The sequence below is a fragment of the Rhopalosiphum maidis genome, chromosome 4 (assembly GCF_003676215.2).
Source record: "Rhopalosiphum maidis isolate BTI-1 chromosome 4, ASM367621v3, whole genome shotgun sequence".
NCBI classification, from domain to species: Eukaryota; Metazoa; Arthropoda; class Insecta; order Hemiptera; family Aphididae; genus Rhopalosiphum; species Rhopalosiphum maidis.
Genome location: NC_040880.1, coordinates 47172676 through 47316854, shown reverse-complemented (window position 1 = coordinate 47316854; position 144179 = coordinate 47172676). Strand labels below are relative to the sequence as shown.

The following is a 144179-nucleotide window of genomic DNA, read 5'->3' as shown; positions in this document are numbered from 1 at the left end:
TAAATTAAATTAATAAATAGATAACAAATCTTATTAATCCGTTTGTTTAAGTATTTAAAATACTATTTTTAGCGTATTTTATTCAAGTACTGTTAAATATAGGTATTTAAAAATTAATTTACACAAGTCTTGCACGTCACACTAAACGACCTAGCAAATAGAAGCGTGTATCAGTAAACAGGTGACGGGATTTAAGCATAGTTCCTAGTCTTCGGATGGCATCTGAAAAACACAGAAGTATCACACCAGAATGAATATTATCGTATTAATATATTCACATAATATTACATATTATATTATTTATAAACGTTTAAGGTAATTGCTTAATACATCACATCGTATAAACCTTATACTAACATACCAACCTTGAACCGCCTATACAGAGCAGGTGTGTAATATAAATCGATCAAGCATAGGGAAGTAGTGTAGCCTCCAATAATATATACAAAATTATATAAGTTCTATGTATCACGTAGACAGATCATAATACTAATATTATATGTATATGTATATAATATGTAGTATATACATATTATATATTACTCCGTACTAAAAAATATAACTTTATAAAAACAAAATATAATATTATGGTACCGGAACAGTGCGTTCTCGTCACTAATAGAAGGGACGAGGAGGAGGGTAGATAGTGGCACCTGAATAATTATAATGTTATATGTACGAGTATTAATAATATATCGGATGATCATCACACGAACAGCGCAATCCGACCCGAATGGAAAACGTGCATGCGTGGGAGTCAGGAAGCGGGGGTCGTCGTGTATAATATACGTAGTGTCATTTATATATACTATTACGGCGTCGGTATAGCCGTCACCGGAAGTCGCGAGAGAAATAAGAGTATAAAAGGGTATACGACGTCGCTGCCGCAGTCGACGACGCCAATTCGAACAGATGCGCCGCCGATGAAGTTCGGGGCAATTACCTATATTTACGTATAATACTACCTAGTATATATGTATATTATACACGACAGCGCGTATTTAACGTTTTCGCTCTCCTATCCTTCCCCCCGCCCACGCATTCACCGGGACCGTGGCTTCTCTCGTGTGACCTATCTTGTCTTATATTATACACAATATCCGTCCGTCCGATCGATAGAAATCTGCACCGGTGCACGTGATAAGCACACTGCATAGACGAACGTCACATTAAAGGGTTTCTTTCGCCGGTCCTTCCACCCGGTCCACGTCACGCACTTAATCCCGACCTCGAGTACGAAGAACGTTTTTACCCCGCGGACTATTATTATCATTGGGGCGATGATTTAAAACATTTTCAACAATATTTTTTTTTACTATTGCTGTAATGTTTTAGGAGTTTTTAACGATCACCATAATTATTCACAACACATTAAAATATTTTAATACGCAGCAGAGACATGCCACTCGGTTTGTTGCTCGCCTGTTTTTAGACTATGATGATATCGTTGGTTCCGGTGTGACTACACACGGTATCCCGATTTGAAGGAAACAAAATTAGGTATACGCATATACAAAACATATGACATATTATTTTAATGTGGTTTCAGTCATACCCTCCAGTTACACGGCTTTATACGCGTACAATAGGATATTATCATAACGATGACGCGCGTTATGCCGATCGCATACAATACGCTCCAGAAAGAATTATGCAAGCGCCTCTTGTATATGTACAATAATATTATATTCAATTTATTTGTATAATACGATTATGCGGAATCAGTTTATTTCAAACTTTTAGATTTTTACATTAGACCCTGACACCCCGTTTTATTGACAATACATATTATTCAGTTTGATTCGAATGATATTTCATAGAACAGAGAATATGAAATTTCTATATCACACCTTAGATTGATTTTTAAATAATGAGCAAAATATATTACGTTAATCAACTTTTAAAATACTGCATTATTTTTATATTATTTACGTCGACAATAACTCCACAGCGAATGTCACTATACTTTAAAATGACAAATAACAATTATTTACCAAATAATAATATGCTAAAATGATTATATTTATTTTTATATATTTTCTATCCACTTGTATAAATTCAAACCAATCGTTTTTGTTTGCTTGGATCTCATAAATTGGTTTTATGTTATTATTTCCGGGAATTATTTTTATAATAGTTTTTTATCTTCTTGTCGTAGAAAAGAATACAAAAATTTAAAAAAAAATTGTTGCATATTTATTAGATTTTATTTTATTGCATATTTTTTTATTTTCAAAATAATAGTTAAATTTTTATAGTGCATTATTGCATTGTACTTCAACCTAATAGCCTGTTGTTGGAGCATGCTAATTTATTATTTTATAATCGATGTCTCATCTGACACGGGGCTGTATGCACTGTTTTCCGGACACGGGAAATTAAATATCGAATAGCCAGCCCGCAAGTTTTTATCGATGTGATCATGTTATTATTTTCTCATGGTTATTATACATTATAATAATACGTTATGTCACATTATATAATATATACCATGTACGTACGCTTATTACAATACTTGTAATATAGTACCTCGAAATTTTTTTTTTAAAACACTTGTCGGGGTAGTCGATTAGAGAGATTTGATATTTTCCCACAAAACTATTATTTTTTATCTGTTATAGACGACTACCACTTACAAGTTATACATGCGAACGAGTTATTAAAATCAAATATAAATAATAATATTATTACGACGTTATATTTTATTTGTTATTGATTTCAATGACCGTAAATTATTCTCATTGACAAGTACGCACGTACATATACTTGTATATAGATATATTTACTTTTATTATACCGGAAATAAGTATATTTCAGATAATGTCTGGACAGCATAATATTATATCTCATATTTATTGTAATAATTATTTATGTTATTGTACATGTAATTTCCATTACGTAAAGTTGAACATAACCTTAATATATACGAAATTGAGTAATTGACAAACCATCATATTGGTTTTATCATATCAAAAAGCCATTAATTAATGACAAATCAACGACATATTCTTAACGACGATTTTTTTACTAGTATTCAATTTTAAATTACTATACATTTTTTAACATAATATAAACAATCATATATAACATAAATATTGTATTATACCAAAAAGTATAAAAAATTTTTTGATAATAACTTACAAACTCTTACGTAGGCACTTACATGGTTACATTAAAATGGTGATTAACCTTTTTCGATGTTAACGATGTTAATTTTAAAACAAAAAATAATTATATAGTAATATAGTATTACATTAATTATAATATATTAACATTATTAACAAAGGATAACTACCATGATTAAAGTTTTTATTTTTTTTAATTATTGAATATTACAATCTTTATTTTATATACAATAAACAAATGTATAAGGTATCATATGAAAAAATATATTAAACTAAAAATCACAGTTCAAAGAGATTATGTATTCTACATTAACAAAACAACAGAAAAAAATCTAAAAAATGGATAATTTATTTGATAAAAAATTTAATCAAAGAATTGCTACTATTTAAAAAAAACCTGATAATTAAATACTGTTTTATTTAATTAATCATTGATGCAATAGATTGATATAAAATATGAATATGTATAAAATATATTAATAATATAACACAGTATACACATTATGAAAAAAACTTTGAGTAAAAGATATTTTACTATGAAATATAAATTATACAATTGTTTTCTTATATTTTGTTGACAGTGAATATTAACACTGCAAATATGTTATCCTCAAAATAACTTAACTTATACGATAATAATAAATTAAAATAATTATTAAATTTGTATATTGTATGAAATATATAGGTTCACCAAAATTTAGTGTAAATTATAAATATTAGATTAAGTTAAAACAATAGATAAATTCGATAAGTATTAACTTTTCGTCGTATAAGTTAAGACTGAATTTCAAAGTTTAAAAATATTATATTAAAAAAAAATTGTGTACCTAATATTTATGTTTATATACCTAGTCAAAAATGTATAATTCTATTTAAAAATATTGATTTAGTATTTAATATTAATCTAGTCAAAATGATGAAACTTTTAGAGCATTCCTTGTTTGAATTTAATTTTAATGTATTTAAAAATCTATTGATTACCTATAATTATATTCTTTGCACAATTACATACACATATTATTTATAAAACTTACTTAAGTTACAAGCTTAAATATACTGCTCGTTACCTTGAGTTAAATTTTTTATATTAAATTAAATGTAACGAATGTCATATTGTGTGTACATTTTTAAATTGCATTAAATATAATATACTCATTTTTGAATACACCCGTATACTAAATCAATACTTATATAGTTATATAGTTATATCCTATTAGCTATCATAGAATAACACAGGGTTACTGTCTAGTGTAATTGGTTATTAAAAAATGTAAATTTTATAAACTTCCGAAACATATTTTTGGCTTAAGGACTTTAAAAGTGTAATCAAAAGTTTATCAAGTATAGTTTTATAGTTTTTTTTTTTTATTTAATATTGTTAAAATATAATAGTATTTATTAATACATTTTTTAATATTACTAAAATTTGTTATCTTGGCCTTCAAATAAATATTTTTTATATTCTTAAATAAGAAAATTTTAATGGATAGTTTATAGTTATTTTCATATTCTTGTCTAAGTAAGTTAGCCTTAGAAAAAATTCAAATTTTTAAACAATTATTACCTATTGGTGTTGAGCAATTACAAAATAATATAATTATACTTACTTTTTACATAACTATGAACTCTTCTTTTGTTTAAATAATGACTTTAAAATTAAGTCAGTGAGATTTAAACATAAATTAAAATGGCTTAATAACCGAGATCTAGTTATCTTATTGATTCAGATTCATAAAATATACTAAAGATAAATAGTTAATGCATATTTAACACAAATCATGTATTTGTAAAGTGACTAAAATCTACCATTATACAAATAAATGATACATCGTCATAATTAAAATACAAAATCAATCAATTAATAAGAAATATTTTATTGAATTTACGTATTACTGCTTATTCATGGTCTAATCAATTAATAATTTATACAATCGTATTAACGATGAATGGTTGACAATTTTATTTTTTGCCAAGAAATTAAGAATTTAAATTATTCAAAACGGAAATTTATTTATTTTTTTCAAATTTTGGTGGGAAGAGTAAGACCATCTGGACCTCCTGAAGCTATATATACTTGACTATTCTGTTTTATTTATTGTTTTATTGTAAACGCATTATTTGGCTATTTTAATATAATTTTTTTGTACCACCTCAGGCATTATGACGTAACGATACATTTCAATAAAAGAATACATTATTTAAAAATGTTAACGAAACAATTTTATTTTTAAAAATCACAGAGCAAAATAAAACAAAGTCTATTGGTTTTTATAAATCTATTTTTTTTTTTAGTTAAAAATAGCATTATATGCATTAAAATGTTAATTTATGAAGTTTGAGCGAACTCAAGAGGTCATTAGAAGCTTAATAGTTTGCTGAGAGCTTTTGAAAGGTTAACCATTAGAGAGCGCTAGTTCTGGCTTAAACTAACAAACAACTTTATGTCCACATTACATTGTACATACATATTATTATTGTTATACTTGTTTGAAATTTCAATTAACTACATTTACATAAATTAAATTACAATGGACAATTTATAAAATAATTAAAATACTTATAAGTTGTATAATTATTAATTAAAATTTATAGTATTGGTTATTACTTAGCTTAATAATAAAACATAATTTATACATAAACTTACTTAGTTCAAAATACAATAATTTAAAAAGTGATAAATTAAATTATTTTGTAGTTATTAGTCTATTTTTCTTAGTAGCTAAAAAAACAATTGTAAAAATAAAAAATATCCTTTACAAACCTTTAAGTACCTATTTATTATCAAAAATACATTTTTGACACGGAAAAGCTTTATTAACATTTAAATAGATATGCTATCATTTCTTAACAAAATATGATAATATATTCAAAAAAAAGTTATCATTTTATCGTACAACTAATTAACTAATGTACGTTTCTAATTTAACCTAGATTCTAAATTAATATCATAATTGTCCTTTGCAGGAAAATAAAAATTATATATATATTTAATATACATAACTGCGGCGAGTTTTAATAGTTAAAATGCAATATTTTGTTTATATTGTATATCAAACAAATAACAAAAAATCACTACGTATTTTAGTTTATTGCGTATATAGTATATTATGTAATAATAATTTAGATACTAAATATATATTAAAAAAAAATAATTTTTCTTTTAAACGTTTATTTTTTAAAATAACTAACTAAAATATAAAGTAAATGAAATTTCTTAAATATTTCTATGAATTTAAAAGGTATTTTATTTATGTTATAGTTACTTAGATAAGTGAAAGCATACCAAGTAATAAGTTACTATTCGTAAGATCAACTTGATTAATACTTAACGGATTCACGTCTGTTATTTGTTTGAAAATAACTTTCAAAAATGTTGATCAATCTTGTTTAAATTTAAAATTAATCTTATTCGGAGTTTGTAAACAACATAATAGTATCGTAAATATGTCATTTTTTTTTTTATTGGTATAAACCATAGATTTAACCCAGTCCTATTGTACAGTGGTTTTGATTAACTATGTTTGTAAATGTAGCTTATATATTATTTTTATTTTGTTTTATAACGGTACGTTTTTATTATTTTTTTTTTCTTTACGTCATAATAATTCAATCCGTCTTGTATCAACTATACACATATGTATATTAAATGACCAATAAAAAAACATGTTATTGGAAATTATCGAATATTTTTAATTGAAAGTAGGTGTATACTACTTGGTGGCTTTAGTTTATTGAAACGAAAGACAGTGAATAAACGACTTATATATAATGTATTTTTGTTTTTTATGGCCATAATTAACAGATACGCGTTTATTTATATATTATTATGTATCCTTCTAAGGCATATTGATATTTTTTGGTTAATAATCATAAATTAAACGTAGCGTTTTATCCAAATAAGTAAAAATCATAATTTAACGTCTTATATTTAAGACAGCTGGCAAACTCAATCAATTATTATACTGGTTTCCAACATGCTTGCTAAAATAATTATTGGCATAATAATTTCATAGCTTATAAATAAATAGAATAATATAATATGTATATGCACGCTCGTGTGTGTGTGTGTGTGTGTGTGTATGTGTGGGTCCAAACGAGAATATTATTAATACAAATATTCTTTTATTGCAATATTCTTCCACAACAGTTAAAGAACGATTAGGTACATATAATACTATAGTATTCGTACATTACATGCACGAAAGGGTTGTTATACAGAGGCCATAATTCCTATAATATTTTAACAATATAATTAAACGTATTAGTTGTTTGTATGTAACCGTTCATTAAAACATCGTAAAACCACGATTAGGTTTTGTAACGTTTAAAAAATGTATATTCTACATAAAATATAAATGTACACTGGTTAGCTGTAAGAACACATGGACGAATTTATCACTTACGTAATAAGAATTCATCAAGACGAAGCTTAGAAGTACTTACAGTTGTACAGATGAGAGTTAAACGTTTAATGATTATTTCGATATTGTGCTAACATGTGTAAGAAAAAAAAACCATGGCTATAATGCCTAAAGAGAACCGGGATAATAGTTTAACTAGAAATACAAGAAATTATACAGTATTAAATTGGCTTACATAAAACATCATTTTAATATTAGATGTGCGTGATTAAACGTGAGTAGTTTTGAATTTTCATAGAGATATAAAGATACCTACGTCTATAGAAACTTTAAAGTAAATAAATTATTCTATTGATTTATTTTTATTTGTAAAAGTTTAAATTTGATTCCATGAAAAGCGTATTCAGGAGTCTAAACTCGTGTCAAACTCAAAGTCATACAGTAATATTAAAAACATAAGTTGTTTTTATTATTCTTATTCTTATTATTTTTTTTAATTATTGAAATTTAATTTACAACATCAAACCATTTTGAAACTTTTCCACATAGAAAATAATAACATGTTTCTTTAGGCTATAATTCTACACGTACCTATTATTAAAATAAAGTTCTTCCGTTATTGATTAGCTCATTATTTAACAACTATCGATTAACTTACAAAAATTTTAAATTTGGATTGTTTATAAGTAAATTCTCATTCAAATAACAAATTATTATAAATCCACACCAGCACAGTTCCTTTTAAATATATATACACAAGTAATATTTTTAACTAAATTCAATTATTATTTAAGTTGAATGCATTATTGGAAATAAAAATAAATGTACGTTTTAAAGATAATAGAATAAAAAAAAACCAATCTGATCTAAAAAATATTATATAAAATGTGATAAACCAAACATATTAACTTAAATTTTTCCTTTAAGAATGGATTTATTCTAATTTCAATTTTTGAAATTAAACAATTTTTGAGTGTACTTAAAGACCATAATTTCTTACTCTTAGATTTTTTGCATTATAAAAACTTTTTTTTTTCAAATGAGAAACAACCTATTTTGAATATTATAAATCAGGGATGGCCATCGAGAAGAGATTCGCGAGCTACCAAATATATTAATAAATATGGAAGAGCAAAAATGTAAAAAAAAAAAGGGTCATACATAAATATACATAAATTCATATTAATAAAATTTTTTTATAAAAATGTTACGATAAGATGCGAGCCGCAAAATTCTATGACGCGAGCCGCGGTTTAACCACCCCTGTTATAAATTATGAAACAAATATTTTTTTTTGAAAATTTAAATGTATCCAAATTATAATTAATATGAGTAGTTTCTAAGTTATACTAATCTATATAATATACTAAGAATAATAATCATTACAATTTCTGTTACACAACTACAAAATGTATGTGATATTTAATCAAATATTTATTATAAAGATAATTTATACAAAATATAATATGTTGAAAGATTAATATTGATAACTATTATTTTCAAATCACCTTAGCCCTGATCTTATTGTGACTAATTATCATAAACCAATTATCTTTATTCCTTAGAAAACAATATTAAATTACTCAATAACTTCTTGTTCGAATTTTGATTTGTATTCATCAACTTTGCCACAAAAAAAAAAAAAAAACATTATACATAATACATTATCTTAACAATTTAAAGAACAATGAATGTGTCTCGTTTAAAAAACAAGTTGGTATTATTACAGGACACTTTTTGAATGTTTTAAAAATCTAAATATTTAAAAATAAAGTCATTGTTTATAAATTTAAAAAAAAACCAGAATTTAGATTAATTAATTATTATAAACGAACAAATGAACCACTCTGTGTGTTCGCATAATGTATTATTCAATAGCCAAATTTATTTTGATTTAATTTCAGTTTAATAAACTAACCTAACGTAATAATTAATGCTCATTACTTAGGTTTACTTCGACGTGCTTTTAAAATTTACCAAAACACAAACGACTAAACGAGATTGACGGGATGTAGAGTAATCAGTGATAGAGATGCGCCGTTTAATGGCAACGCGTATACAGTTAATGTGTATTTAAATATTATAAAACGACTAACGATTGATGATAAAAAATAAAAAACACGGTTGTTGATATCCCGTAATATCCGTATGGTTGGTGATGAAAGAGACACACGGCGCGCATTATTCAGAACATGTACTACATTACACAGTCTATGTATTTTTTTCCATACGGCGAGAAACGTATTATAGTAGTAAAGCCTAATTGGAAACGGCGTCGAATCGTTTCTCATAAAATATCACGCACTTCATTTTCCAGAAAACCCGTAATTTTAATGGCGTGTGTCTAGCGGGTGTTTACTCTCAATCTCATTTCAGACACAATACGTGTGTTATAATATAATAATAATAATAATAATAACCATATGATTTCTGTTCCCGGGGAGACGAGTATCATATTTTTTCTCAGTTTTTGGCACACCGCGAGCATCCAATTTGTGTACCAAAGACCAACGTATAATAATATATTATACATTATAGTTATTTTATTCCGTACAACTGTATAATATTATATAATACTGTAGTGTATACGTAACGGACTGTATTGTATGGCATAAACACAATAATCGTATTTATAAATTAAGTTTTAATACAATTCACAATGTATATATTATTATATTCTATATATATATAGTACAACGACATGCGCATTGTAAAACAGCTGCATTATGCAGGTTGTACCTACACGGTTCGGGTTACTTACAAGAAAGACGAAATATTCCGAAACTGTGAATAAATTATCACTGTAGGTACATATATTTCGAGCACAACAACAAGAAACCACTCCTTTATTGCACTGCACTGTGTAAGTTGTTGCACATTTTTTTTTTCTGTCCCGACCGAATTCTCGCAGTGACCTCATATGCACGGTCCATTAATGGGTTCGTTCGTGCTATAATGCACGGACATAGAGACTAACTATTTAAACATTCTAAATGCCAACGTTAAATAATAATAAACAAAAGTTAATAGTGCCATCAATTATTAGCGATGCAATGAATAATTGAAAGAAAATCCACTCTACCATTTCTTATTAAAAAATCATTATCGATCGCCCTCAGCCGGTTGCATGCGTACTGGCTATAAAATATAGATACTTACCACCGTATACAACATTCATTAAACGTTTGTATTATTTAAAGGTATTACGATTAATAAAATGTTGCTGCGGCTTTAGTGTACCTATACCTACCATTGTATAAAATTATCTTTGCCGAGACCGTGTACACGCACACCGCGGAGCAATAATGGTATTATAAACTGAAATTGTTTTATTCCCATATTATTTCCAAGTCAATCTGTATTCAAGGAAATTAAAAGTATGATTACCCTGCACTGTTGTTTATAAAGGCGCACGAGTAAGAGTCGAAAACTTTTCGTTCGGCTACGAAATATTACAAGCCGATTCGCATTATACATGTTGCATAATATATATATATATATATATATATATATGCTCGGAAATCTTTTATAAATAATAATAATAATAGTCATTAGCTTTAAAACTTTTAATAGCATACAACAACCATCAGCCACGTGCGTAGGAAAGCCATTAAATTTATCTCGTTCTTCGACTGATCTGTGTACACACTACTCGATTGTCACCAACCGAATCAACTAATAAAACTACACTTTACGATTTGTGTCTAGATTTTTAGCTATATATTAAAAGAACAAATTCTTTCAATCGACTTCTTCGATAAAATAAAACATGCCCATAACGCTCGATATACTATAGCACCTTAACATCATGCTTACCTTTCAACGGCTCAAACGTGGCCCACATTATGTCTTCATAAATATTTTATTATACATAAATAAGTAAAAAAATATCAATGTCAATCACTATGTCTATTATATTTTAACCATTAATTATTATTAGCTTACTATTACCATCCATTATATAATTACATATTACTATAATTTACTTTTAGTGTTAAAGATTTAGGAAATGCATTTATATTGTACATCGTCGGTATGTTTAGATGACTATAAAACATTAAGTGAAGGAAGTTTAAATAGTAATATATTTATATAAAAAAAAAAAAGAACGTATTAAAATGCCACTAAATAGATAAACAATATTTTGTGATGTATTATGGACTGCATGACGTTGTACAGTTGCAATTATTGTCGCATGACCTTTATTCGTCCTTATGGCTTCTCCGAGCCGTCTTAAAGTCGCCAGCTCAGACGTGGATATAATGTTGTACACTTGTGAGTGCAATTTTTTAAATATAGAAGACCCATAAAGCTATGGATATAGGAATTTAATGTTTGCGTGCAGATTATCATAATTGCGTCTTTAGCTTTGTGTATTATGAAAATAATGATTCGATGATGACGAACCTGTATTTTTATATTATTAGGTAAAGTTGCATACTTATAACAGTTATAAGTTAACACATAGTTGTAATATAGATTGTAGAAATAATTTAACTTTATTATTACATTATACTGATGAGATTTTATGTTGATTTGAAAACTATCTGTTCGAAATTGAGACATCATACAGACCAAAACACGGATAGGTCGATAGATAGGTGGAATATATAATGGAACTTACTCCAAATAAATTTCATACAAGAGCCACAGCCGTGCGGTCGTCCACAGAAAAGTTGAAACAGCCACGATTTGTTCCCTTGATCGGTATCTCTATGGTCGAGGCTATATATATAATATAATAGTATACGTAGGGTTTCAGTCCGGTAATAGTATAGATTATCCATATCGGTCCCGACGGCCTTGTAATACGTATTTCACGGTTTATTTCCATTTATAACGAATTTTACTACCTACTGCTGCAGTAGTTTGAAAAATAACTAATCACCTAAAAGTATGAATAATATAAATGGCCATATTTCATTTAAAATGCTATTATGTTTATAATAATGTTGTAATCGGAAAAACGTTGATCAAATTGTTAAATAATAATTTTTAAGTCTTCAATCTAAGAACTTATTTCGTCAACCTATCCGATTTTGAATATTGAACCCGTGGATCAAAAATTAAAATTATTGTTGGTTTGGTCACCAATTTTTCAATCTCTTGACTGTCCCGTCACATATATTGTGACTTCTAACAACTCCATTAATATTTTATTATATATTACCTAGAAAATGTCGTCAAATGTTTCATTTTTAATTATACTTGAAAATTCAGTCTGTAATATATTTCACAATTAATCCACAATTAAAAATATTGTTATTATCTTTAGTCTTTTGATTTTGACATTTAACAAGGAATGCGCACGAAAACGTAAATGGCTTCTGTACGAACCACTGTGCCTGCGTTCCACAACATAATATACTAGGTAATACAATTATTATTGTTTTCATCAGGTTTCGGAATTTCTGCCGTTGGGAAAAGGATGTATACTTGGTATAGATTCATCCGGTAAAATAACTGCACTTCAAATTTCAATCGCGTCAACCGTATACATGCGTATACATGAATACGTAAAAAAATGTATTTTTCTTGTGATTAGTGACTGATTTTCGACATTTTTCTCATAATAATATTATATATTTTAGACATAAAAAAGTTTTGACTGTATTTTTGTATTTTTATTTATATGAAATATATTAATTGAAATTTAAAAGTATATATTTTACAATATAAAATAATTAAAAATTATTATTCGACGTATTATTTTGATTTTGGAATGGGTGGATCCAGTACTCTTAAACGCTGGCCCCACCGTAAATCCGTCACTGCATGCGTTGCCCATAACAAGTGTTTTGACGAATAATACACGCGCCTTCTGCACGGGTAATGTTATAGATTGACGACACGGAGCCGTCTTAACGGTGCTTTAACGTTACGGTCGTCCCACCAATGTTACAAATATGTTACACGACGTTGAAATCCTACACGGTTACACCCCAACGCGTATTCGCAGCACCCCAATATATTAGCGTACACATCACACCCCACAGGTGTGCGGACCGCACGTACCTACCCTTTGAAAACCCGATATTCGTATTTTCCTTGTATATAATAAAAGTGTATATATTATAATATAATAGGTACAACAATATGTATTACCAATATATTGTACTGCAGATCGATATTTCATTTCAGCTTATTATTATATTGCCCGCAGTTCATTCGTATTCCGCAATTTGTAATCCGTAAACGACTCCTAAGGTAAACGAACCTAAACCTATATTATATAATGCGTGTATTTATATACATATATAATACCACACGTGGTACCAGTAGTGATATAACATAACGTGTACATTTTACTAAAAAAAATTACCCGGCACGTTTTTACATCCTGCCCAACTGCCTATCATACAATATACAAACATTTTCAAAACGATTTTGCTGTTTGATTTCCATTTTCAACACGCACATATTTTATACCATATTTAGCACTTCCCTGGTTATTATATTATTGTTAATATTTTTCTTACGATAATAATATTAATTCTCATATTGTGTTATGTTATTTGACAAACACCTCGTCCGTCCGATTACGGATGTTCGTACGTGCGGCCCAACCGACGAAGGATTTACATATATTTTTGGCACCCAGCTCTGTTCCGAAATCTACGTGTGTAGTCCTTTACTGTATTATTATTATAAACATTATAGAGGTTGAATGGCGAAGGTTTGGTAAAAACGGCGAACAAAATACATAATAGCATTGTCTGTTTCCAATAGCGGTGCAATTCAATTTTTATTTCAAAAATCCCAATTTGATTATAATATTTATATTCATCATAGTATTATACTTTTACAATAATAGTATATATTTTTTTTTTAGGCACATCATGAATGTATGTCAATAAGTAATAAATTAAAGGTAAAATAATTAATATTTTGAATATTATTATATTCAATCATCGAAACTATCCACACAATTTTGTTTTAAAAACACTATTACAATAAACTAACAAATAAAACTACTTTCTTTTTAGAAAGCATACGTAGAGTTTAACTTAAATACTATAAACCAAGTTTTGTAATTCATGCAACAAAGACGCATTGTCAGAACAAAAAATTCGTTTGTGCCCGATGCAGGTACACTTTGGTATAATTAAACATGTATATAGGCGTAAGAATAAAATACATAAAATAGAGGTGGATTAAGTGACTATATATTACGTTTCGGTTATAAATAACAATTATTATTAACTATAAAATCGATATCGATGTATTGAATGTTTACCGAATAAAAGATGACAATAATAATATGAAACATAACAAAATATAATATAATATTATTATGTGCAGCTAAAGAGTGAACGACAATCTCATTGCAGGTATATTCGCACCATTTACATTTGACTTGTTATACGCCCACGCAAGTCTTGTCGTTATTTAATTCGCTGTTGTTTTTGCGACTATACGTATTCGTATGTATGGCGTTAGGTACCTATGTATTTTCAAGAATCGACTTACGAACTGCGTCGACGGTTAAATATGCTCGCGAGTACTACTCGTACACGCTCTGAGTCGTTGCACACACTGCATTATATTACAATGCGTGTATATTATGCTATGGTAATCCAAAGTCGCTGAAATTCCGACGTGCGTTGGATGTTTGGTTCAAAAGAAAAAAAAACAAAATCTGGCGCCCGTCGCGTGTGTATATCAAAATAATAATAATAATAATAACAATAATAAAATCTGTTCGTCTGGTCTTCATAATACGCGCGCCCGATAATATGTGTCGAAGAAAATGTATAAAATAACACAAACCGTTCGCGTATAATAACATTGGCGTAATGGACTTTGCACAATGTATTTATATATATACGCGCAATAATAATAATGGTAATGATAATATACATATATATATATATAAAGAATAATATATTATGATACGTACGCGTGTGTGTAACGGGCGTAATATGCACTGCGTTATATATAACAATAATATTATAGTCTATGGTATTATTATTGCCCTCGGGGCGCATCCGATAGCGGTTGGACCCGAGAGAAATATTATTATTATTATTTCGTAAGATGTTAAGAGAAATTTTTGCCTAGTAAATTATTCGGACGAGGATTTTTTCTTAACGATTTTCTTCTTATTATTTATTTGTTTTTTTTTTTTATTATTGACCGTTTTTCGCGCGCGCGACCGTTCCGGCCGGGGCGAGGCGGCCAGAATATTCATGTATAATACACTATTATATTGTTATTAGTTCGTGGACCATAATAAAACAATATTATATACGGTCAACGATATATACATGTATATAAGCGCACGCAAACATGCCGATAATTAATTGTCTTTATATAGAGAGACGCGCTTGTAACTGTGTCCGCCGCTTGTTACTTTTGTGTCGGACGTGATGTGAATGAACCCTGACAAGTCTGGGAAAACAGATGTGTTTACCCGGCGTTTCTAATGACAATTTTTATAATTAAACAGATATTTAACAACAGCCATAATATAATAGCTATAGTACTCACTATACGTGTGTTATGATATATATATATATACGCATTATGTATGTATTATAAATTATTATATATTATGTATAATAATATAATATACCATCGCGAGTATATTAATGTAAAACGACGTTTCGTCTGATGTATTATATATACACTACATAAAATACGCATATCGTACTTAAAGAAACGTTTTTTGTCTCGAATGCACTCCATGTTTAAATCCGTGAAATGTATATTATACTGTTTTAATATTTATTTTATCGTTAAAACAACGTATACAATATTTTTTTTTTGTATTTTCACTTTTGATTTTTTTAAACACTACGTAGAATATTTCAAATGTTTTGTCTATCTGTGTGTTTAAACATAACAGTAAAACAAATTGTTGAATACATTTCATTAAATAAATAGTATTTTACTGTCGATATACATATATTTTTATATGTAATTAGTTCATATAATATATGCTTACAAAATATTATATAAAATACAAACATTTACATTTTAAAACAGTATTTCTGGGTAATACGTTTTATCAAATTTTAAATAACAATAGCTAATAAACGATTTGTTTAATAGAATCAATCTCGTGAACGAGGAGTTTTTCATTTATTTGACACAACAAAACCTAACGGGTCGAACGCGATGCTGTTTGAACAACATATGAATGTTTTACAATAAACTATTTTAACATTGATTAATATTGTCAAACACGATTTAACGTTTAAAACAATTAGACTTCAAGCTTACAACAATTATAGCTGCAGTAAGCGAAAAAAAAAGCGTATAATATACAAGATGGTTACAAGTATAAGAGGATGATAACACTCTTTTATAAATCGTTAAAATAAATTTCTAAGGAATATATTACTTCCTTGGGCATTATATTACTTTTATGTGTACAATTAATGTTCGTGGTATAAAACGTTATTTATATATATAATAGTACGGCCGTAAATTTACGAATATTACAATATTCATCATTATTACCGTCCGTAACAAAGCGTAAGTACTCCGGTAGATAATACGTTTTTTATAATAATATGAGAATTCATAAAAAAAAAAAAAAGTCCTCAGTACGCGACCGCCGTATTCGGAGGACAACAACAACTGTTGGCCTAGTAACGGACGCGACGTCGAATCTTATTTACGGCGTATATTTTACGTTGGGCGAATATCGTTGACGAAAAAATATAGGATTTCCCGTCCATCGCAATGATGAAAAATCACTCTGTAATATTTTTTTATCCCATAAATATTTAATGCACCCTTATACGTAATGTGACGTATATAATATGATATCTGCGTGGTAAAATAATCCTTTTTGATGCGAATATAAATATAAAATAACGCATATATAGGTATACTCGGAATCGTAGTATATATATAGTGTACAAGATAATATTATGTGCGAGTACAAAAACACACGCGTCGCCCATACTCGTATAATGTATAATATTATGTAGGTACCTCCTACCTACACACGGTTTTATGTGTATTTAACCCTTTTGGTATTCGTGGGAAACTGTCCTACCCTTATGTATATTTCGAGCCCGCAGATTTTTTAGTCTTCGCTTAAAAATAGATACATGTTTCTGTCGGTTTTTTCGTCACAGTATTTTTTTTTTCTTTGACAATCCCCGGAGATTAAGTAGGGTTTGGTGAACCCTCACCACACGCAATCCAAACAATAATCATGGTACTTTGATGTTGACGGGTTTTTTTTTTTAATCTTAAAAACAAACTATACGTTGTTCCCCGAGTATGAAATCTAAGTAAACTAAATAATACAAAATATATTGTGCTGGTTGCTTATTTTGCGACACGTGTATGAACATATTATTAATAATACAATATAGTTGTAGTGCACTATTATAGGTATTATAATTTATCGTGCAACCATTAATATATTGATATAAATGACTGCGTGTATATGAGTTTATAGAATGTGAAATGTTTTTTTTTTTTTTTTTTTTTTTTAATTTCGACCATCAATTAATATTTGGACTACAGTTCTAGATCAGTATCTTGTATGGCCCTAAGCTAACAGTATTTCGGGTCTCCCTTTGAACATGATATAATACTATACTAATAACTAATAAGTATGTTACCATTATTAAAAAAATTAACATTGATAACATCGTCTATACTTGTATGATTAATAGCTTTTAATTATTTTCATAAAAATTATAAATATGGAAATAAATAATCTTTACGTATCTTTACGCTTGTAAATTATTTTTCGACACTGTAGATGTTAAATTTTTTTTTTTAAATTTAGCTAAAATAATTTATATTTATTTGATAGCATCTCAATTTTCGAAATCTTTACTAAGTATGAGATTGAAGTTCGTGCAGAATATTGCTTCTTCTCTAGCTCGTATATTTACGAACTAAATATAACTTTATAAAACTTGATTATATTTTAATCATTTTTTATCGTATACATTTTGTATAATCGATAAAAACTTTAAAACTAATTTATATAAAATAGAAAAATATTGATAAAATTGAATCTTGTCAATAATATTTTATAATTTATACCATTACCTATGCATTAAAATATCTGCAATGGTAAAAATATTCTTTATTAAAATAAATTTATAAAGTATTTAAATACCGTTATTTATTATTTTAAAAGTAATATTGCTTAATTTGCATATCGCAAATAATTTACAATATAGTTAATTTTAATATCTGTGAATACGTTATAAAAACATTTGGTTTTATTTAACAATGTTATTAAAATTCAATGCCTATGAAAACCGTAACTGTGGTTTACCTAAACGTATACATCGTTGTTATTCTTCTAACGAAAATCAAAATTTCACCAGAGATCACGTAAAACAATAGCGAACTTATCCATAGCGACTTATAAAAACGTTTATTAAAATGATTATAGATCCATATTGTTAGACCATACATAATAATATGATTATTATTCATATTTTCTATGGAAAAAAACACAAAAATTATTAAAAATACATTTATTTACGAAAAGTACCAACAAAAATAATATTTGTCAAAAAAATGCGACAAGATTTTTTGCAAAAAATTTTTTGCCAAAAACGTCAGAAATTATCACAGAAACATAAACATAAATTATAATTTATACTATATAGTAATATAGTATGATAAAATGAAAAATAACTATAGAGTTAAAATTTTTTATCTACATTTGCTAATTTTTAAGTACACCCAAAGGGGACTCTATATACTTATATTTACTTTACTTTATTCATTTGCTCAACGACCATTAAAGGAACGCTCAGTACTTAAATGACAATTAGTAGATCTTTAGATGCGTTAAGTATAACATCGCTCATTGTCGAATTGAAATGTCAGAACTAAAATATATTTATAGACGTTCATTTAGGCTTTTAAATGAATATTATATTATTTCAATTATAAATAACTAATATAAGTTTTCGTTTTTAATAGTAGTCGGCGATTGAAGATTGTCAACTCGACTAACCGCACTTGAATTTATAGTGTCTCGTTGCGCGAGACACTTATATGATAGACAGCGATTTATATATATATATATATGCATAACATGGCCATGAATGGTTTTGTTTAAATGGTGACAAACCGCCATCACTTATCTCCAGTGAAATTTGTGACTATGAAACAGACAGTATTGTACGGGCACGTATATGAGCTCTGGGCTAAGCAATCGTTATATTAAGTTATGTATTAAATAAACGAACAGCACGAAGTACACTGAAAAATAAAATATACCGTATAACTCTTTATTGTATAAATGTTATTGATAACACATTTGTGTTATTTAATAGAATAGGTACTTGCCTAATTGTAGCGTAGTACCGTTATAAAACGTGCGCAACGTTTCAAGAGTTTTTGAAATTATACAACCCAACTTAATTAAAATTACACTACACAATAACGATTTATTATAATTATTACCATCGTTTTTAGTTTTCTGACATTATTTTGAAATCATTTTGAATAAAAGGATTTCATTAAACAATATTGCCAAAATGAAAAATAGTTTATTAAAAACTTCTTAAAAGATAAATTTAAATAAAACTTTTATGAGTTAAAAGCATTATTACTCCGAATTCAAAATGAAACTGGATGTTTGATGTTTTTGTTTTACATTTCTGAAAATAATTTACAAAGTTTAATAAAAAAAAAAAGTAAGTTCTACAGTAGGTAATTCAACACATTAATAATGAAATTATACCTATTTTTTAACATAATATATTTTTTTACTCGTACGATGTCAATAGATATTGAACAAATTTTATCAGTAAGTATCATCTACCTATTTAATATGAGGGGCATGTCATGTTACATAATGCTTTAAACTCCCGAGGTTCGGAGAACGGTCTTTGTAATATGTCATACCATTTAAGTTATAGTAGGTTTAATGTCGCGATTTACAAAAAATATAGAATTATGATGTTATATTATGTATATTAAGTAAGTATACATAATGATAATATTATGCATAATCAAAACTACTGAATAGTGCTAAATGTCACTAATGTAATGACCTGACCTGACGTGTGAACTGTTGTGATTTAATTAAACAAAGAATGGAATAAATAATCATTGCATTACATTTTCACATATTTCAAGAAGTTTACAAATATACTCGTTTTTGTACAAGAAAAATATAAACAAAATATATTCTCGTAATACGGGAATAATTCACGTTTCACAAATATACTAACATATGTACCGATGTACATTTTTAATTTATAAAGACGTATTAGTACACCGGTATTTACCGTGTAACAAGCAGCATGTAACAGATATGTTTTTAGAATTACAAACTTGCACCAAGAAAATGACGAGACATTAAGAATCGAATTATATAAATTTGTCATCGATAAATCGTCAAACCGTTTGACGTATGATCTTCAATTTGCAAATCGACCCCGAGAAACATAATTTTGTTTACAGAATAATAGTTAAATGCTACACACATATTACATAAATAAATTATTGTAATAACTTAAATGTATATATATATAAATATATTATATTAAAACGTTATTTTTTCCTATCTGATTGTATTACATGCGTTATCGCCTTGTTATCGAAAGGATATAACGATAACGGGATATTAATGGAATAACGCAGAAAATGAATGGTTGTCGACGAATAGAATTACACCCATTACTCTGGTACACACCACGCAACATGCACCGAATATCATCCGTATTAGGTACTATTGTAAATATTTGCAGTAATACGCCGAACTGCAGCAGTGTGTAATAATACTTTACTAATTGTACACCCACTTCGGACGATAACGACGTAGCTCGTTTGTTAGCAGAACTTTTAAGTTAAATATCGTGTAGATAAAAAAAAAAAAAAAAAAAAAAGCCCCGACAGGCAACCCCTAATCGTATTATCATCATCTGGACGGAGCAAACAACAAAAAATAAAAATAAAAATAAAACGGTTTCTCGCAGAGCCGCGCTGCAGGTCGGGTTTGTGCAGATTCTCACGCGTTTTGCCTCATAATTTATTGCACCGACGACGTAATTCGACCTAGATAACACGGTGTCGGCCAATCTGCACGCGTCGCGCCGTATATAATAACCACGACCGCGTTCGATGACGATAATAATAATAATAATAGTAGTAGTAGTAGTAGTAGTAGTAGTAGTAGTAGTAGTAATAATTTGGTCGGCGGCGTGGGACTGCTTTTCACGCGATTTCGGTTTAAAATTACAAATCATTCATTTCGTCTATCATGGTTTAATTCGGTTTTGGCGCCAAACGATTGAGTAGATTTGGCGCCGTAATTGTGTTCCGAGAGACCGCGTGCGTTGACAAAAGCCCGCGCGCGTGCGTGCGCGTGCAAAACGTCCCGCAGCCACCGCATAATGTGCGGCTATATTCATCGGCGTGTGTGTACGCATACATCGTACACACTCCGACGGTCGTCGTACCTATGTATAATGGCGTACAGCCTACCGTACTGACGAAACCGTCGCCGCCGCCGTTTTTGCCGCACACACACACACACACACACACAGGTGCACTGTTGTTTCTTGACCAGAGACTACATATTTTATTATTATTATTATTATATTATGATTATTATTACAGATCGCGCCTACGGCGGAGTGTTGCCGTCCCGTCGCCAATTTTCGTCGGTGACATTCAAAAGTCGCTAATTTCCAGTCGGAAGTCTCGTCATCCGTATTATTATTATTATTATTATTTTTATTATATTGTTAAACGAGTTTCGTGTAATTGTATATCTCTTGTAAAATCTATTTTAACAATACGCGACGGTGGAAAGCGTGTACATTTTAATGTAATATTATAACATAACACTATGTAACCGCAGTCGTCTGCAGAGGGGATGGACTGTCAGTCCTTAACACGAAAATAATTAACCGTTCACTTCGACCACTTTACATTGTGTTATCAGTAGTGTAGTAGACTGATAGCAAATAAGTAAAGTTTAATATTGTTCGTTTCCTTCGTTGAATGTATTATTTAGGTTAAAAATGCAACAATGACAAACATTGAAGTCACATAATAATAACAATGATCGATTGCCCCTCCCTCCCCCCAATCGCCGTCTTCTCAAAGGCTATCCCCCAACGCCCGGATGCTTAGTCAATTAAATTAATATCAAATATCGCTATCGCCGTGGGATTCATTATGTTGATAATGCATACTAAAATCACCAGATGAGTGTTCGGCTGGACCAGTAAATTGGTTTGCAGTAATTTACAATAGGTCACCGTTCAGCCCGGTCAACCGGGACTTCGCCGAATTTTGATTACCTATGTATACCATATGCTAGTGTCTCAACAAAAATGTTCAATACCCCTATTTATAATTTCCAGTTGAGGGCATACATTTATATTGTGAAATTTTGACGATTTCGTAAGATTGTATTAATAATTTAAATCAACGATCACTTTATTGATTAAAAATATGAGATTAAGGATACTCATTTTATTACTTAATTAGTTAATTACCGTGTTTAGTTATTATAAGCTAAAAATTATAATGTGTCAGTTTTTAAATAGATAATAAGATACGATAATATTTTTAATACAATTTAATTAACTATTTTTATTGTACACCGCGAATTCGTTTGATATTTTGATAATTAAAAAAATAATAATAATAATTTACAGAGTATATGTATTATGCTTATATTATAGTGTATGTCATTATATATTACTACTTATAATAATACAAATATTCTAAGAAATATATGTCTTCATTTCATTTATCACTCAAAAACTGTGTAAAATTATAATCAGCATAAATATATATTGTAAAAATGTATTATTTAATCGTTACGTATTGATTTTATACGATTGTATGTGCCCAATCGGTATAATATAAAAATAAAACACGCTTAAATCCGCAAAAAAAAAAAACGATAGGGATTTATCTTCGCAGTGCAAAATGTTATAATTATATAAAAAAAAAACAACAGGTAATTTAAAAATAATTATAGGCTATGTTAAACTTAAATAAAAAATGTATGAGTTGCACGTCTTTTGTTAAAAAATCGACTTCTACCTAACTTTTTAAAAGTTTTAATCACTACGTTACATTTTATCCAACGAACAGTTTTATTTATACAATCGATCGTAATATTATTAATAACCATGTTACGCTTATACTGCCTATATTTATGCAAGATTATATTTTTTTTATACCAAGACTGACCCAAAACATTATACTAGTGAACAACATTGTGTGTATCATTCTCAAAGTCTATGTCCACAACACGTACGAATATTTCAAGTAGGTACCTACCTACCTTATACACGTTATGTTCTAGACCATCAATCTCACGTTAAATCTATACGCATGCCACAGAACGTTCAAGGTTCAGGATTAAAACGAACGCGTACCTACGAAAAATGACTGGTTTAGGCTTTGTGGCTTCATTGAAAACGATTCATATTGTTTTTTTTTTTTCGGATCGTGGTTTTTGTTTCAATACACAGCTGCAGCTGCGGTGATTATCTTTCCAATCCGGTCCCGACGACCGCCGAGTGCAAATTGTAAATTGTTACTACTTATTTTTCGTGCGTTTATTAGTTTTTAAATAAAGCTGCAAGCGTTATTAATTAGTCTAAGCCGAAGTTAATTTGTCCTGCTGCAGGATATTTTCAATATTTTAAAATTTATCCATAGTACGAATTGTCGAATACAAAAGAGTCGGTTTAAAAAAAAAACGTGCAAAACTATAAAGTCACTAACATTTTCTATTGTTACACACATATTTCACCCATTACACAAATAAATATCTATGACACATTAATATTATTATACTACAGTGAATGGTTAATACAAAAATCACTTAATATCATTAAAATTTATTTAACATTGTTTTACTACATGGATTTGGTAATTTTAATAAGCTATAACTATAGTATCCTAATAAATCAATCGATTAATAATGTCCTGGATAGAGTCGTATAATTATATCGTCTATGTATTAAAGCCTCAGACATTCATGTACGAATTTTGTGAGTAGGTAAGTTAAATCGTTTTATGTCAATAAAAAAAGAGCGAGGAAAGACAGTCAACCTACTTGTCATAATATTTTATTCAGACCCGCCGAGATCAAGCTTTTCCTTAGACACTGACAATATTGTACGACGTACGTAAACCGCAAATGAAATGGGTTACTGTGAAAACTGTGGATATTACTATAAGCGAACATAACACATACATTGGAATACATTTTAAGAATATTTTATTTTGAATTCAGACATGCTTTCTTAAAAGGTAAAAATTGAATCATTGAGACTAAATTGATCGATTACATGTATAAAGGACCGGATACGCGTAAGTTGGATATATTATTTAATATCTACATGTCGCATATTTTCTTATACATTTTTATGTCTCAAATCATTTATATATATTTTTTTTTTTGTTAAGAACGGAATAATTCCATGAAGGTTTATAAAACCTTATTTCAAGCCAAAATATTCGGTAATAAACATTTTTAGAAGTTATTACCGACAATAATATTTTAAATAATTAATTTTTTGTGTTGAAAACTTATTTCTTATCATAAAAAAACTTGAATTATATATAAGTTTAAAAAAACACACATGTCCTCTATTATTTGCGTTTCTGACGTAGAATTAGAATAATGTAAGTACTAAACTAGTTTTATTTGTGAGTAAATTTATCCAAATACAAACCTGATTTCAAGTATACAGACTGTTCCAAATCCCACTGTTAGAACCTGACTTATTTTTTTCTATGGATATGACTAAGACACATGAGCTTATAGCCACTTATAGATAATATAATATACTTGCAGGCTGAGATGACTATGTTTACACCTAATATCAGTATAACATTAAAACTTGTTTCAAGGAAATAACAAAGATAATAATATATGACGTATATCCTAAATCAATCGCGATCGTATCTATATATTCAGTACGATTATTGAAATTAAATACAAAGTTGAAATAAATACCAATCGGCTTGTGTATTATTATTATTATTTTTTTATAAATATCAATTTAAAATTATACTGAACGGTTAAAATACGCGTTATGAAGTTATATCTAGACGTCCAATATAATGTGTTAACATGCAGATAACTTTATATACATAATAGCATTAACACAAAATAATGTTATATCGTATACAAGCCGAAACGATAATAATAGTGCAAACTAGATTTGTTCGAGTTATTCACCCTCCTTCTAGTGAAAACGTTAATTTCAGTGTTCTCAGGTCGCTCAACGAGAAATACCAAATACATAATACTACTTCGTTCTTTTCTCACCCGTTATAATATTATAATTTGTATTTTTATTATAAACCCATACACGATAGAAAATATTATAAGATAATCCGAATCATAGTTCATAGCCAAATTATAAAATTGAATTTCACCTTTTTCTTTTACAATCAAACAAACGTATAATTGTTTAAAACTTGCAATTCATTTGAAAATTTCCAGTGAGAACCACCGCGTATGTGTGCCGCACAAAATATCGGGAACCAATTCGGATATAGTCAACGCTATATAATTATTGTTGCAGATATACCTCCTAAATAATGTTTATAATATATATATATATATATATATTATATATATGACGTCTTTTAAAGTGTCCTGCAACACTCCTGCTTCAGGTATATACCTACATATTATATTGTGTGCGTGTTTTATTGATACCTATTTTACAATTTCTATTATAAATTATTCATTTGGCCATGTATTATATAACAGTAATTTATTTAGTACTTATACCTACCTACCTACCTCCCTCGACTACGGATATAAAATAGAATTCCCGGTTATGATTGATAATATCGTTTTGATATTTTTCCATACAATGGAAATCATCGTACGGGCGCGCTCGCTGCATATACAGTGACCCGGCCCGGGCCGAGTATTTTTCTGGTCAAAACAGCCAAGTCATGTTTGTGGGCCGTGCCGTCACATCATCCGTGGCTGCGATAGCGCGCGGCTCTGTTTTCTATGTACGACAGATTATCTGAAATTAAAATCTTAATTTAAATAAACACAAAAAATTTTTCACTGTCGGAAATAATTTTTACGGGTCAATCGTTTCTCTCGTATTCTCTTCGGTTTGGTTCGTTTTTTTTTTTTTTACTTATTTATTATTCTTTATTTTTTATCGTTTTTGCACGATTTTGATTGTCCGAGCGCTATATGATTTACAATTGAAGCGCTTCCAAGTCGTTTGCGTCTAGACAGCGATTTCATGCGAATATCCATTCTTCGTTGCCATCATGTAAAACGTTTTTTACTGCAAATCTAAAATCCAATTATCTCTCACCTTTCGCACGGCGTACATTATTGACATCCATAAAAAAAAGGTTCTTCGATTTTATTTCTTAGTGTAAGAAATAATAATAACAGTAATAATAATAATGAAAATATAATCGTGCACCGTCGAGCTTGTCAATATAATATTATCATTTCTATATAGGTGTAATACTTCGTGTAAATGTAATCTCCCTTTATCGTTGTTTAGCGTTTGTACGCCTGTAATTGCCGCAATGTACGTTTTATGGGATATTTATTATTTAATATGTCGTACGTTAATTTGTATAGTGAAAATATTACTGTTATTTAATTGGTTTAAATTAAAATTTTGCAAACAAAGTAAAGTACACTATAATTATTTATATCGATTGAAAAATAAATTATTAAACATTAAATTATATTTTATATTTTTTACAGATATATCGAAATGTTTTCAAAGTATTATTATATAAATACATACTATAAAATCAAAGTGGTACAGAATGTTTGGTTATGGTTAAACAACGTGGTCCAAAATTTTTTACACCGGTTTAGTTAGAAATTTATGGACAGATCGGTTTACTCCTCCCATAGTGCCATAAATATTATTATTCACGGTAATTAAAGCGTTAGTGATAAATGAAAAAGAAAGAAAAAATTAATTTTAGGGAGGTGAAAAAATGTGGTCGGAATTTCCAGACCACTTAGTTATCTTGGTTGAAAAAAGTAAACATGTGTGTTTTATTTTATAAATTGATTTAAAACAGTGAATTTCTTATAATTAATCCGATTTAATTATTAAGGGAAAATCTACACAGTTGTTTGTGTATTCTAGTCAATTTATTATTTAATAATAATACAAAAACACCATAATATAGATTGTATTACCATATACTAATTTAGTTTATATTTTAATAATATTTAAAAAAATTTCAATTTTCAAATAAATGTTGAATTCCCTTTAATAACTAAACTTTAAATAATAATTGATTAAAAGCATTTACTATAATAGTATAATATATTTATATTATCAACTAAAATATTAAATATATAATTACATGAATTCCAAAATAAAAAAAATATCATAAAATGTAAATCATTGCAATACACAAAATCATTGTATACACGACTTTTATCTAAAATTATTATATCTTACCTTTGTATTCGACTATCAACGCATTTACATATTAAATATTATAATATGCGTAAATTAAAAAAAAACTTGTGAGTGTCATTAATAAAGAATGTTTAATTATTTAAATACGTATACATATTTTTTTATGTATAATATAATTTACTCATTATTCCACACACGCTTATTTCACCTTAACTAAAGAGTGTATATTTCCTGTAATAATAAAAAACTAAGATCATAATTAATAATAATACACTTATAGTTAGTTAACCGTATGAAATAAATATACATACATTTAAATGATAAAACCGTGTGACATTTTGTTGGCTTGGTATTATTTATGTCAAATATATGGTATATATTATATTTAAATATTATATTATTAGTATCTTAAAAGAGTTTACATCTTGATCATTGCGAGTGGAGTAAAAGTTTCAATTAAAAAAAAATCCATAACTAGACGACACGCACTCGTGAACGTGAAGAAGTGCATCTGGCATTAGTAGTTGCAATATGGAAAAACGTCATATTTTTTAGTACACGACACCGTCACGTATCGTGTTTCTGTGTACTTTCTTCCTCCGGTAATAAATTTTAAAAATATAACTCCCTATTTTCGAAATCCTTTCCCCCTGACATCCACTATTCAGGAAAGGGTTGAGCAAGACCAACGACCCACATCCCTTCATCATATTTCGTTTCTATTTCGGTTACTTTTGATGACGATAAAAAAAAAAAAATATGGTACCTAACCAGACTCACGAAACACATTTTAATTGATTGTGTCGACAAATCTAGTGTTTCTTAAAATGTAATTGCTGTTGTGGCGTTACGCAGTAACTATGGGATGAAAACGTATTTGTATACATAAACCACGGATCGTTTGGCGGTTACGTTATTTACGGACTATAGATACACGGCACATTGTATTATTATATTCGTAGTGTTATTCTTACAACATTACTTGTACTATTCGTTTTGAAAAAAATTATTTATTCGCAGCATCACTTCAATAATATATTATACTGATTATTAAAATGAGCGATACAAATGTAAGTTGATTAAAATATTCACCTGTGCGTTGTGTAATTAAGCATTACTTATACTCATATTCGATATCGCTGTAGTTGTACCCACACCATATTGTTATTAATTATGATAATATAATTACAATATGCTGTATAGGCAATACGCATAATGTCGTATAAGTAATAGTCAACATCACGATTTTTCTGTAGATTACTACAGCTAACGAACGATTCGATGACACCCGATTGAAAAGTGACACCGTTCGTAACGAATTAGCCGTCGCGGACGAAAACGCAGATCCCGAGGCATCGATCAATAATTATTATGACTACGAGATCGATGCCGAAGAAGGGTACGCGTATCCCGAGGATTGCGAAGAAGGTTTTGAACGCTGCAAGAACAAGAAGGTACAAATGCGTACAATTACATGGAATAAAATAAAAAATAATATATACAGTGGCGCACGTCGTTAACTGACCGTGATTTAAGATAAATGTTGTGTACTTTTAGTATCCCCAGCGGTCGAGATCTGTTTTGGAAGAGGACGCATTTCCCGAAATTCCGTTAACCGCCGTCGAAGCTAGAAAATGTCTGAATCGCATCGGCCAAGTAGGAGCGGGATTAATTTACGCTTTTTTGCAAATCGACGTCGACCATAGGTGATTTGCTCCGTATAATAGTATTTAGTTTATTAGTTACGGATTAAAAAATACCAAACCATCGAAATTCCGGATCGAAGATTATCTACTTTAGATCGTAATTGGCATCACAACAATGATTATCACTAATGAATAGTACTATTGTCTTGTATATTTATATTGTAGGTATACTTATCTATGTTATGTACCAGGGATGTCCATCATGAATAGGTTCGTGGGGCCACCACATGTATAAATACAATGATACCAATAAGAGCCAAAATATAAATAGATACGTTTTATGAAATTTAACCTAAATATTGACCGAACCCATACGCGTATACCTAAAAAGAATTTAATTCATAATAATAATATAATAAATACATTTACACAAGTACACAGTATATTCTATTATATTATCGATATATTCAATCCGTATATTTATTTTATGTCTTATTAATTTAAATAATAAATATCTTAGCGTATGATGAAACAGAACCAATAATACATTCAGTTACCTACTCCAAATAAGTTTAATAAATCCATAGCATATACTTAACGTGATACATGGATATGTTGAGTTTAAGCCGACAAGGATCTACTTTAATGACACCCTATACTAATGTGTACCCGAGGAATGTATAACAATTGTTTTTATCCTTAAAACGAATAATAATATTATGAATTATACTATAGATTATATAAATGTTATACAAATTTATGACAACAATAATACTAACAGCTTGTTTCAACGATTTTAGAAGCCTCACAAACATCGAGGAAATCACCAACTTTAAGTATTTGTCTTTTATAAACGTGTCGCACAATAACTTGGACTTAAACGCTTTGGACGTGCTCAGAGAGTTGGAGTACGTGGTCGTGGTACGGGCCGATCACAACAACGTCGATTCCCTTTGTCTGTCTCCAATGCCGTATCTACAGGTATAATAAAATGTAATATAATAATATTGTACAGAATAATCGACTCCTCCGTGGGAGGATAAAGTGTTATGACATGTATAATACCATTACCGACGCCCCGACGTATTCTTATCATTAATAATATTTTTTTTTCCATTTTTTATCTTTATAAATAACAATAGTGTTGTATAATATTCCTTTTTATTTAATTTTTTTATTTTTTACAGGTTTTGACCCTAAACTCTAACAGAGTCTCGTCGCTTTCGGGTCTTAAGCAACCGTCGCTAGAGTGTTTGGAACTGAACGGTAAGTGGGGTGTGATTTTTTTTGTTGTTGTCCATTCTACGCGCCCTGTGTGATACTTACACGGCTGTGTAAAATGTATATATAATATGTTTATTTTTTTTTCATTAGTATTATTATAATACATATTTTGTAAAGGGTAATTTATCAAGACATAATCGTCGCGGTCGAACAACGGCCAAGTGTCGTGAATATATTTCCCTATTGTCCCTGACCATTTTTCTCGGTGGACAATTTATTGGAAGCATTCAATTATTGCCCCCGATGTATATAATAGTATACTGTATACAATATAATATATGGCATACACTTATTTATTGGCTGCTGCAGATTACAAATAACATCGGTTTGCGCAATCCCGTATTATAATAATACCATATTTTTATTGCGTGTACGTGGTATACAAATAATTTAATTTATTTTTCAAACGTTTAACATTGTAACGTCATGCTATATTTTTATATAAATTCCATTTAATTCCTAATACGAACCAACATCAATTGTGATACCCAACTGCCAACATAGGTAATACATATTATACAATATATATTTTCAAATATTTTCACTTTTATCGTAACATAATTATATGCTATATATTATAAGCTACTAGGTTTTATGGGTAAGACAGCGAATACTGCTGTTAAATGTCCCAATTTCCGGGCCTTATGATTGCTCTACGTAAATTCTAAAATATGTAAAATTATAGATTAGCTTAAATATTGTATTATTGTATTCTAAAAAATATCTAATAAATGTTGTCTGAATTTAACCTATTTCAAAAATATATAAATTATAAATTATACATGAAAATAATAATAATTATGAATACAATTTAAATATACCTAATATAAAACAATAATATTAAATTTAAAAGCGATACCTACTGAGAGTGCATATTATAGATGAATTTTTTAGGTATCAAAAATAAAATCTCTTTATAATTCTTTCACGTTTTTCAAGACTTCCTAAAAATAATACAGTTTTTGCAGTTTTATTTATTATTATATTTTTTTTTGGCACAAAAATAGAAACCAATATTACAAATCTTTTGCCGTCGGCGGGCGCCGAGGGAGTGATATTTTTTTCTGGAACACACGCTTGATAACAAAACCGTTCATCTTTTAAATGTTTATTTTATACGCAAACCTCTTCTTTTTTGGAACAATATATATTTTACAAACTTTAAAATTTGTATACATTTTATTTTAGTTATTTGTAAAGTATCAAAAATGTACAAAACATATTGAAATGCGATAGTTGTTGAAATAATTTTAAAAAAAACAATTAATTTAAAAAAAAATATTTATAAAAATTAAATGAAAACCAGTACGATTTCTATTTCAATTGATGGAATAATACCATATTATAAAATTGCTATTATTTATAATAGTCATATGTATTTATCATTACTTATATACATTATACATAGGTATATAATTTCCTAGAATATAGGAATATTTGTTCTTAAAGACACTCAATAAAAAATAAAAATATATTATTTATTTTTTATTGGTAAATTTCCTTAACACAGTCTGATTTCAATGTTGAAGGTAAATAAAAAAAGCGCTTCTATTATTAAAGATTTCTTAATCGATAATATTTATAAATATAACTTCAAGGGGGATAAAAATAAATTAGAGTTTTTAGATTTATCAGGGTTTGAGTTATCGTTGACTGTATTTCATTTCTGATAGTTTATATTTATGACACCAACCCATATTATTTGAGTATTATAACAGTTTTGGTTTTGTCAAATTGTAATAGGTTTATATTGAATTTGATCAGGCGATATATCAAGCCGTTAATTAATGATTATATTTCATTTTTTTTTTTTTTTTTATCCCGCATGCAGTACTCGGGAACAGCTGTAACACATTGAGTGTGATTTTGCTTACTGGTTTTTTTAACATGTGTTATAAACACACAAATACGTGAACGCAATTTTTAATATTAAATCATAATTTATTACATTTTTTCTTTCAATTTAAAACTACTTCTATAAATATTTTCGAAAAGATCACTAAACAAAGTAACCTGTACACACTGAACGTATATATTCGTTGGTATTATATTGTTAAACGCACACGCATATAAGGTAAACGTTTATTACTATCGTGTAAGTATATATTATTATATTCGTATTCCACGTATATGTGTATATATAAATATATTTATTATTTAAGTACGAGAGTGATGCATAAGACGTATTCAAATACACATTCATCATAACGCTACATTATAATATGCAGTGAATTATATCAAAAATTTCCCCAGTTCAGATATTATATATACTCTTGTGGTTACGTTTATTATATCCTGCACCTTACGGATTCCATTTAAATGAACGTCATAAAGTATCCTGACATTCGTTTAACACAACGGCAACGGTGGCGGGTCGTTCGTATCCGCGTCAACTATACCTATATGCAGTATATAATAATAATGATAATAACAATATTATGTGTTATTCTATTTTTGGAGGCATTTTCTCTCAGCCTCGATTAACCACAGGATGTATAGTATTAAAACCACAAAAAATAATGTTAAAAAGAAAAGGGAAAAAAATACCACCGGCGCAAGACAGAAACACCACTCGAACGACGTAAAATACCGGAATAAAATAAAAACCAACTTGCGCGTTTAAATGATTAACACGTGACGCCAATTCTTTTGACCCCGCCGGGTCTCCCTTTTGGGAAACGCGCTGCAGCAGTCGTATATCGAAGAGGCACATCGTCGTCATACCGCTGTAGCACGCACTGACAGGCAGCTGTCGGGTTATTTCGTCGTGTTTACGACGTGTAAAAAGTCGAAGGTCTCCGAAGAGTAAAAAAAAAAAAAATTTAAACAAGACATAATATAGAGCTAGCAGATCTACCGCTACAATTGAACTAATGACTAACATGTTTAATGTATTATTTTTATTTTTATTTTTATGTAAACGGTATATTCTACTATTATATTTTATACTTATCCCCAAGATTTTCAACGAAATTCAACCTACACAAAAATAACCTAACCTATATAATATGTACATTGTGCATATATATATATACGTGCACATAAAAATATATAACTAATGCCAATTTATGCACAGCAAATGGAAAATAAATGTGCAACGTATTTCAAATTAAACGTACCTTAATATGAGCTTCAGTTCGTATTTATCTGAAAAAGCCGGAATCTCGACTGTTCGCATTTCGTATTAATTTAATTGTTATATGTTTGCTATACGTATTATCTTAACTTCAGCATCTATCATAACCATGGGATTTTTTTATAGAAATGCATAATTTTGTAACAGGATTAAAATTATAATTTATATTTTCAATATATTGATTGCCCGATTAATCCTTAAATAACTTTTAGTATAAGTTAGATATTCTTTTAAATTAAATTAATGATTGGCAATTTACTGATTGAGGAATTTCGAGGAGATATTGGATAATATTTTAACTCCTCGCTGCTGCTAATAAGTAGGCATTATACTATGTATTTTTTTTTTTACTGTCAAATATGTTGATAATTATTATATGTTTTCTAGATTGATAAAATCAACAAATAATCGCTTATAATATAATACAAAGTATAATATTATAATAAATATATTTTATAATATAATAACGTTGATTACATATTATTGAAACTTATGTACTGTATTATTATTATTATTTATAAAAATCTTATATTGTGATATTTATTTACAGCTTGTTTTTTAATGTAAAAATAACATTATATATTAATAGATTTTTTTGTGTTTTGCGTAATAAATAACTTGTACAATACTATTTTAAATTAAAAGATAAAAGATTTTTTTTTCTAAATAAAATAATTGCCAGAAAAATAACAATATGTTAATTTTGTTTTCTATTTCAAATGTATACCTATACATTTAGCTTTCAGTACTTTTTTTTATTTTTGTAAAATTTAAATGAGCAACGCACGTCATTATATTATATTAACCGACGCGCATGAAATAAATTCACTATTATAAATAACAGACCTAACCACCGTTTCGCCATTGACTTGACCGACCCAAATATCCCGTTTAAAAATATAATTATATATATTATACCCGTCTTAAACATAATATTATAACCAACCGAACTGTCCGGACTATTCCAAATACGTCGTAAACCTTAATAATATTAACTAAATAACTAAATATCGTATTATTATTATATTGATGACGGCAATAATATTATACTATGTATACATACTCGTACACATTTTTATAAAACATTTTTTAATGATTTATACTATTCATCACTTTACATATATGGGTAAGTATATTAGTGTATATTATACTATACACTATACACGAGAGTACGTACCTACAAAACATAATTACTAAAAATGACATTGTACTAAACTGCATATCGAGTATAATTCAAAGGATTTCGACGGTTATGCTGACACTCGTATTATATAACTATAGAATAGGTGATACATTATATATAAAAGTTACTTAATGACGATAACCCATACAATATACATATTACAACATATTATTACACGTAACGCGCACACATGCACACACACATATACGTATAGGTATATAATATACACATTTTCACAACACTCAGTTCTAGGGGTGAAAACAACATTTATCTCCCGCGGGGAATGCTTACTAGAATTAATGTTTTCGAATACTTTCAAAAGCGTCAGGTTCATTTTTCTTTTAAAACGTCAAAATTTTTCTACGGTGTTTTTTATTATTATTATTCATCTATACATATCATTATTTTTTACGATTATTATTTTCCTTGTGCAAGTCTCCGAAGGGGTTAAGCTTCCTGCAATGTCATTTATCAAATAAATATATATATATATATATTGTTTGGGGGAGGGGGTCGATTCTTCGACATTTTATTCATTTATTTATTTTTGTTGTAGTATTTTTTTTTTTATTTTGTATAATATTATAACACACTGCTCGATAACGATTACCTTTTATAATATTGTACGCATGTCGTATTTTTTTTTTCACTTCTATACGATTATTGTCTAATATTTTGAGCTTGTTCACGTAGACTTTTATACCTACCTACCTAAATACGTGAAAATTCAGACCGTTAACTGTTGGTCGAAGTACATATATATTGTATAGGTGGGTTATAACGATGACGAACAATAATGATTCGCCCTTTTTGGTTTATTTGCAGTTTCGAGTACGTGTTTATTGGGATCCGGGATTTACTCCTCCCCATCCTCCAAATCATCCCTTCGATCCTTACACAACCTTTGAACATCGTGTTTCAATATAGATTTCACAACGTTGGCAATACAATACCTATATACAAAAGGTCAAATTTTTGTTTGTTCTTTCGTTTGTATAGGTAATATACGTATATAGCAGTTTTACGATTTATATTCTCCAATCTCCGATGCTCACGTCCGTTCTGATACAGTTAGTTTGTTCGTTTTATTGACTTATACCCGAAATTTCTTAAAGCGCAACTTTTATAATTTTTAATTGAATATAGCACACAAAACTACACAAGTACAAACAAGCGGGCGTAACTGGCAACTGAATAAAATCACTAGGCTGTTTCGTTCCTAACTATGTGCTGAGTGAAGGAAATAATAAATATTATTGATTTATTGAAAGATTATAATTTATTATAATATTATACAAACCCATCATATATTATTTAAAAAGTAGGAAGGTTGCCTTTGCATTATAACAACAGATGGTATTGTTTTTAAAAATAAAAAAAATAAGAATAGACAAACCTATAACTATAATCCACGACATTCGAGGTAACTTAAAAAGAAAACATTACAAAAGTAAGCGTCCCTGCCGTAATTTAATATTTGTCAGTTTCAGGATTTATAACATAACATAACCTAACTACAAAATTTTAAATATAAAAAAAATACAATTAAATGTTTTAATAAGTTCTGAAATATAATAATATACATTTATGTATGAATTAAGTTAGCATGATAAATAAAAGCAACTGTTAGGTATATTATATACATTTCATGGGGAATATAAAAAAAAATATTATATTTTATTTTCTATAGAATATTTTATCACAAAGGTTAGTACTTGGCGTTTCTAATGTATTTTATTTTTATGGTTTTTGAACGGGTTTACTGAATAAATCGGACTGCTCGTATAAGAATTTTTATCAATTGAAAATACTTTTATAAAACATATTTTTCAATCAAAATCATTCAAGGTTACTTGTATGGTGAATACATTATTTATTGTAAGAACAATTAGCACCAATACGAGTGTAAGGAAATCGCAATGATTATTATTTTTTAACAATGAAATTACTACGTAAGAGCGTGACTTTTCGTTCGACTTTAAATTATTCAGACTATTAAATACATTTCTGAGCACGTAAGTCCGTTTTATGTACATATTTTAAACGGCAAAAGTAATTAATATTTAGTCAATAAACCCCTTTTATAATTCGTCGAACCGCGATTAGATGTGCTGGGATTCCGTTGCGATTAAACTTCAGTAGATAGGTCGTACATATAATAGTCCTTCGTTTATAATCAATCACTTGCAGGACCGAAGTTTTGGGAACGTCTTTACCTCCTAAAAAAATAAGAGCACCTGGCGTCATGAGCCCGTTTTTTCTCGATTATAAAGATCTACGCTTTATGTTGTATACACACACACACACACACAATACCATCAATCATCAATAATCGTCACCGCGAACGGCTTCTGCGGAGTACTGTTTTTGTAATAATGCAGCTATATATATATATATATTTTACTTAAAATCTCTTATAAATTCGCGCTACCCGTCTATACACGTAATAATATATTCTCTCGAATTGTCTCTCCCTCTAGCGGTCCTCCGGGTAGGTATAGTTACATATCATTATCTGCTGGACTGGAAATATCGACGACCCGCGGGAGGGACAACCCATTCGCTCGACATATATTATACACATAACACCGGGACAGTCGTACGTCTATCGTTTACACAGGTAACAATAATAATATAATGCCTACTAATGATGCTAATGCTGTATAATGTGCAAATGGCATGAATTCGAACCGTCGACGAGCATTCGATGGGTATATGTAGTGTATTTGTATGTGGGCATGTACAATGGCGTAGTTTTAACAATAAATTGGACGCATACACGAGCGCGTATCGCACATTATATTATAGGCCTGTGTGATCTAAAATAATAATAATGATAACATGTTATTATTATTATTATTATATATAAAGCGTGACGGACGTGTTTTTCATTAATTATCATTATGGCCCGGTGCGTAATATATGATACATTATATTATTCATATAATAATGAATCCGATCCGATCCGGGTCAGTCCCGCGGAAACGATCGGTTATCGATTAATTAAAATAATATTTTATTCGCCGGCTATTCGTGTGTAGACGCAATAGGGCCGAGCGGGATTCTTCGTCCAGGTGTACACACACACACACACACATATATATATATATATATAGTTATGATAGCTGGTATACCTACGAGTATACTCGCGGCAGCATTATTCGCGGCGTGTTTCTGACGGCCGACGTCATTATAATAATATTGCGCTCGGTAGTGGTTAAGAAATTTCCGTTTCACCCCTTTCCCCGGCAGACAACGGCGGCAATAATAAAAACAATATATTATATTACACAATACAATAGGCAGGTACGCGCATATTCGAATCGTCGTGCGACATCAAGAGGACGCCATACCCGCATGTGTTGTCTCTGTCTTATACACGCGTAACATAGTTAAAAAACTGTTTTGCGCGGCACAACTTTACTCCCTCGGTATTCATATCAAAATTACCAACATTTTAAATCGCATTGAGAAGAACTTTACCTGTGTTGTAGCGTTTTAGTTTTTTTTTTTTTTTTTTTGATAGTGGTAACCAATAATTTTTAATAATTAAATGAAAAAAACCTAAAGTTCTCAAACCCATAACTTTGATTGCAATTCGTGTTATCAAAAAAATTAAAACGCTACGTCACTGGTAAAGTTCATCCCAATGGGATTTATAATTTTGGTTGTTTTGATTAAAATATCGAAGGAGTAAAGTTGTCCCGCGCAAAACAGTTTTTAACTATGTTACGCGTGTATAAGACAGAGACAGCATATGCGGGTATAGCGTCCTCTTAAACAATTCGACGAATGTCGGCAGAAATTACGACGGTTTTATTTATTTATTTTTTTTTATTTTATTAGATTTCATTATTATATCACATTATTAAGGTGTCATACTACATACAGAATGATGCTATTTTACCACACACGTCATACTAAGTTCGGTTGGGTACATGTTTGCGGAACGTTAAGAAGACGCCATACCCGCATGTGTTATGTCTCTGTCTTACTAAAGTACATCGTAACAAATTTTCGTTCAGCAGAATACATTTTGTGATTTCAGCTTTAATATTAGGGTAAATTTACCTATTATCAAATTTAAAGGTAAGAATATTATCTAGGCAATGACATATGCTTTTAATGATATTATTATTTTAAAGTGAGTTACAGCTATGCAAAATATTACAACTTTAAGATGTCCATAACTCGCTTTAAAATGATAATATCAATAAAATCATATGTCATTGTCTAGATAATATTCTTAACTTTAAATTTACTCTGATATTAAAGCTAACATCACAAAATGTATTCTAATGAACGAAAATTTGTTATGATGTACGTTAGTAAGACAGAGACAACACACGTGGGCATGGCGTCCTCTTAATACATTTTAATAATACAAATAAACGTACCTATACGTATACACATTACGTTTACACATACATTATATTATGTATTATACGATTACACAACCTATAAAATATTGTAATTTACACTTTTGAAAAATATGTTCCACATAGATAAATTTGTAAAAATATTTTGCTTAGGATTGTAAAATAATAATAATAAAAAAAAAATATGGATATCGTAAAAAAAAAAATTAAAAATTAGATTATTTTGCAAAAAGTACAGTGTCATAATATTTATTATATAAAACCATTTTTTTTTTTTTTTTTAAGCAAATTTTTATCGTGATAATGATTAATGAGTGTTGTGTGTTAAAAATACACGCCATATAAATTTAAGAATAAACTAAATTTGTTGTAATACTCATACTTGACATCACATGGTCTACACACTAAAAATTTGCATACACTTATTTAGTTTTTAGCTGTAAAAAATAATTTAATATAACTTACACGCTTATTTTATAATCGCCAACGTATTATGATAATATTATTATATTAATTATTTCCGATCTCGTTATGTACATTAATTTGCAATAGAAATAATGTTGGTACGTATATTAAATTATATTATGATTATCTCGTATTATTTAAATTATAATAATTTATCGGAATAAATATAGTATGCAAAACTGATATAGAAACGAGTTTCCTTAAGACGTGGTCACGAAACGTTATTATATATTGAATGTATTAAAGGGATACCCGCCTATTTTTTTCTAAAAATTCTACGATCACCCCAATATAAAAATAATTAAATATTTATTTTACAATAATTATATTAATATTACGATCGATATCAACTACATCAGAATAATGGTGTACACTGAAAAACTAAATAAACGCCAAACAAGGTTTATAGGAATATTATTTAAATTTTGTTAATTTATCAAATTAAAACTAGAACGCTATAATATACCAAATCATATTGAAGCATAAAACACAGAACTCGCAATGGTACAAGCCGATATTATCAATTAGATCAAATTTTATACAGCGTACGATAAACCTATAGCATACATTATATATTATGATAATAAACAGTTATTTACATGATTAATTAAAATTTATTTCTCCCATTTTATGAAAATAATTATTATACGCGCACGTTCGTGTGCAAAACACCTAAATTAACTGAGTTTTAATGAAAATAAATTGAACAAGTCAACAACAACGAAATAAAACGAAAAGTTAAAAAATGATTATGTAAAAATTAAATTTGGTGAGATTAAAATTAAGTTTCTTCTACATTATATAACAAATATAATATTCGTAGACGAAATGATATAACCTAGTGTTATGTTTAATTGGACTCGATAAAAATATAATTGTTTTTTTTTTTTTTTTTTTTAACACCATATAGTGTATACGTTCTATGTCGTAAACGACAATGTCATAAAATATAATTATATCGTCAAAACATTCTGCTAAGAAAATATCACGTCAAATACATTAATATGCACAAACCGTTACAATAATGCAAACGTAAAGTAAAAATGATTATGAAAATCAAAAAAATGTGAACGTTAACGTTGTGTAATGATTGAATTTTATATAAAATAAAACGTCATCATCATGCGTACAAATATCCTTCGATAGGACAATATCTGAATGATTTGATTACAATAATAAATCGTTATCTGTCAATCCTTCCGAGAAAACGTAAAACATATTAGATAATGTGATGCACGCGCATAGACGATGCGGATAATAAATCGTTTTAGCCAAATGTTTACAGATATATTCATACAAATTGACTAACTGTATAGTTGTGGCATAACAGTGTAAAAAGCTACTAAATACTATACAGTCTATAGATGTATGTGCGTTATAAAAAAAAAAAAAAAAAAAAAACACTACACATTATAATATAACAATAAATTTAGAATTTCATGTCATCCCGGCCGTTGTTTTTCATTCACATCTATTATAACAGTAGTTATTACATATTAGTTGTTACTATTAAAACATATTTCACATTAATCAAACGAGTCTAAATGCATGTTGTACAACTTTTGTTTCTAAAGAATCATGTTTTTTTCACTACCTATCTCTATAACTAAGGCATGATAACGACGATTGCAATTTATTAATTATTAATTTACCTAAATATATTTTTTTATATAGGTAGTTTTCATAAAGCATTTTATTCTAAATACTGTGGTATAATATTGTTCGTTATACTATGATAAATTATCGACGAAATACTGGAGTATTACATATATTTCATTGAAATATTGGACAAAATATTTCAAATCAATAATCATACACAAAATATTTATTATAAATTAAAAACAAAAAATCGTCTTATAATTAACATATTTTTGAAATTTCAATATGATGCTTCGTTGATAATGTTCTAACATTGTAATATTATTTAAATAGAAAATCCTCAAAATCCTGATACCTCTAAGAAAAACTTAAAATTAGTTATAAATATGAATTTAAGTTACGTTTAACCGCGAATATACTATGGGTATACGCCTATAGGTTTCCCTCTAAGACTTGATACCACAAGTGGTCTTTAAATGCCACCATAACCTTTCTAATAATAAGTGAATGGTCCAACAGAAATTGATTTTTAGCCTGGAATATTTTTAATTTTAACTATTCAGATGCGTGGTTATCGAAAAATAATTTTATGTCATTTTCTAAAAATATGAAAACAAATATATTTTTGCATAAATCAAACTATAATAATTGTTTCTGAAAAATGTATTCGATCTGGTCGTTTTTAAAGTATTAAAATATTTACGTAGATTCCCAAATGAACCCAAATAATTTAAATGGGTACTAAATTTAATTTGTTCACAGAATACCATAAGAAGAATTTACAACATTTTTATAATAGCTTTATATAATTTTTTTTTTTAGTCAGAAAAATGTTTGAATATTTCTTATTACTTTAAAAAAATTCCACCTCTAACGGTTACATGTTATGAAACTGCATTTCGTTCACTCAGACAAAGACATCTTAAGCCTACAATGGGTCGTATCAGAATTTTTTTTTTATTTTTTTTTATTGTTATAATAAGCCAACCTAACAAGCACTTGGTAGGTGACAATTATTTCCTAATCCCATTGTTAACTAGAATAAAAAACATTAACTTCGTATTGATGTAAAGCTTCTCATTTTAATAATAATATTCTTACTTACTACCATACATAAAAACATAACCATAATATTTATATATATATATATATATATATATATATATATTAATATATTATTATGTATAGCAGAAGTTACCACATGGTGTGATAATTCATAGTGTATAATGTTAGGACTATGCAAAACTCCTTTTCAACTCACTATTTCCCCTCATTTCCTCTTGAGAATATTATTATTATAAAAAAATACAAAATATTATTTGTATATATGTACTATTCTAAATTATTTTAAAATATGACGAATTCGATAACCATATGGTGGAGCACTAGACCTGTACCATTTATAGATAAATATGATATATTATCAAAATTATTCATAGGCATTTTTTTTTTTTAATATTTTACATTATAAGGCAATTCTTTACCTAAATATTAATTTAGCTCGTTTCCGCTTATTTTTCCTAAATTCCCTTAAAAAAAATTAATATTGTTTGTACCTGAAATTATTTCTTGACTAAATATAATAACTTTTATTGTTATAAAATTATTCTTATAAGTTATGAGTTATTACTGTTAATAAAAAATATATATAATTGAAACATGCTAAAGTATTATATATAATATTATATCTAATTTTTTTAAACTAAAATCGTTATTATTATATTCAATTTATTAATTACACCTAGTAATTATTACCAACATATCAGCTTCTTTATTTAATAATTCATTCACAAAACATACAGTTTTAATCACTTTATTCTGATGGAAATCGCTAACATCGTGGCATTAATTCACGTAAAAGGCTGTAAAGGTTACAGAGTTTCTATTTATATTTCTTGTAGTTTGTTGATGACTTAACGTAACCTTTAACATTTGATGAGTTGTATTGCGTGAATGGGAATACTAAACAATTATCGAAGCCGAAATGTAATTTCAAACTCAACAATTTATTTACTTATGATAATTATGAAGCCGAGTTTACATTTTTTCTATGAGATATATTATGACCTATCTTAACTTAATGTCTCAGTGTCAGTGATATGATTTTATTTAAATACTATATACCAAGCTGTATTTAGAATAGCAGTCAATTATTTTAGTTGTTAAATTCAAGTCTTGATACTGTTCGGAAAGTATTTAATTAGTAGCACTATCAGCGATAATTTGAAATTGATATTATTATGTTTTTTGTTAAAATAACAAATCTTCACTATAATGAGTCAAAATGTTTATTGCGTTAGTTAATATTATAATATTAAAAATTGTGTACAATCACATCACAATAATATTATTAACATAATTTTTTTGTATAATATTATATATACAACGCCATCTACCAGTGGCGGTATGTGAACATGTAAACTATAAAACGATGGCTACCATAATATAGTGTGTAGTGTGTACATAGTATGTTATAACATTATTTATTTTATATAACATTCCATATTATGCTATTTTGATTTTACTTTTATTTGCGTTGACTAAAATAATATTGCAATATCTTTTAGTCCAACTGTTAAAACGGCTTATAAATGTATATAACTACCTAAAATAATTTGCTATGAATAAAACATTATTTTTTAATATTTATTTTAAAATGTCCATATCAATGATCAATACGATTGGAAAATAAATTATTATTATTGTTTTGTTTGAAATATACATTTAGAATCTGTACAAAATAAATAATATACAATAAGCAAATGGGCTTAAACGAAGAGAAAAGCTTGGAAACCTAAGAGCAAGTAAGCGATCCAATGATAGGAGTGATAGGACCCTTAATAATAATTTATTTAGGGCAATATTATCCCGGAGGTGAAATTCCTTACATTTTACGTGGCGATTTGTTTGTCAAATACTATAACCTATAATATATCCTCACAGGTTATACGTAAATCTTGTTTGAAACGGAAAAAATCCTTTGACAGGTGTCCGAATTTGTGAAAATCGAATGTACTTGTTAAAGGTTTATAAGGAAAACTAACGCAAAAGTCGATGGAAAGATTTATCGATTTTTTAACGGCTTTTATTTTATACTATATTTAAATAATAATAATATATCAAAACGTTTACATGTACATAATATTTATTACAGTTTATAAAATATTTTATAATAATTTAATTTAGTTTAAAAAAAAAATAGAATCATTTATTGGTTACTAAAACATAATAACGTTGTATTATACATTTAAATCATCGTATACTATAATATTGTATACCTTTTAGGTAGTTGATACATTGGTGTATTGTGGATTTACTTAAATAATATACTTTTTTTAATATTCTTCATACTTTCGTGAGCTATTAATTTAATATTTTACTAAATTGTATTTACATATGAAAATGTTTAAATACTTTTATGTATCACGAAAGAAAAAATGTAAGTAGTATATAGTATATGTTAAAAATCATAACATTCATAACAAAATTCATAACTATATTGCTTTTTAAAAGTAAAGTCAATTTTTTTTTAACGCTTTATTGTTCTCTCGCAGACCATAGTAATATTAATTTTAACATTCTTACTATAGAGTATTTTCAAATGAATCCATAACTTTTTCTATGTCATTGTTATGAATTTATATATTAACCTAAACTTATTCCCTAGACACTTAATTATAACATGTGTTTTGATTAAACTCATTTACAATTATAATATACATATTATATATATTATTTAGAACTTATTTGATTCATTATATTGTTTAAAGTATATCTAGTGAGACTTTATATAATTAAATCTAAGAGTCAGGAGTTTGTCTGAATGTACATGACTTCAAATATTCTAATAGCTAACTATTAATTGTTAATAAAATTTTAGGATATAAACATCCACCTTGTTCATAGTTAATCTATTGATATAACTTTCATTGAAAACAGTCCGGTATTTGTTAAGTTTATAAAGGACAAACAAATAAAGAAAAATTAATTTTTATATGAATAGTTATAGATAGGTAATATGCTTTAAGTGGGATGAATGTTATAATAAATAGTTTTACAATATATTTTTTGCCATTAAAAAATGGCAAGAGAGAGTGTTCTACAACATATAGATTTCAAAAAAATACACACAATTATTTTTGAGGTAGCAGCGCTTATTAGGACGATTCAAGTTCTTTAAAAAAATTTATTATTGTTAAAAATTTACTATGAAAAAAATTGAAGAACTTTTTGAATTTGTAAAATAAATAATAATAGTTAACACCGGAGTCTGGCCATTTGGTTTTGACCGATTATATACTTTTTTATTAACTTCAACAAAAACGCTTTTTGTAGGATTTCAGAAATAGTGGACTTATTAGATTGTTTAATAATAAATATCAAAAAATATAAATAAATGCACTAAATTAAAATTAAAAATACTGTGTACATAGTTGAAAATATCAAAATATTAATTTTAACAAGAAAACAATAAATATTATATATATATAACCAGCCAACAGCAAAGTTGCTAAGGTTTATTTTAAATAAAAAATAAATAAATTTTGCAATTAAGGAAAAATATTTCTATACTGCCTATTTAGTGTTATACAATAATATAGAATTAGTCTGGTTAATATAATATACTTTAATTATATTTGTTACTAGTAAGTACTAAGTATATAGATATTAGCTCCATCATATATTTAAATAAATTATTAATATTATCAACTGTTAAAAATTCATTTAGGTACACTTTAAAAACAATAAAAACAATAAATATTGTGCTGTATTTATTTTTAAAACAAATAAATTCAATATACCAACGTTTTGGCTAAGATAATGAAGTAAATATATATTCAAATATATAGTATTACTATATATTTGAATTCAAAAGAATTTCAATGTCATTAAATTCATTTTATTAAAGTTAAAGTTGATGATTATTAAAGTTGAACTTTTATAAAATAGCTGTGAATAATGTACATATTTTTATTAAACTTAAAAAAAAATTATAGTTGATATGGTCAGCTTAATTGGTTTTTGATCGATGTTATAACGAATTAGTCACTCTCCATGATAATCAACTACGAAATAGTTTCAGAATTTTTTTGGGTGGTATTTTGTTCAAACCATTATTGATTTGTGTGTTTTTTCATATAGTGTGATATAAAATGTGGCCCATATCGGATGACATCCATCCATTACACAAATATATTTTTAAAAGAAAAACAATAGTATGTATATACTCAAACAGTGATGACAAAAACAAAATATAAATTACGAGTACTTTGTCCACACGATCGTACCAATGATTGTAAACGAAATTCTTAAAATATATTTCAGACTGATATCTTTTTACTTTTTACTCGATATCAACGTTTTTTATTATAGGTAGATTATATTACTTAAAATCAATGGCATATTCCACAATTTTGAACTGTTTAACCTTTATTTGCAAATCTATAATAAATTAATAAAAAAAATTGTAGGGACAATAATTTTTAATTTCTTTAAGCTATTGGTGCTACAATAGTGGTGATCAAAAAAAAAAAAAAATTAACACAAATAACACAAGTACAACACTAGAGTTAAATAGTATTAAAGACTTTTTTCCTTGTTTAATTTTCATTGATATTTTCTACTCTTGTTTATTGTGATTTCCTCCAAAAATTATCTATGTAAAGTAAAATATATCATTTGTAGATAATCAATCATAGATGTACATTATAAAAACTTTTTCTGTGATTTACTGCTCTAAAATTAAAAGCTGAAAATTAAAAAACCCAAAACAGTATAGTAAAGGCAAAACTCCCCTATCCACTATTAGAACATTTAGTAAAAACATTATAAATTTGACCGTTTATTAAAAGTTGATGACACTTCTTTGAAAATGAAATAAAAAATACAAAACTTGGCTGTTAATCCTGTTAAGTAATTAGATTTATAAAATATTTATATACTATCTGCATGATTTTTATACTTTTACACAATTATTTCTCGAATGATATATTATTCTACTCATATTTTTAAAAATATAAAATAAAATAGTAGGTAAATTACATCACAATGTTTGTGAAGAGCGTAATAGTTTTATTACAAATGTTATAGCTATGTATTGTATTCTGTTCCTGCCATAGTACTTACGTTTTAATATTTCAGACAACAATATTTCGTATCTGATCCAAGTGCCGAGCCATAACTATAATAAAAACAATTGCAACGAAAAAATTGCTTGCCCAAACCTATCCACATTGGCATTGTCCAGAAATGCTTTGGATACAGTCGAAGAATTTGTGGTTTTATCCAATAAATTACGTATATTGTATTTGGTAATTTGATTAAAAGCCCATATCGTATTGGTATACACTAATATGAAACATGTTTTTCTTATAATAATGTCTTCAGAGCTACAATAAGATTGGCAAGCTAAATGGATTAGGTGATTTACAAAATTTATCTCGTTTACACTTGCGAGGTAATCAAATATCAGACTTAGATGGTTTTACTGATAATTTGAAGTATTTGTCATACTTAAACTTGAGGTAAGATTGTACAAAACTCACATAAGGAATGATATAAATTAATATTAAATAAATTCATATCTAAAAAAAAAAAAACCTAAAATATTATCTAAAAAAAAAAACTAGTAACTATAAATAAATTATGATAGGTACAATTATTATTTTTTTATTTTATTACCTTTTTTTTCTTTATTAAAATTTAATTAAATAATATATTTCAATAAATTTAATAGAAAGCCTAAAAAAAAAAAATTGTTAATTCTAAATTTATTGAGTATTAAATATTAATGCTGCAATTACAAATTTGATTAAATACATTAAATTTTACCTATTTTTAAATAAATATGTACAATTTATTATGTTAAAAAATATATTTTATAGTAAACCTTTAGTATATTAACATCAATATATCATTTAATGTTTAAAATAAAATCTCAACCAATTTGAATCCTTTGAAAAATAGTATTTCATACATAATATTTTATCCTAACGTTTACAAAAATAAATTGGGCGTTTTCAATTAAATTATAATGTACAATAAACATTTAGAATACTAGAATGCATCTTGATTAGATAGAATAGTAATAGGATAAAAACTGTTTAATTTTATTGTTTCTAGTTCGATCAATTTAAAAATAAACTCCAGTTTTACTTTAAAATAAAAATTCAATTTAAAAATCATTGAAATGCAATTACTGCGATTGGTAAAAACAACAAATCGTTACAAAAAAAAAAAAAACAATTAAATAAAACAAATGATATAGAAAACCGTTAACTTTTTTAACGAGAAAACATTTCTATTAGTTCTTCATCATCAGTTTTCAGGTGTCTCTCGATATTATTTATCCAAAGGTTATATAAATAATGAAATTGTTTTTCATTCAATATCTGTATTTGCTTTGGTTTGAATTAGAGTTGGAAAGATACCCATTGAATCATTCTTGAAATATATATGTAATAAAATAGAATCTGTGTAGGAAAATAGTATAAATAGTGTTATATAAAAAAAAATTAATTACTTTTACTAACTTTTCGAATTAAATATATTATGTTAATACTCCTAGAGTATAGTTTATAATTTTATTATGTACTTTTTTATGCTAATTATACTTACTTTATTGGAAACTATTAACTAATTTCCTCTAAATAACTTTAAAATAACGTGATATAAAAACAAATTAATTTTCACTTGCCGAATACATTATATAATTGTATTTATTATACAAAAGATGAATATTTTTTTATCTACGTGTCAGTTCTATGATAGGAAAAATTCTTTGAGAATGATTTCAAGTTGCAAATTAGATCTTTCCGGTACTTCTGGGAGGTAAAAATGAAAATGTTTAATATACATCTGAAAATAATCAGGAATAAAACAAAACAAAAATTAAGGAACTTTGGCGTAAAACTAGTTTTTGACAAAATAAATAGTTTTTTTTTTTTTGTTGTTGTTGTGCGTCAAAAGAAAAAAAAAGGTGGTCAAATGGGTATCACTCTGCTGTACAGCAGGTAACGAGTGAGTCACTGTAATGGATGTGTTAAATTTGAAATCAATGATATATCATTGTATACGAAAAACGATTCTGAGCGGAGACGGTCTTTTTTTTCTACTGCTTATTGTGTATACGTAAAAAAGGTAGGCAATTGGGTACCACTCTACTGTACGATAGGTGTTGAGTAGGTCACTGTGATGAATGTGTTAAATTTGAATTCAATTCATTGTGTACAAAAAACGGTTTTGAGTGGAGACGGTCTATCAGCTAATATCACTGAGTATAATCCATGTTATGTTTTCTGATATCGGTATTAGGTAAAATAATTTGTTATTTACTATTAACAATACATTAGGTTTGAATATTTTTTAACAAGAATATTACGTCAAAATATTTACCTCAAGAGTAGCGTTTATGAACTATATCTTGATAATAAATATTGTTATTCATAGTTAAAATATATTATTTCGTCCAAATATGAACATAAAATTTAATTATACTTATAGATTTTTTTGATTTTAATTTGAAAGATTTATGAGAAAATATAATAAAATATAATTTTATTGTTCAAGCCTTATCAATAAAAAATGCACATTTTTTACGTTTTTAACTACAAAATAAATTCAAAATTTTCATGATTTTGATACATTTTGTAAAATGCTTTTAAAAATAAATTGTGTTTATGTAGTTTAAATACTTTTATATGAGAGCAGCTTATGAGAAAATTAAAAAAAAATGTATTTCTGGTCATTTCGTGTAATTTTTATTAGGTTAGGGAAAAAAATTTCAAAGGAATACCTAAAATCAGTGTGCATGCTCGTGGGAATGACGTATTTTATATAAATAAAGTTTAACTAATATAAAGGTTATTTTTATTTTCAAAGTATACAGGCAATACCTGTTGTTAGCTATTTTCTTGTACCTATGATACATTTTAGGGTTTTTCGTTATTTTGCAGGGCAAAGATTATTGTGGGCAGTGGTGTTCCCATTTATTTTTTTGATAGTATACTATATCAGCAAGTATAAACATTTAATACAATAAGAATATTTTTCTTATGGTCTATAGGAGTTAAGCCGGTAAAGAGCGTGTCAATAATATGGAAAAAAATTGAGATTGAAAGCATACGCAGTATACCCATAATATTTCAAAAAATCTTGAGAGTATACGGCGTATATGTAGTATACCTTATGGGAACACTCCTAATTGTGCGTTTTTAAAAACTAAGGTCATATGTCTTAAGTATGGTGTACAGTATATTCATAAAAGTTAATTTTTAATAAAAAAAGAATTATCAAAACGTATTTCTGGCCACTTTATGTAATGTAAAATCAGTACATTCATCGCTCTGCTTTGAATTTTAAAATAATTGTTGAGACTAGAACATTTCATCAAAAATTCATGTCCTTTAAATTATCAACAATTCTCATATCATTTTCAAAATATGTTTATTCTATTTGTGCTATTTAAAGATTATTGAATATTTTTAATTTTTAATTTAATAATATTTTTGATTTTTAGTAACGAAATTTGATTAAGTAATATCGACAATTTTCATAAATTGTTCTTAATTTAATTGAATTTTTAAAATACAAAGTCTATTTTTGTTTTATAAACGTTTAAACTTGAAATTGTATAAAATTATATATTTGCAATTACAATTGAAGTTGAAAATGTATGAAATGTTTAATTTAAACAAGTGTTTTGAAAATGAAATACAAGAATCCCCACGAATATACTCGTACATTTTAATGAAACTCAAAAATCTTTACTCTAATCAAATATAATTTATAAAATAGGCTGACAGATCGTGTCTATATAGAATAATTTTTTGTATGCAATAATTCATTATTGAATTCAAATCGAACACATCTATTTCAATAATTTAATCAATGACAAGGACTATTCGCCAATAAATTATTAAAGCAGAATGGTTACTTACTTTCCCGATTTTTTATTCTTTAATTTTTTTGTATAGTATTTCTGCTTATGAATTATGATCATAGATATTATTATTTATTTTAGGGAGAACCGTTTAAACGATGTAAAAGAGCTCAATAAATTGGCGTGTCTTAAATCATTAAAAACGCTAGTGGTGTCGGATAACGATTTCAGCAAAGTTTCGATCAGATCGAAGGTTCTGAAGTTGTTACCATGGCTGGAGAGAGTTGATAAGGAGACGGTTACCAAAGCTGAGCGTGAATTGGAAAAATCCAATGAAAACCCACAAGAGTACGAGGAAGAGGAAGATCAGAAAGACGAGGAGGAAAAATAAGAGGAGTAAAGAAGAATAGTTATATTATTTTATGATATCATTTCGATGAGAAAAATTTCAGATAATTTATCATTATTGCAATTGTATATGATTTTAGATTCTATGGGAACGTTAAAAGTTTTGAAAACCAATATATCAAATTAAACTACATAGTATATTTAATAAATATTATACAGAAATCTACCTATATTACAGGATAATTATTTTATACCAAAACAAGGTTACCTTGCTTAAGCCAGAAAGTTGGTAATTATCGGCTAAGGTTTCAGCTAATTGGGCACCGTGGGCCACGGCACGTAGCGTCACGAAATTTAAAAAATATGTACATATATACAAATTATATTTAAAACTTTAATCGATTTTGTTACTCTATCGATTAAAAATTGAACAATAATTTTTAAAACTATTGAAAATATGTATGTGCATGTATTAGTAACCACACAGGTAGTTCGATGTATACATTACCGAATTATTTTTAAGTTAAAAAAAAATACATAATATAATATAATAATACACATACTGAAATACTGAATGATTCTTTTTTATAAAATAATACTTATCATTTTAAAATCTACTAACGTTTTTAAAAATATTTTTCTTAGATAACTTACAGAGGTGATAAAACATTTTTTTTTAATATTTTTAATCGTTAATTTAATCGTTATTTTGAAGTTTTTTACTTTTTTGAATGATAGCAAACATTTTTAGTTTAAAATTTTAAGACAGAATATGTTTGGAGTATTATAATATTTATATATATAAAAATCGAAATTTGAACGAGCAGCTTATGAGTATATAAAGTTTAGATGGTCGGAACAGATTGATACGAGAATATCCCACAATATATTGTTTTCTAATCTGATAATTTGATCAACTAAACATAAAAAAACAGTTATAAATTTATAAACTATCCCTTAACATTTCGTATTTTATTCAGGTCACATCAAACCCTTGCGCCTAACAAGTCCTTTTTGACATCTATATTGGTTTGGAATAAAAATATCGAGTGTTATTCCATCAAAGAATCATTCCGTCAACAGCAATTGCGTAAACATTGAATTAGTCCAAAAAACTTTTAATTTGTTTTTTGCAATAATAAAACTGAAGTTACGCTTACATAGGTATTTTGTTACTTATGTACAATTTATATAACGTTATTATTTTTATCACTATATATAGTATGTAGTAAACTAGTAAGTAAACATTAGTGTGTATATTAGTGTAATGTTTATGGTTATTTTTATTATTATATATATTTTTAATTTTTTTTTTTAAAATAAGAAAATATTATGTATGCTTGAATCCAAAATCGTCAACTCCGTGTTACTACAAATAATAGAATAATTTTTATCAAAAATGTATATAAAAAAAAAGTTAATTATTATTTTAATTTTTATGAATTAAAATCATTTTTTTTTTTAATTATCAATAAAAACCGCATTAATTAGAATATTGTTTTTAGTCTGTATTATTAATAAGTATAAACTATGTTCCACTAATAATTATAGATACGAGTATTTACAGATTATCTTAAAAAATCTACGTTCACGTGGAGACTGTATAATAAAATTATTATACTACTTATGTTATTTTATGTAAACCGAGGAACATTCGCTTATTGTGTTAAGGTATTATAATATTATACATTGTACCTATGATGTTCTGTTTTGTATCTGTTCTTCCGCTTGTCTATCTGTAGTTATATTTGAACATCTGTGACACTCACGTCTGTTGCAGTGACAATACAATGACGATTGCTATTTTATAAATGTTTTGATCTAAGAGGCATGTCAGATCACTTTTCTCGTTTAATGACGCATCAATTCCTGCTTTTGGTTTCTTTTACCTTATAATATTTTAGTTGTTTTTTATATCCTAGAATAGTAAAGCTGTAAGAAATATCATTCATCTAAAATAGATCTGTAACAAATATCACACATATATTCCTTGATACTCGAAAGTATTTTGTGATTTATTTTAAAACTCGTATAGGTTTTTAATAGACTGGTTATGAATTATGTTTCAGATCACAAAAATCGAATAATTAATTTTTTGTTTATTAATCACAGAAATTTAATTTTTTTTATAAAAGAGAAAAATGTTTAATTAATTGTTTGTTATTCAAATGTACAACAAAAGATAATGTACATATGTTTGAAGCTTAAGAAACTACTTGACCTAAAATGTTAACGAAAGTTTCAGAGATTGTTCTTAAAGACATAAGGAAAGTTTACAGAGTAGTTTGAACTGCGTTCAAAAATATACCAAGTGTGAAGTGCTCTATCCAATCCACCACTTTTTTCCTAACTCAGTCGAATTAGCTCACAAAGCTAAGTACACTGATACCGATTTTTCCATGGACTGAAGTAAACGGAGATACCCCGTTTTAACACTGTATTCTACGTTTGTTGATTTTTTTTGTTGACAACAATTGGGTTACTTAATTACGTATATTATAAAAAAAAACATGTAAATAAATAAATAACTAAAATTAAGAAAAAAATATTGCAGTATTTTTTGAAATAATATAAAAATTGATAAATTTATATATTTGTTTGTATAATAAATAAGTAATGATTTTATATAAAGTTTATTTAATTAAAATTTTTTTAACATTTCATTATCAAAATATATTATAGTGATTGCAATATTATATTTTCAACAATGCACGCTAATATTGTCACGAGGTAAATGACACGTATTTACAATACCATAGCATCGTTTCTTATAGTTAACAGTAAACAACAGTTTATGTCAATATACATTTATATCGGTCGTCGTGCACAAAACATAATTTAAGTATGTGCGGCAAATCATGCATATTTTAGAGAATCTCTACACACAATTGTTTCAGTCGTAAGTAAAATATTTTTTTTATCTATAGAAATAATTCGATGACGCACTGCTAACTATGTTTGTAACTCGACTAGATTATCTAACAATTAGTAAATACCAAATTCGAGTAAATCTACAATGGCTCGTTCCAATGAATAACACTAGAAAGTGCATTATATGTTCCACTTAAATAAATTTCGTACGAGAATGATAAAGTATAAACGTATATCCACTATTATATCTCAAATATTTATAGGCATTATTAATATACAATTATATTTTCATGTCAAAAGTGTTTACCATGTGAATAAAATTTATTTCTCTGAATAGTTTTCAAATTCGATAAGAGATCTAAAAAATATGAGAAATCTGTAAAAAAAATAATTTAAAATTATTAAATTTAACTTAATCTTGGAATATGACTTTCAACAAACATCGCAACAACAACGAGAAATATAATAAAAGCTTATCTAATATTTCTTAAAAGTTTTGTTAATTATTAAACTGCAAATACCATATTTATTTAATATGTACTTTTATAAAACATTTTTCAGTATAAAAGTATATAACTTAATGAAAAAATGTAAATTATTCAAATTATAAAATTATTAAATTTATGAGTAATCATTTTGTATATAAATATATTTGAATAATGCTACTTTATAGAAAATTTGTCTTTCTGTTCAATTTTACTTAAGCATTATAATAGGCAATAAAAAGGTGTATGATCTTTTGCTTAACTGTAAATGACATTAATATAAAATATGTTAAGTAGAAAATAAAGATAAAGTGTAATTATTTTAATTTGTATAGCAACGATAATATTATGATAATTATAACAAAAATACCTATTATATCACAATAAGGTACGAAAATATGTAATTATCATTTTGGACCTTCTTCCTTTTCTACTCAAACACTACCATTACGTTCTTACTATAAATCTGAAGAAAATAAATCATAATATTTTTTATCTAAATGAGAGATAAAAGTAATCATTACTAAATTTCTTTGTAAACAAATAATTATAAAATCCCTTATATATTTCCATTTTCTTCCTAAATAAATATATCCATTAAAATATATAGTATATATTTATGTATAAACCAATCCAATGAATTTTGATTTTCAAACGTCAATTTAAATCCCATTTCACGACTATTGGTAAAATTATAGTATGTAGATGATAAAGGTACCTATTACCATAAAATAAATATGACGGAATATATTTCGTTATCGTTGTTTATCGTTTGATTTGTATTACATAGTCTCGTCTGCGTTCGGTAATATTTATTTATGTCATGTGTTTATTATAATACACAACGACTATATAGTTTTTCCAACACTGTATAATATTTACAGATATTTAACAGTATCGAATTATTTACATTAAACTGGTGAAATAAATACGTTTAACTGTTATCTATGTAAATTAAAAATAAAAACAATTATAATAATCTTAAACTTAAAAAACAGTAAATATAATCAGAAACTCGAACAAAAATAAATATTTTATGCGTACTTGCTCAATATGTTATTTTAAAAATTAAGGAGATTTGATACCTGTTGGTTTTAAGGAGTTTAATTAAGACAATTTTTATGTTCATGAAAGTCATGTGAATGTTGCATAGTAGTTATCGTTAGTGTGTGTGTGATCGTGTAAAACAAATAAGAGATCACTTGTGTACGTACATGCACGCCATGTGAATAACTACATTTGTACACTACAAATATTAATTATTATATTTTTTCCGTCAAAAATATTAATATTCGACCAATCATAATAACTTAATAAAACATATTATTAAATTTCTGAAAAAAATATTTAAACATGTCATGAAATTTAATTGAAAACGACTCTTACATTTTTCAATAAAAATTTTCACTTCAATATGTAATTCATAATATTCAAAATTTAAAAATATAATGTTGAAGAGTTTAGGAGTTGAATTTCAAAAAAGTGGGAAAATCGTTTTTGAGTAAACTTTATGGTGTATTTATATATGTTTTTAGAAGTGCTATTCGATAACTAGAGTTGTTGATATAGTTGGAATAAGATAGGTCTGTTTTAGTATAAAACAATACAATAATGTGGGAATAAAATAAAAATAAAAATGTTTATTCATTGAATAGTTTAAGTCTAAAAATATATAACTAAACTATAATATTTATTTTTATTTTTTGTAATTTTTAAGCATAGTTGATAAATGTTTAGATTTTTTTTATATAATTTCTGATTATTTAAATATTTTAGGGTGATACTCAACCAACAAAACTTATATTATGTCTCTAATTTAAATTGGTACTAAGTAATTTTTTTCAATTCACAAATATTTGATCGACTTACCTCGCCGAAACAAATATCATAACTAACATTGTTATAGATTAATAATTGTTCTGATATTTTAATACATTATAAATGTAAGCTAAAAAAATATACAATTTTAACATTAGTTTAATACTAAAAATAAACAATATATTATTTTAATATTAAGACCGGAGTTTTTTTTTTAGAATGCATATTTCGAAGAAGCTAATGTAATAAACTTTTTACGTAAACTCTGGAATGAAAATTAAAAAAAAAAATAACATTTGGTGTGCTTCAATAGTAGTAACATAGAAATAACATATTTATAAAAATAACGTTCTCAAACTTTTAAATTTCTGCAGTTCACCCTTACACATGAATCTTTCCGTTTATATAATTAAATTTAATACGACGAAAATGCATCATATTGTACCTATAAAAATTATTTTATGTGTTTACAAAAGTAAAAAAATATTAAATATTAAATCAAAATTTACAAATTTTACAGATAGAACTAAATGATTACTATACATGAATAAAACCGTTTTTTATTAAAATATCGTGTCCATTATTTATTTTATTTTATCTAAATAGCATATTTTAAATGGAAAACAACTACATTTGGAATAAGGTTATACCAACTGTTTAACTATAATATTATGTGTATATTACGCGTCTATAATAATATATATATATATATATATATAAATGCATATTTTTTTTTAAACACATAAAACCCATAACATTGCAACAAAAATATACATCCAACCGTTATAGTTACGACGGTGACGTTTTGCAATTCTAAATATGTTAAATAAAATCTAATCTTTGTATTACGAATAATGAAAAAAAAAAAATACGAATAACCAACATTGGAGTGTTGACTGGTAGCACAACGCCGTTACCGACCACTTAACGAGGACAAGCTATATATTACGACGTGTATTATATTATAAGGTTTAATTTACTCAAAAGTTTTATCTAACTTCAATATTTCTGTAAGCAAATAATAATCAGTTGGCACACGGCATTATGTTGCCACGGTACCTACTCACTACACAGTATTTCACATTTTTAAAACTTGTTTTATCTATATGACTATATAGTATTATTATATTACAGACCGCTGCTATGTATGATGGTATCGTTGTCATAAGCAACATTTGAAAACGGAAATTCTATATTCAGTAATTACGTAAGTAGGTACGTATATATCTTTATTAGCAACCGAATATTTGATTTTAATGATTTTTTACATCATGTGTTTCATATTTCACATTCGAATCTATTCATATTAATTGGTCAATATATCAATGAATTCTATTCTAATTTGTGCTAGCGATTTATTGTAATTTCTAAAGAACCACAAACATAAGTAGGTTTATTTCTAAATAAATAAATTAGATTAAATGGGTACGTTTTGAAGTTTGAGGTATACATATACTATAGAATAACATTAAAGTTACAATAATAAATAATATATGTTATACATTATATTTTTCAGCATAAATTACACCTAAGTTAATTTCGTAATTATAATTAGTTATATTTACTCATTAGCATTGTACAATTCATAAATTCTCAGGTGATTATTAGCCAGCATGCTTAATACAACATATTTTACATAGGTACATCATTATAGTTGATAAAATGTTTATTAACTTAAAGTCACTTGAGACGTTAATTAGATTATTTTTTGTAAGATCATCTGCAGTTTGCTTGTAATTCACTAAATAATTTAACTCCGTTGTTTAACGATATATTGTCATTAGTCAATTTATCGTTATTTGAAAACTTAGTAACAAAATATGAAGATTATTATAACAATATAATACTATAATACTTATACCTATATAAAATGAAATTAAAACTAATGGTTTTATACAGATAATTTAATGAAAGTTCCAACAGGATAACTAAACAATTATAACTAAGTTATTGTAAATTGCTAATGCTGTGGATTATTTATGATACATAATATACCTACCTATTAGTTAAAATAGTTGAAATAAAATATTCACGATATCCAGTACACGCTGAGTATGTATTTAGCGAATTACAGAATTTATAATTTACAAGTTTTGCTTTACGAGTTTATACATCGTACATTATGATTTTGTCTGAAACTCGGAACTGAAACAAAATCCCAAAATGTGTCAACGGGTGACTATTATTCCCAATCAATGTTAACCCGTATAATAGTACTATATTTCGTGTATAGCAGTTCAATTCTGATACGCGTGGATTATTAAATATTGTTTTATTCTTCAATATTCATCTTGTTATTTCTTGTTTTCATAAGTTTTAACTAGAGTTCGAAACTACAAACTCAGAGTTTATCAAATCAGCCCCTTCTTTAGGCTGTGGTCACAGAAAGGGATGTATAGGGACGGGTCGTCACACGACGCACGATAAATTTAATGTACCTAGAACAAAGCGCCAACACTGGGTGATGAATAATAATTTGTTGTTTGTCCGATTAATTTAAATGTTAATTATTTATGATACAATGTGAATAAAATCGATTATCATGATTATTATTTATTTAAATCAAATCTAGTTAAATATATTAGATATATTGTATATCAAAGTAAACTATGGTAAATAGTAAATATACAATATATTATAATTAATACATGTTCAAACACAATAAAAAAAATTCAAGTTTTTGAAAATTATTTAGATACCTCAGTCATATTATATATATTTTTTGATAACCATACTATAATTATAAATTATTTATTTATAATTTTAAAATAGAGCATGAAAGATTGATTCATAAATCATCTAAAATTTCAACATTACCCATAATATGATATTTAAATTATAATCAATAATTTCACGTATTAATTGTATTTCGTTTTTTTTTTTCGAAATTATAAACAAAATATAAGATGAGCTACAGGAAATCAAACTGCATAACGTTTTTATTTATTTAATATTTTTATACCTATCTTAAACATTTATTCTGTAGTGGATAGAGAGTAGGTGATCACTCTTTTACACTTAGCCCCCTCCGAAAATGACAAGCATATTGATTGTTAAATTTCGCTCATATTTATAATTTAATGTTTTAATTTTTTTAGATTGTAATCAATTTTTAATCAAAAATTGAATTAAACAGAACCACATAATATTTTACTTTTGATTTTAAACAAAAAGTCTTAATTAAACTATATTATTAGCTTATTAAAAAAAAAAAGTTCGGTACTAAACAAATCATAAAATATTTAATGTATCGCTGTACGATATTGTCGATACTTTAACAAAAGTTGAAAACATGTACATATTATATTATTGTGTTTAATATATTGTTTGTGTAGTATTTTTGTTTATTAATTCCTCAAGAAGAACGAAATGTTATTTTCCTAAAAACAATAATAAATAGAACACAATATATTCTAACAATTATTTAAATTACGTAAATATTATAATAAGTCATACTTATATATTATGTTATTGTTTATTAATGCTATTATTGTAAGTTTCGAATTATTATTGAATGTATATATATATCTTAAACTTAAAACATGAACTAATAAATATTTTTTTAAAAAAAATAGAAGTTAATTTTGCGTAAAATTGTAAACAAATGCACTGAGAGTTCGTGCGAGTGCAATAATCGAGACCCAGAACGTATGCACGTAAAAATATAATCTGCCTATTATATGCATAATGCACCCCAACAATAATACACTGTAGAGGTTTATCATGGTTCTGAAGTTTTTGAGGAAGGGTAATGAAGCTTCAATAATTCTCACTGCCTACCTACTACTAAAAAGTTGAATATACCATTGAACACTTCATATTACTTAGTATGAATATGCTTTCAGAGATGAAATAAAAGTGAAAAAAGTTTTTTTTTTTTTTAAATACTATATAATACCTACAATAAACGAACACTTCATATAATAAGTGCGCATCTTTTGTTAATGAAGTAACACGACGTATAATATTACTAACGGAATATCAATAGAATTTGGTCAATACATTTCCCTAGACAAATGTATTATCACAGTGCAGATTGACAAAACTGCTGAGTGCTAACAAACTTGACGTAGCTCAAAGTGGGTTGGGACAAAAAGTAAAAACAATAAATAATTGACGCAACGAACTCGGATTAATTTGAATATCGATCATCCACTACGGTTCAAGTGGAATAATTTTGTATCAAAACTTCTTCACATACAATAAATCGATGTTTGTATACAATGTGATTTGTATTAATATACGACATCTTGATATTTTGAGGTCTACGCATTATTTGTTGTATTCAACGTTTCGTATTATGGTAATTTTACACAAAAGGTCTCTGATGAACAAGCGAAAATTCACGTCAGCAACATTATTATAACTGCGAAGCAGCTTTTGGTAATAAAACATCATATACCACTACGCGTGTATGTCGAGCCGTCGCCGCATTCTTGTGTATACAGACGTACAGTGATGGATAATCTGTAGAAAATATAACACAAACGTGATACGGTAAATACTAATATTACGTCTTACGTATAAACACATTACCTATATATTATACTTTAATTTAAGTATGTTATAAATAAAAATGTATACACGTGATATTATAATATCGTGATTGAATAAGGATCATATTTAATTTAAATATATTTTCAAAAGTGTTCTTCGAAATGTCAACACATCATATAATATAAAAAAATATATACTTAGGTTCTTATTCACGTACATAATATATATATGTATATATTAAAAATGATTTATTTTCAAAACTGGTCGATTAAATAAAATAGCAGTGTATTCCATCATAATCGTTTTAAACTGTATTTTATCTTCAAAAAGGTTTAACCGTGATTATGACAATTTGAAAAACGAAATTGTGTTTTTAAATATCGAACGTAAAATACAAATACCTAAATTGTATTAAAACTTCAATAGAAAATTTGACAGAATTGAATTTAAATATTTCATTATGAAGAATTATAATTTTACAAAAATTTGACACTTTTTCACCATAATAATATTATATTTGTATACATTTATATAAACGTAACTTATTGTACTTCAATTAAACAAGTTTATATAAAGAACAAATAACCTTGTGAGAATCAACAGCTGATGAAATAATTTTTAATAACGCATGAAAATGGCTTACGAAGATCGTTGGGCGTGTTCATTTAAAAATATTTATGCATAAATTATGATTAATAAAGAAAATAAGCTATAAAGTGTACACGCAAATAATAATATTTTTGAATAATTACCCAAGTTCACGGAGAGCAGAAAAAAAATACACACGTACATAAAATTATAACAATAATAATTTAAACATAATTGTAATCGATATCTAATAAATTACACTAGCAATAGTCAATAGATAAACGGTACAAAACGTTTGAAAAGTTACATTGAAATTTGAAGTTTCATTTCAGTATAACATACATACGCATAGACTGATTTTGATAACAACATGTGATTTATGAACCTACTATCCATACATTTACGAATTTAATTTGAATAATGGTCGTATATATTATGTAATATAATTGTAGGTAGTTCGAAATGTATTATCGTGTACAACATTTCCCTAAATATTTATATTTTCAAGAACCAATGTATACCTAGTATAGATACTAAATGATAAATGCCTTGATTTTACAATGTTGTGTTTTTTGTGTGTGTGACTTTGTATAAGTACACGATAGGTAGTTGATACAATTTTTCGTTTTTCAATTTTGAGGATGGTTTTTAATAAAAAATTGAATCTAGTTAGTTGTGTTTTTTTTTTTTTTTTTTATAATTTGGAAAACTAAACGGGATTGTTTACGCAAATCTAATTTCCAATAAAATCGATTTTATTGTTATTGTTTAACTCAAAAACGAGATAGTTGACATTATCATCAAATTTTTAAATTAAAATTTTTTGTTTACGATAAAATTTTCAATATATTTCTACTGTTTTTGAACTATTAAAAGCCATGAGAAATTCTGAAATTTTTTCGTTTATTTCTATGAATGTCGAGATTAAATATTTTTACTAGATATAAAATGTTTGTAAATTGAATACAACGATTCTTTAATTTTTCAATTAAAATATATTGATAATCTATGGTCACAAATTTTTTTTATAAGCGTTTAAAGTTAGTATTTTGAAAAATCATGAAAATTAGCAAATTATTGTATAGTTAAAAATTCATCAAAATTATTGTTTTTGTACCTATGATTTGATATTTTGATACAGGGTTCTTTATACATAAAAAAAAAATCTTCAGGAAACCTACATTAATTTTTTATGAGCATTTTAAGTTAAAATTTTTACAAAATTCGATATTCATCTGTAAAATAAATAATCCTCTTCAAAAATGGTTAATGTTTTTTATTTTAAAAAAAAATTACTGTATATACTTGTAATTTTCACCAAATATTTACATTATAATTTTAATTATATGATAACATTTTTATAAATTGATAATCCTTTTTGAGTTATTATAGGTATGGACAATTTTAATTTTTTTTCTATAAATTTCGATAAAAACATATTTTTGAATCAAAATTCTTAAAAATTTAATACAAAATTCCACGTACATTTTTTTTTATATGTATTTTTTAGGCTAAAATCATGACGAAATTAATTATTATCACAGAATAATTTACTCTGTGGTTAAAGTAACGATAATTATTGATAACACATCACATGAATATAGTGTATTTACTGGTTTTTTTTTAGATGAGAACAGTCAATAATACTGTGATGAACGATTTGAGACCATTACCAAAAATCCACTCATTGTGCATATACACTATGATATTTTTACTTTTATTGTCTTAATCATCCATTATAAAGAGTAAAAATTAAGTACAGATGATGGTTGAAGTGTTCGTTTCTCAAATTTCTCAATTAATCTCGATACTCTAAAATAAATGAAAGAAAAAACAAACAAAAGATGAACCACTCAGCATTCAAAGACTGTATCTATTTTGTTATTTTAATGTATAATGTTATTAATTATTAAGTTAAAACATTTTAAATAAATACTTTTCAGTATTAATTATGTAATAAGTAGATACAAACTTTTATTGTTATTCAATAAATTATTATTGTTTTAAACATAGTAAAAAAATAAAAATAATGGATAATATTTAATATTAAATTTTAATTGGTATTTTAAAACATGAAAAATATGTAGAAAACAGATAATTTATTTTTAAATAAAGAAATTTTAACCTATTAGTTTTTGTAAATCGTGTAAAACATTTTTGTATATTTTGTCCAATTTTATAGACTTTGTGATATATTTGAACTTATTTGGTGACATATTGGTTAATATTATCGTTTGTACACACACACATATTCATAAAACTGTTTTCTTTAAATAAAAAATAATGATAGATAAAATATGCAAAATAAATATACACATATGTATAAAGGACATTAGTAGTATAGAATTTTATTTTATGATCTGCTGTGTACACATAAATTAACAATAATTAAACTGCCAAGCACGCTGATTTTTAAATTTAAATAAAAATCACAGTGACAGTTTGTATGTACATACTTGAAGTTTTGAAAAGTCGAATATTAGTAATATTAGTAAGTAGGGCACTATTTTGAGTGTGCGACCACGGTGAGTTATGCTGAAATAAAAATAAAGTAATGAGATAATAACTTGTAAAAGTAACTTAAATATAACTCATATTTTAATGTTTTAATCTGATTGTTATCTGCATTCTGTTGTGTTATTGGAATTATTCAGAACGTCAAACTAAAATATATAACAATAATATAATATATAATATGTATATATATGTCAATATTTGTTATTTATTTATAAAAACTTATAACTTATAATATAATACATGTCATCGCCCTAGAATGTGTTTCAAATTGTTGATGCTTATAATAACATAGAATTACTAAACGGGTCGTTAAATATTCAAATATCGTATAATGTTCATCATTTACTATGGATCCACGAGATAATGCTTTAAAATAGCAACCAAACGATTATTATGAGTATCATGATTATAGCCGGATGGTTATAAACAATAATGGCGATTAACGATATTTTACGATACGAAAAATTTTCAAACATATTGAATTTAGCGGCAAGCAGTGTATGGATCACGGTTGTTGACAATAATAGTTTCAAATTCTTAATACATCAATATTCAATTTCATAACGAAATGTAGCACTTTCGATAATTTTATTCTGTATTTCTCTGTAATATTATCTTATATCACCACAAATACATAAAACAATATTATACCATACCTACGAGTACATAAAAAAACAAGAAAAAAACAAGAGGGACGATCTACCCCATATTGTCCATATCGTATGGTATTATATTGTATTTAATATATTGGCGGTTTTATTTTAACACTGCAAACAATGTAACATAATATAAAAAGCGGTAGGTATATATCTGCAGGATTATGTTCATAACCAAACTAAAAAGCAATAAATATTCATATTATATTTTTTTTTTTTATATAGTAAAAACATTATAAGACAGCAAAATCTTGGTTGAGAATATTCAAAGCACATCGGGAACTGCCAGACAACTATGTCTACTTACATTATAATTAATTTAAAAACACCATGTGGTTTTATTATTTTAAGATATATTTAAGATTTCCTACAGCCAAATTTTAGTCTCCCGTGTATACATATTTTATCTGTCAAATAATATGTGTGTATAATTTTATTCGTGGAATCCAGACTTGGATATTCCTCGCACGTTTTTCGTAATATGTCATCATACTGCGTAGAAGGTAACTGCTTGGAGATAGGTACATCGTTATATATTGCTATTTGTCAGTAAAACTATTTTACTTGAAAACTGAAGTGCACACAGTGAAATATGTTTGTGAAATTAACAAGGCTACGTTTCCAAACCAAGACATTTCTTGGTCATTGATCGCTATTATTCAGTCTCAATCAGAAAATAAGAGAAAATAATAATATAGTTGGTATATATATATTTTACTGTGCAGCGTTAAATCAACATAGCGGTTCAATTATTATGTCAAGTAAGTATTTATGTATAAAAATATACATAATAATAAAAATAATAATAATAATAATTAGTTGAATTTTATAACAAAAAAATAAATTCGGTAATAAATAATAATAATACATTCTTAGACAATTCTATGTCTGCAATGGTAACATAAAATAAATTTCATTCGAAGTAAATTATGATTATTTTTCTGTAATCGAATTAAAATTAAGGGTACCTACTTAACGTTATTTGTTGAATTTATTATGGAGACTTAATATATACGGTTAAAAATATATTTTTTTTTTTTTTTGGGGGGGGGGACAAATATAGCTGATAAAATAAAGTTTAATGAACCATTTAATGAATAAATTATGTAGATCTACGCATATTATTGAATTTATTTTTATTTCATTATTATACATGTAAAATTGTTAATCAGATTGAGTTGAATTATTTTCTATGAGCGTATTTTATTGCTTACAAAAATAAACATTAATTATTACTATTCATTAAATTTTAATTTTTTTTTTATACAGTTTCATAATTATAACACGAATTTATTCAACTACAAGTATTATTTTGTCGTTGTATAGACTTGAGATTATTTTCCTGGTATCTATTTAATATTCAGGTGGTACTATGTTTGATATAAAATATGTTATAATTATAAGTCAATAATAACAATGTTTGTAACATAATCGCTTAAATATAAACGGCTTAAAAGATGAATTGGTTTTTTTTTTTCGAAGGACCATTAACTTTATAAATAATATATTATTTTTATCGATTTTTATAAAAAAAAAAAAATGTATAGTAATTATAAATTTGGTTATCGTTTGGTGAATAAGAGTAGGTGTAGGTTCATAAAGAATGCATCATTAATATTATTGTTCTCTTTATTATTTCCATTAAATAAATATAATAGTAAAAAATAAATAAACAAAAGGAGTTTCCACACAAAGCGTTTAATATTCCTCAGTGCCCACTGCCCATAGACCATAAAATACTCATTGATAAATTAAAATTCAACGCTATCTTGGGGTTAGCGCTTAAGCAAAATATAGTACTTGTAGTATCTATATGATACATTACAAATAGTAAAATAAATTATATTGATTGAGATGGTCTACAAGCCTATCACAGTGTTCATCAAGGAACGGTATAGGCACTTATGAGTATCTTATTATTATATACGCGAATGGATCATTCAATTTAAACATAGATGGAATAATTAATTCTTATGCATATAATATGGTGATTTGGGTTAATATAGACTATTAAACGATTTATATCCATCTGGAATTCCATGACCGTTCGTAATCTAATTTGAATTCAACAAAAGTTAAGAACATATTACGCTTAATGATCTTATTGTATATTAATGTATACACATTAATTTTATGAATTCTTCACCTTTTTTTCAAAATTATTTTTCTCGTTTTGCATTCAAAATACCTAAGCTATTTAATATTAGTGCGGGTGATTTGAGATATTAAACTTAAAAGCCATTATCAATTATCACATTAAAAAAAAAAAAAAAAAAAAAGCCGAGTAAAGTATGTTCGGCTTAGGTACGATAGTTTCTTTAATACTTTTAAAATGTTTAAATCAACAATTTTTAATATTTATTAAGTATATTTATTTTATTCATTACTGAAATATTGTAGATTAGATTAGGTGTAACCATGTCAAGTATTATTAGATAAATCTGAATCTGAATCTTTATAATTAAGTTAACTCTAATTCAAAAAATATTATTATTGTATAATTTTATAATTTTATCGTTATTCAAATTTTAAATCTTAACAAACTCATTTTATCTCGTGACTTTTGATTGTTTTTAATTATCATGGTTGGGGTAACATAATATGGCTAATCTTTCATTGGATTTTTACATTATAAAATAAATTACTATCTAGTTGGTGGCCATTTTAAGTTCTCTGATCACGTATTACATATTATTTTTTTAATTCAACAACTATATAATATAATATTTATATATGTAAAGAAAAAGAACTTTAATCTTCAAAGGTGGATAAATACGTTAACATTCTATTATAGTAATAAACCAATAAATAACATCAAATATGTAAAACAAATTTTGGATTTACATTTTATATCACAACAATTCAAGAAGCTTATAAGTTTATAATATATTTTTTTACATAATAATAGTAATAATAATTTACACTATACTTTTATTATTATATAAAAAATATATATAAACATAAAAATTAGGTAACACATATTTGAGGACTATAATATTTTATTAAAATATTGAAATATGTCAGATTTTTAGGAAATAAATTCTACCTATTTAAATTTTGCAATTGAATATTGCACACTAATTGATAAGACAACTTGAAAATATCAAAATATAATAAAAGTATTTTAAGCTAAAAATGTGAAAAATTACAATTTCCACTAAATAATTTACGAATCTTGAGAAATTTACTATTGTAAGGGTGACATAAGATGCTACAAGGTTTTTACCATGATAATGTAAATATATTAAATTATTATTTATTTTAATTTGAAAATGAACACGTATTCAACTAAAAAAAGTTGAAAGTTAAACTCAACGCAGTTATACTACAACCAATATTGTCTTAAAACGTCGTGATACAATACTTTGAACTTAGCTGTGAATTCAAACGTAATGAAGACTAAAAATAATTATTATAGTTTGCAAATTTAAATCAGTATTCGTTTTTCGACCATTATATAAATTTATTTTGTGAGAATAAAAAGTCGTTTCTTTTAAATAATACAATAAAAATACTAACAAAAAATAACAATACAATAATGTAAAAGCAAGTGAATAATTGAAGGTGAAATTGAGGATTAACAATAATACTATTAACTGGTATAAATAAAACATTATAATACACTACTTTGATTCAAAATAAATATTTTTTTATTATTCAAGAATAATATAAATGTTATCATTGTAAGTATTGTGAATCGAAATCTATTATCTTTTTTTAATTCACAATTTTAAATTTGATTGCAATAATTTTATTTCAATGGATCAAGGTTAAAAATATCGTATACATTTTAATGCCTTTAAATTATGTTTTCTTTTTACCAAAATATTGTTAGTTATTATTATCATAATATTTTGACGATATATAAAAATAATATTACCAACTGCCGAGAATAGCAATAAATATCATCAGAGAAACCTAAAAATTAAAAAAAAATTAATAATTAATCTAAAATATTACATTATATATAACTAATAAAAAAAAATATTTTATTTATAAAGTAAATATATAGTTTATATTTATCTGAATCATAATATATTTTATGTAGATACGTTTATAATAATGTATACCATCGAAACGGAATATTAATATAATATGTACATATACTTTATTAAACTTAATTTTGCACACGGAAATTACGAAAGTATTAAACAAATATTAATATGCTATGCATAAAAAAGAAAAGAAAATACAATGGATAAGATGCAGCATTAGTTTAACGCATATAATATCTGCAATGTCAAATATTTCTCTTACGCCACTAAATTGATAAATACAAAAGCTTGATAATATCATACTTAATATTATATAATTATTTTTAACTTATCTTTATTATATTTTTAAATAATTTAATAATAATATATATTTTTTAGATCATGAAAATTGAATACTTATTTGATTAGGGATACATAAAATCTTTTACAAATTATAGTTAGAGTTCAGTATTGCTCAGTAGATAAAATAAAAATTTATTTTATGTATGTATGTTCCTAATTTTTAATTCTCAAAAGAATGTAGACGTATGAAGATGTTTTTTGTAAAATAAGTATATACATTTCCATTGTCTAGACAGGTATGTGAAAAATAAAGGTTTTTTTACCTTGGATATGACAACCTTTACTTATATTATAAACTAATAAATTTCAAAATTGTATAGTTAAAAAACCATATAATAGTTACCCCAATAATATTAGTTATTGTTAGCTAAAATACAGATAATTGTGAACACCTTATTTACGGCTCATTCAGCTTTAACATTTAACCTAACAATTGATAAGTATAATATATAATATTGTATAGTTAATGTCCAATAATAACATAATTGTTTTATTTTATTTTCTGTTTAACGAAAGTTCATTAAATCAGCATGAACAACGTCAAGATACATGATATGCTTTTTATTCGATCAGTTTCGGAGATTCTCATAAAGTAATATTAAAAATAAAAATAAAACATTTACATTACAATATGGTGGTTGATGGTATACTATGAAATTGGATCTATGTGAAACGCGCGTGAAATTCCGTCAACACGAAAGTTAAAATTCTTACTTAAAAAAAAACTATTGGTGTGTAAAATATCTTATTTTAATAACATTTTATATATTATTATACCAAATACAATACATTATTATTGAGACGATAATTTGCAATAAAATGAGCATGCGGAAAAACTATAACATTCGTGTAAAATGACAACACTTACAGCGTCGTTAACATTTAAAAAGCCGTAGTTCGTAAATGGTCCAATACCTGTAAATTTTAATAGGTTTGTAAATAAAATTTTAGCAGCCATGTCGACAGATTCACTTACATTTATGAGTGAAATGTATTTAAATTGATATATTTCGTGTACATTAATGCAGCTTCATTAGAATTTCAATTTGTATTTAAACGTTTAATAAAACGCAATCGTGACAAATCTACTTATTTTTTTTTTATATGTATATAAATGAATTTTCGTAGCTACTGTGTGTACGTTAACACGGCATAAATATTAATTTAGATACTAATTTATACTATAGATGTATAATATTATTGAAATAAAAATGTATACATATTATAACTAACAACCTTATTAGTTGTTGGTCGTTATTATTAACGTCGATGTTATGTGAATTCTCATTTCTGGTTTCTGGTTTTACGGCATTTTACTATAGTTTAAAATACACACCAAAGCGTATTATTTGAAATAACATTTTTTTATTTTTTATTATGCATATGCCGTGTTAAAAAGTAAATACAAAACAAACCTATGACTTGATTTTATGGATTTGAACTGATAAAATACATTGCACATATTATAATCTAATCCTTTTCATAAACTGTAAGCAGCTTAATTAACATTACCTATTATATTATAAATTATTATACATACTCATGGGTTTATAATAGCAATCGGGGTTACAATATTATTTGTAATAATATAAATATATAATATTGCAACATTAGCCATCAACATGAATCAATAGTTTAAGTTCAGTTTAATTTTATCTTAAATTCTTAACCTATTATTTCCGTCTGTTGTTGTTATAAGTGAATAAATATTTAATATAACTGGTTAATTTCAAATTGAATCTCAATACAGTTTAATTATATAATTCTTATTTTACTAAAACAATAAAGCCACAAAACAAAAAACCGTTCACACAAAAATTATACCGCCGTCCATTAGGAAAATATCACGTGGACAAAGAAAATAATAATAATTAAATTCAACTATATATGTAAATATTATTCTGTTTTAATTATTATTTTGTCTTCGCCAAGATATTTCTAAAACTACAGTAGAATTAATTAATTTTTAACTTCGTGTCAATTGCATAACCTCGACATTTTTCAATAAATTACAATATAATATAATAATTATTACATATTTCTTAATATTTATATTGTTTTTGTACTAATTTGGCTGAATTTATTTCAACGGACTTAAGTTAATATTACATTAAAATATATAATTAATATATTAGTCATAACGGTATTAAATATATGCTGCATATACTGCGCACAAGTCTATAAATTGCGTTTTAAAATTAATATTCACCATAATACACATTTATCAAGCCGTTCAAAATTAGGTACTAATAAAATATAGTAGCTTATCCATTAAAGTACAAAATACGCCGGTTTTGTTTGAGTAAATTTTTTTTCACTATTATTGGCCGGCAGTATCTAAGTTGTTTTTTAATATAGAACAATGAAAGTTTTTCCATTAATCTTGTACCAATGTTTCAAAAATATTTTATGCAATATTAACAGTTTTTTTTTCCTTTTAAATCGATTATTTAAATAAACAATATAATAGGTACTCAGTAAGGAACTTGTAGATTTTTAAACGAATTTTCAAATGCACGATTTCAGTCTGTATATACAACACCTAAACTATGTACTATGTATATAATTAATAATTTAAATATTGTATTATATAATATCATAACATTATGTTATTCGAAGTTGATTTCTAAATTCGGTCAATAAACACCAAAAACACCGTCTGATTTTAGATTTTAAAATTACAATGTTGAATAATATTGAGGGTTTGAATCGTACATTTATTGGACACGAGACATTTTTCTTTAATCATATACATCCAGTGTGATTGCTATAATACAGTTATTTGAAGAAAAACTTAAACTGTGATTTCTTCTTGTTTTTCAAACTGTCTGAGCTATATATTATCTGTACTATTTATTTTGTTGTATTCTTGTGTGAAATAATTTTGTTTTTTCCTGCACTGTCTTAGACATTTCACTCTAGATGGTGATTTAATCAAAATGGCTGTATTTGATAAAGTGATAACATTAATGTACCTTAAGTTACATTTATATTGATGCTGATTTAGTGCTATATAAATACAAACCTACTAATGCATGTCATTCTATAATATGTTGCTTCAAATGTGTGAAAAAGTTAACAGGAAATCGCTGCAATTTAATTTTAGAATTCCTTAATATAAGCGATAATCTAAACTGTAACTTTAAGAATAGACTGTTGTCAAACTAATCGAAATGTTGTCAAGTATAAAAAAAAAAATGTCATTCCATGTCACAGCACTCTGTTATCAAGTACAAAAAATATTGTGTTGACCTTATTTTAGTATTTTGTCTGAAGTTTCTTGAATCTTTTTTGCAATGTCAGTCGAATTAATTATGTATTATAAGTTCTAAGCAATTTGCAATAACCAAATTTACCATTTTCGCTAATTTTTTTTATGCATTCCACTTCTTGAAATATTTTAGTTTTTTCAAAAATATATTAAATAGAATATTAAAAAATCTGTTATATATATAAATATATAAATATAAATATTATTGTTATTATATTATAGGTAATTGGTTTTTCACCATGAATAGGATTGCCACATCGCACTATTTTTATTTTTTATTTTAATGCATTGGTTGGTGCAAAACGAAATTAATTTACATCTTTTATAAGATCTCGGTTGAATAATAAACGATGAAATAAAACAACATTTTTTAATACTTATTTAACTTTTTATTTTTTGTTTTTTGAATAATGCCACATTTTTAATTCCATATTATGAAGCAGAATATTTTTTGGAGTATTTCAGTATATAAGATCAAAATTCGAACGAGTATAGCTTATGGGTTACAAGAATTTAAAATTTAAGTGAGTGGATTTAAATGTTACGTGAATACTTGCATAAAACGTTAGTATATTTTCCTGTTACGCTCATTTAAGATTTAAAGTTTCAATATTTATAACTCATAAATTATACTGCCCGGATTTTGATTTTTATGTATTGAAATATTCAAAATAATATTCTCTCTCAGAACATGGAATTTAAAATGTAAGTTGTCATTCAAAAAAATAAAAAAAACTTAAAAATATATTAAATATTTTTTTGGAATTTTATGGCATATTTTCTAAATTATATTCTAGTGTTTTGCATAACAATAATCTATTTTAACAAAGTAAGTATATGTTTGATAATTACTTTATTTTTTATTTTTGACATTTATACGAACAACTAGTGATTGTAATAAATATATAGTCTACTAACTAAATTTTTTCTATATAGAAAAACATAAGAAAACATATAAGAAATATAAAATACATTACACAAATTTCTTACGTAATCTTTATTGTGAATCAAACTAAATTGAATTTAAAAAGCAAGACCCAAAATCCAAGAAAAAAAGTTTAGAGCTTAATAAGTGTTAAATTTACCACATAACTTACAATTTTAGAAAATGTGAAACTAGATTTATTTATTTTAAAAACCAATCCTTTTCGAAAGATTTTAAACTTTATACCGTATTTTTTTCATTTTGTCGACATAAAATATATACTTTCAAATCAAAATAAGTTTCTTACTTCACAATATTATTTTAAACTTAATGAATATCATCACAAAAAACAAATAGAATTCAAATGATATTAACTCATATGTTTTTTTTTGGGGGGGGGAGATACTCGAATACCATGTACATCTAGCCTATGAATAAACTATCTACAGTAAAAAAAAAATTGTATTTTTCCTAGTCTATTAGTCTATAAATTATTTATAGTTATATTAAAACCATTCTAATTATACGGAATTTAAAAACTTATAACTTATAAAGGAATTTCTTAGTTATATGCGTTATATTAAAACTGATGAACTTCGATATTACAGAGCTGGTTTATAAACATTGGATACATCAATTTTGTTAGTTGAAGAAAAATATCTACAATTATTATTAGTATTATAATTATTTATATAAATATAATACAATAAATAACTTAAAGAAAAAAATAGAGTTATTATATTATACATAAAGACTATAGATATAAACATTGATAAGTTGTTACTATCTTTTCACATTTCAGACTTATAAATAATTATAAAAATATATTGATATGAGTATAATATCAGATTTTTTAGTCTACCTCCTAAACATAAAATGTACTGAAAATATCACATTGATAGGTACTCTATAATTCAATGACTTCTATTGTAATTTAACCATAATATAATTTGAAATCTAAAATATCTAATTATTTATGCTATGATTATGTAGATTCGTTATTTTTTACGATAATATGCAAAACATAAAAATACTTGTTCTCGATCAATACAATTATAGATAGGGTTGCCAGATTTTGAAATTAACAAACCGTAACATCATATTTAATTACCCTTTTTTTTTTTTTTAGACAACATAATATAAGATAGTCATATAATTATACAGTGTACAATGTTCTTCTATTTTTATTATTAAATAATACAATATTATAGTTATTTTCTCTTAGCTTCTATTAACTGGGACTACCTAATGACCGGCCGGGACACCGGGGCATTTCGTTAAAACCAGGGACGAATGAAAAGTCTAACTAACTCTAGACAATATTTAAATATTGAATAATATAGTCGAACTTATTATTACTATAGGTAATTTATACAGGTGCAAGTTTTAATTTTTTCTAAATTTTCATTTTTAAATATAAAGTACCTACAAGAATGTTAATTAAAATATATATACTTTTGATGATCAAAAATAGCTATTCTTAAAGTCTTAATATAATTTTTTCCTATTTAAATTCTTACCACGGAAATCTGGGATTCACTGACTAATGAAAAAGTTTCTGTAACCTTTTTCCAAGAATCGAAACCCTGGTATTTTACTAAAGAGACGAGTGGGTCTGGTCATGAATCTAAATTATATTTTGGAAACAGATATTTTTGAAGTATAATATAAAATCATATACTTAAAAAAAAGTAAATTATGCGTGTTGGGAATTGGTTTGTTAGCAATCAAATATCGTTTATATGTGCGTAACGCTTTATATTTGGTTGAACAGACCTTTATTTATATTATTTTGTATTTTTTTTTTTTATTTTTTTTTAATAAATTCGATAAATATTTTTTGAACTTTGCAAAAATGTATTAATAAGAAAACATTGAAAATTATTTTTTGTACATATCAACAAAAAAAGGCATTTTTAATGAGCTTTTTACGTTTAGATTTTTCCTTTATTTTTATTCGTTCATCATTTGATATTAATTTTATTTGTAAAAATAAAATATTATTTACAATAATGCTATTTTTTAGTGGTCACTTATTACTAATTTTAATTATTTTACACCCTTAGTCTTTGTATTATTTTAACTCAATTTTATTAAAAATTAACGGTAGGAAAAAATGTCTCGTTGGCTTGAATTTAATTATTCTAGGTAGTTACTGCCTAAAGTGGAAGCGAAGATTTGTTAAAAAATATTATTTTATATCATCCAAGGGAATTGCACTTTATGTAATAAAAAAACACGTTCACAGTTGTAGACAGTAAAGTATAAAATATAAAAATTACAACCTTCATAATATATCATATAAAATTGTGTCAGATATATATATACATTATACTTTATAGTACTTATTTGTTGTAGATAGTTATAAAAATACAATTTAAAAAATTGAATATTATAAAAAATATCCATAAAACATAATACTAAAAAATGTATTAACTAGATTCTCAATAAACACACAATATTTAAACAAATACATTTAAAATATCCTTCTAATCACTGTAAATTGAGTTCTTTATCAAAACTCTAAAATTTTATTTTTAAATGTTACTTGTTACAATTTCACTTTTTCACTGTATTTTCAATGGATTCAATATAATATTTAGTTTAATATTCAATTAAAAACATAGTATTAATTATATAGTATGTGCTTAAGAATTTATCTGTCATTAGTCTTTAAAAATAATTATTAAGGTTCAATTTACAATTTTTTATATCATAAAAATCCAAATTCCTTTTTTTTTTGATAAATTCATCAAGTATAAAATCTGGAAATACAACAAGAGCTAATAAAAAAAATTTTTCTAAACATAAAAGATCTAGAACATATTTTATAATGACGCATTAATCCAATCAATAATTAAACATGTATTCAATGATCAACGTTCAGAATTCTACATTTATTAAAGGTTCATTAAGTTTATATGTTATGTGGGTTAGCTTCAAGGAATAAATTAATTGTATTGTATTTATATTTTTAATATTTGAATAAATGCAGTAATTTATACATGTATAATAGAAAAAAAAAAATTGGAAATTCGACTTTTTTGTACAATATACCTAAATTAGCTAAATTTGAAAAAAATCCCATTATGTTGCTTCCAATTTATATCTTCATTCATATAAGGAGTTTCAAAATGAATATTATGATGTATTTTAATATTCACAGTAAATGTTGGTTTCTTTTTTAACTACACTGATTTTTAAAAGAATAAAAGGTAATATTTGAGCAAACTATCCTTGTTTTTTAAAATATTGTTTTATCTCGTTTTCAAGTTGTAGGAAGTGTGATATTAAATGGCAAATTTGTTTTGATTTGTCGGAGTTTATTTATTGTCTACATTTCTTTTATTATTATGAACCATTTTATTCAGTTACAAGATGAATCAACATGGTGTTTAGTGATAATATTATGTTTTACTGACTATAGAGTATACATATTATATTACTGCAACTGAATAGGTAAATCGATTAATAATTAAGTATATGATATAGAGAAATTGTGTGTAGTATATTAAAAATTCAGTATTAAAACAAAATAGTACTACATACTATATAATTAAAATAATTATACTTAATTATACAAGCATTCATTAAATAATATACCTACGTAGTAAATATATTTTTTACATTGGAATAAGATGCAAAACCAATATTGGTATTCATTTTCAATGTGTCTGTGTATAATTAATTATGTTTTATTGTTCATATGCATCATATAACTATTAATAATTTTTGAAATAAATTAATCACGATATTGAAAAAAATATATGCTTATATAATAAATAACATCCCAGCAGTATAAATGTGAGATTTATAATTTAATTTTATAAAATAATATTTTGGACGTTCGGCACATACTTTATCAGAATACGCCTTTAATGGCGCATCTACTAGTGAAATGTAAGATTAATTTCTCTTTACAATACCAGGTCATGTTACTTTTAAGGGTATATAAAGATAGTATACCTATCACCGAGTTTATATGAGATGCCGTTAATTAATTACTCACTATTCTTGCTATTATATATTATGCACTCTAATGTTATTAATGATTCTAAGTAAATTCAATTTTATGGCTGATATAGAGATGTTTTGTTTTTCGTATTTATATAATACTATTTGTTTGAATATTTAAATCAGGCGGATCGATACAGGTAAACAGATTATTAGAATGTTGCTAAAAAAAAAATTGCATGCGATTTATCTATTTATCACAATATAAAAGTGCCAAAAACAATAATATATTCAAAACTACTTCACTACTTTGCATAAAATAAGTTTTCCAATTATTATTAAACTGCAATATCAAACAACTAGATAGTTTAACTTTTGATTTTTAAGTTGTACAGAACTTAATACTAAAAATTTTACTACACAATCATTTAAAAAGTTTTGATAAGCAATCAATTTAAAAATTTGAATAAAATATAATATACGATGAAATGTTAAACCTTAACATTATTAAATGAAAAAAAAAATGTATAAATAACTCTATACACTTTTAAGCATACAACGCATGTACTTAATTAACAACAATTCGACATTATTATAAAAATTCAATAGAACCACATTACATATAAAACTATTAAGTATAGAAATAATGAAATATTATGTAAAAATATTATTTAGGAATAAAAGTGTAAACCCGTATATTCATACTAAATTTAGTTAAAAAAAAAAATATGAGAAAATTTAGAGAAACAAATATTATCATAATTAAATAACAATTAGTGCTTTAAATTTTATAATGTTGTAAATGTTATAATTGTTTAAAAGTGTTTAAACATAAAATGGTTTATATAGTCATTTTAAAACTTTTGAGATGTAAAAAATACGATTTTAATTAGTACAAATTGAAACCATAACATTAACTTTGAAATTTAATAACTGTTAATTTAGTAAACAATTACAAATTAATTAGCCATGCAACTCAAATTCATGTAGGTATATTTTTTTAACATTTTCAAACATGTTACCTATACAAGTTACAGGCCTAATACAAAATAGCTATTTTTATGTTCATAAAAAGTAATTAGGCAAATAAATCACATTTAACGCTTTAGTGAATTGAAAATTCGATAAATAGCAAATACCACCAATATAAAAAAACAATCGTAAATAAAACTTGTCACGTCGGAAATGTTTGTTAGTTAAAAGCTCTAAAATCAAAATCTTTAAAATAATTACAATAAAAAAAAAAAAAAAAAAATACTATTTTAAAATGTACAAAAATGTCAATAAATTATAGTATATTATTATGTACATTTTCAAGTTTAAAATAAAGTATAATTAAAGCTAGTGAGGATAGTAAAACAAATAAACGAAATTATATAATTTGATTTGTAAACAATTTTACAATTTGGAAATATATATCTGTGAATAAAATTTAATTTTGATTTGTATTACAAAACACTTTGTTATTTATTTAAATATGATAAAACATGTATAATAACCAATAATGATAGCAACTAAACCAGAATTAAGAAAATATTTTTCTTTATTTCAAATCCCCTTAAAGAACATACATATATAATTTATTACATCTACTTCTAGTATTATATTGTTAGAGGATATAAAATTATAGATTTATTACTTGAGATAAATGTCATAGATTTTAGGTACAATCAGGTATCTAAAATATAACTATAATCCTGCAAAAAAAAAGATATAATATTTGCTCTTGAGAGTTAAGACAATAATATCAGTAGATACACTATTATTAATTAAACTAACAGTTTTCATCATATCACAAGTGGTAATGGTCATACTTTTTAGTTTCATTAGTAGATACTTAGATACCTATAATATGACTATCATAAAAAATCAACTAACTTTAACGATTAAATTAAAATAATGTTAAGAATTATGTAATTTATTCTGAGAATATTAGAATATTTTTTTTGATGTATTAAATTTTTCTTTTAAGTTGTGCATAACATCCAAACTTTTTAATACATTTTTAAGGATCCTATATAAATATATTCTTATCTTGTTATATTTTCTTGTCATATTAAATATAAAATAACTTTTGCGGGTCAGAAATATTATATACCGTTAATAATACATATAAATAAATAACAGTATCAAAGCTATTCAAAATATATCAATGAGTTTGTAATTTTTTTTATGAAAATATAAGTATTATATAAATTTATAACATTATTATTTATTATTAAGCTGTTGAAATAATTGTACTCTTTACATGTATAATTTACAAGTACAATAGTTTAACATAAAATGTATTATATTTTAAGAGTCGTAATGTATTATTAGTACTTTTTACAATGTATTTCCGTGTAACATCCTTTAAAAAGTAAATCTTAAAGAATTCGTTTATTTATTTTTTTTTTTACTAAAACCTTTGCTTTTACTATATTTTGAAAATTGCCAACTAAAGATATTTATGATATTTCTCCTAAAAAAATAATATGCATATTACCATAATATAGAGTATCTCTACCCATCCTCAAATACTATCCTTCACTGTAATGATCGTATAAAACCATTGGATTTCTCTATAGTCATAAATTATAAAATCGGACAGGATACAGAAATTGTGTTTGGTACTTGGTCTTGTTGCTGAATAGCGTTATATAATTATTATTTTACAGTTTAAATCAATGCATCCAAAAAATTACTGCACCTAGATGAACTTAGTTTCCTAAGTATTACTAATTTTTATATTTTAATATTTCCACACATTTTTGAATATTAATATATTTTTTGAAATTAATAAATAATAATGATACGTTTCTAAAATATTAAGATTAAGTAAGTAACAAATAAAAATAGATAACAATTATTTTTTTTATTATGAAGTGTTTTGAATGCGATCTAGATCTAATTTCCAATTTAATGTATTACGTACACTACATAAAAATGGTGAAGTTTTTTTATTATCTATACAAAGTGTTTTCCGAAAAAAAGCCACATTATTGTAACAAATGGTTTTTTTTCCCTCATCCAAATCTTAAATTGCACATTTTCTCAAACGGATAAACTTTTTTTATTTTACAACGTTATATTTTGTACACTTAATTCATAATATTTGGAAACAACACCACGGAGAATTTTAACGGAAGATCAACATTTAAATAATAAATGATATCACGTAACAAATATTTCCGGGAAATGTAGTGCTCACAGCCAAAACAGAGGCGGAAGGATAAGGTGAACGCAAGAAAATGAAAGTTTTTGATGTATAGGATTTTCCGGACAAGTTAATATTTGGTATCAAGGTGGTGATGGTGACGGCGATGGATATATTGGGCGGACCGAGACAGCTGAAGTTTAACTTTTCAATATTTGCGTTGCTCCGTAGTTTCTCTTAAAAATAATAATAATAAATAAATAATAATAAAACAATTTCGAAACCGCTGCAGAGTATAAGAGATGACAGCTAATCTCGTCTCAATTTATCTTCTGCTATAGGCTTAAAAGATCGGTTTGACCCAAAAAACATTCGGATCACGTGCGTATTATATCTGCGTGTGGATGTGTGTGTGTGTGTAAGTGTGTGTGTGTGAGTGTGTGTGTGTGTGTGTGTGTGTGTGTGTGTGTGTGTGTGTGTACGGGAAAGGATGTGGTCTGTGGAGCAGTTGGTTGGCGGAGTGACGGCGGCGGTGGCAGTGGCGGAAAACCAAAACGAGTGGTGATGAGGTGCGGCCGTGGTAGATAGGTTCATGGCGCGGTGGCGGTTGGCAGTAGAGGGTGACCGTGGCGCACCGGGGGGGGGGGGGGTTGCGTCGCGGATGGCTAGCGAGGGTGTAGCGGTAAATTTCTCGCTTTTCCAGGGCTCCGTACATCGCAGTCGCCGACCACGTCCGCGTCAAAGCGGTCCTGCAGTGCGTTACAACCACCGCGTTCGTCCACCCGCTGGAGTGGTACAATACTTGAGCGTAAGTATATAATTTATAATTATAATATTATACGCACACGAGCGTCTGTGACGATAAAATTGCGGGAACCGTGACGAAAATCCTATCTATGCTAATATATACGGTGGACCGGGATCTGTCGTAGTATTTATCAAAACTGTTATTTCGCCGTCCGTCGCAGCGGTCGCGTGTATTGTCGTCGTCCGACCGGAAACATCGACGACCTCACAAAAATCAACAAAACAGTGAGTACAACAATCACGAAATTATTATTTAATATTGGCACATTTTAGAATAGTACCTGTTAAAAAAAAAAAAAAAAAAAAAAAAAACGAGATAATAATAACACCAATTACACACTCCAAAACAACCACACGAATCGAATTAAATTCCTGTGCGCATTAATATTTATTGTTTTATATCACTCGAATTACGATATCGTTGTGTATATGCGAGTGCTCGATATCGCAATAATTGAAGTCACGCACTTATCATAGTGTTAATAATATTATTGTTACACCTAGTCGACGCGTGTTTTGCTATCCAGGTGAGTGATAATGATCGTAATACTTACTCGCAGCACCTATTATAGTGGCTCATCAATTATTATAACCGATGTGTTTATGTTGGATAAACATAAACGGGACGTCGTCACCGTTAATGTTTGGTACGGTGTACCGCTGTAATATATGCGTATAACATAGCAGCGGCTTATCAAATATCGACGAAACGCGTGCACACGTGTATAATACATAATATTATTATTATTATTATTATTATTACGCGTATATATATATATATATATATATATATAGGGATACGCCGTCGCACTTTCTCCGATATATGCAAATGGAATTTGAGTTTCACAAATGGTCGCCCCTCCTCCCACCACCATTCCGCCGATGGTTTTAAACCCACCTCTGTTAGTGTTATATTTGCAATATCGTGTAATTAAACACCTTAACGAATATGAAATACATTTTACAATATTGCAGCGCACTAACTGTGTTATGATACATAAATATTATAATAATATATTGTTCACGTTTCGTGACAACAATAATAAATAATAACAGCATCGTGTCCTGCATTGTCGACTATTTTTCTTTCCCAACGACAGAATGGATTATTACATTTTTTAAATAATTAATTGTTTTTTTTATTTTTTTTTTTTTTTAGTTTCAAAAAGTCGCGATATAATCGTTGTTAAGTGCACTGAATCTTATTGTGTAAACGCTTAGAAAAATTATTATTATATTCTTCTATGTTAAATCCAGTTTGCTAAGATTTCATGCCCCTGTGTGTAGCCTTCGCGTAAAATAGTTGTACATAAATGCACTAAAAAAATACCCGAATTCGATCAAACGTATACAATTTTAAATACGTACACACGCTGCCTATATTTTATTTTAAGATTACTATCTTTTAACTTATATTAAAATCACGATACATCGAGAAGAACCAACAATAATTAATATTATATTGCCTAATTGAAATACATAAACAGTAAAGTTTTTTTTTTTTTTTATGGTCGTATAAATTAATTGTATAAGAATTAAATAATTTCAATTAATATATTAAAAAATAATAAAAATAAAAGTTTACAATATAAATATATTATTATTACAAATTCAATTATGAATATATTATTTTCGTATAAGTATTTTGTACATCTCCTACCGTATCCAAAAACAAGCTTAAAGCTATTTTTATGGGGACAGATGATAGTCTACTACGAAAAAAATTTATTACAATACTTAATAATATCATAAAAACATTTTTTCCTCATATGCTTTTAAACATATTACAATTCTTATTTTCTATGTTACTCAAAAATATATTATAATTTAAATATTTTTTTTATCATACGCTGTCAAACATATACCATCCTTATTTCAATGGTATCATTTAAATTTTAATAAATTGACAATTCAATAATTCTAAAATGACAACAATGAACATAAATTAACTAATCACGGTTACTGATAAATAATAATATAATTAACTTGAAGTTACAGCTTGATTTAATTTTATCATCCAACAGGTTTACAAAGTTTTTATTTATAATAGCCAATATGTATATCTTATCTGATCATTTTAATGGCAATTATTTTTGAACTTTTAAGGAATACGGGATAATTCTGAAAATCTCTAAATTATAGATATAAACACCAATCATTTTTTTTTTTAATAAAACAACAGAAAAAAAATGTCTTTAGAATTTGATGAATACACAAGGACATTTTTTTAATGCACACTATATAAATCAGGAATACAGCTGCTTTTGAAAGTATTGATTTACTACAAATCCCCTTGTACGATCTTAATTTATTAGTTTTTGGAACATTTATAAAGACTAGAAGCTTGGCCAAAAGAAGTTATAAGCTAGTAATAGTTATTATAAATATTATGTTTTAATGATAAATTCCATCATAAATTATAAATGCTGAATACATATTATATTTTAAATATTTTAATAAATGTATTTTATAAATAACTGTATAACTATTAACCTAATTTAAACAATATTCGATCTTCAAAAATGTTGTAATTATTTCATTACCAATAATCTATTCAATTGCAAAAATTACTAAAATATATAATATAGTATTATATTAATTTTATTTAACTTATATTTAGACGTTCAAAGCATACATTTTGTAATTTGACAAACCATCAACTTATAAAATACAGAAAAGTTGACTTACGTATCCAGTGCCCATCCACAGTGGCGTCTAATCATAATATTGAATATTATAACATTGATAACGTTACGTATTATTGTAACTACACAATATTATGCAAGGTACTGGGAATCCGGCCACACGACTGTGGTGTACCTACTTAGCCTACACATGACGCCGTGTGATTATTATTTTATTACTGCGATGTACATACATTTAAGTATTTTTAACTAACACTAAATAAAATCAATTATGAATGGATATTATTCAAAAAAATGTGTTAAATGAATGTATTTAGTTTTATTTTTTGGCACAAAAAATATACACTATAATATACTTGACAATGTAACAAAATATAACATGCACAATGCACACCACTCAAAGGAAAACACAATTTGAATTTGACAGCTTACTAGGCGCTATTTATACATGTCAATGTGACATAATCAGTACGTCAATGAACCGTTTTTTTGTAATACTCAGCTGTAACTCTATCCACTAATCCGATTTTCATTTCATAGAAAAGACACTCATATGAATTTTTCTATCTAAATCGTACTTAAAACGTTGTCGCAAATATAACAAGTTAAATATTTTTCTACAAAAAAATAATCTCTAGTTATCTTCAATAATCAAATTTAATATTTCATTAAATAGGCAATGTTCGTTTTATTTTACCCTAATTTATATTTCAATTAATAAAATAGTTACTAAGCCATAGATTTTGTGATTTCATGGAATCTTTATGATCTATTCATGTTTTATAAAATACGTATAAAAATATAAAAATTAAAACTTTAAATACAAAACACTAGTTGCTTATAAAACCAATAAAATTGAAAAAAAATATTAACTATGGTTATTTAATTTAAATTTATATTGTATTTCATGGACAAGGTTACTATTTTTAACGCTTTTTTTTTTTCATAACTTCACCACCATGATGTAAGTACGATATTCAAAAATTTAAATTGCTTTACACAGATTAAAAATCATAATATTGAGTATTAATTAGATTAATATTGTAATATTAATTTTAAAAAGGCTTTATAAAAAAATAACTAATATTATCAATACCATTTATTAATATTTTAAATTATAAAATGAATTCTTTGTGTTATAATATTCTATTGGATAGGTATATTTTAATTAAATTGAAATTATTTTAAATATCATAAAACTAAAATTAATACCCATAGTTTTGAAAAATTGCTGTCGAATAAAATTTATTGTGTCTTCGATATTATAGGCACGTTGTTTAAAATGTTTTTGCTTTATATAGTACATACACCGTTAAAAAAAAAAAAAAATATTTTTGAAATGAATTGATATTTTTCAATAAATTTGCCTAGCCAATTTAACATCACCAACAGTGAATTTTGATTTGAAAAAACAGAATTAATTTTATGGAAATATAAATAATAAATATTTATTGTAAATTATTTATTTTAATTTTATCCTTAAATATATATTATATTAATTATAAGTAATCATTATTCAGAAATGGGGTGATTTACACCAGAACAGCCGACCATTAATAATATTTTACGTATAATATTATTGTGTCATGTAACATAAAATTACCTTTATAGTCATGGTCAGTCCGTTATAGATATCCATAATAACTGAAAGACTTTCTATCAAACACGAGACGAATACCGTTTTTGTCATTCTTCAACTGCGTATTTATCTTCCATCTCTATCAACTAAATCCATTTTATAGCTTTTAAAAATAATATCATGTCTAGTTTCAAGTATACTCCACGATTTTTTTTTCAATTGAACTGTGTAAGAGTTTATACTATACATGACACAAACCATTCTTAATCGTAATGTTTTTTAGTTGAAAATACATATTGAATATAAAAATTATAATAAATTAAAATCTTGGATGGTCAAACACAGATGATAATTTTATCTTATATTGATTACTATATGTACCTAATCAAATAAAGACATTGAACAACAATATTACTGCAGTAATGTATGTTAAACATTGGATTGAATGGTAAATCATTAAATACGAAAAAACAATCCTGAGCGGAGACGGCTGTCAGTCTTTATTAATTGTATATGATCATATATATTATTATATTACTATAAACAATACTATAGTAATATATTTTACTATTAATGATACACAATATCAATTATAAATAGACAATAGCTTAAAATCAATTTAAATATTTTGAAAATGACATTAAGTAAGTATAGTAAAATTCAATAATATATGAAAACGTTTTAAGACTTCATAAGTTAATATTTATCGGCTATCACATTTATTGAATAAAATCTTAGTGACCGAACATATGTTCATTATGACGTCATATTTAAAAAGTTATTATAATCATTATAAATATAACGATTATGATTTGGAATACAATATTAATACAAGTAAATTGTAAATTAGAATCTTATCATTCAATTTTACAAAATTAAAGTTTTGATCAATATTGTTAATACTGTTAGTTGTAAAATCACGAGACTGCTGTACGTATTCGAAGTTGCACTGGAAGGTTTTGAAGTAGTAGTTGATTGTTGACCCGTTACAGGAGAAATAGTAGTACCAGCTGGAGCGAACGTCGTGGGTTTTGATGTGGAGGTTTCCTTTTCTTCTTTTTCTTTCTCTCCATATTGCACCGACCATTGGTTAATTCCAACAGAATAACTATCAAACCATGCTAAATTATGGTCGACCTTTTTATATGATTCTTCAAACGACGATTTTATGGAATTTCGAAGTGTTGAATTGTTTTTCAAATTTTTTATCTAAAAGTATAATTAAATAATTAACAGATTTGTATAGTCTCGGATTATAATTATGATATCTATATTTTATGCATAACTACTAATTCAGGGCTGGTATAAGTATAACATAGATAAGTCGCATCTCACATATCAAGATAATTAATTTAACTGTTTTCTATTTAATTTATTAATTTAGTATACCTATTTTGTATTTAACTGTGTTACAATATATGCCAAACTATTAAAAAAATAAATACCTAGATACCTAACTACTTAGAATTTTAATTGCTTATTAATCAATATTTTGTCACGTCCACAGACCTATTACCAAAACCACAGTGTAGGGCGGGCTGTCACCAAGATACTTAAAAAGTGAACATTAAATAAAACTAAATAATTCAGGACAGATATATAAGACATAACACCATAATACAACTAAGTTTTTTTAATAGCAATCAGGCTATTTATATTAAATCTGTGTAAAACCCACTCATTATATATATCCAAATATACATATATAGATTTCTCTTTAATAATAATATAATATTGACAAGTTTGTCTGTTATTAATACAAACCAGTTTGTGGTGCATGATATTTCAGTGCTTGTGTTTATCTTATACGGTTTTACTATGATTTTCAAAACTCACTTTTTCGATCTCAGTATTGTTTGTTATCTTGGAAGCAAGGATGGAATAAATATATGTAACAATTTCTTCGCCACTGGACAGCTGATCCAAAGTTTTGTTTATGTTGGTTGACAGAAATTCGTATAACACGTCAAGGCCCAGCGGAGTCGTTGATATTGAAGACACGACAGATTTAATGTCGTTTTCCTTGATCGGTCCTTCGGGTCCGTCTAGAATATGATTTATAAACCTGAAATCAAATATAATCACTCAGAATTAACTACTTACGCAGATATAAGGAAGGATTCAATAATTGATAATGTTATAATGATGATACGGAACACAATTAAAGTTAACTCGTATAACTAACTCGATTTATGATTGATACTCCGATATAAAAACTGTAAATGTAGTTAATATATTATTATATATTTAATAAATATAAAAATAATAATAATAATAATAATATAAGAATAATATTATAATATATTTGTAATTTTAAAAGTGAAAAAATGTATGAATAATTAACACCAAGTATACTATACTCATTTTTCATTATAATGTACGTTAAATATTGTTCTATAAAATCAAATATTGACAACGAATGCACAGTCAGACGTATCAAAGTTGTCTAAAAGTAAATTTGACACGTAATACGTGTGTATTATAGATGTAACAAATCATTGTAAAACGTCACTCAGAGTTATTTATACAAAAGGGAGCACTATATTGAGACAGATGGCTTAAAGCGTTACTCTTTTTGTCACCCAAAGGTAATAATATTGACGGCAATAAGTAAATAACGTACTCAGATAATTGTGTCCTGTTAGTAGAACATCCCAAAGCGAACCCAGCGGAAGATTTTTCCGAGATTGACTTTGTGTTTCTGTACAACGTAAACATGTTGTTAAATACCAATGAACCGTTGCTGTTCTTCACTCCGACACAGAACGCCGCGTCCTTGATATCGGCAGGTATTCTGTACGGTACAATAATTTAAGTTAGGTATTCGGATGATCAAAGTGCTAGTATAATAAAGGATAGTTACTGACTTCTCTCCTGCTTGCCATTTGTTGAAGTATTCCTGTGCCTTCTTCGTACAGTATTTGTTCTCCAACCCGCACGCCCACTTGGAGAACGTTTCCCAAGCACTCAGCACTTTATACTCGGTATTATTATTCGACACGAGGTTTTCTAACATACTGTATATGTTCCCGGCCAAGCTACTGACGTGAGACTGAACGCGAAACATCCAAAATTATTATTATTATTACTTTACGACTATTTACTACTAATCCGTTATCATTGCACGAAGTCTGCAATTTATCGAGCGGATAAAAATATAATATGTGCGTACCTTAAAGTCTGCGTATCCATTGTCACTGCGGGGCATGCGCTCTAACAAGTACGCGAAACCGTTCATCGCCGAATACCACGGCGTAGTGTTGTTTTCATTCTTCAGATATTTGGACAAGTGCAACGCAACTGAATAGTCTAATTGACCAGACCTCGCCAAATTGAACGCGTCGTCTATTAGCTGAGCGCGATTGAGTACGTGTATATCGTTGGGCATTTGGTTCAGCTGTTTTATCAGCGCCATCCAGTTGTCGACATCGTAGTTTACCCTGTACAAGCCTGATCGACAGACAGGTCGCTTTAATATCAATTATTATTCGGTTCTGAACGTGTCACATCGCAACACTTACCGATTGATTGTATGTTGAATATGTACCAATCTATATCTCTGGGGGCTGGTATGACGGTCGACGCCGATGTTTTGTTAGTCCAAACGGACGGTTGAACGTAACTGAAATTTTTGCTCGAATTGGTTGTGTACGTGAGACCAATATGCCATGCCGCAGTTTCGTTAATGATTCCACTGGTCTTGTTAACGTAAAATTGGCTCTATATAAAATAAAATAAATAAATACAAATACAAAACTTTTCTACGTATGAATACGATATTATGGAGTTATAATATTTACGGGGTAGTCTTGTATGTACAAAACATATTATTACTGTGTTATTGAATTACAATCTATGATTCAAACTCATTTTAAAATTATGAAATAGTATATTGATTTTTATTTTATTACTTGAGTCACTAAAAATTTATTTGAAGTTGCATTTCTCGTGATATTCAGAACCGGATATCCCGATTGTAACGTCCAATTTGACATGAATTCATTGACTAACAAACCATTTGCAATTTCATATTCATGATCAGCTAAAACATTGTCGAATGACGTAAACAGATCTACAGGCTCTGCTGCGTTTTGACTATAAATATAATTCAAAAATTATTATTTTTTTTCAAACAATGCAGTTAATTATGTAAATGTATACAATAAAATGCGAAACGACATTTTTTGTTATCCAAAAAGTGACCGCTGACGTTTAACCGTATACAATATTCACCTGAAATCTATCAAATAACGTTGAAGGGATAATTTAAATAGATCTTCAGTCACCAAGTACTTCAACATTCTCAGTACCGACGCCGCCTTACTATACGATATGGTATCAAATACGTTTTCGATCTCTTCGGGAGTGTTTACAGACGCGGTTATTGGATGTCTGGGTGTCTGGTCGTATGCTAATGAACTCTGAAACGCTTCGACTACGAACAGTTCTTCCATCGACCAACTGGTCCTCACCTATACCAATAATAATGTCCAACGGTATTTAAACATTTCATTTTAAAACACAAACCAAACGAACGGAATTATGAACCATATATTAATTATTTTAAATTACCATGCCGGTGGCTAAATATTGGAAGTATCGTGCGAAACCCTCGTTCAGCCACAAATAGTCCCACCATTTGCAAGTGACCAGGTTACCGAACCATTGATGGGTGAACTCGTGTTGCACAACTTCTGACGCCCGGATTTTCATTTTTGTTTTCGAATCGTTTGACAGCAGCAGACAGCTCTCTCTGTGTAAAAACACGACACAGTTAAAATTTATTCAACGATAACGGGACGAACTGATAAGCGCCTTCGTCGTTTTCGATTTAACTGCATTTTACCGGTAAGTGTTAAGTCCCCAATTTTCCATCGCTCCGGCCTTGAAATCGGGAATCGCTAACAGATCCATTTTGGGAAGCATGTAATCGATGGCCGTGTATTCCTCCAGTACTTTGAGGTGTTTTGGGGCTTCGGTTGCTATATATTCAGTTTGCTCTTTCATTCCCTTATGTGTGTAAACTGTTATTTTTGAATTATTTTTGTCTGGCACGAATTCACCCACGTAAATAGCCGCCAAGTAAGTAGACATCGGCGGAGTTTCACTGAAGTAAACCGTGTTGTTGTCTGGACTAAATTCAAATAATCGTAATTTAATTTTTTATAAAAACAACTACAATTAAATTAAAAAACATTTACTGCTTACAGTATTACTTCAAATATGTTATCTTATCCAACAAAACATATTTTTATACACATTCGTATATTATTATAGCAATATTATAGTTTTCAACTAAATCTCCTAACAGATAAGTATAAGTACAAATATTACATGCAAATACAACGTAATATTTTTTCAATTTAAATTTTTGTTATGTTACATAAAAAAGCTATTTAACTTTTAAGGTTAACCAAACAACGTAAATCGTATTAAAATTACAATACTTTAATAATAACTTAAATTCACAATTGTCGGTATTATTCAGTAATATTTTACGACACTCAATACTGATTTATGTAATAAAATCCTGATAATAAACTAGTGCCACTATATTTATCAAAAAAGTGTTGCAGATATAACATTTTGAGTACCTAAAAATTATTTGACCCAATTCTTACGACAGTATGAAGATTTTAAAAGTCAATTTGTTTGTGCACACATGTTTGTATACAATTAATTGCTAGTTATAGTGTTTAATAATATTACGTAAAATAATGAGTTACATAAAAGAATATCTTTATCAAGAGTGTTAATTAAAATCATTATACTCAATCTAATGTATACCTTGTTTCAATGAACGACAATGAGTATCAATGTTCATTAATATATTCGATTGGCAATTATAACGTGAAAACGTTTTTTTTTTTCTGAACTCACTCTAGATGTAATCAATGGCGCAATTACATGTTTAGAGGTTTGTGTGTAAGTGTTACGGGGAATCTTTAACCAACCACTACCAAATCATTATAATTTAAAAATTAACTTCTTAACTAAATATATATCATATACCAGAGGTGGCGAACCTTTTTTGGATAAAGTACCAAATCAAGGTCTCAAACATTTTCACGTGCCCAACAAAAATTATATTTTCTAACGATTAATAAAAAGTTACAGGTTTATCATATTATTTTATTAATTACACATGTTTTGTAATTATATTATTTTAAATATATATAATGTGTTTCTTTGAATTTATTAGTACCAAAATTTTATAAATAGCATAATTTTTAATAATTTAAATTTTTTTTGTACTATTGAAATTTGAGCAACGCGCCACCTTTAACACGCGTGCTGTAGGTTCGCCACCTCTGTCATATTATATAGTAAATATACTGATTATTTTTTATTATTAAGTGGAAAAAGTGACTTTTTTTTTATTATTTGGTAATCACACGTTTTTAAAAATTATCTTAAACTTTTCGAACAATTAACTCACTAAATGAAACTTCCTGTGTCCAACAATCATAAACTATGAACATACATTTATATTTCAATATCACAATTTTCCTTTTAAAATTAAATATTTACCTATAACCCGTATATACTTTACAATTTTAAAAATCATTAAAAATGGATAAAAATTTGAAACGTATTGTTTGGAAGTACGTAACATTTATGTTATAATCCAACATTTGCTATCGCTGGGCACATGCGTATAGAGAAAGAAAATATTCAATAATATTATGTTTTAAGTATAAGTATCATGACTGCTCTGTACGTGAGGTATAAAATTAAACCATAGAGGTCATAAAACTTTATGGTTTTAAATTTTATAGTAAGTTAGTAAATTATAAATTATTATATAATTATTATAATCTACAATAATACGTAATAAGTGCATTAAATTGTATTAGATTATACAGTTCGTTATTTTTTTCTGTTTGCTTAAAGGGGTGGTACTAAATGTCTATTTTTATTCTCAATGTGTCTTAGCTGCAACATAATCATTTATGTAAGTAATATAATAGTACATCAATCCTTATGAAAATAATAAATTCAGCTAAACACAAAATATTAATCGACAATAATTAAATATCGCATTATTATTATAAGTTTATAAGCACTCGTTAGATAATATTCGTTCAATACATAATCATATATATATATATATATATATATTACTCATAGTGTACTTGAAAAACACACCGGTTTTAGAGCAAACCACATAAGTATCTTTTGCATTTCAATATGGCCTCTACCCATCTTGCAAATAACTAATAATTAAGTGTCCCGTATAGTATGATAAATAATTATAACCACAATATAATATTATAGTATGCACACGTATATGATGTACTAATTTTTCAAGTATGTGCTTAAGTGATTATTTTCAACAAAACTAATAATTCTAAAAATATCGAAATAAATACATATTTTAGCAATAAAATGTATTTAAAATATTTCTATTGAATAATTCATTAACGGTTATAAATAATATATTAATATTTAAATTTTCACCTACAGAATGATAGTCGTCTAAGGATATTTTTTGTTGGTGTATTAAAAAAAAATCGAAAAATAACTAAAATACGTAAACTCAACTAATATGATCATTTTAAATTTATGATACGTTCTTTTAAAAAAGCCAATTTTAATCTCAATTGTAACTCAAAACATTAAATGCGTCTTGAATTTAGTATGAGTTAATGTATTAATTTCATTTGTCATTTATACATTGTAATATTATATATGAAATACGCATTTGACATACATTAAAAGGCTCCTTACCCAATCTCGGTTTTCAGGATCGGCATATTTGACAATGCTGTCAAATTCTTTTGTACCACCACCGATATGTTGAATGGGACCTTGTATTTGGGTTCATCGAAGCACGGGAACGCTCTCCTCGCGTACGTCGGTTCAAATTGCGTCACGGCCAACCACCTGTTGGCAGACAGACTGAGTATAGTCGTAAGTCAAAAAAAAAAAGATTGCACTTTAGAGTTCGTTTTTGAATGACTCAAAAGGTTTCTCCTCTTAAAAATCAACTAATTTGAGCCTTTAATATACAAATAACAACGAAGGAAATATTTGAAGGTGCTCACTTGGTCACTCCGTCTTCAATGTACGAGCTCTTATATAGACCAGTCATGTCATCCCGAATCTGTGCCTTGTATTTAATAGTCAAGAGTAAAATTCTATTCTTGAACACTGTATTATCAAATTGAATTTCAAACTGTTCGTTTTTAGTTAATTCCACTTTGTCTTTGACTATTATGCTCCTGATGAAGTCCGATCTTGTTATGTCCATAGCCGACACGTCAGTCACGTTTAGATCTTTGAGGTTTAACGTTATTGACTGGATGTTGTTTTCCACTTTTACCGTTATTTTAGAAACGCCCGTGACCGTCCAGTCACTCAAATTTGGAGCGAACCACAAATCGTACGAAACGGGACTCGTATTTTCTGGCAACCGGAACACGTCCATCTTCTCGGCAACAGGGTCCCCTTGCCCACGAACCAGGGCGCACAGCAGCGCCGCTGATAGGATCCCGGCAAGTTTGAACATGATTACCGGCCACAACAATGTTTATGACGGATTTTGCGTAACACGCGTAATGACGACAGTAACCAATATTGTGCAGGGAAACTCCGGATACGACTTGGCCACGGCCTGAACGAATATGAACACAAACCATCGTCGCCCGATTGTTGTTTCGTCGCCGTGTGTAGTGGCTTCTCTTATCTAATCTTTTCAAGTATGGTGCGATATCGGTGTTTTAAGAGGACGTCATACTCGTAGGTGTGTATGAGTGGTCTCCGTCTTACGAACGGACGACATATCAAAATGGCATTCAGCAGTTCCAATTTTATGTTCTTACCAAATCTTAATATCGAACAGAAAAGTTCTTAATAAAAGTAAGAACACTATTAATTGTGTTCTCTTGTTGAATTTTTACGATATTTTCATTTTTAAACGAGTTATAAGTATGTATAAAATAGTAATAATTAAAAATGCTCATAACTCTATTAAAATTTAAAATACTGTAAAAGAACCTACGGAAGAATACAGTTAATATTTTTACATTTAAGTTTCATAAAATATAAATTTATTAAGTGATAGCTAATCAAATAAAACTGTAACAATTTAATGTATATATTTTGGTACGTCGTGTGTTGTGAGACAACACATACAGTTACGACAAATTTAATTCCGAACCACAAGAACGCGTTGATGATATTCAACAATACCAACGGTTTGTCCTTGAAGCATGACAAGTATGGGTAAGTGGGGGGGTAGTTCTGCATAAAAGACAAAACCGTATGATAAAATATTTTCAACATTAATTCAATATACACAGAAAAAATATTTTAATATTTCTTTTCCATAGTCATCTTATAGGTTAATATCTTATTTAATAATTGTTATACTCACTTATCGATAACCATTAATCATATTCGTAATATATTTTCACTCAAGTATCCTATATTACCAAATTCATTTAATTACTAAATTGTTTTGATATTTTGATAATAAATATAAACATACTTAAAATCGTTTGAAATAAATGCGAACTATTTTAATACAACAAAAATTAAAAATAGATAATTTTACAATACTATTTGAAGAAAAATTATTAACACTTTTCTTTCAATTACTGAACATTATTATATTTTTATATAATTAAAAAGGTTTCATTCACAAATATTAGAAAATGCAGAAAAAAATGTATATGTTTATGGTATTGTTTTGACTTTTCAATCTTACTTAAAAACAGTTTAAGTTATTAAATAGTTGTATAAACAATATAATATATAATTTTATTAAAAAATAACCAATATTTTCGTTTTATCGCAACATACGATGCTACTTCACTGGCTTTGCAATTTTATGTTTCATAATTTATAATTTGTTACGATTATCGTGTTTCAACTAACACTAAAACAACTTTGACCTCTTGGTGAATACAATTATTTTTGAGTTGGTACTCTCAAAAAATTTAATATTATCATTAACATAATAATATTTTAGATTTCGAGCGGAGAGATAAATGTATCGATTTTACAATGCGTTTTTTTTTTTTTTTGGTTATCATACTTTGGAACAGTAAAATTGCTTCGATTTTCAACATTAAGAGAGTGATTTTTAGTAACTATAGTAAATTCAATCTAGTTTGAGCTTTAGGGATAAAAATTAGGTTAGGATAATTTCCTTTTACTTTTCAAAGTAAGAAAATACAAAGTAAGGAAAAATAGATATGTTTATACAAAGTCCATTTTTTTTTGACACGACTCAAAAGTTGAAAATTATGACACTAAAAATGTTCATAATACACTTTAAATAACAAATATTAATTGTAATGTTTGGCGATAATATCGATTCTTTGGTACTACTATAATATACGATGATAACTATCTGACATATTTGTTTCAACATTTACTTTGTAATGCAAAAAAGGAAAGTCAAACAATTTTGTAATAAAGCCAACAAATTTAAAATTTAAATGCTCAAAATATGTTAAGAATAACATACTATTTTTTCACGTATTCACTGGATGTGATATAACTTTAGGAAATGTATGAAATTATATTGAATACATACAAATAACAAATTGCAAGATATTATTTCCATTTTTCTTTTTTCTTTTTTTTTTTTTTTGATAACAACACTAATATACAAACGGTATTATAGAAGAAGCATTTCAATTTTTATTTATTACGCTATATAAAGTTAAGTGTTTTGAACCAGTGATATAAGCTTTTCGCTGTCATTAATTAAAATTACAGGTATACGATTTTGTACAAGTGTATTTGAAATGTATATATAATTACCGTACATTTACAACCAATAAATCTATATTCGAAATATAATATGTCCTTGGTATTTGGTGAAATGTAATAAATGTAAGACCATTAAATCCCAAATTAAAAGCTTTAAAAATTGTGTTGTATGATTTGTTTAATTATATCGTTTGACAGATTTTAAAAACTAAAAAGAAACTTAAAAACTTAAAAACCATTGAAAAATACCAATTTTAAACATATATTATTAATTTTGTTAATAAACAAAACTCATTAATTCTGTAGTAAAATCAACGTTTCGTATAAAAATACAAACAATGAAAAAAATTTGGAATAAAAAATAAATCTAGAAGTAGTCAGATTAAACAGTTTCAAGAAAAATTATATGTAAAAATATACTACTAATAAATAAAATGTCATATCATACATTTCAATAATTAAAATAAACATTAGTGCAAATTTAAAAAAATCATAAAATGAATACCCATACAAAAATTGACCAAAACATACTAGTAGACTATTTAATTGACAAATTCATAAAATTTATCGACATATAATTAACACTCATTTTTAAGATAAAAGTTATATTATTGGGCACGATACGATTGCGCGCGGTCCTTATCGGCGGTACTTTTTTAGGCGTACGATTGCACGTGCTATATTATTTTTACTTTTAAGCAACGTTGCCAAATAATATATGTTCATGGCAGATCTGTTTACCATTTCCAAAAGAATAATCAAGGGAGAATTACAGAAAATTGAGCACAGAGATTATATGTACATAAATAATAAAACACTAGGAAATTTACTTAATTATTAGCCCATAGTTGGAAATAGGTATCGAGGCTTTGAAATTTAATTAAAATACCATATTAATTGTAATTTGTCCACTTTTTTGAATTATAATTAATTTTTTTTTATTTTGTGTTATTTGCGTAAATAAATAATTAATTAATAATTTTTAAAGATATTTTTTTTTTAAATAATAATTTTTTTCTTTTATGACGGTATAATAACATTATTTTAATATTATATCATTCTTAGTTTCTGAATAAATGTATTTGTATGTGTATTTAAGTATTAAAAATAATTATGATATAATTTAATTTTTGTTTATTAAAATATTTGGCAACGGCACACCCAATTTCACGCGCTGTCGTACGCCTTTCAATAGTTAAAATCATGTTCTTTGTTATTCTGGCACTGCGCGCAATCGTATACCTATAAAGGTAAATCGTACTCTGCCGATATTTTTTACATTTTTTTTAACTAAACAAATAGTAAACTTTACTTATTTTACTTAAAAGTATACTTTTTATAATCAATAATATAATTTTTTTTTATGAAAAAATACATTTTAGATTATGAGTGTAAATAAATAATTTTGTAATATTTACAACAACATTTTAAATATTTTAAGTTTTACAACTATTTTAGCTTCAAATTTCTTTCTTTTATTACCAAACATTACATAAACCCAAAAATCAGTACTGTACTTTAAAGTTTGATCCTTTTAAATATGTTGTATACTAAAAGTACTAAAAACTACAAAAAAATAGTTCTCATCTTCAGCGTACGTGTGTGTCTCTCTGTAATTTTTATACTTGAACAAGTTAGATTGTATTTTGTACAATAATGTATGCTTGTCTTACAAAAGGCAACACTTCATTACCTAAATATATATAGATACATATACGACGAAAACCATACTTAATTATAAGCAATGTATTTACGAAATTAACAAATAATGTTATACTTCTAAAACTTTAATTTAAAATATTGTCTTAATGCAATGAGTATCTAAAGGATCATTTTCTAAAATTACTTCCGGAGAATGAATAAATTCAAGACTCTTATGTTCAAATTATTTTTTTTAACTTCTTTAATCTTATAATACACAAAACTTTTCATCTTAAACGAGACATTTTGCAGGCTTGACTATTTTCGGTAAAAGTATTTTGATGATACTACATAGCATCGTTTAATGTTCATAAGACAAGCAAATTTAAACATTCCGTGCTTTAAATCTTCCAGGTCTCGTGCAGTTGAAACTGTTAAAATTGAATATACAAACATTTAATACAATTATAAGTAGATAAAAGGATACCTACTGAGAATATGTATACAATTTAAAACGTAAATAACTATCAAGCTTATAATATTTACGGAATGCGACATTATATCCATCATAAAATACATGGCTAAGTAGTAAATACTTAATATGAAGTGATCACTGAAGCCTATTAATACAATACTGCAATAACTAATTTAAAATAGTTATCAATTATCTTTGTTTGAAACTATATAGTTAGTCGTAAAATACCAACCATATTTAAAATATTAAGGCATGCTACTTATTATATAACTTGTTAATAGAAAAATTAAAGAACTAATAGTTACCAATTTCCACAGATGCACAATTTTTTTTTAGAATTATTCAGTTGTACAGTTCTTGTATACGAATATAACATAATTGCTTTTGTATTATATTATAATATGAAAATATAAATGTCTGTAAACCAAGATTTATATCATTTTATAATTATAAAATTTCTTTTCAAAAAACATCTTATTAGTAAAAAAGTTTTTCAAAAGCTTTTATATTTCGTGTCATATTAGATACCAAACTTGATTTAAATTGAACTTTTAATTTTTATCAACAATAGAATATTATATCCATTGACTATTATCAATGTAAATTTAATCACGATTGTCCATCTTGGTTTTAATACGTTTTTCCCAAAAAAATAAAATGAAACAATTATTTACACTGTATATCATGATATAATTTTCTATTTACTTGTTTGAAAAAAAAAATATACTTTTAAAAATAATCTACAATTCTCACATAATTTTTATATGTTAATTAATATTGTGAACAGTAAAATTGTTTTTATAATCTTTTACTATTAGTACTTAAATAACTAAAAAAAAATTTCTACCCAATTCAATTAAAATTAAATAAATAATATCGATAATAACCAATAATAATTTAAATTGCTTTATTTCATAAAATAACAATAAACTGTAAAAAAATGTTATTCTTTTATTATAATAATATATTATATTGATTCATTTTAAAATAAAATATGTAACAAAACAAAAATTTAATTAAAAAAAAGCTTTTAATGAGATATGGCTAAAATTAATATAATATATAACTTATTTAACTAAATTATGTATTTATGTTATACCATAACTTATATATGTTAAACAATAAAATTTGTTTTTGTATATGTCAAGTTATTTAATAACAATAAGTGTTTTTGCATTATAATATATAATATATTTTATCTAACGTTGTCAGTTCAAAAAGAATAATTAGAATTTATGAAAATAATATTAACTTTTTTAAATTATGTAACCAATATAAAAACAAAAAAATATTCGTTTTTTGTTAGCCAACAAATCCTTTTATGACCACTCTTTAAAATTCCAATAGTGAAAAAAATTGGCTTCGATGTGCATATCTTCGATTACACTACTTATTACTTATGTACCAAATTTTAGAACTGTAATTGCGATAGATCTGAATGTGGATCGCTTACACACATAATACAGTGGCGTTTAAGATTTATTAATATAGAATATACAGATAACAATAAGTATTCATCATATTACATATAGTATGTTACACTGTTATAGTCAAAGACGTAAATTGAAGAATTATCGTTAACGACCATACCGATTAACGAAATTTCCGATCAACTTAGACTATATAGTACATACGATATAGACAAGTAAATAACATTAATACCATTATTGTTTTTAGGTAATGATTCATTTAGCAATATTTCTTAGGTATTATTCTAGTCTTTTTCGCCCTTAATTGATAAAAATGTTTATTGCATTTTTCTGTTGAAATAGAAACGGACCTACGTTGTGAAATCGATTTATCTACTCATCGCTAACAATAACCTTCTTTCGAGCTCTGCAATATGTCACAGATCGTACAGTTTTAAGTAAAAAAAAAAAAAACTGTCCATTGAACACATCTATATAGTAAGTATACAATATAATATATATCACGATAATAGACAGATACTATTTGACTTTTACAACATGGCCTATATTTTCTGATAATACCTTACACATAGCGTTGATGGTAATATACGCACCTAATTAGATGTGTATTGGCAATAATGGAGATACCCGTAATTTCGTATAGATAGGACCACCGTGAAATAATATTATAACACGACATAATAAAAATCGAATCCAAACCAATGATAAATTATAAATTATATTGTATTCATTAAAAAGATTTACTCACGTGTTCGACTTCGAATTGGCAATGTCTTGTAGAAAACCGAGGAGGGTAGAGACACAAAACACATCCGAAACAAATCACATACGTCTTACAATAATTAGTGTTTTCGGGGCTGAATGCCAAAATATCGGGCGTCAAAGCCACTTAGAAATATCGTTTATATATATATGCGTATACACAATAGTGTATGCCGACTTGGCGCAAAATCCCGAGCAATAAACATCGACGTTAATCGCGGTACCGGGGCCCGAGCGAGGGTGTGAGATAGTCTTATAGAAGTCTGCATGAAACTTTTTCTTCTTCTTCCGGACTACTTTTCTCTTCACCCCATTCCGCTGCATACTATAACACACGCACACACACAAACACACACCGCACGCACTTGCGTGTCCCGTCACACGTGTACGCTTTTTTCTACGTTTCGATATTGCTATAATATTCCTTGGAAATATTATTATGATACCGTTCCGGAGAATATGAAATCACCGCCCACGGGTTTTTTTTTTCATTTCGTTCGTTTGTTTTTTTTTTCTTATTTGTACTCCATTTCATGTCGGAACAAATGAACAACTCAGTTTTCATATAAAAGTAACGCATAGAAAAGTCTATACGTATATAAGATATATATATATATATATATATATATATATAATATGTATAGAAAAAAAGATCAAGAAAACGGAGTCTGAATGGTAATAATAATATAATAGAACGACAAAAAAAAAAAAAAAATAAAAAAACTGGTAAAAAAAATAAATAAATAAATAATATTCCGAAATTTCGAAAATATCAAACCGTGTCGTGGTTTTTGTGTTCTGCCGCTGCCACTGCTGCCGAAAAGTTATTTGCAGAATTATAATATAAACGACGACACTGTTTATTATTATAGGACGGGCCCAACAACGATGACAAGAATGGATTCTTAACAATAGCGTACGCGTAAGCGCACACACTTGTGTGTATAATATATCGTTATAATTTGCGTGTAGGTTACTAAACGGGTGTGAAACAAACGGTTGATATCTTAGGATTTGTCAAAGTCAACCTGCGCCGGATTATGTAGTGAGGTCGATTGTCCCGGCGAAGATGAATACAAATCACAGAATGCCCGCCGATATGGGTCACCGGAACAATACGTCCCATAAGTATTGTTAATGAAGCAGTATACAGCCGCCGAGGACGATTTTTATTTTTTCTGCCGCCCGCGACCTTAAGAAGAGTACGTCTTACCACAGTCGTCCACCGCCCTCTTTGGACCACTGAACTTTTAGTGTAAAACACACATGCGGAGAACGGTAAATTGTATTCGTTCGACGAGGGTTTTTGAGAAAAACACAATTTACACAGTGTAATAGTGGTAGATAATAATTTGGAGTTAATGATACACATCCGTCTTTCAAAATGGTGGAAATACAATATAAAGTGACAGCTGTGTAAAAAGTAAAAAAAAAAAAAACGATTTTTTTACATAACCACTAAATATGTAGGTACCCGCGTATTCAAAAAATGATATGTCACTTTCTACAAAATATCATTCTCTTTCGAGATTCATAATAAATGTCGTGTTTTTAAAACCACACTTGGCACACTTAAACGGTAATACCCAATTCGCGTCAAAGCGTCCTTAATGAATATTGTTTAACTATATGAATTTGTAATAAATTACGCGATAACCGGCAACTGCAGAGACACAGGATAGTCCATAAAATATATGCACTTTGAAACGGTATACGTTTTATTTTTCTTATAATGTCGTTAAAATATTTAATCCCTTAAAAAACACCGGTAAAACTTCCGACTTTAAAAGCCGTTTTTGTTGCGGTATTATTATATGCACGTCGTTACTAAGTACTCGGCCGAACAGATGTTATAACTGAATCTGATTATTCCGCGGTCGTCTGACCGCTGCCACGCTGATTAACTCGGAAACAGACTTATACATAAAACATTTACAATAATATACGAGTTACAGATGTGTATTATCATTGTTGTAAAGCGGATACTGTCATGTACGCGTGCGTGATGCGAGTAAGGTTATTGTTATCTGCAATTATTCGTTGCAAAATACAATGCTTTGCTTGTATGCTTATTATACGCGGTTATCGATTCGAAGTGCGCCGTCCTTGTTGTTGTATACAGCTCCTCTTTGAAAAATGGACAAACAAACCAAATCGAAAGATCTCTGGAGTCTGCGTCCCATATCGTTTGTTTGTCTTTCTTTTTTTTTTTATATAAATGCGATTTCTTGCTGACACGATTTTAATTTGTTCGCCACAATTTCGCTGTACGACGTTCCGTGTATACCTCGCCATTCCGTAATTAACGAAACTATAACTTTTTACGCCGTCTGTATATAATATCGTATTCGAAAAAAAAAACTTCATAATACACGGCGATAAACATTATTTTAATTGTATAAAAATGAAGTGTAGTGTGAAAAATTCTAAACCCGCGTAAAATCAAGATTAAAAAGGATAGACTGTGGCCCAAAAATAATGAATGGATGGTAATAAGAATATCACAAAATCTCTAGATGCGATATGCAAAATGGTTGCATTGCATAATTAAAAGAAGATTTTAAAATAATGCCAGGCGAATATTTTAATTATTTCATTCCTGATTACGTGTATGAGACTGGTCTACATTCATAATATCATAACCATCATCGTGTAGGCACTATAATAATACCTAATATTATTGTAATAATATTCAGCCATTACAAAAAACAACTATTATTCATTGTTATGAGGTTTAAGATTCTTAATTTGTTTTAATTAAATAATTTAAAGTTTACTAGTCTGTACGTTTAAATTACAACGTCGGTATTAGTTATATCATAATTAGTATCCATAATAAACAGCTTAATTATTTTTCCCAAGCACATTAACCTATTATTTTTTACAATGTAGTGATAACACCAACAAAACCAAATTGTTAATGTCGAGTTAATCACGATTAAAATATAATTTTATATTTATTTACACCTAACAATTAAGATTTCCTCACAAACGTTAAAAATTACCCATTCACAATTTGTTAAAATGTAAAATACACTATTTATTTATGAAATATACTTATAACGTCAATTTCACACACGATTTCATGAATTTTAAATGTAATGTGAAATGTTTTTTTTAACAAACAATTTTCAACAATCTACAACGAAAAAGTACGGATTTTAAAATATTATTTACAAAAAGTATTTTTATTTTTAAAAGAACTGTTATTTTCTTCGTGCCCATAAAAAATGTATTATTTAAGATATGTTTTGGATAATTATTATTTATTACTTTCGTCATTTATATGTTTTATTTAAATCAATTATTGTATTCGACACACTTTAATTGAAATACACGAAGACATACGTTGATGTACAATTATTATACTATCTAATACATTTTATTATTTAAGAATTTTTATAAATATGTAAATACTAAATTTAATGATATAATAAATATAATATAACATTTTATAGTTATATGAGTATGAATACAATGAAGAAATAGTGAAACGGATAAACTCGTTAAATGTCATTTTTTTCATCAGAGATGGTATTGATTTTTCTTATTTTTTTCTACCTTTTTTTTACCACTCAACCACAATAATGTTCTCCATTCTAGTTTTCTTCTATTAAAATATGGTTTAATTTCACTGAGAATTTCATTTTATACACATTTGTTCTATTTTCTTAGATTGTAGTTCCAAAATTAAAAACTCTGCTCAAAGATTAATAAAAAAAGCATTTTCCATGAATTTAAATCATTTTCACTAATAATTTAAAATAATGTAATAAAAATAAAAATAAATAATCCATTTTTCATCCAGTTTCAAGAATATCAGATTATTTTAATTTATAATGATTTTTTTTCTTATGAAAAAAAAAGTACAAAGACAATTAATTAAGATCATAATCACGATAAAACGATGAGTTTATTATAAAATGTTTTTGGTATATAACTGTTAAATGCAAAAAATACGATTTCTATAATAATTAAAAGGATTTAATTATTATAAATGATTGTTATTTATCAATTACCGTCTTACATTTGTACCTGTAGTTTATCATAATTAATTGAAAATCGATAATTTTATTAAATTAATAGTTAAGTATTAAACAAAACTTCAACATACCGGAAATAAAATAATCAAAAGAATAATAATTCTCTTTTCTTTTTGTTTTTAGTTTAGTTTTATAATTATAAATTTTACAAGGAGTTACCTATCTATTTCATTAGTTTCACAACACATTCGTTTATCAATTAGAAATAAATTGAACACATGTCACATTTTTTTATAAATTAGTGATATTTTAAATTTAGTATAAGATATTTTTTTTTTTTTGTGAACTTCCAATATTAACCTTGACTTACTTATAACATATTTTAACAATGTTAAATACATTTAAAAAACCGTTGTCCCAAATCTTTTTATGAGTTTTTAAAAATGAAAAAACTGAATTATTACTATACCCATAATAAATTAAGCTCTACTCTGAGTAGCTTTAATAATATGAGGGTTTATCGTATTCAATCAATGCTACTTCAAATTAAATAATATAATATATATATATTGCATCGAGATAAGTAAAGTGAAATGAATACCCAGTAATTCTATACTGTTTACTTTTTATTTCTTTTAACATTTTTGTCCATACAAGGAATAATAACCACTATACATTTATAAAATATACTTTTTTCATATGCGTGAATATAAATAAACAGCCAATCTATTTTGTACTTTTAAAAATATAACTACAACTTTATTATAACATTTGTAAGTGTAAAAAGACTGTGCTTTGAATTTTCATTATTGAAATCTTCCAATTTTGTGATCACTATCTTAATAGGTAAATTTAAGTTCCACGCAATACATAATAATAGGTAAAAATGACTCGTTATATTCCTTTATGAAAATAATACGCACTCATAATTATATGTAAATATCAACACAACAAAAATACACACATAATATGTGAATATTCTTACACGAATTATATAAATTTGAAAAGTTCCTAAGATATATTCTTTAACAAAAATTATGAAAGTATTACATATTTTCTGTCCGCTTTATTAAGATTTAGAACTGATATTTGATAAACATATTATGTTATATGAAAAAAATAATATTCCTATTTAAATGTTTATGTTCTAATTTATGTGTATCTACCTAATTGTGTTTGTATTGTAATATATGTATTTGTATTTTTTCTTTATGTTGGTATTAATGTATAGATATATTTTTTTCTTAAAGAACTTATATACGAGTATGGTAACTATATACAATGTTAAACTATATTCCTAAGTAATTTAAATAAAAATTCATAAAAATGCAAGAAAATTGATCAAACCACTAGTTTCGGCCTTGTTCTTTCTTTAGCTAATAAAAAGTAATTAAAAATAAGCATTTAATATGTAAATAATAATAAATATTTGATCAACTAGAAATAAACATTTAAAAATGTATTAAAAAATTTAATAAAATATAAAAATCAGTTACTACAAATAAATTGTTTAGTTTATCATGGATAAGTTGTTGTTTTTTAAACTGTTTAATGCTTATACATGACATGAGTTAGATATTTATTAATTAATTATCAAATATTATAATAATTTTATTTTTATACCTATTGGCTATTTAAATATTATATAAGGTATTAGGGTACCTGCAAATGATCGAAACTAGTTTTTAGATTAAGTTTATAATATGTTTAGCGTTTTTGATTTTTTATTTAAATTATTTATCTGCTTATTATTTTTTTAATATATACAAGTATCAACAATCAGTAAATATTCAATTAAATTGTTTAAATGTTTTTATATCGTGATATTTAAAATAAAACGATTGTTCTATCGTCATATTATGTTTAAATGATTAATATATAAAATGTATTTTTAAATAAAAACAAAAATCGGATAATCATAATTATTATCAATATAATATCATAAATATTACAGTAACAACTAAGTTTTTTCTACAACGTATTCAAATGGCCAAGTAAAGGTTATACTGTTATAGTGATTATACAGTATAAAATTTTTTGAAGTAAGATAAGTCGATAAGAGCTGCTTATAAGAAAACCAAAATAATAAAAGCAAATGAAACAAAAAATTACAACTTTTAACTGTTTTTTATGTTAAACAATAATATTGTATGCAAACACTTTTAATTTTTTAAATGAGTGTACCAATATTTTATTTTATTTATTTTTATTTTTATTTATTCTTCAAGAAGCTAATGATAATAACAAAGATGATTAAACATAAAGAATTATCTTCAATAACACTTAAGCTTCATGTTATTCGTCAATTATTCAATATAATCCAAGCTTCTAGAAAATCCTCAAATACCCAGATGGTACATAGGAATGTGTCAAAAGGGATGATTGAAGATTTACGACTGTTCAATATATTATTATGTATTTCATTTAAAATATTCAAAGATTTTGAATTCACAATAATCGTATGAATGATTGATATTTGTCTTCATTGTTATTGAAGGTAAAAAAATAAACAATAAACATCTATTCGAACGAACGAAATCACAGCCTCGGTGTGGGTAATACTATATATTCGATCAAATATACAGCTTCCGCACGAAAAATCAACTAATAAGACCAGAAATACCTACCTACATAAATATTGTATAGTATGAAAAGTGCTACATTTCGTTTATTTCCCACGGGAATATATATGCATTTGTCTTTGTCTGTGTATAGACACGCTTTAGCAATGACCATATAAAACAAATCAAAATTAGTTTGTCCCATGAGCACAACACTAAAATGAAATTTGATGGTATTTATCCAAATATCTAATAATTTAAACATTTACATAGCATTAATATGATAACTATTAAAAACGAATATGTACATTGTTCAAACGGTTGTTTTTTTTATTGAATCTGTAAATTTGATAATAACACAAATATATTTTTAATGTACTTAACAATTGTTTTTTAAACTGTATATTTTATTTCTGTACATTATACTAAACCTTAGTATAGTATTAACAGTTTTTCGGTTAACTTCTATAACTAAAATACGTGGATACTTCATAATATTATTTAGCTTCCATACTTCTATAACCAAATAAAATAATAAATGATAGTCAATCTTATAAGTATTTTTGATTTTTTAAGCCAATCAAAAACTGGAACTTAATTTATATGTATAAAGTAACAAACAATTACAGGCCCAGAATCTATTTTGACATATGAAAAACTCGACTCACTTTGCTTAGATCTAAGCAATCTAGAATTTTAAAATACATTATTAATTTATTATTCTTTTATTATAAATAAAAGAAAGATATATATCATTACTAAAAAAATATATAAATCATGTCAAGTACAATTCAATTAACTATAGTGCTTTTGTGTTATAATTGTATTGTATGCTAACATTGTAATAGTGAGTAATCAGGAAGGGTTTATTAAGGTGTCGACTGAATGCAGTCGACCAACGTCCAACATCGGTAAAATATATATTTTGCTTATTTCAATTTAAGTGTAGAAAATAAGACAGATTTCACGATAAAATCTAGAATAATAATACAGAATTATTATACGAATGAATGTATATATTACTGTATATCTATCCAAATAAAACTATTAAGTTAAGTTTAAAAATGTGAATTTGGAAAAGCAATTTATAACATAATTAGCACTTACACTTCTTGTATATGATATCAATAGAATTCCTATGTGTAAATATTATATCAAATATTTGTGAACATTCATTTTTAATATGAATAAAGTTTTAAAAATAATACGTAAGACCTCGTTTCTTTATTCATTAACAAATTTAAAAAACAATTTGAAATAAACAAGAATAGTCCTGTCAAATCGAATACGTTCTAAAAAAAAACAAAGGTGGTTAATAATATATTTTTAATTTACTTACAGAACAGAAAGAGAAATGTATACGATGAAAACTTGTAGATAGTAGAATATAAATTCAATGCATATTATAATAAAAATCAACATATTATATTATTATTATTTGTGGGTAAAAAAAATATTTTAAATAAATAATACCATTTTGAATTTTTTTTTTTTAAATAAAAATTTAGACTACATTTTTATTTTTAAAAAAATTATTAATTTTTATGTGCAACGTAAAATAATTAAAATCAACAATCACCCACTCTACAGATCTATACGGTTTAAATTTTTTTTTATTTTCAAAGTACCTACTTAAATAGGTTGGTATATTAAATTTATATATTAATTAATATAGTTAATAAAAATGTATTTATTTGTTATATCTATCTCAAAATGTCTCGATTTCCTTATTACCATATAATATAATATTAAAATGTATACATATATATTTATATTTTATTTTATTAAATATTATATATAATATTATTTTAATTGTGTTAATTTTTATAAAGAAATATAATGTGTTTTTTCCTTAATTTTGGCTAGTCGTTTCACTTTTGTTACTTTTGAATAAACTGTATGTAATGTTGAAAATGCTCCAAAAGTTTTATTTAGACCTAGATAAAAATATAAATTGGAAAGTTTTATCTAGTTAGTACTTTGAAAAACGAATTTTTCAATTTGTTCAGTAGTATTTTTAAGTTTAGACAAAAACAACTAACAAATTGGTGAAGTAAAACTCCAATTAAAAAATAAAAAATAAAAAATTATGTAGGTTATACTGTGATAATTCAAAAATAATAATCTAAAATACTAATTTTTATGTTTATGTTATAATATTCACTCTGTGCATATGTTAAAAAATTCACAGTCAATTTTTGCTTTGAAAAAAATGTGTTTGCTATATCGATAAGAATTTCCTTCATAAAAGAATTTTTTTTCTTCGCTATATGATATAGTATCAACGCCGAAAATTCAGTGCTTGGATAAAACACTTTACGTAAATTATTCTGTCAAAAAAATCCCACAACATTATTCTGTATTTTTGAACACAATGTATGAACACCTACTTAAGTTCTCATCTAAAATTATATATCAAGCCGGTAATTGTTTTATCTGTTAATGTATACTACAAACAATTGGCTAAAAATCTCTTAATTTTAAGAACCATTATAAATATTTTTTGGCATGCTTTAACGTTACATGCACTTTCAAAATATTTATTTTTCAAACTGTAACATTACTGTATGATTACTCAGACAAAACCTTTGTACACTTGGCAATACCCCATGCTTCTGAAGTAATTCAGTAGAATCTTTTTTTCTACATTTACAGGTAACTGCCAACTTTTAGAATGGTAAAACTTCTAAGGTTTTTCTTTCAAATAATGTGAATTTAATTCTTAAACAAAAAATTCTTGTTTTTAAATTAATAGATAATAAAAATAACTTAATTTTTGTAATAAATGTTATAATTTCTTACAAAACAACAATGTAGTCAATAAATTCCGTAAGTATATTGCGTTTACGTACCTATACAATTGTCCATAATATTCATTATGATTATACATGATAAATACGAAAATGCAATAAGCCATATTTTATTCAAAACTTAATGAATGTAAGTAACAACTCTTAATCATTCACAAAAGTCATTAAACATCCAAGTTAAATCACTGATACACAAATTACACCAACAAAAATGGATATCATTATTTTTATTACTACAATAACATGAAAGACATTCAAACAGACATACAAAAACACAGCAAACAATACCAAATATTAAAATTTACATTTAACAAGTTAAAAGTCTTATAAGTGCTATTTATAAAATTAAGAACACAACATCCATTTATTTTCATACTCAAAGAAATTATCTTTGACCCGTAAATTAATGAAATCAAACATACCAAATTTTATTTTGAAATACATACATAATACCAAATAAATAAATAATACGTGATTACGGCGAATCTATTACAAATTTATCACATTATTATTATACATAAGATCTAATAAAAAATATCAGCTTGAATTATTTAAAATTACAATTTAAATTTTTAAGTGTTCATATAGTATGCAAAATATGTAAATCTATGACTAACTTGTTCAATTTCGATAATTAAAAACACAATCAAATATATAACGGATTACTTGTACAAAAACATTCAAGTAATTGTTTAGACAAAATATGGCTGTACCGTTAAAATAACTTTTGCTTTCTACGTGATACTGTTATGTTTCAATTAATTTACTATCTATTTAATTTGACTTAAACGTTTTTTTATTTATCTCATTGACAAACAACAATAATTTACAACACTAAATTAAATAAACTACTTAGGTACTTTAATAGATCATTTTAAATACCAATGAAATAAGGAAAATAATTTAAGTTCAAATAAGAATTAAGGATTTTTATCGAAATGGCTAGGTATTTTTTAAATGTATAATATATTATATTTATATGGACAATACACATGATACCTTACCTACTATAATTATATATACTAATATAATACGAGTATAGTAAATTTGGATTCGTCTAATTATTTACGAAACGTCATATCTATACTTGTGAGCTAAACGTTTTTTTTTCTCATAAAAATTATATTTGATGTCGAAATCATAAACAAATGTTCAGTTAAATAACTAAAAAAATAACTTTTAACCTTAATTGTCTTAACATTAACATTCAAATTTATAATTCTTTTATAAGCTTCCGTTTGTTTTAAAATAATATTTTTTTAGGTCAGTATTACTTCTCTATTTCGCGCGAATAATTATTATTTTGATAAGTAAATTATTACAATTATATAACGTTTAATTACTAAAATATGTAAATTAATTCGATAAACAATTTTGATAGTACAAAAAATGTTGATCGCCGAGAGAATAAGATGGATGTTCCTCATAATGTTTAAAAAAAAATAAGGACGTGTAATATAGGTTAAAAATGGGTATTATAATAAACCCATTAATGACCATTAGTAGAACGTTAGACCTGTAAGAAACTATTTTAATTCTATTGTAAAATATTGCTGTATCTTCAAATATTATAATTTATAATGTATGCCTTTACTAGAGGTAAATCGCATTATATGCGTCATATATGTATTTATGAAAAGGTAACCGTATAATTAGTAGATTACATTTTAAAATTGTTTTATTTTATGTACAATATATTTTGTAATGTAAGATAAATATTTAATGCGGTACACATTTAATTTAATGTTCCGAAACAAAACTAAGTGGATGTTTTGTAAATAGCAATAAAAACTTATAATACAGCTGCATAATAGCTATAATAATTCGAAATCGAACAACTTTCTTTTGCCACAATATCGAATCGAATCAAAAATACTGAAATACTGAATAAGATGATGTTTTAGAGCAAATAGAAATATGTAAAAAGAAAAATGCATTATATACGATTATAATACATGTTTATTTACAGAGATATTTTCATACAAAAACCGTATATGGAAATTATTATTATTATTTTTTTTTTTTAAGAATTAAACCGCGTATTTACTACACGCAATAATTTGTATTAAAATTCACGTCATCCATATAAATTTCTGTCATAGTTTTATGTTGTTTTTTTACATGGGATGATAACAAAATATATATATATATAAAATAATATAGTATTTGATAAAACAAAAAAAATAAAATCATATGACAAGAAAAAAATCACACTAAAAGCTATAGCAAACTGACAAAAAACTATATCCATATTGCATATATATAAATTTAATATATTAAATGTATATATACATATAGTTCAAAAACCAAAAAGTTGATCAAAGATAACCATAATGCTTTGATCGTACGATGACTACAACTGTATGATGTAATATACATAATGTTGTACCCGCGTATAAAAGAGATATGTTTTGTAATTGTTTGCTAAATTTGATTTGTAACTAGATAATATTAATATCCTTAGTTTTAACAGATAGTAATTTAGACTTTCAATAAACAAAATTTACTTGATGCATAAAAATGATTTAAATATTCTTTATAGAAGACCTGGATATTCTAAAATGTTTAGTCTCAAGTAACATGAAACTTTTATTGCAAAACTTAAGTGTGTTTAAAAGTTACTGCTTTAAAAACAATTATTACGTTATAAATACCTACTGTAGGTATTCGCGCGCAGTATATAAAACAAAATACAACGTTTTTATTATATGACTGATATAATCTCAAGAATAGTGGTATATAAAATAGCATTAGTCTCAAAAAGTCAAATTCATACAGCATTTTGATATTTTTCTAAAATAAATAATAAAAACAGTTTATGTTCCTTAAACGTTATTCAAGTAATTATAATTGGTTTTGTATTAACATAATATTAATAATATAATAATGTATTATGTAGACATACATTATAAAAAGATATATATATATATATATATATATATATATATATATATATTAATAAATAAAATTACATTATGAATTTTAAATGTTATTTTTATCGCTTACAACTGTATTTATTTATAGAACATTTACATTAACCAAATATACCGATTTCAGTATTGATGATAGTTTGTTTATAATTAAAAGTTAATTGAGTTTAATCATTAAATTGTAATTGAAAAATATTTTTGCGTGTGAACTATGTAAAAAGCTTAAAAATTTGTATTATTTCGACTAATAATTTGTATTTAAAATAGAATTAAACCGTTTGAATACTATAATTATAGGTTTATAAAAAAAAATAAGTACAAGTATACATTTAATAAGCTACTTACTAATTATCCTGTGAAAAGTAATACCTAATTAGAAAACTATTTCAAATGTTTATATTATACTCATTCTGAGAATTAAAAAATTATATTTCAATTTTATTTAAAATTACTACAATGCAGATCCAAGTATAGTTAGCATGTACACAATTTTATAACTTTCCAATTAATCGATAATATGACAACTATATTTTTTCTTTAATTCAAATTATTGGATTATTAAATTGTTATTGTATATATTAACTTTATATTAGTTATATTCAATTCAAATTCATTAATAGCCAAAAAAGTAACCAAATATATCTATAAAACTCTTTTATTGGGAGAAAAAAATTATGACTATTGCGGATATAAGAAGTTTTGTACTTGAGTTATGAAAGGCGCCAATTTGTTATAATGTTTCGTTAGAATTAGGTTGAGTGTATAAACATTTTCAACTCTTTATAATGAGTAGAGAGAAGGAAAAGGGTATGATGAACGATGGTAAAAAGCACAAATTTTTATAGGTTAAGTTATTGCTGAAGTTATTGAAACAAGTTTTAGTTCTATTCAAGTATATAAATATAGTTTTCGGAGTAGAATTATGAAATTACTTAACAAAGAATTAAGAATAAAATTCTAAATATTGAGTGCCAAACGTTAATATTAACAAGAGAGATTTTTAAATAAAAGATTCAAGTAGAGAAACTATTGTTATTAAACCAAGTTAAAGTTGGAAAATATTATAAGATCAAATAAACTTAAGTTTACATCATTTATCTGTAAAAACATGAAAGGAAATATTTTTATAACGATGATGAAATCAAACATCAATTTTTCTTTATGGAAAAGCCAGGGTTTGTAACAGAAAAAAAAATGTCAACCTATTTTTATCTAAGCCATCTAGTTTTTCAAATACTACAAACTTAAATTCAAAATCCAATATTAGCTATATATAAATTATATAAGTTTTACTATAAAAGTTTAAAACAGCATCTTAACGTATCATATAAAAGTAATTTAATCTTCGGCGATATATCATATACTATTAATTTTAAGGGTTCCATCACTATCATTATGGTCAATTAAAATTATTAAAACTAATTCGAATTAATAATATAAGAAAATTATACTTGTAGACTCACATGTTTACCTATATAAACATATAAAAAGAAACTATTAAATATAAAAATTATAAAATATAAATTTAAAATCAAATCCTGTATTTATTATATTATAAATAAAAGTACATACATACATTTAAGTCTTACCATAAATTGTTCTATGCCAACACTTGACTATACTTAGGTTGAATAATACAAGAGACAGTGACACAGTGTCCAAAGACTAATTTAAGACTCTCGTCTACTTTACTCACTTTAGCACGTCAACTATCGTATGTAATTATTTGAAATCTGGAAGTACCTAGTGATAAAACTGTGTAATAAATAAACGTTCCATGGCAAAATTTGATTTATTTTATTGTTTATATGACAGTTTTTATTTTTTAGATTTGATGTAGGTAAGTAAATATAACAAAAATTTTTTTCTGGGAAATCTAAATATCATATGATTGACTTAGAGGTAGTATTTGAGAGGCCATACATTCAATATTTAGTTTCAAGAGTTATTATTTTCATAAAACTTATTTCAAAACAATTATAAATAACTAGCTGTGCATTTTATTTAACATTATAATATTATATAAACATGACGTAATAAATTACAAAATATATAACAATAATAAACATCTTCTAAATAAACTAAACATTTCAAATTCTATTTACAATTTATTGTTTACAAAACATAATTTCTAAAACAGATTAGTTTTACGATATAATGAAAAAACAGAAAATTATAATTTATAGAGATTTGAATTGAGTATTAAAAATTATTACTGCGCTTTTAATAAAGTTTATAAATTGTAAGCTCGTATTTATTTTTAAATAATTATTTATTTACATTGATATTTTATATTTATTTTTAAAATAAACATACACCTGGAAAAATAACAATCATTTTCAAATTTATAACACACGTTATCACTATAACGGGTTTAACCAATCAAAACAAAAACCAAAAGCATGTTATAGCAAAGTAACCTAACATAACAATCTAAAATGTCAAAATTAATATAAAAAAAAAATTATTATTCCGAATTGTAAACTGTAGTTCATTAAATTTTCATATATATATAAATATATTTTTTTTTGAATCTTGAGCAAATAAATATTAAATAAAATACATTTTGTTCCTAAGATATTTTCTATAAAAATTATTGTTTATTTCAATGTTTATCGTATAATAACATATTATTTCAGTATGTTCAAATGAAATGTTGTACATTCAATATTTCAATACCCGATTCATGCATAAAACATCTTATCAGTAGATATAATGGATATACTCCGATAACATTTTTAAAGCATTTTCGAAATTAAATACAAAAGCTGACAAAAAATTTTTATTTAAAAAAGTATATTATGAGTATTTTAAAATATTATTATAAACTGAATAATTATCCCAGTTACCATTCAGAATTTAAAATATTTGCTGTATTGTTAAATCTATATTTTGATTTTAACTAATAAATAGCTTAAATTATTTTCCAAATTTATTTTTCTTTCAGGCTTGTAATATACTTCTTGTGTCTAATATTATTGTGACTTTAGTTAAAAAATGATATTGAACACAAATTAAGATGTATAACATGCAATGTAGTATAAACAATGAGAAACTGTTATAAAAAAAAAAAAAAAAAAATGATTTATTCTAAAGGTTTTCGTTCATTTAACACACATAGAGTGATAATAAATAATCAACGTTAACATTTATTTTCATACTTTCAGTGTATTAACTTTTAATTTTCCTGATGCTTAAAATAAATTACAAAAAATATAATGTATAATTATACATTACAATTATGTAGAACACTTAACTTATAATTAGATCTAATATATAAGCTATAATTTAGAAAAGGTAACATAAACAATAAAATTAGATGATACCGTCAAATGGCAATATATTATAATGTTAATTATAATTTACAAGTACCTATTAAATTAATTCAAATATTCATATGTCACAAACGATCAAGCGCAAAATATTTGTGGTTTCAATTTAATCAATACCATGGTGTATCAGATAGCATGTTATTAGTACTAATCTCATCACGGTCACCTTCAAGCGCTACCGCTGTCAGTTCAATAATGAAGAAGGTTCTTACATAGAACAACGGATAAGTGCCCGTATATATGTATATCTTAATCCCTGATATTATATACAATAAAATTGTTTATTATTGATTACCTTTTTAATCGACTCGTGTGCCCAAATAATACCAAATTGCTAAGAATTTTTCAAGAACATCGGATACATTTAATTTTAAACGTGTATATCGAGTATAAATTGAATATCGAGTTAAACAAAATAACAATTATAATAAACACAGCAAAATAGTTTAATTAAACGAATAGGTTCTCAGATAGAATTAACAAAAACACGATACGTATACATACACCGGTAAGAAACTCATTAAATTCACGTCTTACCCTAATTTATAGCTTTAGATAGACATCTAAACGAAAACGATTTGTATATATTACATAATGTATGATAATATCGTACACGATAACGTGTGATAAATTAACTCGTATGGATACATCACGGTATCGTGTATTTATTAGTAAATGAAAATATAATTGCACTAAAATATTGAATGTTTGACAAAATCTCTCGTTCCGATATTTTTTTTTTTTTTTTTATTCATACTAATTTATCTGGAAATATTGCGACGTATTGAGAGTAAAATTAATAATACGTTTCATTTGTACACGTATACTATATACGCTTTTGTGCGCTCGGATTTAAATGATAACGTTTAACAAAAGATTAAATATTTTCTTTGCGGTTTGTAAAGTTTTTTGAATAATCATTATATTTGTGAAAACTAAATCATTCCAGGAAGAGCTTTATCTTCTCCTATTCGAAACCCATACGTTTTCATATAATATTAAAAAATTTAGTTGTACAGATATTATGAAATAAATGATTGATTGGGGTAAAATCGGTTGTCATTGGCGCACTGAAAGACACGGAGGCACCTTCAAAACATTCTTCCCCAACGTATGGCAGATGGATTTGTCGAAATTGGTTTTGATAAAGGAGGTTGAATTTGTTTTCATAAGTTTAGATATGATTTTCCATGCGTGGACTGTGTTTTGAACATTTTTTTTTTTTTCAAGGCAAATCAATATACATATTTTGGTGACATTTCCGTGGTATTAATGGTGGTGATGGTGGTGGTGGTGGTGGTGGTGGTGGTGGTATCTAAGCACGCTGTATATTATATTATGGTCGAACTATAAATTAACGTGGCCCGTGGACATATATTATATACCCGTTTTTTATTATTTTAAATTATCCTGGGACGGAGGGACAAGTGAAAAAAGCTATGGCCGTATAAAAAACAGTACGAATTGGGTGTGCACAATACAGAACGCGAGAAGAGTGCGCAGAAATTTCAATTCTATTGTTGTTCGTGATTTGAATGCACAGGTTTGTTTGAGTTCTACACTGGTGATGATTGCGATCGAAAACTTCCACAATCACCTAAAAGCGAGGATTATTTCTGCTGGCATAGCAGTGCTTTTCTAGAATTAACGTCAGAGAACGCTTGATTATTATTGTAAATACACGAAAAAAACATCATCAACGAATCATATCTATCATTTTTTTTTCCAGATAAATTAATATTATGATTAACGGTTTATAAACGAAAGCCTATAGTTAAACGACATTCACAAATTTAATTATATTCATTTACGTTATGGAAAGGTTGATAAAAAAATCAATTGTTAAATCTTTATTTGCATCTCGATTAAATTTCTAAATATTTGTTTTAATATTTTGGATGTTATTCTGATATTGAACGTAATACAAATAATATGATAAAAAGTAATACAATACTATTATATTTCAAACATCCCTCCTACCCTCACATAGCTAATTTTCATTAACGCAACATCGTATACTTTAAATGTATTAAAAATAAAATAATAACCGGTAGAGTAGCATACTTATAAAGTAGATGTCTACACCTCTTCATTGAATCGCTGTAATGGATGTGTTAAATTTTAATTCAATAACAAATCATTGCATTCGAAAAACGACTCTAATTTAGTATAAATAGGTTTAAATTCATCTAATTATATTTAAAATTGCATTGTGTATAGTAAATAATAATGTGAAGTGATAAAAAGTTGCATGACTCTACAAATAATAATAATATAATATCATACGAACCTAGTACTTAACTCTTAAGCCTCTTGAAAATTAAAATTTTGAAAATTTTAATGAATACGAAAGATGATAGTAAAAATTTAAATAATAATGGAATGTTTTAAATTGTTTAAGTTAATATTTTTGAATTAAAAAAAATATCAAAATTAATTTGTTTATAAAATGTACGCATAAAAAAAGACTATATTATATTTTATGCATCATAATATATCCGTATAGATTTTATGCGTGTGTACTTGAGTATGAGTAGTTATAGATACTACTTATTATATTATTATTTCTATCTTATTTCAAACTATAATATGATTACACAATCTTCGTGAATTGATTCAAACCTCTATAACCCCTTTCTCTGTGACATTTTAGGTCTAACTTAGTTAATAAATAAAATTACCTAACAATAAATTAAAATATAATGCTATATTTTTTCTTATCTCACCTAACTTACACAAAACTGTTTTTTCATTATCTCTGTACTATTCCATTTTTATTTAATTGTTGGTAAATATTCCTTGTTTTAATCTTTTATTATGTGATATTAAACATAAAAATAAAATAAACAATCAGATATAGGTATACTCGTAGTATGAGATATGCTGAAAATCGTATTGTTATTTTATAATATGAATACAATAATTAACTATAAGTGGTTGTCTGTTTCTCTATGAAAAATACTTAGTCTAACGAATTACAAAATTAAAAAAAAAACTAATAAACATACAAAACATCCTTTGTAAATACATTAAACAACAGTTTTTCAGGTGATTTCAGTTTTCGTAAGAGTAAACTTAAGTCATCCAAACTTTATGTAAAGTAAATAATTGAATAATCCTTGAAAATTTAAATTATTCTTTACTTATATAGATAATATGTGTTCATTACATTTATCTATCCCTGGTACTTTCAGCATCAAAGAATATATTTCATGCGTAATTTAACTAATAATCATTAGTTGAAACTATATTTGTTTCAAATTATTTTCATTTAAATAAATATTTAAAACAAAATATAAAAACAATGGTTATATTTTAGTTTAGGATAGCATTACCTTAATAAAAACTATAAAGTAATATAAACTTTAAAGTTAAAACCAATAGTTCGAATTTTAAGTAGTCCATTGTATATATATATGTATATTATATAATGACAAGCTATGATAGTACTATAAATACGCAAATGATTATTTTATAAATTTTATTTGGCGGCAATTGAATATATTAAAATAATTATAATAATCGTTCCTGCAGTGTTCAAAATATGTTTTAGTAGGTTTTTTAAAATGATAATTAATACTTTAATGAACTAAAAATATATTCATTAATTAATATTTTATATATCTTATTAATATGAAATATGATATAAATAACATGAAACGTAGAATTAAGTGAAATACAAATTTATTTCATACATACGAGTAATTTCGTATAATTTATGGAGAATCACGAATATGGTAATTGCATTTGTATAAAATACTAACTTTTAAGTTCTGTATGTTTATATTAAGTTAGCTTGAACGTGGATAAAATTTTGATAATATAATAATAGAATGAATTCAATATTTTAGAAAATACAATCTCAACAATAATGATTACTTATATTCTTAATCTATATTAAATTACCTTATAAATTAAAAAAAAATTAAAATTACACAAATCACATAAAATTTCAATTATAAATTTTAAATTATTAAAAATGTATACCACATTCTTTTATAGCACTGCATGAGCTTGAAGCAACTTACAAAAATATTTATTTTTAACTATTTTCAAATATATTTGCATATCAAATTAATAATTTTAATTAAAATTAAATTTTGCATTATAACGTATGATTATCTATGCATAATGCATACATTCCAAGAACCATTAAACTTAAATTAAAGATTAAGTATCTTCTTATCGTATTAATTGATTATTATAGTTTTTTAATATTTTTGGTTACATTGCATAATTTTCAAATAAAAATTATTTAATTTGTTTATTAAACAAAATTAATACATTTCACATCACTATTACACGATATAAAGAGTAATTAATGTATTATATTAAATATAAAAATTATTATTATAAAAAATAAAATATAAAATGTGTTTGATATGTTTCAAACAAAATAAAATAAAACATGACTTGTAAACCATCAAATTGGAAACAAAGCATATTAATCGGAGTTTAATGGTGAGATATATTGTTATATATATGATATATATGATTATTTCAAAATAATAAAAAAAAATATTTAGTTTATAATTTAAAGTCTTGGATAAATTTTATAAAATTTAATAGTGAATATTAAATAACTTACCATAATACAATACGTAATACGTATTAAAATAAGTTCAATTTAAATATTTAATGCTACGAATACAATAAATATCATATTAATACTAAAAATATTATTTTTTTTAAATTAATTTTTAAATAATTTTCATGATATTTTGAATCTTTATTAGATAATAACGTATTATTATGATTAAGTCTGTCAATGATATATTATTTCATTCAAAAAGATTATGAGTAGACTTCAGTCGACACACTGTTTTTCTTTCAACCTTTTCAACGATTTTCGGTAGTTTTTATTTATATTCAGAGATAGGTACCTATAGCATTGAGAAGATCAAAAAATGATTCCATAAAACATCATGATAAAACCAAACCAATATATCACACACAGTTATAATATTTATTTTATAGAATTTATGAATATATAACCATGAATATAAATGATATATATTATTATTATATATCGAATAACAAATTTTTCTTATAAACGATAATGAAGTTGGTATACTTATAAAACAAACTATGAAACCGTGACAAAGAATGCTTTTAAATTTTTTATTTTTAGTCATTCTTTTTCATTATGTACCTGTGAAATTATTTTTTTGTCAGGATTAAGGAATATTTTGCATGTAGTATTCATCAACAATTAAGTCTTTATTTCATCATACCAATAGGTAATTTCTCCAAATATAAAAAAAACCACTTAGAACTAGGTATTGAAGTATTTTTAAGTATTGTCAGAAAATACATTTTTAACCTTTGATAAAAAAAAAACTATTTTAAGATAAAATATATTATACTTTTTTGTTTTGTTCGGTTTTATAAACATGCGTAGATACCTGAATATTATCAACACATTTTCCAAAAACTAAACTCCACTAATCTAAAGGAAATTTGTCAGTTTTGAGATTCATAAAAAATAAATAATAATACCTATTAATTTGGAAAGTTTAATTATTTTTCTACTATACCTAACTTAAATTTTGTTACATTTACTCTTTTTAGATATAAAAAAATTGTTTTTTCTTAAATTATATAGTTAACGATAATATTTTTGTATTTCGGCTATTCTAATGAAAATAATTTTCCCCTCAAAGTCTTGTTGAATATATTAGTAGCTGTATTATTTTATTTTATTTATTTTTGTAAACACTGATTTATGTCAACTAACTACTAACAGATAGAGAAATATTATTAAACGTTACGATTTTACATATAATTATTGCGTTTGTATTAAATTACATTAACTTTAACACTAAAATATAAGTTTTAATAATTTATGTAAATATTTTATTTTTAATGACAATGTATTGCGACAAATATTGCGAGTTACATTTGTAAATCATTAAATCTTTTAAACATTCAACATTATTACATTTGACATCTTAAGCAATTGAGCATAGAATTATTCATGTGAAACCGAGTAAAATCCATGGGGTATACTTTTAAGACCTATACCTTCGTGAATATAGATGTGGCGTATTCGTAGGTACACCAATTATATCATATCACATTTGGTCTGCATTTTTTTCACTACAATGTTTTTATGGTACTTACGCACTATAGATGCACTCTGAATGGCCCAGTAGTGGCTCATAAATATTTTTGAAGGGCCAAAATATATTATAGGTAGGTACACGCGTAATATTGAGCCAAAAACGAAGCACCACGATTACGCACTTATTTTGCCTTTTTATATGAGACGATCACAGCGCAATTCACGAATCACGATTGCCAGCCACACAAAGCACTTAACCTAAATGCATTTGTTTTCAGTGATCCACCTGTGATAATTATATCAGTATCGTTTTTACTAATGTAAAATTATAAACAAATGTTTAAAGAGGAAAACGACAAATACTCGTTAAATCAGTACACTAAAATTTCAGTTCAAATTTATATTTAGCTTTTTAATATGCCTTTATAGATTTATTTTGATAATCATTTTTATTTTAGTAAAATTTTTATAAATACATGGTTCGGACTGAACCAATATATCCAGTATATAACCGGACTGGTGACCTTAGAAAGACTAGGGTCTAGTCGGATTATTCTCACTGTCCTTCCTAACCATTTTGCCTTTGACTTAAGCACTTATTTATTATACATTATACGGTGATATCAATAAGCTAAAATATTGAAAATAGTTTATAAATATATTGTATTTGAAAATTTATTATTATTATTATTAAAAAAAAAAAAAACAATTTTAGTTATGATTTTAGAATTTGGTACGTTATTACGTGCATAAATGCATAATGTTTATTGCATTTTACTGCTAAATTACCATTTTAAGGGTAAGATTATTCTAACAGAAAAAGTTAATAATTCTGAGAGAAAAGCTGAGACGGATATGTGAATTTTTTTTTCATGTAGAAGTTATATCCATGACAATAACCATAAGACGAAGGTTTATCATTTTTATTTTTGAACAGTAATATTACAATATTATGCAAATATAATGTATAATATGTTAGTTATATTTTATAGAATTCTATACATACTATATAATCTCATATGATATTCTTATATATTTCAATTTTTTTCATCACACCAGTTATCAATGGTGAATGAATAATTCGTATGAGTAATGAGTAATGAATGGTGAATAACGAAATAAATATTCACGATTATTATTGTCTAAATTATACAGAATATTATTGATCTAAATTATCCGTAAGTCATTCAAGTATTAAAATCTACATTCTTATTTAACTTAATGCTATGCAATAATTATTTTTTAGATCGTAAAATAGACGGTCATCATCGTAGTGTAAACTGCCAAGTAAGACAAGTGTTTCAATAAGAAAAGGGTTATCGTGATCCTCACAAACCACTTCCTCTTCACTACATGACACGTAATAAATACTGCAATAAAGTGTACCCGTAAAATTCCTTCTGGAAAGTTGAAGCTTTTATATAACATCAAAAACATAATATAGTTTTTATGTCATAGTGTTATCAATGTAGTTATATAATAATATTATGGTAAATTAAAAACTCCTAGAATATAATTGTAAACCTGTTAAAAAATGAAGATTATGTTTAAAAAAATGTAAAACAAAACAATTTTTACAAACCTATAATGATGCAGTGGTACATAGGTAATTATTACAATAATAATTTCTTAAAGGCATAAGTGGCGTAAAAAAGTTACCCATTGGTAATACATAATTTAATTATTTATTCGTTAATTAAAAATGTCTATACCAGTTTCGTTTTAGCCAACGAGTATAGCAGAATTTTAAATTTTATATTCAAGCCTTAGAGTTAATTGTTTATTTATAAATGTTTATATTAATTTGTTAATTATTTTCGTAAATTTTTAATCATCAGTTTCTAGATCAACTTTTGGTAGAACGAAAAACCCTTTATCTTAAAAATGTTTGTTTAATAATAATTAATAAGTAATACGAGTAGTTTGGTGATGTAAAACTTGATTATATTATATCTTGATTGTAGTCATAAATCTCATAATATATAACAAATTTATAATTCTCGGTGAAATTATGTTATTTTTTGTAAAGAATTTCATTATACGAGTCATAGTAGGTTTATATAAAAAATGGAAAAATCATGAACTATATAATATTCTATGCCCAATGTCCATGGATGGATAAATAAAAATTCATTATATGAATTTTGATTACTTTGAACCGACTAAAAACACACATATATATATTATGTGAGCTGGTTGTGAAATATTATCATAAATGAAGTGGTAATACCACTTACAACAGATGTTTAAAAAAATTGTTGACATATTTTGACATAATTTATGGAACAATTAACTAGTATTGATATAATAATAATTTTGCACATAAACTTTATGTTTAGCTATACAATTGTACCTATATATAGAGACGTCATTTTTTAGTAATTATCATTTATATTGTAAAGACCTAACTATACTTAAAAAATATTATGTAAATATCATAAGTGTATAATTTATATTTTAATAAATTCATATTATATTATAACACAAGAAATAAAAATCATAAATAATAATGTGCTTACATACTTTGGAACATTTTCATGAAAAAAGACAAAAATTTTTCATATTAAACTTGAATCACTTTAAATTAAATCGTAATAAACAATTCCCAACCTCATCAGCGGCAGAAAAATTATTTGCTATTATTAATATAAAACCAATTTCAATACTTTGAAATATTTCAATTATCCATTGAAATATTCAATTTTCAAGTTATAAGTTCCACATTAATTAACGTATACGTGTATTGAATTGTGTTTCTCTTTTTGTCTCCTCATTCATTACTAACCGTTTTTTAACTAGACTTCAACTTCCGTGACATTTTTTTCTCATCCATTAGGTAACCAATTACAATTTACAACGTGGTTCTTAGTTTTTATCTCAAATAAGTAAAAATAAATATAGTAGGTACCTATACTTACAAATATGGTATATATTATAGATGCAGTAAGAACACTCATTTATAATTTTCATTTTGACATAAGCAAGACGCTAGTATTTTATCATTATTACGTCATCGGATTCCTTCGAACATAAAACAATTTTAATGCAGTACTTATTACAATTTTTTATGACCATAAACCAGAAATTTAAATACATATGGGATAGTTTGGAAGATTTTTATCAATCAAATCTTGTACTACAATAGGGCTAAACAGGTGATAATATATAAAAATAGGGTGTTTTTTTTCAAATTCATAAAACGTAAGAAAATTGGTTCCTCTGTGTATTATTCTAATGTTTTATTGAAATTCACTATTACACTTATAACTTTAAAATTTGAATGATAAAACTTTTAAGAGTTAATTTATGTATCCTATTTATACTAAGTAATTCACTACACCTACATGAACCAGTGAATACCATATATCCCTCTACCATAACTAGCTCATTGTTAGTTTATCTTACCCCGTTAAACGAAAAACAATTACTATAAAAAAGTGAGAAACTTTTAAGAGCAAGAAAGTAAAAAATATGCCATTCAATTTAAGAACTACATCATTATACAACACCGGTCTACTGACATAAAAATGGTATCAAGTATTCACTACGAATCGTGACCGAAGACACTTGAACGTCTCCGGAGGGAATGGATTATATTTTTGAAGCGCTGGGAGCGGTTTTTTTTTTTTTTTTTAGAATTTAATTTAAAAAAAAAAAATACAAAATACTAATGTTAAATATATTTATTTTCACGCCTTTTCGAGGAACTCTATACTTCTTGCACTTTATTACAACTCATTTTAGTCGTTCCGTTGTCTGAATAAAAACACACTAATAAATATACACTCACGCGATATTACAAGCTCGCTCGCTGCAGCACACGTGTTTTGTAAGAGTTTTATTTTTTTAGCGGAACAATAGTAGATAAATAAATATGAAATGGTTTGAAAAACAAAATAACATTTAGTAAACAGTGTACGGTGCAAATGGAGGGTGAATAAAAACGTGTTCGGTCGAGCTTTGAACGGACAGCTGTAGCCGGTAAGCTTTGAGCGCCGATCACAGTTTATTCACAATACGCAGATTATTATCGATGGACCGGAATGATGGCAGTTAGTGATTTCAATCTCCGCTCGTATATATGTATGTGTATCATGTATGCATATTCACATGACACTTTTCCGTTGTATGCGTATATACATATATAAAGTACGAGAACACAAGGTCAAACTGCCTGATGAAAGTACGAAAATCGAGTTTAAATGGAAAACACCGTGATTCCCTTCCTCCGCTTTTGGCCATCGCCGATCGCCTACCCGAATTCTGCTCTATGCACGCCCGGTTTAATAAACGTCGGATATAGATATAACTGCGATGATGCGTTTGGCGACATAAGGCAGCGTCACAGATGTAACTGCAATATTATATTTATTGTACATTAAAACATAACACACAAATGTCTTTTCGGCGGATATTACCTATAAAAGTAACACGGCTAATAACGACGTTACCTCTGCCATTAAAATATAATAACATACAAATAATGTGTGTTAATAAATCGAGTGTGCATAATATAGGTGCACACGTTAACGCACACACATCATATCACATAATGTATTACGTATATTATCCGTAGTATAAAGTCGTTGTTATTTCATCAATTACTAAATGGACATCATAAAATTGATCAGAAAACTATACACGATCTGCGTGGAATTTTTAGAGTAACCCCACACCATTAATCGTCCAAAGTGATGGAGGAACAACACTAAAATGGTGTGAATAGTTATAAAAATACATTTGGATTTCAAAAGTTTAAAATATTTGTAATTGTTGTAATTTTTATATTTATTTTTTTTTGTAGTATAATACAAAGTTTTATAATTTGCAGACTTCTAGTACCTTTACAAATACATCCACTCTCGTATTTGTTGCAAAATCGCAAAGGAATATAAAATGGTGATTTTAGGACAAAAAGTACAATACATTAAGTATTTAAACTTGCTAAAATCGAAACAAAACATTTTTAGGTTTATTGAAAAACAATACAAAAAATACCCTACATTTTTTTTAATTTTACACACAAACTTGAATATTATTAATAATAATTTATATAGAGTATACAATATTATTATTTATTATTATTATATTTTAAAACAATATATCTCCTATTATATACAAAATAAATTTAAAAATTGCACAGCAATAAAATATTTAAAAGATAAGAATCATAATAATTAATTACATTGTACCGTGGAATGATTGAATCGAAGTCTTAGCAGTAAAACTCCTAAATAGGTACAATCAATATACGTTCGATAAGAAAACAACTGTACTGTTATACGACGTCTAAGAGATTTATTTGTATGTATTTGGCCTTTTCTATAGAATTTTTATACATCGGACATACTTATTAAGGATTTGTACGTTACTGGGATATTGATTAACTAATAAATAATGTTTTTGGTTTATTTATATTTAAGACTCTTTATTTTATGACGAATTTTATTACATAAAGAAACAGTTTTACTAACATTTGAATATTCTTATGAATTGTGATGAAATAGAAAGCAAACAATTTTTTGGTTTTTTTTTTTTTTTTAGTTGAAAGGAGTAAACTTTTTTTACGCATACTGTTTAATGAGATATTATATAATATATATTTTCAATTTGAAAAAGCGTTGAAACTCTATCATTGGTCAATACTATCAACTGTTTTCTTTTAAATTAGTTTAAACCTACAACGAATAACTAATGGTATTTAATGGTTATTAGCAAAAAATATTATGTCTTAAACTTTTAAATAGTTTATATATTTGTACACTTCAATAATCTTAAGCTTTTAATACAACTAGTAAGTAATAAATAATAAATTATCTATGAATTATACCATCAGTTATTAATAAAAACAAAAATATACAACTCTAGTGATATTAAATCGCTAAGACAAATATTTTTTCTGCTTATTAAATTATATTTATCTAAGACTTTTTAGAAGGTAACTAAAAATGTTCTATAACTATTTATACACCAATATTATTAAAAAGGAGAATATATATTTTAAATGATTACTTTGGTCCTTAAAAATATATAGTTGTACAGAACAAATAGTTTTAATGGAGTTATATATTATACAATATATATCTTTAAGTAAATGTTATTATATTTCTTTTAGCTCTTTATTTATTAGATCTAGCGATTTAATACAAACTTTCGTTTCACCGTCAAGCTCTTTATCCTTATTCATAACACGAAAGGTTAAATACTTTATAGATGACATTATTAATCATGTAATGAGGTTAAAAACTTTCATTATTTATATTATATTGTTTTTACTATATTATCTATCTTGTTTTAAATGTATATATATTATATTTTAGTTTGGTTATGGATTTTGGACTTAATGAAAAAAACTTAAATAAAGTACCTAAATTGTATATTTTACGCGTTTTTCATAAACTATATTTTTAAAAATGCATTTAAAGTGAAACAAGGTTTGAAATCACTATAGAATAATTGTACCTAGGTATATTGAATTATAATAGATTCAACATTGGGTTACCAATATAATAACTAAAAAGTAATAAAATTCGTATAATGTGAAAACTGTTTTAAATTCCATTGCCTTTTTATACAATTTTCTATAAGACACAATTAATTTATGCTTAGGAATTAACCTTCAAAAAATAAACTCGTAATTTAGTTGTGTCATAATAACGATACAAAGACAGTAACATGATACAAACACTAATATATAAAAAAAGTAAAATTTTAACTTTCTAATACGTTGACTAGAAATTGATGACTGGACATCGTTTTCAAATAAATTAAATATTTCAAGTATTTTTCAACACATGAATGGAATTTGGTTTAAATCATAAAATATGGAACATTATATTTGATTGATCGAACTATTCATTTTTTTATATTTTATAATTATAAATTAATTGCATCAATCAAATTTTATTTCATTTGAAAAAACTATAAAACTTTGTTTTACTGTAAAGTATTTAACATAGAAATAATTCAATAAAACCTATTGAAATGTAAAAAAAAAATTATTATATTTGTGGTAATAAATAAACTAAAAATATTACCTCTTACCTTTCAAAAACATAACGTTTAAGATATAATCTCGAAAATAAATAGCAGTCATTTGTTGAATACTATATTTGATGGATTATATTAGTGTTTTCAAAATGCCATTTTACGTTATCAGTTGATTTTTGCTCATTTCTTTTGAAATGTAATGACGCTTAAATAGATGAGATGAGATGAAATATTTTAATATTTAAAAATTGACAAAATTCTTGTAATGAAACTTTTCAAAGTACTTCTAGTGAATTTGTATTGTAAGGTGATTTGCTAGACACATAAAAACATATGGAAGATAGTTATACGTAATGTAAACTTTAATATGTGTAAATATAAAGAAATACGTCATATTATAAACATCCATTGGTTAGTTAACTGATCTAATACAAAACTGAAGAAACCTTGAAGATTATATTTTGTATAATATTGAAATTATTGATGATAATTCAACATTAAATATCACCGTATCATCAAAACCCAATTAAAATTGAATATTAAATGTATACCTTCGATTTCCAAATCCGTGGTACTATAAAAAAAGCCACTACAACCATTTTAAACCAATACATTTTTTTTTACTATTGACCACCCTAAGCTCCAATAAGATCTACTTTTCATCGTGAAAAATATCGAAATTAAACATAAAAAATAAAAATACATAGGTATAAAATCAAAACATGCATCGTTCCATTCAAAATCTAAAAATGTTAGATAACTTAGCATTTTATATAATGCGCAATTTAAATTACCATACGACAAATTTTCTAAATGTTTATAAGTATAAATATGCGTGATTTATTTTGAATAACGTACACTTTTTTTTTAAATGACAATATATAAATTAAATATTCGTTATTTTACTACTCAATTTTATTATTGAACAAATGAAAAATTATACATGAAAACAAACTTAAACATTAAGTATTTATGATTGGTAATATGAGCTAGGTTACTACATACGTGCTTAGCTAATTACCATTAAATTATACATTAAACAATAATCATACTTCAAAAAAATCCAATAAGAGTTAGGTAATTAACTGAGATAGATGTCTTTGTATTCCTAGAGTAGTAGGTAATACATTATTTTATTTGAAAAAGATAAGTGAATGTCGGATTACTTTAAAATAATCGTGTTATTTCACGTTTCTTTATCCACTGACGTTTTTCACGACAATAAATCTAAAAATTAGTTCTATAAAATTGTTTGTGTTTAATTATTATTCACAATCCATAGATATACTACAAACAAATGTTTTAACTATTTTATAAAATTAAAAATAAATTCTGAAAAAAGTGCACATTAGCTTTTATAAAACTAGAATGTTTCAAAGATTTCTAAGAGTAAATTTAACTACATTTTCCTATTTCCTGGTTTATTAAATGACAGAAGAATATTTATTGAAATTGTACATTAAAATCAAGATTAAAATGAATTTTAAAATCACGACTTTTTCCATATTTCATCTTTCCAGATATAAACAAATATGTTATACAAGAATATTATAATATATGTAGATTTAATAATAAATCAGCAAATCTTATTTATTATAATATGTAAATATCAGCAAATCCCTATTATCTTTTTCTATCCAATTATAAGTAAACTAAATCTGGCTTCAACGGACTTTCCGTTTTATATACTATTGGGAAAAATACCTAATTTAAAATTCGATAAATATAGCTTCATGACCTATTACCTGTCACATTTTAAAAAGACGTGTTAACCAAGTGCTCTATATTTATTATAGGGTTATTTAAATGTTTTTTAATAGCTATAACCAGTTGAAGGTAACAATAAATTAACAGTGACAATTTCTTTAATATATTAGGTTGTTTAAACATTTAAAAAATCGTATACGTAAAGCACTAAATAAATACTTCTTTGCCTTCTTGGTAATTTTATTTTTGAAATAGTCTATATTTACTTAAATTGAACAACTCAGCTATAAAATAAATAGAGTGGTTAAGCTATAAAATTGTGTGATGGATATAAACAGATAATGTTGCTAACATAAATTAAATATATATATATATATATATGATATATATTATGTTTGTACGTGTATAAAATATTTATCTGACTGCAATAAAAGTTCAACAGAAAACTAACTATACTAGAAATCGAATCGTTAAAGACTGTAGTATTGTACATCAAAATATATAATTGTAAGATATTATAGTTTATTACAAAGCAATATTTATTTATACACTTTTTAGTTTAAAAGTGAATATGCCATACCAAAACACACATATCGGCGTAGATACGAAATAGCACATATCGTATGTATCCAATCTACTTACACAATTTTTCGTACATAAAAAAAAACCCGCGTTATATATAGCGTTAGTTCTAAAAATTAATAAAATTCCTGTACTGAAATGTTCATAGTAAATAAATCACTCTCGATAGGAATTATTGGAAAAAAAAAAAATTTTAAATAATTTAGTAATGAACACGAAGATTTCGAAAACTACCCGTACCTATATATATTATCTATACGATATACAGGGTGTAACAGGACTATTAAACAAATATAGTAACATTTGTAATGGAAATTTGTCAAATAGTCTTGTTACACCTTATATATATATATATATATATATATTATAATTGGGATACACACTTTAAAAAGGTGTTATCAATAACAGTCATTGCAGATATTTGTCGTGCATACGTCATCGTCGTAGTATGTAATATACGGTTGTCGTCTGATAAAACGTTGGCAACACACTCATGAATAATAAACAACAAATATTAAGTGTGTGGCAAATTTTGCACTATGGCAAAGGCTCGAGATTAGATTTTACACCTCCACACGACAATAATATTTTAATGCACGCTACCTATACCTATATACATATATTATCTGTACGGGTTTACCTATATAATTGGGTTGAGGTTAGTGAAGATTTACATAATAAAACGATAAAACGGAAGGTGGCTTTGGCAGGGCAATAAATAATTCACCGACAACAGATGACCCGATTAATACGGAAAGTTTGAAACGTTTAAGGATGACCCGCAAGTCCGTCGGCAAGCAAGTGCGGGGCAGATTAAAATGTTATGGCCATCATCGCCATAATAAACAACAAAAGAAAAGCGACGACCATGTGTTTTCATTATCCCCGGCCGGGCGGACGCGTGCGCCCGTGTATATAGTGTACCAGAAACACGGTACTGGTGCTGTAGGTATTATTAATAATAATATTATAATCGGATACAATGCTCTCTCTTACAATACGCGATATTGTACTGCACACACTGAGATAACAACTTTATATTGTTCTGTTAGACATTTACAACAATAAGCCGAGCTTTTTAAACGGCCGTGGCACCGACCCTCAAGTATATGCTCTCGTGTATAGTATTACTATGTGTGTATACACCGTAGTAATATGCGCGTGCGTGTGTGCGTATGTGTGTACGCATAAGTTGTATACAAAAACACCCATCCTCTCGCTCGTGGTCAAAAGTTACCCTCTAAAGTCTAAGGTAATAACTAATAACGACGTGTAACTGTTGGCAAACTGTCGCGGAAAACCTTCCATTCACTCTTACTTCACATTATACCTTTAAATTATTGAGAAGTTAGTTTTCCTCGGCGACCTATTATACACGGAAGTTATTCTGTTGAAAACTTTTCGGCGGTGGTGACAACGACGATAGTTAATCTTCACGCAACACTTAAGTCCAACACTTTCGTCTCGTATCCGTAGCCTTTCGATGGGACGTGTTTAATTACACCAACGGGAAACAAATCTAAAAAAAAATTGACACGTCAGAAAATTGTTTTTATTATTGCCGAAAAATATCAAGATTCTCAAAATACAAAAATAACTATTTCCGGATACTGGGCATTTGTCATTAGTGTCTCTTCGCTGCGTTATAAGAAAATGATGCGTATTATTATTATTATTATTATTATTTTTAATTTCATATCCTTAATAAATCATCATAAATTCCATTTGAAAAGCAATAAAAATCCAAGCAAAGCCAAGTTTATAACATGATTTATATTTCAATGTGAATGTTTTAATAAAAAAATATATGAACTTTTGTCTGCGATATAAGTATAACAATATAATTAATTTTATTTAAAATGAATTTCTTGTAACTTTTACAATATTTTTACTGGGTTTTTTCGGTGTGAAAGCCTATACTAACATTATATTCAAAAAATCACTTTTTATTCATCTAACTATAGAGTTTTCAGTTTGATAAAGGACAAAATAAATATATTTTCTTTTTGAACACGCACTATAGCTAACTTTTACCAAAAAGCAAGCACATATAGTTCAAGTAACTGAAAGCGTTGAAAAATCATTACATTTAAAATCAATTTTTAGCTGTCCAAATATTTAAAATAGTCAAGACACACCCTAATTTGCTTATAAGTATTCTACCTATTAGAACTTTTCAAAATATAATAGTCTTTAAAAAGTATTAATTTTTAAATTAGATATTATTTTTGTGTTTAATTTTAGAGAGATTTAACCAGTGTGAAAATTTTTAAATTTTTTTAGTACCCAAGTAATTACTTAGCTTAATAAAAACGTACATATTATAAAATCAATAGCTCCTACACTTTATGTATTGCTTTAAATCTAAAATAATACTATAATAATAGTAATAAACTTGCTATTACAATATTCGATAAAAAAAAACACACAATAAAAATAATGTTCATAAAAAGTAAGAACATAAAGTACCTTATAAGTATGACTTTTCTGAACATATAATATTCATGACAAATAATTTAACACTCCTTTCAACTTTCGATCCATTAAAATGTGCATGTGTATACAATATACATAACAAACAGTATATAAACGACTAATAAACTTATCGTAGAATTTTTGAAAAAAAATCGTACAAAAATATATTTGCAAAAAAAAACTAAACAAAGCTCCTTCAATTTTACTAAGGTATAATTAAAACTAGAATAGCACCGTCAAGTACCTACATCAAGGTCGGCTTAACACACATGTATTATTGACTACCTGCAAGATAAATTAACATGTAAAGTGACATAAATATAAAAACAAATACAAGAAAAAATTACTAATAGTTGAAACGTGATTCCCATTCGTATGACGTATTTTTAATGACTTCCTTAGTTCCTTGTAGAGTCCTTATATTATTTCGTCGCTCAAATAAAAATATTAATAAGGTGTAATTATATATTTTAAATTGTAATCAATTTTAAACATTTTAATGGATTAAAGGTCGCCAAATGGCGACTTATAAATGAATTTCATCTGGCCTGCAGACAAAAAAAAAATATTTTTTGTGGTAAGTAAATTAAATGAGGTTTTAATTAGTTTTCATTTTATTTTTTAAAAGGCCATTATGCCATTACACTTTTTAGTTGTAAGTATATTTTTAAATATTTATAAAAAAAATATATAGATGATGTTTGGTATAAAAAAAAAAGAAGAAAATTGTGATCTACGTGTAAAACTGTAAATTATGTTAAAATAAGTATCTGGATGATATATAATCGATATTTGAAAAAGAATATTATTTTCTAAAATAAATAACCTAATTCAAGTACTACAACAATATGTTGGCGTATTGCGTATGACAAGATTAATTAAATGATATTGAGCTTAAACACTATCGCATGAATAATTCCAAAGATTGTGTGGACCATACTAGACATATTGATTGTTGAACAATTCGAAAAGACATAAATAAACAAGAATACTTAGATAAAACATTTTATTTATAAACAAAATAACAACATAATATTTGATTATAAAATTATTATTGAATTATTGAATTATCAAGTATGATTACATTAAATCAATAAAATTAGTTTTTAAATTTTTATTTTTATCTAAATAAATTATGAATTTAAATATTGAACTATTACAGCATACCTCAAATGTTATTATTAATACATTACTATTGTATTAATATATATATATATATATATATATAAAACGTTACTTATGTCACATGTTTTATATGGATCATTTATCTCAGTAGATAACCGGACTATTTAACTTAAATCAAAATTTTTTAACACCTATCGTTAAAAATATATGTTCATTTTGTCCGAAATTGTTTGTAATTTATTCAACTACTATCTTTTACCAATATCCAATTCGTACTAATTTATTATGATCATTTAAGTATCTAACTAGCTGATGTACTCTGTAGGCACCATGCGTTATAATTATAAGTAAGTTATACGTCATTGTAAAACTTTTGGAACACTATATCTATGCACAAAAAAAGTATACGGATAAATTTATAAAAATATATGGATGAAAATCTAAATTAATACTTTATTTATGCTGAAAATCTAAAATTAATTTATTTTTTTTATTTTTTTAGGTAATGTTTGGGGTCATACAGAGGTATGCCTCATGGTTGCCCGTGGATGGTACCACTATTTAGATGGGCCTTGTTATCTGGTTGCGTGGCCAGACCGCTGAGTTCCGATACCAAAATGTCCGAAGCTTTCACACAAAACATGACAGAAGGTAATTCACTGGTAAACAATATAAATGCATTTTGAAACATCCAATTGTAGATAATGGCAGGTTTTTAACAACAAAGTACAAACCCTAATCAAACATACAAATAAGCATTCTCTAAAATCTGTCACGCACTCACACTTAATCCGAGGAAAATACGATACACAATACATACTGTATAATGACAATTATTTTAAATCAATATGTATTTAACTAATCGCAAAATTACCTATTGAATTATAAAATACAATAATACGTAATCTCAGATATTGTTGGCATCATATTATTGTTATTTAATGTACTAATAATTGTATGCGTTTGTACACAATATGTAGTAAATACACAACACATATTCTACTATAATACCAATAATTCATGTTTGATTTTATTGCTTAGATTAAACAGTTTGATTAAAGCAATTTGAATATTTCACTATATAGTAAATAAGTAATGTCAATGATAGTATACGTGCATGATTTTACATAAGAAACACACTCAATTCACATTTGATTAGAGGAATTAAAACAATGCTTTATTTGTTTTAAATGTAATTTAACTTTTGTGCACTTCGCGCGGTATATTGTGTATTATTATAACAATACGCATTTTTGGACATCAAGTATACAAACTAACACAAAACATATTTTTATACACCATAAAGTTTAAATGCACAAACACACTTATGGAGATTTTAAGTCTCCCTAACGTCATAAACTTATTATATTACTCGAGGAGAACCAAAATATGATAAAATAACAAATGCGCAAATATTTGTAAATTGACAAATATTACATTCATAAATTTAAATTATTTCTTTTTCGAAAAAAAAATAGGCATTTCTTACCATGGAACTTCTTTTAAATTTCAATCGACAGATATGTTACACGAAACTTTTGAAACAGTCTTACTACCCTAAAAACTTTTTTTCCCGAAAACATAAGTCAAAACATATGGTTGTCAAACAAATTCTCTCGTGACTAAGAATCTTAAGATGGAACATGAATACTATACACAATGTGTCAATGTTTGTACAACAATTTATAAAAATACCAGTACACAATAAACTTTTCTTTTTTTGTTTTACTCAAAAAACAATGAAAGCATAGTAAAAATAATGAAATATATATAAATATTTTCTTAAAATTTATAATCTATTATTATCTGTTTTCAAAATAATAGAAAAATAAATATTAAATATGATGAAAAAATGTATTGTTATACAATTTTTTTTATAAAAACAATGCCCATAATGTGACAATGTGTCACATATTTCCTCTGTAGAAATATTTAAATACGATATATTCGATTTTCAAATTTATTTTAAGATTAATTTCTTCATTTAGAATAAAACTCTAAATGTGTTTAGTGTCCTAGGGATTCTTTGAAGCAATTAACCGTCAATTATATTATCATGATTAAAAACTGATAACACGTACTCGTATGGTAAAATTGAATACTTATAATATTGTTTCTAGTAACTATTGTCTTATTTTACTCAGGCGCGCCATTTCAGGTTTTAAAAAGAGGTATCAAAATTTAAGGAAGGCCAAATAAATTTTTCATCGGGTTACTTTAAGCATAAAAATTAAAGTTAAATATTTGATACAAGGTTTTTAAATAATTATTTAATACTAACAATTATAATAGTGATAACTAGTGTGTTTAGTAGCATGTATGTATGTAAAATAGGTAAACGTTTTTTAATTATTATACAGTACAAAACTAATAAATTAACAAACTTGAAAATTAGAAAAAACAGCAATATAGAAAGTTGAATTTAAATAAATGGAAACTAATTTTAATACGGTGAATATTTAATAGTGTTAAAACCTACTTCATATAATCAATATGTTTTATTATGTCATCCATAGTTTTATATAAAATCATTGATTTAACTTCGGATCATTAATTTACCAACCGGGCCAATTTCTTGGATTTTGTAAGTCCGGACCAGGAAAGGGTACAGGAAAAATAGGGTCGCCAAAAAACACCCTGCACCCGCCCTCCACCATACGGCACCTTTGATTATACTGACCAAATTTAAATTCACAAATCGTTATTTCAACGGAAATAGTAAACGTTTAACTTGCCAATTTGAGTGCTATCAGTTATACAAAATAAACACCAAAAATATATTTTTTTCAGAACTAATAATAACGATAATGACTGTCTAAATTTATTAACAACTAAGTTAATGGTAAAAAAAAACGTCACATTAATGCAAATATTTTTATTAATTATTTTCTTTTCAATTATTATTATAATTATTATGGTACATAATTTTTTCACGCTAATATTTGATGGATCACATCGTTAGGTTTTCTTAAAACGTTTTATTAAAAATACACTGTCAGATTTTTTTTTTTAATTCTCAATTTATGCTTGAAATTTTTATACTTTATATACAAACAAGTAAACATCTTTCACACAGACTTAATTAATATGTTTTACTACGAGGTTTAATGTTTTACAATTTAATTATGATTGGAGAAAACAAACTTATAATAAACGAGCTGTAGTTGATATTTTTAATAACACTATCATATTTACAAAATAACAAAATAAAATACATTTCAAATATACTATGCGCCTATCGCATATTTTGTTCAAATCGAATTTAAATATCATGTGGCTAATTTGAATAATAGCCAAATTTATACTATAGTATAGAATAGCAACGTGCACAGGTGTATCAATATTATTAATATTATGTGTATCAAGTTATAAACCATACGTAAACCTATCTCTTCTGCGACCCGATGCAGTTTGTTATTTAAAGGTATACATCAATAACTAAATAAAAAATAAATGATAACAACAATAATGAATGTCAAATAATATTTTACAGAATACAGTTTGTTAAGAAAACAGTTGTTATTAAAAGATGAATTATTTAAAAATCTTATATTTATTTCATAGATTGTTTTAATTATTTCAGAAAATTTAACTTGCTACACTTGCGTAAACGTATCAGACAATTTGACATGCAACCAATATGCCATTGATAAACCATGTGCTCGAGGTAAGTATCAGTTATAATTTTTTTTAAACTATAATTAAAATTAATTTATGTATCCGTAGATTTAGACTACTGCCAGACATTACACATAATGGATTCGACTGGAACTAGTGTCATTGTGAACAAAAAATGTGCTAACCGAACAGAATGTCATCCGTCCACTGTCGGTTGTCTAAGCATTGACAGGCAGACTGTAAGTTATTTAGTTATACTATTTTAATGTATATTCTATCGAATATTAGTTACCAACGTTTTATCAAATGCGTCAGTTGTAGAGGTATATTTTCTATGTATACTTTTAAGCAATAAATATAAAAAGGTACGTAATATAGAACGTTTCCATAAGTTATGTAGTCAGGCGAAGAAGAGCCCGTTAGGTCGTTAACCCTTTTTTTATATTACACATGATAATCGTCAATAATTTAAATTGTGTAATTTAACTGATTTTCTATCCAATTCAGTGATAGCTTAAATTAAATATGACAAATTTTATAATTGTTAATGTTGGGAACGAAAAAAAAATAAAATTGTACGATTTTCCTTAAATTTTGGATTTAATTGGAAAATTATTTCGTCAATCGTGGTGACGGATTCAAGTGACGTGAAGAGGAGAGGAGAGAATTCCCCGATATCATTTCAATTAATTATATTGATTTAGTAATTAGTAAGTTAAATGTAGTACCCACCAGATTAATGTAATAATTTTCTAATGAACTACCTATGTAAACGTTATTATATGCTATTAATTTACTAATTAAAAATATATAATATGTGTGTGGGATAGTACAAATGACCGGTATATTACGTATGCATCATGGTCATTGACTTCGAATAATAATTGTACATTGATAAAATAATCATTACTTTCTGATTAATATGGCAGGTAAATATCAACAATGGCGGTAGCATAAACCGTATAGATGAGTATTATGACTTATGAGCGTAGACGATAAAGGTATGTGTTGATAAAAATGGATGTGGTTTGGACGTGCAGTGGGTGATGAATGGAAACTGAGCGTGATACATTTGATTTAAAGAGACAAAAATAATAATAAATCGATGTAATGTCGGGAGATAAAATAAAATGGAAAGGTAAAGATGTTGTGGATGGGATTTATACATCAAATAGATGGCCGGAAGAAACACAAAAAAAAACTCCATTGTGATTTTTGTCCATTGTTCATTTTAATCAATCACTATTCACTATAATATTATACTCTTCTTAAAGCCCGCTATCGTCTATCAGCTACATTCCGATTGTTAATACAATTTAACTAATAAAGTGCTACTAAAAATAACTTAACATATTCCTGTCAATCTAAAGTTCCTTTCTTGAGATTTAAAACTCACAATGTAAAACTGCTACGCAACAAACGAGAAATAAAAAATCAATAAATAGTTATAATAATGAATTATATATGACGTATAATATCTATTGTAAATAGCTGCATTATCACGTATGGGCTATTATTACCTAACCAAAACTATAAACTGAATTTAAATGAGATAAAATAATTTAGGTTAAGTAATCCTCTTAACTGTGCATATAAACATTAAACATGTTATAAGTACTTATTTTTTATTTTAATAATAACTAATTAAAAATTAAAAAATACTCTAGTGTTTACATAATGAGTACGTATAGGTACTATTATAAGTTATATATAGGTATAATATAATTAGAGTTCTAAATTTAAAATATTTCACTTGAAATGTTTCAATTGAAATATTGAAAATTTCACTCATTTTGAAATATTTCAATGAAATATTGAAAAATATTTTTTTCTTCTTTTAAATGTATTCGGTTATAATTGAATAGAAATAATATATTGATTATATACAGAAAATAATGATAGTAAATATGCAAAAATATGCACTATACATTTTTGATGTTTATCACTTGTTTTATTATTGGTCCTTATTGTATTATTATTATTATTTATTGTACATATTTTCTTTATTTCACACAATAAACCAACTTTTGAAAATTTTTACTCGCAAATTAACGTGATTATAAACTTTAAAATATAATAATTTATATTTTATTTTTCATCGCAATGAAATATTTCAAGAAAATAAATTTCATGAAAATTTTAAACTCTAATTAAAATATACCTAATATGTATAATTTAAAAAAATTAAAATGTAATCAAATTAAATAATTGATCAAGAAAAAGTACATATCATCTTCTTTAAATTATACATTTTAACCACAAGGCCAACAATATATTACCTATTTTAATATAATTATCAGTCTAAATTATTTTATATTTACAAAATGCATGTTTAATAAATAAATTTCCAGAGTTTCTTGTACAATATATAATAATATGATTCCACCTTATTTTTGTATTCAATACAGCAATACCTCAACTCTATTAAAAGTATCTATCAATCTATAAATCTTACTTAAATAATGTTTTATTGCACATTTAATGCTTGGAAAAGAACTTATGAGAACTATGTACTTTATATGCATACAGACACTGTTAAAACCAATGTTTTCAATAAAATATAAATCTTACCGTGCGTACATAACATATATATTTCAAATGCCATGTAGGTGAAATCTCGGGGGTGTAAGATCGTGCACCTTGAATGATCTGAAATATTTAAGGTCATGTTGGTACACGTAGTTTTGCTGCACCGACACGCCCGAAATATTTTTCAATTTGGTGATAGCCTATAGTTGTAGTTTGGCACAGTTTTCCAACTTATAAAGGCGACACGCGTGACTATCGTCCATCGATCACCACCTAGTTAGTCACTGTCAGTCGTAGTTTTATTCTTCGTTTTAAATTGATTTAATGATGTGTATTTTGAACAAGTATATTATAGAAGTATCGGTAGCTCCGTTTTGAAAAAAACGACAAAAGGTCTTCGTAAAAAAAAATAATCTTGTATAATCGCAAGCGAACGAGTGATTTTATAGATTTCCGAGTATAATTAAAAAACTCGCTGCCAAAGGTTTTCTAGTTTTGCTGCAGCTAAAATTCAAAGAAATTACGATTATGGCTAAAACCATAACTTTGCAACATTAAAATGTAACAGCAATATAGTTTTAATCAACACTTTGAATTATTTTTATAATAATCAAACGCGGCGATTTGGCGATCTGTTTACAGGTGTGCGTGTCCTGCTGCGATGACATGTACTGCAACATGACCGTGCCGACAAACCAGACCAATGCAGTGGTAACAGTCACGCGCAAACATCACACGAGTCCTACCAAAGGGCCGAAGACAAAATCCGCTGGTGACATACCGTGCACTCGACTGACGGTTGCGTCATATTTATTATTGTTTCTCATGTTATTGACCACCATTATATAATGCTAGATCGTTATGCGTTTTTAAAAAAAATATTATATCTTAACCGTTACCTCGATAATTATATTATAATAATATGTAGTTGAGTTTAGATTTAGCTGTGATATAGGTTATACGCGGCGAGCACAATATACAAACAAACTTCAAACTCGCGTGGTTATTAATCATTTGGATTACGCCAAATGTGTACGCTTGTGTATAGCCGATTCACAGTTAAACGCCAACAGATAATACTCGTTGGAAACATTACGACCTTAAATTTAGGTGGGCAGAGCGAAACGGGACGATCAAAAATACATTATTCGGAAACTAAAAGTAATTTCTTGTTATCTGCATATTAAAATTAAATCGTGGTAAAAACTTTTTAGAATCCGTACTAATATAAGAAATTATAAAAATAATGAATAGGTTACGCTGCACGATATATCAAAGTATGGGTAAATTATTGTTTTATAAGAAAGGTCTATAAGTCCCTTAGGAAACAAAGTAATCAATAGTTTTGACATCAGTTAAATTACCATATAAATATGCAACACTCAATAAATAGATACATTTCATAAAGTTTTTATAAAAAAAAAAATACTCATAGAAACCCCATCCACGTCGCTTATTTTTTTTTTTTTTGCTCTGTCCATACTTATTCATTCAATATGAACAAAAAAATCCATCGTTATATTTACCTACTTATTTGAAAATGAAAATGTTTTTAATCGAACTAAATTTTTTGTTTATTTTTTAACCTTCTTGTTATGACATAAAATAAACGATACTATATAATATAAACTTATAATTTTTTGTATTTATTTCAATATTAAAGGTACCGTCTTATACAAATATGAAAATACTAACCTAAATAAAACCTGAAAATAAAAATAAGAAAAATTGGTAAATTTTGTTTAAATTACGTCGATGTTCATAATAATATACGTAAATAGTTCAACAATATTGAAGTTATCACCTAATCAAACAGTGATTACTTACAATTTATGTGCATTGTGCATTGTTTATGTTATAAGGAAGTCATCTTTCTGCTCGATCGTTTTACTACAATATAGATTTTCAAAATTACAATGTACAATTTAAAAGTCATAAAAAAATCATCGCATTTCATAGAATAAAACAAATCGATCATTAATTTTTTTAAATTATTACTTTATGAGCAAATCACGGCCTATAAATATTTAAATGTATAGAATTTTTTTAGTTTACCCAAACTCTAAAGGAGTAACAACAAACGCCAATAACTGATGAAGATATAATTTTTATAAGTATTTCAAAATTGTATTAGGACTATAATTAAGTACTTGTTTACATTAATTATTCAACCAAATAATAATATGTAAGTTTTTGACTTTATGTAGTATTCTATAAGTAGGTAGTAAAGTTTATATTAAAATATATACGTAGTTGACAGGGCATATCGGTATAATATTACGTATCTAAAAGGACAAACAGGATGAAACACCCTGTACAGTATAACATATCAAAGAACGATCGATTTAACAATAACTTACACCGTGATGATAATAGTTAATCCTGTAATTAATAATGTGGTGTACCTATCTAAAAGATGCTTAGTATACGATTTAGCGCCCCTCGACTTTATAGGGTTATAAATAATAAAGCCAAATAGTTTCATTATGTAGTTATTATATGCCTGCCATTCATTAAATACAGATTTTAGAACCGCATAACATAAGAGTTATGTTACGTTCCTATAACTTGCGAGTTATAATATT

The 144179-nt window shown here is 26.1% G+C and overlaps 3 protein-coding genes across 6 annotated transcripts; 2 read left to right on the top strand and 1 right to left on the bottom strand.

Annotated features, from left to right (window-relative positions):
* Positions 1–28904: 28904 nt before the first annotated feature.
* On the top strand, positions 28905–51821 carry LOC113558182 (leucine-rich repeat-containing protein 23-like). Its single transcript, XM_026963685.1, is given in 8 exon segments — positions 28905–28919; positions 29106–29307; positions 29405–29555; positions 30296–30476; positions 30683–30761; positions 47683–47852; positions 47929–48065; positions 51563–51821. Coding segments are annotated over 8 exon segments (1194 nt in total).
* A 29734-nt stretch (positions 51822–81555) lies between these two features.
* LOC113559339 (ly6/PLAUR domain-containing protein 6B-like) lies at positions 81556–143150 on the top strand. 4 transcript variants are annotated; one of them, XM_026965038.1, is made up of 6 exons: positions 81556–81856; positions 100469–100603; positions 135950–136098; positions 139031–139114; positions 139174–139304; positions 142237–143150. In XM_026965038.1, exons 3-6 carry the CDS (start codon positions 135975–135977, stop codon positions 142441–142443), a joined length of 546 nt encoding a protein of 181 aa, XP_026820839.1. In that variant the 5' UTR covers positions 81556–81856; positions 100469–100603; positions 135950–135974; the 3' UTR covers positions 142444–143150. The 4 variants fall into 4 exon arrangements, with proteins under 4 accessions (XP_026820839.1, XP_026820840.1, XP_026820841.1 ...); XM_026965040.1 differs by lacking the exon at positions 81556–81856 and adding an exon at positions 94901–95083; XM_026965039.1 differs by lacking the exon at positions 100469–100603.
* LOC113559338 (aminopeptidase N-like) lies at positions 86535–94367 on the bottom strand. Its single transcript, XM_026965037.1, has 12 exons — positions 93904–94367; positions 93587–93742; positions 90702–90989; positions 90428–90608; positions 90089–90327; positions 89767–89950; positions 89377–89575; positions 89028–89305; positions 88723–88907; positions 88479–88649; positions 87692–87920; positions 86535–87064 (listed from the first exon to the last, which is right to left on the bottom strand). The coding sequence occupies exons 1-12, from the start codon at positions 94365–94367 to the stop codon at positions 86723–86725; spliced, it is 2916 nt and encodes a 971-aa protein (XP_026820838.1). The 3' UTR covers positions 86535–86722.
* Positions 143151–144179: the final 1029 nt, after the last annotated feature.

What these genes read in the sequence shown, in the direction of transcription:
- LOC113559338 (XM_026965037.1), bottom strand. Translation starts at nt 94,367, where the DNA reads ATGTTCAAACTTGCCGGGATCCTATCAGCGGCGCTGCTGTGCGCCCTG. An exon ending in ATCCTGAAAACCGAGATTGG is followed by an intron (nt 90,990 to 93,586) that starts GTAAGGAGCCTT and finishes ATTTGAATTTAG; the next exon opens with TCCAGACAACAACACGGTTT. An exon ending in ACAATACTGAGATCGAAAAA is followed by an intron (nt 87,065 to 87,691) that starts GTGAGTTTTGAA and finishes TTATACTTTTAG; the next exon opens with ATAAAAAATTTGAAAAACAA.
- LOC113559339 (XM_026965039.1), top strand. Translation starts at nt 135,975, where the DNA reads ATGCCTCATGGTTGCCCGTGGATGGTACCACTATTTAGATGGGCCTTG. An exon ending in TGATAAACCATGTGCTCGAG is followed by an intron (nt 139,115 to 139,173) that starts GTAAGTATCAGT and finishes ATGTATCCGTAG; the next exon opens with ATTTAGACTACTGCCAGACA. An exon ending in TAAGCATTGACAGGCAGACT is followed by an intron (nt 139,305 to 142,236) that starts GTAAGTTATTTA and finishes ATCTGTTTACAG; the next exon opens with GTGTGCGTGTCCTGCTGCGA.